Source organism: Zingiber officinale, chromosome 1A (genome assembly GCF_018446385.1).
Source record: "Zingiber officinale cultivar Zhangliang chromosome 1A, Zo_v1.1, whole genome shotgun sequence".
Taxonomy (NCBI): domain Eukaryota; kingdom Viridiplantae; phylum Streptophyta; class Magnoliopsida; order Zingiberales; family Zingiberaceae; genus Zingiber; species Zingiber officinale.
Genome location: NC_055987.1, coordinates 72,744,430 through 72,888,608, shown reverse-complemented (window position 1 = coordinate 72,888,608; position 144,179 = coordinate 72,744,430). Strand labels below are relative to the sequence as shown.

At 37.8% G+C, this 144,179-nt stretch overlaps 2 protein-coding genes across 5 annotated transcripts; one reads left to right on the top strand and one right to left on the bottom strand.

Annotated features, from left to right (window-relative positions):
* Nucleotides 1–31,049: 31,049 nt before the first annotated feature.
* LOC122005330 (superoxide dismutase [Cu-Zn]-like) lies at nt 31,050–31,588 on the top strand. The gene is made up of 3 exons (XM_042560340.1): nt 31,050–31,163; nt 31,297–31,398; nt 31,503–31,588. The coding sequence occupies exons 1-3, from the start codon at nt 31,088–31,090 to the stop codon at nt 31,556–31,558; spliced, it is 234 nt and encodes a 77-aa protein (XP_042416274.1). The 5' UTR covers nt 31,050–31,087; the 3' UTR covers nt 31,559–31,588.
* A 10,689-nt stretch (nt 31,589–42,277) lies between these two features.
* On the bottom strand, nt 42,278–117,983 carry LOC122026197 (ADP-ribosylation factor GTPase-activating protein AGD2-like). 4 transcript variants are annotated; one of them, XM_042584849.1, is made up of 19 exons: nt 117,774–117,983; nt 104,485–104,561; nt 104,176–104,276; nt 90,647–90,717; nt 90,135–90,197; nt 89,247–89,291; nt 89,016–89,081; nt 88,875–88,922; nt 88,686–88,781; nt 88,523–88,564; nt 88,215–88,430; nt 87,857–87,985; nt 84,719–84,844; nt 84,505–84,591; nt 83,983–84,237; nt 45,465–45,586; nt 45,249–45,339; nt 43,314–43,768; nt 42,278–42,698 (listed from the first exon to the last, which is right to left on the bottom strand). In XM_042584849.1, the coding sequence occupies exons 1-19, from the start codon at nt 117,819–117,821 to the stop codon at nt 42,587–42,589; spliced, it is 2,250 nt and encodes a 749-aa protein (XP_042440783.1). In that variant the 5' UTR covers nt 117,822–117,983; the 3' UTR covers nt 42,278–42,586. The 4 variants fall into 4 exon arrangements, with proteins under 4 accessions (XP_042440783.1, XP_042440794.1, XP_042440790.1 ...); XM_042584860.1 differs by having other exon boundaries at nt 104,176–104,232; nt 117,774–117,981; XM_042584856.1 differs by lacking the exon at nt 90,135–90,197 and having other exon boundaries at nt 117,774–117,982.
* Nucleotides 117,984–144,179: the final 26,196 nt, after the last annotated feature.

The window sequence follows — 144,179 nt, the reverse complement described above, 5'->3', positions numbered from 1 at the left end:
CCTCCTTCTTTCTCCTTCTTCCTTCTCCACCTAGACATAGAGCTCTCTCTCCCTCATTTCTAAAATCCAAGCTAAGGTTTTCTCTCTAAGAAAACCAATTCCTAAGAAGGAGTCTCAAGATTTACTCCTCACAAGAAAGAGAAAACAAAAGGGAGAACTAGGAACAGAAGCTCCTTCTTCCTTCTCACAAGGATACCACTTTCTTTAGGAACAACAAGCGAAAGGATGTAAGTATCCCCACACCTGTGGTACAAGTTGTTTATGGATTTTTTCATAAGGTTAGAATGCTTAAAAACCTAGGATCACTTCTTTGAAGTTTCGGCCATGAACAAATTTAGGGTTCAAGGAAGCTTAAAATTTAATCTAGCATACTCATGAATCTCCTTATGATATGATATGAATTTAGCTAGATATTTATGCTTGTATGTTGTTAGAGTTATTTTCCTCTTCATGAAACTTTCGGCCATGATCAAATTTAGGGTTCAAGGAAGTTTAAAATTTAACCTAGCATGCTCATCAATCCCCTTATGATATGATATGAAGTTAGCTTGATATTCATGCTTGTATGATGTTTAAAGCTTGATTTCCCTCTTCATGAGACTTTCGGCCATGATCCATTTTAGGGTTCAAGGAAGCTAAAAATTTAACCTAGCATGCTCATGAATCCCCTTATGATATGATATGAATTTAGCTAGATATTTATGCTTGCATGTTGTTTAGAGCTTGATTTTCTTCTCTATGAAGTTTCGGCCATGAACATTTCTAGGGTTCAAAGAAGCTTAAAATTTAATCTAACATACTCATGAATCTCCTTATGATATGATATGAATTTAGCTAGATATTTATGCTTGTATGTTGTTAGAGCTTTATTTTCCTCCTCATGAAACTTTCGGCCATGAACAAACATAGGGTTCAAAGAAGCTTAAAATTAAATCTAGCATGCTCATGGATTCCCTTATGATATGATATGAAGTTAGCTTGATATTCATACTTGTATGTTGTTTAGAGTTATTTTCCTCTTCATGAAACTTTCGGCCATGAACAAATATAGGGTTCAAGGAAGCTTAAAATTTAATCTAGCATGCTCATGGATTCCCTTATGATATGATATGAAGTTAGCTTGATATTCATGCTTGTATGTTGTTTAGAGTTATTTTCCTCTTCATGAAACTTTCGGCCATGAACAAATATAGGATTCAAGGAAGCTTAAAATTTAATCTAGCATACTCATGAATCTCCTTATGATATGATATGAATTTAGCTAGATATTTATGCGTGTATGTTGTTAGAGTTATTTTCCTCTTCATGAAACTTTCAGCCATGAACAAACATAGGGTTCAAAGAAGCTTAAAATTAAATCTAGCATGCTCATGGATTCCCTTATGATATGATAGGAAGTTAGCTTGATATTTATGCTTGTATGTTGTTAGAGCTTTATTTTCCTCTTCATGAAACTTTCGGCCATGAACAAATATAGGGTTCAAAGAAGCTTAAAATTTAATCTAGGATGCTCATGGATCCCCTTATGATATGACATGAAATTAGCTTGATATTTATGCTTGTATGTTGTTTAGAGCTTATTTTCCTTCTTCATGAACTTTCGGCCATGATAAGGATCGAGACCTAGGAAATCTTAAAAATTGGATTAACATGCTTATGACTTTCCTTATGATATGATATGAAGTTAACATGAGATTCTTATGCTTGTATGTTGTTTAGAGTTTAAGTTCATACTCTTGAACTTTCGGCCATATTGGGTTTAGGAGCCTAGATGTGCCTCACATGCTACATTATGAATTAAGAGATGTTATTTAATGATTCAATGCATGATTATGTCTTTTCTATGATAGGTGATGTGTTCATTTATGTATACCTATGAACCATGCATGATAATGTCTCTTATGATGTGATATGTGCCCAAGTATGCATACTTTATGATATGATAAGCAAAGGTCTAAGAGTTGCTTCCCTTTTTGTTGGGATTAAGAGCACTCTTTATGATATGATAAGTGAAGGCCTAAGAGTTGCTTCCCCTTGGGGACTAAGAGCACTCTTCATGATATGATAAGATATGATATGCTATGTTATGACATGAACCATGATATGCTATTTTACTTTGTATGGCTTGTACCAAGGGTGGGCTCCATAAGCGCCCCTAGGCCGACGGACTATGAACGGGTCTAGTAAAGGGATGGGCTCCTTAGTACGCCCCTAGGTCGATGGTCGTAGTACAGACCTAGATCCCTAGTAGGTTCGGGGCTAGCTACCCTATCCTAGGGATTACGCGTATTTATGTATGTATGTGGTACAAGCCGGACCCTCATGATGATATTATGTTCAAGTACTATATGATATGTTTTAAGACATCTTGCATATGACATGACACATGTTTTAAAAGACATCTTGCATGATATGATTTATGATATGACATGCTATGCCCTTATGATTTTATATGACATGATGATTTATGATATGATATAGAATGATGTTTTTTATGAGATGATATGTTATGATGCTATGTTCTCACAATATGATGTTAGATGATCATATTTCCATGGTTATATGCTTATGTGTTTGTGCTTTGATATATGGTTTTTGTGAGTAGGAAAGGATCTTACTAAGCTTGTGTGCTTATAGCTTACTTTCCTTGTACCGCAGATAAAGGCAAAGAATGGATGAACTAGGGGAGCTGCAGGAGAGGCAAGGAGATGTGTGTGGTGGTGGCTCGGCTAAGACAAATAAAAGACCTGCATACGTTATTTTGTTATGTTGACATGAACTAAGTTTATTATGTTATTGTCCCACATGACTTCATGATATTTCTACTGTTTTACTTCGAAAGAAATTTTAATATGCACGTATGTTTCCACAAATAGTAATAGAAGTAGTAAAGTAACCCGCCCTACTAGCAGGAAGGGCGGGCGTTACACTTGCTTCTCTTCATGCTAGGGTCGGTCACCTCTTGTGGTTGCTTGGTGTGGTCAGATACAAAGAGAAGGAGAAGAAGAGGAGAAGTAGGGATTCCATCATCTCTTATTCGCTTGCTTGTGCCCTCTCTCTTATGGCCGGATCTCTTCCCTTCCCTTTCAATGTCACTACCAGAGGTGGTTATAGGTACTTCATTACATTTACTGATGACTTCAGTAGATATGGTTATGTGTATCTGATGACACATATGTCACAATCCTTTGAAAAGTTTAAAGAATTCAAGAATGAAGTACAAAACCAGCTAAGTGTAACGACCCGCCTTCTAACTACTAGGCTGTAAGGCGAATCGCTATAGTTGTACTGAACTGACTGTGCGGAAAACTGATACAATTTAAATTTTTGCTAAACTATTAACTTCGGATCGATCCACAGACCGATCTACTGATACTGGTACGGTAGGAAACTCCGGATCGTTCAACCGACCGATCCATAGCTAGGCTGTAATTCTGTACGCTGCTGGATCGGTCTGCTGACCGATCAGTGAGCCGCGATCCAGCTCCTGATCGATCCACGGATCGATCAGGGAACTAACAGAAAGTTTCTGTTCACAGAAACCAGATCGCTGATCGGTCTACCGACCGATCAGAGGCTTCCCAGCTCCTGATCGATCCACAGATCGATCAGAATACGAACAGAAAGTTGCTGTTCACAGAAATCAGGTCCCTGATCGGTCTATCGACCGATCAGAGACTCCCTGATCGGTCTACTAACCGATCAGGGGTTTCTGATTTCAGGCTGAAACTCTGATTTCAGCAGATTTCGTGCCAAAATCAGTGAAACACTCTACAAATGCTAATAACTATTCTATCATGCATTGGGTAACATTCAAGACATAATATTAAGCATGTTCACTAGTTCATACCATTAACCATACCAGGATGCGAAGCATAAGGGAAAAGAGACAAGACTTTAATAACTATACTTGCTACAAGTTCTAATGCGTAGTAAAATAAAACTAGATCCCTAGGATCTTCATTCCAGTTCCTGCCACACACACCATCCTTTGCATTGTCCTCCAGCCTCCACTGCTAGTCCATCTTTCCTTTACCTTTATCTGCAGTATAAGGAAAAGTAGAATCTGTAAGCTTAAAACTTAGTAAGAAACCATCTACCTCACAAAAACATGCAACGATGCAAATATGATTTTAAATCATGCTATTTGAAAAGAACATACTGAATATGCATGCATGGCATGGCATGGTATCGTACAAAGCATGGCATAACATAAGCTGAACATAAGCTATCATAAGGTATAAACAAGGAAGAGCTAAACTGAAGCTAAACTGATACTGAAATCAACCTCAACTAATATAACAAGTTTTGAGTTTTGAAAACTATTTCATAATAAGTGAAAATACATAATCATGCTGTTTGGGCCCGGCAACTGTACTTGCTGTGCGTGCATCCCTAACTAGACCCGGGTTTGCAAGTCCCGAATTTAGTAGGGTTAACTAGGTTACCTAAACCTAGGAACGACTGTGGGAGTCCAACCCAATGGATATCTGATCCAGTACAGTGCCACTGAAAATAAAACACTGAAAATAGCTAACTGTTCTAACTTGCTGTTTCTAGGTTGTCTGAACCTAGAGGCGACTATGGGAGCCCACCCATTGGACCGTAGTCCCATATAAGCAAAAATACACTGATTTACTGTTTTAAACGCTTCTAATGCATTTAACTGAGCTATTAAACATAACTGAGGTGGTATTTAGCTACACTAACATTTTACCGAACACTTGGTGTGCTCCAACTCTCTCCTCTAATAGGGAGGTCACCTCAAGGCACCCGACAACGTCTAGAATCTCCAACTAAAGGAGAACAACGTGTCCGGCTCGTCTATAGGTGCTCAACTAGATACCTAATCCTCGAGGAGGGTTTAAACACACCCCAAGCGCCGAAAAAACCTGCATATAGCTAAAACTAATGCGTAGGAAATCAAACGGAGCTATTGTACTACAGGTGAGGGGTTTCTTACCTCCTGTTCGTAATTTATTACGATTCTATCGCTGGTTTTCCGATGGAAACGATCCTCTCGACGATCCACTAGCGTCTTCACGTTCCTCTCGCGGAGAAGAACCTTTTTCGTGTTGGAGTCGTCGTCGGAAGAAGTTCCCTTGGCCCTTGGGGGCTTGGTGTGCCGTGAGAAGGAGGAGAGGGAGAGGCGGCGGTGAGGGTTTGAGAGGAGAAGGTGGCGTGAGGTTTTGTGAGGAGAGTTGCCGAACCAACACAAAATAAACCAAACCAACTTATGTTTTCCTATTTATACTAAATAATTAATTCGGCCTAACCAATTATAAATATAATTGATCCCCTTTCCTTTCAGCATGGCCCTGCTGGGTTCAACCGGTTACTAACATTATCCCTAAACCATAGGTCTCGGGTTCGATTCCCGCCTAAACTATTTTGCGGTTCTATTTATTTTTGCTGCTTCCGCTACTCGGAATATTCCGGAAAAATATCTAAAAATTCCAGAAAAATCATAGAATGTTTCTAAAAATAATTTGAGAATTTTCGGGCGTTACAACTCCCCATACCTTATTAAAAGTTCGTCCTCGAAGTTAGAATAATTCTGGGTACTTCTGTCTCATGCTGGCTTCTGACTCCCAAGTTGCCTCTTCTACTGTGTGACTGTGCCAAATGACTTTGACTAATGGTACTTCCTTGTTCTGCAATTTCTTAACTGCTCGGTCTATTATCTGAATAGGCCGACTATCATAGCTGAGGTCTTCGCGGATCTGTACCGACTGGGGCTCAATCACCTGGGTGGCATCTGGGGTATGCTTCTTCAGCATGGAGACATGAAATACGTTGTGGACAGCTGACATTTCCTGGGGTAGCTCTAGCTCATATGCTACCTTGCCCACTCTTCTGCTGATAAGGTATGGTCCCACATATCTGGGACTTAGCTTGCCCTTCTTCCCAAAACGCATTACTCCCTTCATGGGAGCTACTCTGAGGAACACTGAATCCCCAACTGAAAACTCTAAGGGTCTGCGCCGTGTATCAGCATAGCTTTTCTGGCGGCTCTGAGCTGTCTCTATCCTCTGGCGGATCTGCTGTATAGCTGCTGTGGTATCTGCTACTAGATCTGTTTGAAGCTCTAGTTCCTTCTGTTCACCACTCTCATACCAGTAGATTAGAGATCTACACCTCCGCCCGTAGAGAGCCTCGTAAGGTGCCATGCCGATAGTGGCCTGATAGCTGTTGTTGTATGCAAATTCTGCTAAGCTCAGATATTTGCACCAACTTCCCTTGAAGTTTAGGGCACACGCTCGGAGCATATCTTCGAGTACCTGATTTACTCGCTCTGTCTGACCATCTGTCTGCGAATGGAATGCTGTGCTGAACTTTAACTTCGTGCTCAATGCTGACTGTACACACTCCCAGAAGTGTGATGTAAACCTGCTGTCTCTGTCTGAAATAATAGTACGTGGGACTCCATGAAGTCTGACGATCTCCTGGAGATACAACTGAGCTAGCTTATCCATGGAGTCGGATATCTTGATAGCTAAAAAGTGGGCTAATTTAGTCAACCTGTCGACTATTACCCAGATGGCATCAAAACCATTCGTGGTTCTGGGTAGTCCCACTATGAAGTCCATAGAGATATCCTCCCACTTCCATTCCGGAATCTGTATAGGCTGCAGAACTCCTCCTGGTCGCTGATGTTCTGCCTTGACCCTCTGACAGGTGAGGCAGATGCTAACATATCTGGCGATGTCTCGCTTCATCCCGGGCCACCAAAAGAGTTTCCTCAGGTCTTGATACATTTTGGTGGAACCCGGATGCATTGCATAGGGAGTCCTGTGAGCCTCATCTAAAATCTGTCTCCGTAGCTCCTCCTGATCTGGAACACAGAGTCTGTCACCAAAATACAACACCCCGCTGTCGGACACTCTGAATTCTCTACTTTCTGATTCTGTTAGCCCTTGCTTAATTTTCTGAATTACAGGGTCCTGATCCTGAGCTGACTGAATATCACCCAGCAAGGTAGACTCTAAGGTCATAGTAGAGAGCTGTCCAACGATGAGTTCGAGACCGAAATCTACGATCTCCTTCTGTAGGGTTGGTGACATGGCTGCTAGAGATAATAAGGCAGCACTGGATTTTCTGCTAAGTGCATCTGCTACCTTATTTGCTTTCCCTGGATGGTAGAGGATGTCTATATCGTAGTCTTTGACCAGCTCTAACCATCTGCGCTATCGCATATTCAGATCCTTCTGAGTGAAGAAGTACTTCAGACTCTGATGATCTATATACACTCTGCACTGAGCTCCATATAGGTAATGTCTCCAAATTTTGAGGGCGAACACTACTGCTGCAAGCTCAAGGTCATGAGTAGGATAATTCTTCTCATAATCCTTGAGTTGTCTGGAGGCATAGGCGATCACCTTGTCGTTTTGCATCAGCACTGCTCCTAGTCCCAACTTAGAGGCATCACTATAGATGTCAAAGCTGCTAGTGTTGTCTGGTAGAGCCAAAATGGGAGCACTGGTCAATCTCCTTTTTAGCTCGCTGAAGCTATTCTCACAGTCCTCTGTCCACTGAAATTTCCTGTTCTTCCTGGTAAGAGCTGTCAGTGGGGAGGCTATCCTGGAGAAGTCCTCTACAAACTTTCTGTAATATCCTGCTAATCCCAGAAAGCTCCTGATTTCGCTGGCGTTCTTAGGTCTCTTCCAGTTACTTACTGCTTCTATCTTGCTGGGATCTACCATAATACCATCCTTTGAGATTATGTGACCCAGGAAGGACACCTGATCTAACCAAAATTCACATTTCATGAACTTGGCGTATAGCTGGTTCTGCTGAAGGGTCTGCAATACTAGTTTCAGGTGCTCTGAATGTTCTTCCTGAGTTCCTGAATAGATAAGAATGTCATCGATAAACACAATAACAAACTTATCTAAATACCCCCTGAATACTCTGTTCATGAGATCCATGAATGTAGCTGGAGCATTGGTCACACCAAAGGGCATGACTACGAACTCGTAGTGTCCGTATCTGGTTCTGAAGGCTGTCTTCGGTATGCCCCCTTCTTTGACCTTCACCTAATGATAACCTGATCTGAGATCTATCTTAGAGAATACTGCTGCTCCCTTCAGCTGGTCGAACAGATCATCGATTCTGGAAAGGGAATACCTGTTCTTGATTGTGACCTGGTTCAGTGCTCTGTAGTCTATGCATAGCCGCATGCTTCCATCCTTCTTCTTCACGAACAGTACAGGCGCTCCCCATGGTGAGTGACTCGGGCGTATGAAACCCTTGTCAAGCAGCTCCTGTAGTTGCTCCTGAAGCTCCTTCAGTTCTGCTGGAGCCATGCGATAAGGCGCTTTGGAGATAGGATTTGTACCGGGAATGAGCTCTATCTCAAAGTCAATCTCCCTGTCTGGTGCTAAGCCTGGTAACTCTTCAGGGAAGACTGCTGGGTAGTCACATACGACTCGAACCTCTGCTAGCTGTTGGTTCTTGTCCTGGCTGACGTTGACTACATGTGCTAGGAATCCTGTACATCCTGAATCCAGTAGCATCTGTGCTTTCATAGCTGAGAGAAACCTCTTGGCCTTTCTCTTTGGTTCCCCGCTGTATTCGAATTGCACTGCCGCTTCAGGTTGGAAGATGACTTTCTGTTTACGGCACTCTATGGTAGCACCGTATCTGATCAGAAAGTTCATTCCAAAGATAACGTCATAGTCGGTCATTTCTAGCACTATCAGATCACAAAAGAGCTCTGCTATAATGACCGGCACTACTCTGAGTGCGTGGATGTCATGATCTCTCCAAGGTAGTGTCGTTAAAATTGACCACGAGTGCTTCGAGGGTATTTCTAACTTTTCGAGAACACCGGCTATATATGAATGGGTTGCCCAGTATCAAATAGAACAGTAGAGTTATACTGAAAAATGCTAATCTGACCTGTCGAGGCATTGGCTACATCCTCTCTGGTGAGTGAGTAGATCCTCGCATTCGCCATAGCTGGAGGGGCTTCTAATCTGCCCTGGCTGATATGTGGACCCTCTAGAGCGGCCTGCATCTGATATAACTGAGCTGGCTGGCCTGCGTACTGAATCTGCTGTGGCTGAGGAAGACCGGTCTTGTTCGGGCACTGCTTGGCCATGTGCCCTTCTTGTCCACATTCAAAGCATCCTCGTGTGCCCTTGCGACAAACACCTGGGTGGAATTTCCCACAAGTGGCACACTTTGGATAACTGGGTCGCTTGCTAGATGGTCCTCCTTTTGAGTCACTCCCTGATTTGCGCTTGTTGTTGGAGTTCCCTTTCCAGTTGTAGCTGTGGCCTTGCTGTTTTTGAGTGTGAGAGTTTCCTTGGCCTTTGGACTCTGAGGAGACTTGCTTCTGCTGCTTTATGCTGTTCTGGTAATGCTCTGTGGTCAAGGCACTGCTCACTAACTCCTCTGTGGTTTGTGGCCTATGTATGCCACCAGCCACGTTCACTGCTATATCTGGCCTCAGCATCTTGAGCATCAACCGGATTCGTTCCTTCTCTGTGCTGACTAGCTCTGGGCATAGACGAGCCAACCTATTGAATTTCTTCACGGCTTCCTCAACTAATAGGTTGCCCTGACGAAACTTAGTGAACTCGTCGTAGTGGCGGTTTGTAACCCGCATATGAAAGAATTCCTCGAAGAACTCCTTCTCGAAGTCAGCCCATGTCATCTGGTTCACTGGGCGCTTCGTTCTGATTCTTTCCCACCACATGCGTGCGTCTCCTATCAGGCAGAAGGAGGCACACTTCACCTTCTCGTGTTCTGGCCAGTCCAGAAGCTCCATCGTGCTCTCCAGTGTTTTGAACCAGGCTTGTGCATCCCACGGTTCACTAGTGCCTGAGAAGTTCTCTGGCTTGACTCGCTGCCACTGGATCAAATAGGCTTCCTTTCTTGGTGCGGGTGCAGTAGGCTGAGCTGGTGGAACCTCCAAGACCACCGGAGTAGTCAAATTCGGTTCCGGGGTGACTGTGGGGTACTCAACTGATTAGCCTTTATGTTCAGCTAGCTGCTGCTGTAACTGAGCCACTAATGCTGTAAGGTCTGGAGGAGGCACTGAACTGCCCGCCTCTTGCTGGGACTCAGTAGCTAGTGCCCTTCTAGCTGGGCGTCCTCGTGCCATTTCTAAAGACATAGAGAACATAACATAACTAATGTAATCACAGTTATATAACTACTGATATCATGTTTAAAACCATCACATACTAACAAGCAGTAGGCATATAAATATGAACTGTAACTAGAAAGCAAGAACAATAAAGAGAGTAGAGGTATTCTTACTTGGAAGCTGCAGGTGCAATGCTGATGTGTGTGTAGGAAGTATGGAACTTGGCTCTGATACCACTCTGTAACGACCCGCCTTCTAACTACTAGGCTGTAAGGCGAATCGCTACAGTTGTACTGAACTGACTGTGTGGAAAACTGATCTAATTTAAATTTTTGCTAAACTATTAACTTCGGATCGATCCACAGACCGATCTACTGATATTGGTACGGTAGGAAACTCTGGATCGTTCAACCGACTGATCCATAACTAGGCTGTAATTCTGTACGCTGCTGGATCGGTCTGCCGACCGATCCAGCCGGCCCCTGATCGGTCTGCTGACCGATCAGTGAGCCGCGATCCAGCTCCTGATCGATCCACGGATCGATCAGGGAACGAACAGAAAGTTTCTGTTCGCAGAAACCAGATCGCTGATCGGTCTACCGACCGATCAGAGGCTTCCCAGCTCCTGATCGATCCACAGGTCGATCAGTCAGGTCCCTGATCGGTCTACTGACCGATCAGAGACTCCCTGATCGGTCTACTGACCGATCAGGGGTTTCTGATTTCAGGCTGAAACTCTGATTTCAGGCTGAAACTCTGATTTCAGCAGATTTCGTGCCAAAATCAGTGAAACACTCTACAAATGCTAATAACTATTCTATCATGCATTGGGTAACATTCAAGACATAATATTAAGCATGTTCACTAGTTCATACCATTAACCATACCAGGATTCGAAGCATAAGGGAAAAGAGACAAGACTTTAATAACTGTACTTGCTATAAGTTCTAATGCGTAGTAAAATAAAACTAGATCCCTAGGATCTTCATTCCAGTTCCTGCCACACACATCATCCTTTGCATTGTCCTCCAGCCTCCACTGCTAGTCCATCTTTCCTTTACCTTTATCTGCAGTATAAGGAAAAGTAGAATCTGTAAGCTTAAAGCTTAGTAAGAAACCATCTACCTCACAAAAACATGCAACGATGCAAATATGATTTTAAATCATGCTATTTGAAAAGAACATACTAAATATGCAAGCATAGCATGGCATGGTATCGTACAAAGCATGGCATAACATAAGCTGAATATAAGCTATCATAAGGTATAAACAAGGAAGAGCTAAACTGAAGCTAAACTGATACTGAAATCAACCTCAACTAATATAACAAGTTTTGAGTTTTGAAAACTATTTCATAATAAGTGAAAATACATAATCATGCTGTTTGGGCCGACAATGTACTTGCTATGCACGCATCCCTAACTAGACCGGGTTTGCAAGTCCCGAATTTAGCGGTGGTTAACTAGGTTATCTAAACCTAGGGACGATGTGGGAGTCCAACCCAATGGATATCTGATCCATGCAGTGCCAATCGAAAATAAAATACTGAAAATAGCTAACTGTTCTAACTTGCTGTTTCTAGGTTATCTGAACCTAGAGCTAGGTTGTCTGAACCTAGAGGCGACTATGGGAGCCCACCCATTGGACCGTAGTCCCATATAAGCAAAAATACACTGATTTACTGTTTTAAACGCTTCTAATGAATTTAACTGAGCTATTAAACATAACTGAGGTGGTATTTAGCTACACTAACATTTTACCGAACACTTGGTGTGCTCCAACTCTCTCCTCTAATAGGGAGGTCACCTCTAGGCACCCGACAATGTCTAGAATCTCCAACTAAAGGAGAACAACGTGTCCGGCCCGTCTAGAGGTGCTCAACTAGATCCCTAATCCTCGAGGAGGGTTTAAACACACCCCAAGCGCCGAAAAAACCTACATATAGCTAAAATTAATGCGTAGGAAATCAAATGGAGCTATTATACTGCAGGTGAGGGGTTTCTTACCTCCTGTTCGTAATTTCTTACGATTCTATCGCTGGTTTTCCGATGGAAATGATCCTCTCGACGATCCACTAGCGTCTTCACGTTCCTCTCGCGGAGAAGAACCTTTTTCGTGTTGGAGTCGTCGCCGGAAGAAGTTCCCTTGGCCCTTGGGGGCTTGGTGTGCCATGAGAAGGAGGAGAGGGAGAGGCGGCGGTGAGGGTTTGAGAGGAGAAGGTGGCGTGAGGTTTTGTGAGGAGAGTTGCCGAACCAACACAAAATAAACCAAACCAACTTATGTTTTCCTATTTATACTAAATAATTAATTCGGCCTAACCAATTATAAATATAATTGATCCCCTTTCCTTTCAGCACGGCCCTGCTGGGTTCAACCGGTTACTAACATTATCCCTAAACCATAGGTCTCGGGTTCGATTCCCGCCTAAGCTATTTTGCGCTTCTATTTATTTTTGCTGCTTCCGCTACTCGGAAAATTCCGGAAAAATATCTAAAAATTTCAGAAAAATCATAGAATGTTTCTAAAAATAATTTGAGAATTTTCGGGTGTTACACTAAGCAAGAGTATTAAAATACTTCGATTAGATCGAGGTCGTGAATACCTTAGCCATGAGTTTCGTGACTATCTAGCTGAGTATGGGATTCTATCCCAACTCACTCCTTCTGGAACACCATAGTGGAATGGTGTATCCAAAAGGATGAATTGTACCCTATTAGATATGGTACGATCTATGATGAGTCACACAGATCTTCCTATATCTTTTTGGGGATATGCTCTAGACACAGCAACCTTCACACTTAACCGTGTTCCATCAAAAGCTGTGATAAAGACACCATATAGGATATGGACTGGGAGAGATGACCATATATCTTTTATGAGGATTTGAGGTTGTGAGGCTTACGTTCGACGTCAAGTCTCAGACAAACTAGGAACCAAATCTGATAAGTGCTATTTTATAGGATATCCCAAGGAAACGAAGGGATATTACTTCTACATTACCAGTCACCACAAAGTGTTTGTGGCTAAGACTGGGGTATTTCTAGAAAAGGACTTTATTTCTAGAAAAACTAGTGGGAGTATGTTCGATCTTGAAGAAGTTCAAGATATGGACCATAGCACTGAAACCTTGATGGAAGTTGAACTGGAACCACAAAATGTTGTGGATGAGTAGATCGTTTCACAAGGAGTTGAGGGACAACAACCAGTTCAAGTAGACCTACCTCTTCACAGGTCTGATAGGGTACGTCCTCAGCCTGAGAGATACTCATTTCTCTTGTCTGACCATGACGACTTTATGATCATTGAGAATGAGCCTACCTCCTATCAGGAAGCTGTGATGAGACAAGATTCTGAGAAATGGCTAAAGGCCATGAGATCCGAGATGGAATCTATGTACACCAACCAAGTATCGACTTTGGTCGATCCACCTGAAGGTGTCAAACCCATTGGTTGTAGGTGGGTCTTTTAGAGAAAGACTGACATGGATGGACTTATGCATACCTATAAGGGTCGTTTGGTAGCTAAAGGTTTTAAGCAAATTCATGGTATTGACTATGATGAAACTTTTTCTCCAGTAGTGATATTTAAGTCCATTCGAATCATGCTTGCTATTGCAGTATACCATGATTATGAGATCTGGCAGATGGATGTCAAAACCACGTTTCTGAATGGAAACTTGCTCGAGGATGTGTACATGACACAACCTGAGGGTTTTGTAGATCCACTGCATACTGACAGAGTATGCAAGCTGCATAAGACCATTTATGGACTAAAGCAAGCTTCTCAGAGCTGGAATCTTCGATTCGATGATGCGATCAAACAGTTTGATTTCAACAAGAATGAAGATGAACCATGTGTCTACAAGAAGGTTGTTGAGAACACAGTTGTCTTCCTTGTATTGTATGTAGATGACATACTACTCATTGGAAATGACATCCCTTTGTTGTAGTCTGTAAAGACTTGGCTGGGGAATTGTTTCTCAATGAAGGACTTAGGTGAAGCAGCCTGTATTCTAGGCATAAAGATCTATAGAGATAGATTTAAGAGATTGTTTGGCCTAAGTCAAAGTACATATATTGACATGGTATTACTACGATTTGCCATGCAGAATTCCAAGAAAGGATTTCTGCCGATGTCACATGGTGTGAGTCTTTCGAAGGCTCAAGGTCCCTCTTCTAGAGAGGAAAGAGACCGCATGGATAAGATCCTTTATGCTTCAGCCATAGGATCTATTATGTACGCCATGCTATGTACTCGTCCTGATGTTTCGTATGCTTTGAGCATGACGAGCAGATACCAGTCAAATCCAGGTGAAGGTCACTGAATATCAGTCAAGAATATTCTTAAGTACTTAAGAAGGACTAAAGAATATTTCTTAATATTTAGAGGCGATGACGAGTTAGCTGTAAAGGGTTCAGTGATGTCAGCTTCCAAACTGACCAGGATGATTATAGATCGCAGTCGACGTTCGTGTTTTGCTTGAATGGTGGTGTTATGAGCTGGAAGAGTTCGAAGCAGGACACGGTTGCTGATTCTACAATAGAGGTCGAGTATATTGCTGCATCAGAAGCAGCAAAGGAGGCAGTTTGGATCCGCAAGTTCATTATTGAGCTTGGGGTAGTTCCTAGCATAGCCGATCCAATAGAGCTCTATTGTGACAACAATGGAGCAATTGCGCAGGCTAAGGAACCTCGCTCACACCAGCGGACCAAACATATACTATGGCACTTCCATCTCATTCAAGAGATTATCGATAAAGGAGATGTGAAAATTTACAGAGTACCCATAGAGGCTAACGTCGCTGATCCCTTGACCAATGCTTTGGCACAGCAAAAGCATGATGGTCACACTAGGTCATTGGGTGTTAGAACCTACACTGATTGGCACTAGTACTAGTGGGAGATTGTTAGTGAGAGCCCTAGAGCCGATCATATGATGATTGTTATATGGACTCGATGTATCATATTCCTATATATATATATATATATATATATATATATAAAGACATTATGGTTATTATACTTACTTGTATTGGTGTCAAATAACTGAATATAATAGCATCCTTGAGTAGAAAGTTCTTATCTATATCAATCGATTGGTTGAATTGATAATGAGATGATATAGAGAACACTACTCTTAATCATTCTTAGTCAAGTATTAACATTCAGGGACAATGTTAGTGCGATGAGACTAGCATGTAGGTCAACTCGATGACTTGATCTCACAAGTCATGGATATTAGATATCAAGTTGATATATGGGTATGCATTGGAGAATGTATACTGAATGATCCGCCATGAGAAAGTATCATGGATAGTTATATGAGTGTCATATACTTTCTCATGTGACTATTAGTATGACTATCAGTCCTTGGACCTGAAGTCACCATGGTTCCCTACATAAGGAGTTGCATATTTTGGCTTCGTCAAACGTCACCCGTAAATGGGTGGACTATAAAGGCAACTGCTGGGTATGTAACAAATTATGCGGAGGGATGTGAGTAATGTAGAAGGGATCTATCCCTCCTATATGACGGGAGTGATATCATGATTCTTGATAGAGTGAGACCACTAAGTATATGGTCATGTCCAAATAAGTCAATATGAAATATTGAGCTCATTTGATTAGAGTGAGTCTACTTGGAGTTCAGGACATAGATTGATTAGAGGATGACATGGTCTGTGCCTCAATTGATTAATTTAGATATCAAGGATAGAAGGACATTGTCATATATTGTGAGAGTCACAATTAGTAGTCACAATGGTGATGTTGGATCTCAACATTCTTGTAACTTGGTTAGTAATGATGTGTTGCTAGATACCGCTCATTGTTTATGTTTCTAAATGGGTTTAGGAGCATTGCAAACGTTATAAGAACCTATAGGGTCACACACAAAGGGCAGTTAGATGGAGATTAGGTTCATATGATGGACCAAGAGGATTAGGTTCATGTGATGAACCAAATTGTATTAAGAGTAATCCAAATTAGACTAATTGAGTTGGACTCAATTTGATTCATGTGTTGAATGAGTCTAATTTAGACTATGACTTATTGAGTCAATTTAAACCAATGAATAGAGATTCATTGAATTAAATTAATTTGAATCAAATGGTAGAATTGATCAACCATGGGAGATAAGAGGTTAAGTTTGACTTGACTTGAGAGGGAAGATGAAGGGTCAAGTTTGACTTGACCAAATGCCACCTCATTGTGACTTGGCATGGGTCGACCAATAATGATGTTTCACATCATCGAGGCTACATTATTGTGTGCCACCTCATGAGGAAGACCAAGAGCCATGACTCTTGGTATTACATGGAGGTATAAAACCTCTATTAAGTGGCCAGCCATAGTAATGAAGAATAAGTGTGTGCTTATTCAAGGCTTCTTCTTCTTCCTCTCTTCTTTTCTCTCCTTCTCCTCCATTGCCGAGACCTCTCAAGAGTGCTAGCACACTCTAAGTGGTTCTCTCCACCTTTTGTCCGTGTGGATATGTGTAGAGGAGTGTACACTTGACACTCTACGAGATCCGGCAACCATTTGGACGAGCTGGATAAGCGAAGTGCATCGCTACAAGGGTAATACTTCCTTTTTCATGTAGATCTAAGGTAGATCTAGTGTAGACAAACATGTACATGAAAATTTTATTTATCTATCTTCACACGGATCCGTGGCTAGCTTTGAGGTTTCTGTAACACAAAAAGATGTTTTTGCGGCTCAAGTTCTAACAAGCCAGATAATGGCAGAACGAACATAAAGATTCTCTATAAACACCTGGCCAGGCAAAGCTCGGGTGGGCCGAGAGATACTTAACATTATATATATCTTTTAATATATGGTCAGTCGGATAGAGGTCGAATGAACATAAAGGTTCTTTTATGAACACCCAGCTAGGCAAACCTCGAGCGCGCTCAGAGATACTTAACCTTACATATAACTTTTAATATACGGTTAACCGGATAGAGGCTGAACGAACATATAAATTCTTTGTGAACACTCGGTCAGACAAAGCCCAGGTGGGCCTAGAGATACTTAACTTTATATATATAGTTCTTATTATATGATCGGTCGGGCAAAGTCCAGACAAACATAGAGATATGTGGTCTTATAAAACTCCTAATATAAGATTGGCTAGAGGAAGACCGATCGAACACAAGGCTTCCCTTGTACGCCCAGTCGGGTAAAGACTGGGCAAGCTTAAAGACACTTATCCTTAGAAAACTCTGCATATCTGCTCTGTCAGGCATAGGTTGACCGAGTTTTAGTTACTAAATGTCATCTTGTCTCTAAAATAAAGCTCTAACATACATAATCTACCATGTGATTTCTTGAATAAAGCTTTGGCACACTATGAGCACTATATTAGAAAAGATCTCTGCAATATTTAACATATGATAGGGTAGATTGATATAATAGCAAGCAATACGACCAGCCTTATGGATCATCCAAGATACTATAACAGAATACAATGACAAGCAATATAGCTAGCCTTGCGGACTGACTGAGATATATTCAGCAGAAAACAACTAATACTCACTACAACAAAAATATTAAAAGACAACACCCCTACGACAACGGTTTTAAGAGAAAGCGTTGTGTATTTGCTCAAAGACAACGGTTTTGCCAAAACCGTTGTCTTTGAACTCCCCATTAAATATAAAAGATAATGGTTTTGGGAAAACTGTTGTCATTGAGTGATTTCTTTTTGGATCAACAACACTTTTTACAACGATTTTCTAAATCCGTCGTCTTTAAGCTCTTTTTTAACGGCTACGACAATAGTTTTGAAAAAATCGTTGTAATCGAATTTGATCATTTTCCTCCTCGCTGTTTTGCTTTCCCTCGCTGTTTTCTTTTCGACGCCGTGTTTTCCCCTTCACGCTCCCGAACCTAAGCAATTTTTCTTTCCCTCTCCTCATACAATCTCTTCACGCCTCCCCTGAACCTTCCTCCATGGTGGTGTGCTCCTCTCATTTCCTGGTGAACGGGTTTCTGAGTTCGACGAGGCCCTTTGACCTTCCACTACTGCTTCTTTCGCTCGTGGAACCTTTTGATTGGACAAGGTGTATTTCTACGCCAAAGGTGGCACTCCTACTCCGTCGATTCATAACCTAGGTCTTGTCTTCTTTGGATTTATGCTAGAGCCATAGTCAAGGTAGATTCATAACCTAGGTCTTGTCTTCGTTCATAAATTTTGTCTCAAAAAACGAAACCTACTTTTGATTCCACTATGCTTGTATTTGCAAGCGCAACATTCTCTTTTCTTCTTATTTTTAGCTTTTGATTTGTTTCATCATGCCCTTTGCCTGCTCATATGTCAAAGTTTGTGGTGTTTGATCTCTGAAGGTGTCGGTTTTAAGCATCGATTTCTGTTTGTTATTCACTCTTATTGGTCGAAATAATGTGTTCGGATAGGTTTTCTAGGTCTTGCACGGATCGCCACTAGATGGACGGAGATGGAATTTGGGGAAACAGAAAATTGGTAGAAGGGAAATGAAGAAAGTCCTTCCTTTTTGTTTTGATTACTGATTGAAGTTTATAGTTGTTTCGCACATTGCCCATTTGATTGTTCTTCCCATTTCCATGAGCTTCTTGGCTTTTTGTTTTGTTCCATGGGAACGGAGTCGGTTTCTTGTGGTAATTTCTCAATACACTTTTAATTTGGTTCCCTTTGGCTCTTTAGGCATATGTTGACACTTTTGTATGTTCATGCTCATTTTTAGTTTTTTTTCTTATCTAGTGCAAGTTTAGGCTTTTTACATCCTTTACAACTACACATTGAATTATAGCTTGTTCTCTTATTGAATTTTCATAATCTGAAGTTCATTATTTTTTATGAGATTTTAATAATTAATTAATGTCATCTTTATTATTTATGCTCATTTAATTTTATTAAGGAATAATTTTTTAAAAAAAATAATTAGATTAGATCAAGACACATGTATTTTTTAACATAAACACAAACATTATATTAGATCAAGAGTTAAGATAATAACATGAACAAATAAGTTGAGATCCATTGTAACAACTAGGGTGAGAGTTTGTTAGCCAATAATCTTTCCAATTGATCCTCTTGTATATATGTGCACCCAAGATTTGTTAATATCACCATTTATTTATTAATTAGTTCTCACAAAATCACACAACACATTTCTGTCCGGTTGGTTTATGTCGAGTATTACTCTATTATCTTGAATGTTTTATTATAGTATTTGGTACTTGAGATTGTGTTTTGAACTTGTTGTATGATGTATAGTTTTTTGAAGGTAGGTTTTGACACATTTCGGGCTGATAGTTATAAAAAATGGACAAAGATTGGATGTCAAAGAATGGATAAAAGGCGCCTTTTTATTGTAACAACCCGGCCCCTCAGCCCCTTGGGCAGCCCAACTGGCGGCCCAATTGGCGGCCCACTGGCGACCCCTTATGTCGTCGACCGACGACCCTCGGCCGTGCCGTTACTCACTAGGTCTTCCCACCCCTGGCCAGTGGATTTTTACCTTCCCCAGGATTCGAACTCTAGACCTCCAGGCTGAGTATTAGAGTTTATGAATCCTGGTAGCCAAGTGAGTGTCAGTCACATGAAAATGTTTATGACACTCATATAATGATTCATGAAACATTCTCATAGCGGGTCATTCAGTATATATTCTCTAATATATACCCATGTGTCAACCTGATATCTCATATCCATGACTTGTGAGATCAAGTCATCCGTTGACCTACATGCTAGTCTCAACATATTAATATTGTCCTTGTATATTAATGCTCGACTAGGAATAGTTAAGAGTAGTGTTCTCTACAATATCTCACTATCAATTCAATAAATTAATATACTGTAGATAAGAACCTACTACCCAAGGACATTATTATATTTATTCAATCGGCACTGAACTGAAATAAATATAATAACCAACTTTGCCTTTTTATTTATAATGAAATATGATACAATAATGTGCCCTTTATAATCATCTCATAATTGGTACTAGGGCTAATACTAACACTATGTAGTTGTACATCTTTAGTACAAATTGTACTGTAGACGAACCCTCCTATATCTTTGAGTAAAAGAGAAACTTAGAGACCTCGAAGCTTTCGGATCTAGCTTGCACATCAAACAGCTCATGAAGATGATAGACAATATCATATGCATCCCAATGCTCATGTTGTTTCTGTAGTTCAGGAGTCATAGTTGCTAGCATGATACAACTTGTAAGTACAGAATCATCCTTGTGTTTCTGATGGGCCAACAATTGATCCGCAGTTGCATCGGCATCAAGACTTGTAGAAAGAGGCTCATCAAGGACATAAGCTAATTTCATAACTTTGAGAATAATTCTCAAACTTTGAAACTAGTTCAAAAAGTTTGGCCCAGTCAGTTTATTTGAGTCCAAAATCAAACACAGATTAATAGAAGTCATAATTAAATGATTAACCTAAAAATACAAAAATGAAAATGTATTAGAGACATGATTTTATTTATGTAAATAATTTACATGTAATAAAGGCCTACTTATTTATCAAATTTAAATATCCTTATTTTGAATTCAAGAGATGATAGGTTTTCTCCAAGTGGGTTGATATCCACCATAGATAAGAACTATAGAATCGACGACGTGCTAATGGGGAGGGGGAATAGCACTCATAACTTTTTCACTTGTTTTGGAAAACACGAAGTAAATATGCAGCAGAAATAATGAAAGACACAAGAGTAATCGCTATCACAATTTTTTTTACTTGGTTCAGAGCCTGTGACGACTCCTACTCTAAGGCTTGCGATCATTGATCACTTTCGGTGGCCAATCACTAATAGCTCGAATAAAGATTACAAGTTTGAAGTATAATAGTAATATAATAAAGTTACCAACAATACAAAGATTAAGAAACAGGATCATCGATTGTCGGAGCAATTGAGCGTTGTTGAGTCGTTTCGAAGTAGCGCGTAGCTTAGCAGATTGCTCTGAATTCTATTGTTCAAAGTGATGGCTAAGACCCCCTTTTTTTATAGTCATCTCAGACCTGATCCAGATCCACTAATATCAGGATCAGGTTTGACCCGACTATGATCAGTAGATTGATCCCTAGATCGGTTGACTGATCCTGCCTGAATCAGCCTGGCTTCTCGTCCAGGTTCTGTTGCTTAGATAAGTTCTCGTTTGGTCGACCGATCTCATCGTTCGGTCGACTGATCCGTCGATGATCTCCGACCCGATTGACCTGGCTCAATCAAGTCACTTTTTATCTTGGTTCGGTCAATTGAACCTGATGTTCGGTCAACCGATCCCCTGGTCGAACTCGGTCCACCCGCTAGAAATCTTATCTTGCTGATTGGAGGTTTGGTCGATCGATCCAGAGGCTTAGTCGACCGATCAAGGTCGACTCTAGCCCTGCAAATGGTGTTAGTCTTTTATAAAACAGAGTTAGACAAATAGCAAATAATAAAGTAATAGTAAACTTGACAGCCTTCGAACTGTCCGGTTCTAACTTTTGGATTTCCTCTAGAACCCCTAGGTCAAACTGACGACTACTATTCCCTCAACGGGGAACACGTCCTCACCTACTCCTCTCAGGAGAAGTTACTTGTTGCCAAATCGGTCCTCCAACCCGACTAGACTTTTGCTCAGCGCCCGAGACTTCAGGTCTTCATGCTAGACGTCCGCTTCATGACTCATCCAGACTTTCACCTGGTCTGCGACCACTAGGATTTTCACCTACAGCCCCCGACTCTAGGATTTTTCCCAAAGCACTCAACCCACCAAGACTTTCCACCTAGGGTTACCACCTCCTAGAACCTAGAGTTACTATCCCCTAGGGTTTTCCACCTGCCTAACTGCAACTAGAACTTTTGCCTAAGAGCATTTTGGACTTTTACTATAAGCTCATTCAACATTGTTAGATAACAAGTAATCTTAACTTTGGACCCTTTGCCATAATCAAAACTTAGGTTCGATCGTCTGGTGCTCCCTGCACCAACAATCTCCCCCTTTTTTATTATAACAATCTGGTTCAAAGTTAAGTAAAATATAACAATAATATAAAGAACTTAAGCATGAACATAAGTGAAATAAAAAAGAACTTATGCATAAGCAAAATAAATTTGAAAAAAAAAATCCCTTATGCTCCCCCTTAATCAAAAGTTATATGTTTAACTTAACTTTATCTTTCTAACATTTAACTTTCTCTCCCCCTTTGACATAATCAAAAAGATACTAAGTTAGAGAGAAAAAAAAAAGTTAACTCTTAATCTCTTTCAAAATTTTAATTTGAAGCTTCCTTTGAATTACTTTAAAACAAATATAGCCTAAAAGGGATTTAAAATACTTAGCTTTTGTAAGATTAATAAGTTTAACTAAGTGCTTAGTGTTAGAAAGATTTTCTTAAAAAAATTAGCTAAATACTTACCTTTTTGAAAAACTTAAATAAATTTAAGTATTACAAATTCCTTAGTTTTTTTAATTCCTTGTAAATATACTTAACTAAGAAAATGATTTCAAGTACTTGAAAATATTTTAACAAATACTTAGATTTTTCAAAACTTAGTTAAGTACTTAGTTTTTTTGAAAAGATTTTCCAAAAAGTTTAATTAAAGACTTAGCTTTTGAAAGATTTTTAAAAGTTTTAATGAAAGACTTAGCTTTTGAAATATTTTCAAAAAAAAAAATAACTAAGGACTTAACTTGTGAAATATTTTCAAAAAAAATTAATGAAAGACTTAACTTTGAAAGATTTTCAAAAAGAAACTAAATAAAGACTTAACTTTTGAAATATTTAAAAAAAACATTAAAACTTAACCAAATGTTTCAAAGGATGTTTGATTTTGAAATCGTAGTAAACTTTTAACTTCAAGAAACTATTTAACTTAATATCTTAACTCTTGTCACTCCCCTTTGATTAATACCAAAATTAAGTATTTTAAGTTTAAGATCCTAGAATCCAAGCATGAGTGTTCAATGTAACAAAACCTTCAAAAACACACATCTATTTTTCTTAAGCAAATGTCTAACCTTTAGCTACTAGCTATTTATCATGAGGTAGTAGGCTTCACTTGGTTAGTCAAGTTAAGCAAGTGTTCTAGTAGTTTAACTAAAATGGATAACTTAATTTGATCAATTTAACTTGGTATTTATTGGCTAGACTTATGTTGATGCACAGGTATAAGCATTCTAAAGCCCAAGCAGTACCCTATGCATCTTATACTATTCTAAGTGTTTTTCATACACAAGCAAGGTAATCTTAGTGTTCTTATGAGATGCTCTGGCTGAAACCTATGGGTACATGCTTTCTAGAAGGAAAGTCCTAGACTATTTCCATATTTTTTTTTGAAAATTCTAGTAAAATTGAAAGTTTTAAAAATAGTTTTCCTAGAATTTTAAAATACAACAATATAATAACTTTTTAAAATAGTAAACATTTTGAAAAATTTTAATCTACTCTACTGTACACATTCCTAATTGCCTTCTAAGTGCACTTCCCGGTATTCAACATTTTTAATTACACATTCAGAGATGGAAAAGGTAACTAAATAACTAGAGTCATACAATTGACTTATGCTAAGTAAGTTAAAGTTAAATTTATCAACTAATAGGACTTTTCAAATAATAAAATCAGAACTCAGTTTGATATTACCTGTTCTGATTATCTTAAGTTTTCCGTCGTTACCGAACACAATTGACCCTAAGTTCTTGAGTTTTAGCTTAGTGAACTTCAATCTATCTCCAGTCATGTGACTGGAGCATCCATTATCCAATATCCATTGGTCCAAATCATTATGTTTATATACATAAAGTATTTGATTTGGATCCAATTTTTACATATTAAAAGATAGTTTCATTGAATTTAGCTCCTTAATTTTTCATCTCACCCAGTCTAGATTGGCAATCATGTTATACCTATGGGTGATTGTGAGATGGTTAATAATTTGATTTTATTTAAGTTTAATTTTATTAGATTTAAGTCATTTTTAATTTAGTTTAATTTTAATTAAGTTTAAGTAATTTTAATTTATTTTAATTTTAATTAAGTCTAATTTTGTTTAATTTTAATTAAGTTTAACTAAGTTGAATTTAGTTTAATTTTAATTAAGTTTAATTTCATTTAATTTTAATTTAGTTTAATTTTAATTAATTTTAATTTTTGTTTAATTTTGTTTAATTTTAATTAAGTTTAGTTTCATTAAGTTTAAGTAATTTTAATTTACTTTAATTTTAATTAAGTTTAATTTTTAAAATTTTAGTTTATTTTTAATTAAGTTGTCAACTAATTTAAACCTAGATCTATCTCACCCTTTTCTAGATTTTCAATCAAGAAACCTTATAGGTTTTTGTGAGATGGTTAATTTTTTCTTTACTTTAGGTTAAAATCTAGGAATTGTTTCACATTTGAGGTAGATTAAGGTTTAGCAGTTAGTTAATTAAATGTCAATTTCAATAATTGGCTTCCAGACTGTGGCGAGGCACTAGGCCTTCTTGGGTATTGGATATCAACCACTTCTAAACAAAGCCTTTTAATGAAATTGAATATTTAATTTCCTTTCTGAAAATCCTAGGTCTAGCTAGTCAAGTGTGAATCAAGCCTAAGTCCTTATCTATCCTAATCTAAGCATGAATAATAAAAAGCAGTAAAATATACATCAAACAAATTTATCTAATTAATATAGTATTTCTATTAGCTCCCCCTAGATTATAACCTCAACAGGGTTTATCAAGGTAATGAATTTGATCCTTGGGGATCCAATATTGACCGAGTCTAACTTGATTAACCAAGTTAGACTTGGGGACTCATGCTTAGACTATTTTTCTACTTGTTCAATTCACCAGTGCTAAATAAGATCTAAATTTGTGGTTAGACTTATATCCAAGTACGGATCAATTGTTTATGGCTCTTTGTTTTCCTAGAATCAAATCAAGATTATTAGAACCCACGATGAGCCGTTCCAATGTATCTTTCAGTTCCTTGACTTGATTTTTCAAACTAGAATTTTCTTCCTCAAGTTTTAAGACTTGAGTTGAAGTTTCATTCTGAACTGATTCTGTCAAGGAACTTGGGGCAGTCACTTCCTTGAGGGCTTTGACCTCCTCTTGGAGTGACTTGATCTAGAGGTTAGACTTCGCTAACTTTCTCGACAGGTAAGAGATTAAGTTATGTGATCTAATTAAAGAGATACTTATATTGGTTTGGGAACCTTCTGAACTGGATACGGATCCGTGGCTTCACTCAGACTTAGCTTCTGACTCTGTCTCAGAAATGACTTGCTCTCGGGCCGGAAGTGCGAGGAAACTTGTTTGTTCGAGGTCTTCATCGGAGTCTTCCGATAAATATTCATCCCACGTTGCTTGTAGCACCTTTTTTTTCGTTGCTTCTTTGCTTCCTTCTGATTTGGATAGTTGTCTTTGATGTGGCCCTTCTTGTTGCAGCCATAGCAAGTGACTTTAACCTTCGTTTTGGAGCTTGGGCTTGGTTGTGTTATCTTTGACTGGATTACCTTTTTGATTTCCCATTTTGTGAAGCCCTTCTTCTTCTTGTACAATTTTCGTACAAGGTTGACGAGTTCGGCGGCGATCTCATTGTCGTCCTCTAAGTTGACTTGTCTTTAGGCTAGAGTTTGGTTCGGTGCTTGACTTTTTGTTTCTTTGTTTTGTTTGTACCTACAACAAGAGAAATACTTTTCTTGACCAAACGTGTATTAGTCTGCTCATGTAATTCAAATTCTGAGAACAATTCATCTAATCTAATTGAGGAAAGGTCCTTAAATACCTTATAAGCATCTACCATTAATGCCCACGAGATATTCCTAGGGAATGCATTTAGTGCATACCAGATGACGTCGCAATTCTCCACCTTCTAACCAATTGCGTGGAGGTCGTTGAGAAGGTCTTGGATGTGTGTGTAGTTGACTCGCCGATTCACCGTTCTACATTTTTATGTTATATAATTTATTTAAAATTATATCTCTTTTACTTACCTTAGTATCAGAGGTCCCTTCCATCAACTCTATTAGCTTCTCCCATAAGTCTTTGGTACTTGAGAAAGGGTCTACTCGGTTTAACTCCTCTTTTGTTAAGCCACATTGGAGAGTGCACGTTGCTTTGGCTCGGCCGCAATCTTCTTCATCAGACTTGTGTCCCAGTTCTTGCATGATACAGGTTTTCCAGTGTTGTCAGTGGAAGCGCAAGGCCGGTTTGTCCACATCTCGACTTGCGTCTTGAGGTGGTACTCCATTCGACCCTTCCAATAGCCGAAATCCTTGCCAGAGAAAAGAGGCGGGCGTGCTGTGCTTAATCTTGGATTAGTGGGCCATTTGAACAAAATCTCGCACATAAGAAAATGAGAGAACTTGTTCCAAGACTTAGTCTTGGATTAGTAGTACGAGAGATAAAGAAATTACTCAAGTAATATTACATGAATTTCAAGGAAAATCCTAAAATAATATTAAAATAATAATAAAAATATTATGATAAAATTTTACCAAATACAATATTTCATCAGCACTGACCAATGGTGAAAAAATGAAAATGAATTTTTTAAAAAGTTTTGGAGGGAAAAAAATAAAAGACGTAAGAATAAATTTTAAACGAAAATGATATATATTTTACTTTCAAAAGGAGCCCCCCTGCTCGACTGGTGGTTTCACCAATTCAGAGCAACTTGGCTCTGATACCAATTGTAGGATCGATGACGTGCTAGAGGGAGGGTGAATAACACTCGTGGCTTTTTCACTTGTTTCGAAAAAATAAAATAAATATACAACGGAAATAAAAAAAGAAACAAAAGCAATCGCTAATACGATTTCTTTTACTTAGTTCGAAAATTGTGACGACTCCTACTCTAAGGCCCACGATCATTGATCACTTTCGGTGGGCAATCACTAATAGCTCGAATAAAGATTACAAGTTTGAAGTACAATAGCAATACAATAAAGTTACCAACAATACAAAGATAAAGAAACAGGATCGTCGATTGTCGAAGCAGCTGAGCGTTGTTGAGTCGTTTCGGAGTAGCGCGTAACTTAGTAGATCACTCTAAATTCTGTTGTTCAAAGTGTTGGCCAATACCCCCTTTTTATAGTCGTCTTAGACCTGATCCAGATCCACTGATCTCGGGATCAGGTTTGACCTGACACCGATCAGTCAACTAATCCCCTGGATCTGTCGACTAATCCCTTTGATCGGTCAACCGATACTGCCTGAATCGGCTTGGCTTCTCGTCCAGGTTCTACTGCTCGGATAAGTCCTCATTTAGTCGATCGATCCCGCCATTCGGTCGATTGATCTGCTGATGATCTACGAACCGATTGACCCGGCTCGATCAAGTTGCTTCTTATCTTGGTTCGGTTGATTAAACCCGATGTTCGATCAACCAATCCAGTGGTTCGGTCGACCGATCAAGGTTGACTCTAGCCCTGCAAAAGGTGTTAGTCTTCTACAAAACAGAGTTACACAAATAGAAAATAATAAAGCAATAGTTAACTTGACAGCCTTTGGACTGTCCGGATTTGATTTTCAAATTTCCTCTGGAAACCCTAGGTCGAACCGACACCTACTATTCCCTCAACGGGAAACGCATCCTCACCTACTCCTCTCAGGAGAAGTTATCTGCTGCCAGACTGGTCCTCCAGACCGACTAGACTTTTACTTAGCGCCTAACACTTCAGGTCTTCATGCTAGACATCCGCTCCATGACCCATCCAGACTTTCACCTAATTCGCGACCACCAGGATTTTCACCTAGAGTCCCCGACTCTAAGATTTCGCCCAAAGCACTCGATCCGTCAAGACTTTCCGCCTAGGGTTAACACCCCTAGGACCTAGGGTTACCACTCCCTAGGATTTTTCACCTGCCTAACCGCAGCTAAGACTTTTACCTAAGAATACTTAGGACTTTTACTACAAGCTCATTCAATTTTGTTAAACAACAAGTAACCTTAACTTTGGACTCTTTGCATTAATCAAAACTTAAGTTCGATCGTCTGGTGCTCCATACACCAACAAGAACAAACTTGACTTTGGACAACAAACCATTCTTAGCTATAACGGTAGGTGCATATCACTTATATGCAACTATCACATTATGCTAGCAATTAATTGATTTTTGCATAAACATCGAGCTGTTAACATATTAATAAGTATACATCAAATGCATATCACCCAACTTCACCTCTATCCACATTGATCATGGTTTTGACACAATAAATCAATACTTCAAATTTAAAATCATCCCGTTAATCATGAGATTACATCTCCATAGTTTGAATATATTTTATTTTAAGTTGAGCTTGACTTTGGCCAATAACTTAAACAAGAACTTAAACTCTGGTTCTTATCATATTAACGGAAAGTGTAGGTTTTAATATTGTGTAAGGGATTTTGTCTCATCTACATCATATAAATATTCTATCTACATGACATTGTATGCATGGTATAAATGATGATATGATACATCGCACACATAGCATAGACATGACACATCATACGCTTGGCATAGCATGACACATCACACATACGACAAGATCTAATCACATCGCACACATTACAAAATCTAACCATGTCATAACTAATGCATCTACATGGCATACAATATGACATGAAAATGACATAAATTTAAATATGTTATAATTCTATTTTGAAAATAAAAATATGTTATAAATCTGATTTTAATATCTCAAGATTTATCTAATCAAATTAGGAAACTAATTTCTAAATTTAATTAGCATATCTCATCTAAAATTTTTCTATCAATCAAGAATCTTTAATTATTTTAGAAATAAATTTCTAAATTAATTTTCTAATAATTTAAGAAGAAAATAATTAATATTTCTTAATTTATTACAGGATAATTCAAATCTGAATTTTTTTATAATTTTTTAAATCTTTCCAAATTTGATATTTCCTAATAATTTATGAAACTTTCTAAAAATAGAATATTTTAATAAATCTAAAAATTCCATAAAAAATAATTTCTATAATTTAATTCAGAATATCTCATATCTAGATTTTTAAAAAATTCATAATCTTTCCAAATTTGGTATTACCTAACAAATTAGGAAAATTTTTAAAAATGAAATATATCTTAAAATTCTAGAAAATTCTAAAAATGATAATTTCTAAATTAACGGAATATTTCTAAATTTAATTTTCTAAAATTATTTCATAAACTTCTAAAAGTAAAATTTCCTAATAATTTAGGAAACTTTCAAAAATAGAAAATTTTTAATAATTTCTAAAAAATCTTTAAAATTAATTACGACACTAATTATGAACCATAAAATAATTTTACGATCATGTCAAAACACGATCGGGCTTTGATACCACTATTAGGATATGTCTGATATAGTGTGTGCTAAAAACATACTTCATAAACATACACAGCAGAAGACTTAATAATAAATAAACTAATTTATTATATCACGCACACCACACGCATGCATGATACAATTGCGCAAACAAGATCATAAAAAAAATGAAATTGAATAACAATTATTCTAGGTATATCTTATGAATGACTTGTAACCTTTGACGATGTTATCGAACCTCGCCTCTATTGGTATCAATGCCAAACTCTTTAAGATAACTCTAAGAGAACAACCTTCACCATCAGAAGATACTAGCCATAAGCGAAAGAGAAGGATTGAGAAGAGGAAGAAGAAGCAAAAGAAAGATTTTCTTCCTTTAGGTAGCTCACGGCAACAAGAGGACACCCTCTTGTTATGGTCGGCGGCAAGAGAGAGGGAGAGGGAGAGGGAGAGAGAGGTATTGGGTTTAGGTTTCCAAAATCTAATCAAGCTAATAATGAATTGTATATTAATTCTCTCTTAACCATATCAATATATAGTACTCTTTAATCAGTTGGATTAGCAAGTCCAAATCTAATTCACACTACAACAAAAACCCTCATAGACATCGGTGGAACAACAACAGTTTTAAGCAAAAACCGATGTCTTTGAGTATTTTACACCGGTTTTTTCAAAAACCGGTGTCTATGAGCGCAGATTTTCGCTCATAGACATCGATTTTTTAGCCGATGTCTATGAGCGCTCTTTTTTTCGTTAATAGACACTGATTTTAACAGCGATTTTTTAAAACCCGATGTCTATGCACCAAAATAAAATAATATAATTTTTCCACCAATACTTAGCCAAAATTTTCAACACTTCACTCTTCCCTCCAAACCTAAACCTATATCGCGCCGTCCACCGTATACCATCGCGAAGCCACCACCACTTTCCTCCTTGCCTCATCTCCCTCTTCCCCTTCCTAGATCTACGAAAGATGGTATCTTTTTCGTGGACGGAGGAGGATATGCTACGGTGCTGCGGTAGCAAGCGTTTCGCCAAGGAGCTCGCCTCCACCTCTCCGTTTTCTGACCTCCACCACGCAATCCAGTCCGCCCACGGGATCTGGTTCAATAAGGTCGCACTTTTGACCTCTTCTTCTACCTCTTTCTCTTTTTCAGTGTTTCTTTTTTATTCTTCCTTCCAACCTCACCACCTTTCTTCTTCCATAATTCTATCTTTATATTTGCTTTTGTTTTCTTTAATCTGAATCTCTTATTTCTGCCCCGTTGTTGTTTTGGTGCTCGATCATCTGGTAAATCTCATTTCTTTTTTCCTTTAATCCATTTATCAAAGGTATACTTTCCGATCTGAAATTTGTCTTCCATCGTATTGTTGTTTTGTTTTCGATCCTTAGGTTTTATCTCTTTTTTTTCTCGATTTTAACTTATGCGACTGCTTTGATTTGATTTGGTGAAGAAAAAGTGGAGTTTTCTACTGAGATTTGATGGGTTCTCTATCTATGATGGAGCGAGAGCTGATTTCGTCTCGAGTTTGATGGTATTTGTTTAGCGTTTAGTCTGGCGATTGTTGAGTTGCTTTTCTTTTTGTATCTGGAAGACGAGATCGATTATTTCTCATCTAGTGGCGATGCTACTTATTTTGAGACATTTAATGATGTCTTTAACCTTGTGTTTGATGTCTGCTGTGTAGAACACCTAAGGAAATGGTGAAGGCTGTTGCTGTCTTGGGTAACAGTGAGGGTGTTAAGGGCACAATTTACTTCGTCCAGGAAGGAGATGGTGAGAAATCTCTTGAAATACTACTTGTGGAATGCTAAATTCTTTTCAGATCTAGGGTTTCAACTTCAACCATTTTGATTTTTCTGTGAATTTGTGATCCGATCTAATTTTGGGATGTAAATCTCTGTAATAGGTCCAACCACCGTCACCGGATCCATCACTGGCCTCAAGCCTGGCCTTCATGGCTTCCATGTGCATGCTCTTGGAGACACCACCAATGGATGCATGTCAACTGGTAAAATTATTTACCTTTTCCTTCATGGCGATCTATTGAGTTGCAAGTTTCTGATTGAAAGGATTAAATTATTGATTATGTACTCATGCTCTTGTATACTGCAGGGCCTCATTTTAATCCTGCTGGAAAGTTACATGGTGCTCCTGAAGATGAAAACTGACATGCTGGTGATCTAGGCAATGCCACTGCTAGCGAGGATGGTAAGTTACTTTATCATCAGCTCATGATGTTACTTTTGTTATCTATTTTTACCCATATTTACTATAACACTTTTTCTCGTAACAAAAAAAAAAATCAAATGATTTACACATTTACTATAACGCATTTACTATAAAATGATTTATGCAGATTGAGGCTTCAGGAGGTCAGGCTCTCACTTATGGAGGAGATGTTTCAAAAGAAGAGGATGTGGAATCCATGGTCAAAACTGTTAGTAATGAAGATTGCATAGATCTGGCTTCTTACAATTTCATCTTTGACTTATTTTATTGCATGTGCAATATTTTTAGGCAGTAGATGCTTGGGGATCAGTTGACATTTTAGTTAACAATGCAGTTGTCTGGAATTATACTTATGTTCATCTTGTCATGAGACACACTGTTGATGAGAATGAAAAAATCACAATGGAAGGAAGTCATTGACCTGAATCTTACTGGTGTCTACCTTTGCACACAGGCATGCATTTTCATATCTTATTATCTTGCAATCTTTTATGATGAATACTTATTTCACCATGATGACATTTCTCCTGCAGGCAGCAGCAAAAATTATGATGAAGAAGAAAAAGGTATTCTCTTCATATATATATTTTTAGCAGTTGGTTACCAATTAGCTAAGTCATTCAATATAGTATTTAACCTGAAGGATTTATATCTATATGAGCAGTTGGCTTGGTAAAAACCATATTTATGATTATTCATTTGTTATTAGCATAGACATTGTGGATTTCCAGAAGTAAATCTTGTTATTGAGTTGTCAAAATGTTGCTTCTAATTAAACCCTATCATTAAAATTGATTATTACAAGGAAGGGAAAATGCTACCAGAAGAGCTAGAAAATAATTTGGAGGAAATGGATAGAAAAAGATTTCTCAGTTTGTGATTTCTAGATAAAGAAAAAATGGGAAATCATTTGATGTGATTGTTCTTTTATTTTGTTGATCCTTAGCATTAGCTAAGATCAATGTTCCCTTTGGTTCAAATACTACCTAGACCAATCAAGTGTTTGGTATACCTAAATTCTGGAAATAATGGTGCCAAAATTGTTGGAACATTGATGATTTAGGTGGATGGGATGAATAGATGGCATGAAGTTTTCGATAAAACATAAGTCAAATTAAGGTTAGTAGCAAATATGCATGTGTGATAATATCAAGGCTCAGAATTTGGAATCGTGCTAAAGTTTTAGACTTTGACTGAAATGATACAATTTCTTGTTTCATCATGTGGTGTTGGTGTAGAGTTAGAGAGGAAGGAGATAAAAAAGAAGAGAAGATAACTATATACCTAACTTTGATCTGTGTCCGTAACTTCTAACTTTGTGTCCATGTACAGAATTGACATTGTATTATATGAATACAAGGTACAAAAGGATAACAAACATTATTAATTCAGCTTGAAGTATTTTGTAGTGTGTCCAAAATTTTTGGATTTCAATACGGCGTGATACTTATCAACATGACTGACACAATAACTTAGGATACATTACTTGTTGTCCGACATTGTACAATATTTTATTAGAACAATATTTATAATATTCAGTTTTGATAATTTATTAGAATAATTTATTAGAACCATTTTAAAAACTCGTCACTACCTTAAATAAATTCAACATTTACATTCATATAATCATAATTCAGATAGGTTCACAATGGAACTGATAGAATTTTTTGGGAAAATGTTTAAAATGATTTAGTATTCCAAATTCTAATAAAACGCATATTTGCAAATGAAAGTTCAAAAACTTTGTATGGAAATATGTGTTATGAAACTTGAAGTAGCCAATACAAAATCCACAACTTTGTAAAGTTGCATGCTGAATTATGTTTGTTGTAATTATCATGTGCATTCTAAATTGGTGATATTTAACAGGTGAATTCTAACTTGCTGATAATTAACAGGTGAATGCTATTGTGTCGGGGTTCATTGCATCTGATATGACAGCTAAACTAGGAGAAGATATCGAGAAAAAGATTTTGGAAACTATTCCAATGGGTATGTATGTTTTGAAATATTCATTCCTTGGATATACCGAACTATCATATCGCCTTCACAAGTATCGAAAATACACTTGCTAGATTTAAAAAATGAACTATCGCCTTCACAAGTATCGAACTATCATATCGTCTTAACTCTTATCAGTTCACTTCTATTAATCTCTTGGAGTTGGATAAATATTATTCCTTTTGCTTTGATTCTATTTAATTTTTATCAAGATTGTAGTTATATCTAAGAGGTCAAGGAATATGCAGGCCAAGGTTCTAGGTGCTCTCTAGCCCACATTTTGCACCTCCTTTGAGCTGGAGCATTGTTTTTTCTAGAAGAGTTCATGTTCCTTTTCAATCTCATGTTTAATGAACCTTTCAATAAATTAGTGTTAATGTGAAACAAATCTTGTGCTAGAATCTCTCTTGTGGTTACCAGAAGATTCCTCCTTTCAGCAACAATCATTTATATGAATCCTTCCGAAACTTCATCTAAAGACTTCTTTTTTCTGGTCGGCAACATTAATCTTTCACTAATACATGCTTTGGTATATTGTCTTTCTTTTCTGCATCAAAATCATTTATTTGGTCGTTGTCAGTTCCTAAATTAGGCTAGCTTCACTCAGAAAATTCTATCATTTCACTGCATATTTTTTGGTTCTGTTCTATTTGCTCAACTGCATTATATCCCAATAGAGCCCAGTGCTCTCATGGGCTCCGTGTAAACAAATATTTCTTTTTCTTTTCCAATTTGGAGCTAGTGTGCTATTATGCTTTCATTTTGTTTGAAGAAAGCTATACTAAAAACAGGGCAACCTATTAATCCTTCATGTATTTTTCTTGCTATGAAGGGCTTCCCCTCTGAACGTACTACAACATGGACTCCATTAAGGAAAAATATTATGGCAGCAGGTGAGTCTCTCTCCTACAATATAGTGTGGTCCTATGTGGTTTTTTACAAGTTAAGATTCTCAATTAATTTAATCTCTTTTTTCAGTGGTTATTGCCTTCTTGACTTTGCCAAATGTAGATGTCAAGCTGCTTCTAATTTATTGATCCTACAGTGATTAGACCAGGTTTCTAGCTTATCTGTTTATAGACTTTAAAACATTTTATCCAACTTGCTGATGCACCAATCAAACTTTAAGACATCACCATCTTATGAATTCTTTAAAACGTAAACTGTGTTTTATATGTTTTCCTTCTTTTATTCTCCAATCAGGATTGAGTGTAGACTGTTTAAGGATCATATGCAGAACATGTCTTTGTCTCCTCATGCTGGTCATGGGATTCCTACACAGTCCTTTGAGGAAAATCAAGGGGGCAGAAATTAATAGATGCCAGGAAATAGGTGATAGTATTGGAAATATGTTGTCAACATGTAAATTTTTTTACTTCTTTTCTTACCTTTGTTGAAACATGGATGTATTTTGATGTGGCAATACAATTCCCACTGATTATATGCATGAAGGGCCTTGAAAATGTATAATGTGGAGGCGGGGAGGAAAGGGAAAAAACAACCAACATGGGTAGTTGTCAAGGTATGCCCTTTTGATTAGCAACTGTTTTACTTCTTTACTTATTTCTTGTTTTACTCGATGTATTATTGAGCATCCTCATCCATATATTATAGGCCTTGGAAATTATATACAGTTATATATTGACCACAATATTAGTAATTTGATTATCAAGTTGATCTCATAGTTCTGTTGGTTCTAAAGGAAATTTATTCTTTGTCACATTTTATACGTACAAGAGTTTTGGATTGTTTAGGGGAGAGAATTACAAGTCAGAAAAGCTCAAGTTCTTTAGTGGATATATACAGTTGTTTGTTTCACCTTTCTTGATCTCAATGCACACCAATCTCTTAGTTTAGGGAGGTAGTTCATTTTGTTGAGTTGTTGTTACAAATTAATCCCTTATATTTATGTGATAATTGATGAATGTTTCTTTTTTTAAGTATTTCAGTTAGTCATCTTGTTACCTGGTGCCCTTACTGCTTTTTCAACTATGATTTTTTGTCTTGGTTACTAATATATTATTTATGTGTTTTTACAGTTTACAAATCTCAAGTACTCCAGAGTTAAAATTGATAAAGTGCGGTTCGAGTGGGCTGAATGCATGTTAGATTACATTTGAAGTGTGGTTCTACCTTGATGTGTTGTTAAAAGAATGTTCTACCTTGATTTTGATATCTATTAGCTAGCTTTTGATGTAAAAAGAATGTTTAGGTATTTTATGGATACTGTTGTAAGAAGATTATTTATATAATTTGTGAATATTTATGTATTTTATGGATATTGTTGAATGAAGAATATTTGTATAATTTGTGAATATTTGTGTATTTTTTTTATTATTGTCGGTTTTTCATTGTTTCGGAAATCAAATTGTTAAAAAATATCCATATTACATCGGTTTTCCACCGCTGCAAAACCGGTGTTATTAATTAATATTACATCGGTCATTTACCGCTGCCAAAACTGGTGTTATTAACATACATCAGTTTTACATCGTTGATGAAACGGTGTCGTTAAATGATACTACACCGGTTAATAACCGATTCGAAGACCGGTGTCGTTAAGTGATACTACACCGGTTTTAAACCGATGTCTAAAATGACAGACTTTTTACATCGGCTTCATAGACATCGGTCGAAAATGAAATAGACACCGATGGAAAACCGATGTTTATGAGGGTTTTTGTTGTAGTGTCATTATGTCTTAAATAAAAATTAGTCCATTAACCCCTTAGTTTGGTTCACAACTAAATCAAGTTGGTTCATGGATAAACTAAATTGGATCCAATTCTTTCATAAGAGATGTGGCTCATCCATACTTCCACTTCGACAAATATTTCATATTTATCTTATGTATGGTCTAACCAAACATTTATCTCTTAATCTAAAGATCATATTCTCTAACTTATTTTATGTCTATTCAAGACTTGTAGTGCATGTAATCCAATAGGTTCTTGATTTATCTTGATCATTCATAATTAACTACTTAATTATGGAATGATCATGAGTGACACCTAGTAGTATATCATGATCTCTAATTAATTAGAAAATTATACTTGATCTCAAAACTAATTCTGAACTATTCAGCAGCTACAGTGAGTTGTGTCTTGTTCCTTTCACTTGTCTTACACCCACTTGGTTCAAGATATAGTAAATGTGTTTGTCCCCACTAAGCTGACTACGTCATACCAAGCCCAAGTAATACTTCCTCGTTTTGAGAATTTTAATTACTCGTACATATGTACAAGAGTCTCATACTCTTAACATGTGATGCTTTGGCCAAAGACATTGAGTAATAATCCTAACAAGTGGTCATAGAGTATACATCTCATCATAATGAGTGATGAATCTTCTGTGTGCTATTCAAATACCTTCGGGCACTTCGACTTATACCCAATCATCTCAGGTCCACACCTCCAAGAGATGTTTGCTTAAGATATAAAAGTATAAGTCTCCATGATCAAGATAACTTGTATACCTCAAGTCGAAGAAAACTTGCACTCGAGTTACAGTAAGAATTTTACTGACATATCCATATATGTAGAGAACCATATAAAGTCTTACAACAAGTCACTCTAATGAACTAGTTACCATAACTAACATCCGTGTTTAACTCTCGACATCCCAATGTCTCCAGCTAGTGAAAAATAATTGCTTGGTCAAACCAAGTAGTATAACTCATGCTAGTCTTACATAATTAATGATATCCAAATGCACCAATTTGACGACTACGAAAATTCTAATATGTTCATAATTACACATGTAGAGATAATCACAAATTGTGATCCGATCACAAATTCTCTTATGCTATAAATTGTATTGTGCATTCAGTAAATGAGTTTAAAACTATTCAAACATATAATATATACTCAAAATAGTAAATCTATATTTATCAAATAAATAGTAAAATCATAAAATGATTATCTTAGGATATCCCTCAAAATCTAACATACAAAATATGCTCCTAGAATATCACAAGATGAGTTCAAAATACTATTTAAAAACCCTATATAAAGAACACTCATCACCCTCACTCCTCCTCTGATCCTACAATCTTCACTTTCACTTTTTTATGTTTGGATTTGAAGGATGATGAACTTTCTTCCTTCTTGTTTTTCTTATTCCTTGCAACTAAAGTAATACCATTCTCTTTTAGTTGAAGGTTAGACTCCTTTTGTAATTCCATTTCACAAAAAAAAAAAAAAATAATGTAGTTTTACTCCATATGAGGCTTCCAATAAGAATTTTTTAGTTCATTAAAGTAAGGAGGACTAGTAATGTTAAACCCCTCTTATGAAGCTATATTTTAAGCAAGATACTATGTAGACAATTAGTCATTCTAAAGTCAAGCCCGCCTAAGTTGATTTCTACTCTTCGTCCCAATTAAAAGTTCATTCAACTCATCGTACACTAGCTTACCTAAGTATACTTTCACTTGGATTCTCATCCCTCAATTGCACCAAGTCCTTCCCCAGCTCCCTCCTCGTACTTTGTTCTCACTCCACCGATGTACTCTTTCTCTAAACCTCTCATTCCTCAGATACATTAAGCTTGTCATCTCACTTTCCATGTCATCCTTCTTGCATGCTTGCATCTTCTTCTCTTATACTCTTCAACCTTTCAATCCCTTGAGTGTCTCATGTCACCTTCTCCGTACTACCATGAATCTTGAATTATTGAGTGTTCGTATGTGTTATTTTAAGTTTCTTCATACCTAGACACATAGATAAGATAATAAGACAAGGCCTAACTTAAATTCCTTTTGACCAAATATCAAAATCATGATCAAACCACTCAGGTATGAACAATCTTCACATAAAAATAGAGAATTACCAAGACCTAAAATATAGGTCACTCAGTCTCCTAAATCACATGCTAAGAGTTAAAACTCCTGAACTTGTTGCATATCAAGTATTCAATTGATATCGACCTACAAGGACTTTTCATCTACTAAGAGGCATCACCTCTAGGTCTTACTCATTTGTTAGGTAATTGATCGACCTCGATCTACTAAGACTTCACATCTACCAATAGGCCTCGCCATTGCATCTTCCTTGTTTATCAAATATTTGGTCTATCTCAACCTACTAAGACTTCATGTATACAAATAGGTTTCGCATCTAGGTTTTCCTTATTTACCAACACCTATGAAACTTTGTTTGTTAAATGTCCAATCAACCTTAACTCACTTAAACTTCACCATTCAACAAATGTCTATTGAACTTCCGATATCTATCAAATGTCCCATCAAGTTCAACCCACTTGAACTTCTCCAATTTTCTAAATGTCTAATCATCCTCATCCTACTTCAATTTCCCCAATATACAAAATGTTAGGTCATTCTCAAGCCACCTTAACTTCATCAATCTACCAAATGTTTAATCATCTTCATGCCATATGGACTTCTCTTATTACACCTATAATGTCGATATCATGTAACACTTAACATATATCATGATTAACATAATATAAACATAATTTTATAGGAACATGGAAGCAAAGAAAAAGTTGATTGAACCATATGGTTAAGAGTCGTTTGAGCTTTGATTGTACAATCAAGCTCAGCTTAATCTTAATAGACCATGTGTTATGTTTTGATGTTTGACCAATATCTTTGGAAAATATACTTGGTGCAAATTATATTGAGGGCAATATGATTGAAGTAAGATTAAGTATGTAAGTAGATTAATACCGATTACTTAACATTGGACGAAGTCTAAATGTGTTAAGTTTGACTAAATGTGTGGTATTATTGAAGTCCAATCAGTGTTGTTTTTGAAAAGTCCAATAGAGAATTGATTGATAGAAAGTACAACAGAGAGTTTGTAGATAGAAAGTCAAACAACATTTAGCAAAGAAAAAGTCAATAAGTGTTAGTAGTGGAAGCCCATGAAAATCAAGGAGAAAAGAATGTTAGGCAGTACATGTAGGTAAACATTGATAGGATGCTTGATAAATGATGAAGCGTACAGGTTGACTAGGCACAGGCAAGGAGGGAGTCCAAGAGTGGCCCTCTAAGAATGAGTGGAGGTCCTAGTACCTAAAGGTTATTTGAGGCTAGACAATAGATCAAACCCCAAAAAATGGTCTCTATACTTTGAAAATCCTACAAAGTTGAAGTTGATTTCTATTAGAGAGACGAGGAAATGAAATCTGTTGATGATTGGTCTTCGGTCAATAGATTTTTCTTGAGCATGGCAAACAACTCAAACTGATTTGTCAACAAATAAAATGTTTCTGCTCAACAGTCAATGCATGAAAATGAGTCATTAATCAAAAGTTTTACCGTTACAGTCGACTGTAAGACCTCGAATGCTGTTGGTTCTGGTCAATTGTTTAATGGATTCTAAAAAGCAACCTATAAAAGGAGAAACACATTGGGATTTTGAAAAGCTTGCTTGGAGAGAGTTTGTAGATTATTCTTGAGCATGAAAAGAAGATTAAAGCAAGCAATAGCCAGCCAAGAAAAAAGCCATATTGTGAAATCCAATTTTTTTACATAGTATTAATTTTGTATTAACATTGTATTCTTGTAACTATTGTAAAAACTTTGAAAGATATCGAAGAAGAAGAACAAGTATGAAAAGGACAACTTTTTTTCAACCCACTCTAGCCTTTCTGACAATCCATCAATCTTGTATCCAGTCAACAGGACCTGATGGGAGTCAACTCAAAAGTGATGAAAGGATGAATTAGCACATTAAGTCATGGGAATGACCTAAGGGAATTAGGTATTCATGTTAAAGTCCATGTTCAACTTTGAGTAGAAGTTGAGGATCATAGATACACAATTAAAAGATAGCTGGTGTATCTTTTTGATGCAAAGAAAACGTGGAGAAAAGAGAAAGGTAAAGGAAGCTTGTAATCCTCTAATGATGAATTTGGAAAAGTTCTATATCTCAGGGTGAAAGGGGCCTATGATTAAGGCACATTGCATGGTGTACATTTCATCGATATTCATTGATTTTTCTAACTTAAATATATTATCAAATATTTTTAAAAAAAAGAGGGAGAGTATTTTGGACAATTGTTCCCTGAGTGGTTGAGTTTGATCTAGAATTTTAATATATGAGCAAAGTGCTTAAGTTAGATATCACATTGTAATTTGATATGTGTTTGTATATGCGGTGATGTGTAAGAACACATGGAGATTGGAGAGCTTGTAACTTAATGAGATCAAGTGGTTAATGATGATAATTTGGCATGGCCAAGGCAACAAGCTCAACAGCTTAGATCAAAGAGAGTTGCATGAGGTGACCAACGAAGCGTAGCATCGAAGCACCGATAGTGTTGGAGCAGCTCACCAAACATGACTTGGTGACACCAAGTTGATAGTTTGGTGGCTCAAAGTTGATAGAGACCAAAGAAAGTTAACACAATCTAACCATGGAGTGAGCCAAGAGTCAAATGCTTCCAAAATCATGCTTCCAAAATCAAGCTAAGTCAAGCTATGAAGGTAAGACTAATATTGAATTATTGACTTGTATGCATGGGATGAGATTACAACACAATTTTGGTGTGAGACTCAAGTTAACTGAAGAATTGAGTCGACTAAGTGCTCGACTCGGGTTAGTTGAGTTGAGAAAATTTTATTTCGGAGAGGCTAGTTCTCAACTTAGGTGAAGCCTTAATTATCGAGATGGGTAATAGTTGACAATCCAATTGACTAAATGGTAGAATTTAATCAATTGATAGTTGATTCAACTAGAGGAGACAAACTACATAGTGAATAGTGAAGGGTAACATGTGCATCAAGCCAAGAAGATGGCCTCATATGAACTTAGGTGAAGACTTAATTATCAAGACCGTAGAAATTGACTGACGACCCAATTAACTAAATGGTAAAATTTAATCAATTGATAGTTGAGTCAACTTAAGTTGATTGGCCAACAAATAGAATGATTATGTCGTGGCTGAGTAGACCAAATAGACTGAGTCAATCGTTTGATGGGCATAATCCATTAGATCGATGACTCAATCAAAAATTGATCTAACAAAACCAAGCCTTAATCTTTCAAGCGAACCACCATCCACCAGGATCAGAGTCCAGTTTTCCAAGTTCAGGGATGCCAAAGGGTCATTCAGAGAATTTGATAAGCATGAATGTACCTAAAGAAGGAAAGGCTACTGTGAAACTGAATGTATAGTAAAAGCTTGTGGCAAGTTAACTGATCATAACTTGCTTGCCAGTAAACATGAGCTTTGCACTCTCATCAATGGGACGAGACTAGAATATATGCATGTGCCAAGGGATCTTCACTTGTCCTCATCTACATTGTTTACTCGATCCTAGCCCATGTATCTACTTCATTCAGCCTAACATCGAAATATTGTTTTGTAATTCACAATTGTATGTTTTATGCTAATATAGAATTCTTGAACTAATTTCACTGAAGAAATTGAATATGGCTATCTAACATGTTACAGACCCTCGAAGATTGATGCAAATGTTAGGTAGAATGCCACAATGTTTTCCAGAATCAAGACTTTTTTTTCTAATTAATTAATTAACTTGTTAGAATAGGAACATGGATCCTTTTAAAGGGAACAGATGATATTGTATTCATAATATTGTACATATCAGATTATGTATGTGATTTGTTCACCAAATGCTGACTCAAATGAATAACTTTCTGGAGTAAATACAAAAGAACAGCCAATTAAGGTCAAACGATACCAATTTCTTTTCACATCTGTTCATATTGAAGTTTAATACAGAGCAAGAAGATCCAGTCATGCTTACAACAATAAATGTATAATTGAATAAAGTTTGAGGCATTATGTCATATGGATAACCTATGAGCAGGAAATGCCAAATAACATCACAAGATAATATTTTATCATAAATCCTGAGACTAAGCAATGATTGATGGTGCGAAAGATGGAACTACATTACTAGTCTCCAACACGAGAAGATGACCAATGAGAATGAGCAAACCAAAGATTCACAAAGAATTCCGACTATTTCACTACCGGCCAGCAAGCAAAATAAATAGTTCTTCATCAGTAATTGCTCCAAGCTCCATTGCTCTTTCTAAGGCAGTGACTCCACCACCATCATTAATGGATGTTATTGCACCCCTGAGCATGAACAAGAAATAATGAATGATCATGCCAGATAAAATTAACACAATTTTTTAATGATTAGCTCTTAAGAATTTTGACAGGAGAGCCTCGTTTAAATATCAGACGTAGATTGGTTGCCCTTGTTAATTTTGTTATATACTTTACTCATCAAATTTGTAATCCTACCCTAAACATTCAATACAATTCCGAGCTAGTACCAATGATGAAATTCAAAAACCATGATCAGAAGCACTATCCCACTATTTCAAAGAAAGTTGCAATATAATTTTGCATCAACTGCCACAAAGCAGTGTGGATCACCAGATAATTTTATTTTGGTCTGACTACAATATGTCCTCACCCTATGTTGAATGTGAAGAATCACCATTCAGGGTGGGAGCGAGCTTAAACCCTTCCTTCCTAATAGTTGCACTTCACAGATTTCAATGCTTCAAAGGTCGCTTAACACTAAACCAAGCAACTCTTTGTGAAGCAAATAATACTCTTTGTGAAGCAAATAATATTTAGCGAACACGAACAACAGAAATATCACTACTGGAGAAAAAACACTAGAAATTTTAACCTTTTTGATGAGCTTCACATCATTAGAGCATATGCCCATACTCATACCTTCTGATTAGATATTTGGCAAGAGAATCATTCTTCAGGGAAATACAGTGATGAAGAGGTGTCCTTCCATGAATGTCCTGGAAATTAATGTCAGCGCCAAACTGTAGCAGGAGTTCCACCATAACAGGATCACCGACATGACAGGCTAAATGCAATAGGGAACAACCTTGGAAACAACTATCAGCTTCACCAGACTCATTAATTTTCTGGCATAGGGCAGGATCCAATTGTTTTGTGCCTGCAATAGCATTATTTTCATGTGTTGGAGTATCCTCAGTGTGATGAAGCTCATTGTTCACCTCATCATGGTAAGAGTTAGCACAGGCATTTGATGCCACAAGGAGACCATATGCCATTTTAACATTTTTAGTTTTGACTGCTTCCCACATTTGAATATTAACAAAAGAAGGATCAGATTGGATACTTTCTTTGATTATCAAAGATTTGTCCACATACTGCAAGCAAATAAATAGAGGATAAGTTCAGTGAGCATAATGAGAAAAATAGTGTAAATATAAAATAGCATAAAACTCTATTTAGTTAATCATACGCTGCAAAATCTAAGTCATATTATAAGTGTATCGTAGGAAAATGTTTTTGAAGTCAGATGTTGCCACATGTTTGTGATAGCCCACATGGTATTATCTCTTTTAATGTTTAAGAAACCTTTCATCCCTCCAGAAAATATTATCTTGATGGCACAATTTGCAACAAAGGTTAAATGATGTTCTTGTCTAGAACACTTAATCGAATAAATCAGACTGTCAAAGTGATGCAACATGACAGATCAAAATATATTACAAATAATTGATACCACTTGATGAGGTACAAGTGGATTAAAAGTCACACAAAGCAAATAGAAGAAATTTTATTATAGAAAGATAGCATAAAGGATTGAGGTCCCTTTTAAATACTTTAATCAAAATAAAATTGAAATAAACTAAAAATATTATAGGAAAGAAATAATCCTTTATTTAAAAGAACTCAGTCGAAATAGAAAATAAACCAATTTACAAACTAAAAAATAATTCCAATTAAAAAAACTTCCACCAAAACTTTCCTACAAAACTAAATAAAACAATTACCAATATCGAGAATTTTCCTGTAAAGAGCAAAAACTACCAAAATAAATTACAAATCTAAAAACTTCTGAAAAATTAAATTCCTCAGCATTTCAAAAAATGATTAAGCTTCCTAAAGATTTAGCCATTTACGTAAGATGATTGTTCATATTTCTTAGGTAAAACAATATTCATCAATTTAAATAATACAACTGGTTAATTAACTTTGCATAAAACGGGTTTTAGAGTCTCCAAACTGCATAGTGTATTCATTAACCTCTAAAGAACACTCAACACTCCTTTAATGCTACAACATAAGTCAGTACCCCATGAATGATCCCTTCTATAGCCCGATTATTTGAAATAAATAACAAAAATAAGACAATTCTAATGCTTTGAAAAATAAAATAAAATCAATGGCTTCACAATGATAATAGCTAACTTCTACAAATAGAGAATCACATCTTATCTCTCGGTGCTTCTTTCATCTTCCACACTTGGTAATCAAAATTATTTACTAAAGCCGTCATTTTCAATCATATATTAATCAAGTTTGCTAAGAAAAGGAAACTCAAATATTTTTTTTCTTCAAAGCCCACCAATTAGCATGGTGGTAGAGACTGTGGTCTTGTGGCATAATCCTTAGGATCAATCCCCTTACAGGGCAAGGGCCTCCAATTTCTTTTCCTTTTTATAGAAAAAAGCTGAAATTAGATTTTCAATTAAAAGAACTATGGTGGAAAATGATTTGCAAAAGAAACATATATGCTCAATATAAGTACAGACATTTATTGAGCGTTAACATCCATAATGTTTCAATCCAGCAATAGATGTCATGAAATGATGAACAATGAGTTGTGCCCATTAGCATTACCTTTGAATGAATGTATTTTTCTTTTATCAAAAGAATATCTTGGGATGTGGGCTTTTTGATACATGGTACATCTATGGTATGGTCATCAATTCTGCATGAAACATTTGAAAACTATGACAACCAAGATATCTGAAAGAGAATTTTTACACTCGAATATCTAAATGCAAGAGTCAACAAGACTTAGAATAGGAAAATTGCTGTCAAATGATTTCTTACCTTTGATTTTGAGTAAGAAGTGACTCTTCCCAGACAGAATTACAGTAAGCATTACCAAGGGCAGAAAATAGATCTATAATAGTTGGTTCCCAAACCTTAACGTCTAGTGTAAGTGATCTCACCTAAAAACAACAAAACTATCAGTATGCTTGTATAAGTTAACATGTACAGCCAGAGGTTTCATACATCAATATTCTCATATAACTAACAACTCACTAAATGTGATGTCAGATTACACAACTATTTTAAATTTGTCAAGCCAAAAGTAACAAAAACCTTGATTTCAGCCCATATAAAGTGGACAATTACTCATGCAACTTAATTAAGTTATTTAAACCAAAATTAACCATGATCACCAAATTAAAACTTGTGTTAATCATATGCTTAGATAGGCAAAGAATGCAGTATAACTATATTATTTATGTAAAGATTTGGATAAATCCATTAAAACATTTTATCCATCCATTAGAGAATACTATCCATTATGCAATATATGGAAGATACATCAGCATATTTTGTAGTTACATCAAGAGTTATACACATTTTATTGCAATATAGTAAAAAAGTTGATAATCATCGTTGTATGTCCTATCTAGTTATCAATGGAATTTTGCACTACTATCCAAGTCCTTGTGGAACATCCAATGAAAGGACTCCCCTTGGGTGTGGTGGGTTCACAACCAATACCTCCAACGCACCAACATGTGAGAGTGACAAGCGAAACCTTCTGATAGCCCCCTTATCAAGAAACTAATCCACATCTGTCAAACAGTCCAGTGGGGGGACTGGTTCTGCTGGCTGCGGCAATGTTGGGCTCAACGTTCAATCTAGAATTGCGACGTGGAGCTACTACATATGACTTCTTCAGGCAGCGGAGTAGTGGGAAGGCGTGGGCAGTAGTGGTATGGAAGTCTTACATCATGCCGAAGCACCACTTCGTCATGTGGTAGCTTGCAAAAGATAAAGTGCGCACCAAGGATAGATTGTCGTATGTAGACTTCAAAACCTATCCGCTATGCAAGCGGGACGAGACAGCAGACCACCTTTTCTTCATGTGTTCTATCATTAAACCTCTATGGGAGAGGGCTCAAAGTTGGCTACACATTGGGCACAACTTTGGAATAGCAGCCTTGTTAGAGACCTTTCAACAATGATATCATGGAGGGAACATGCTCAACAAAGGTCGTCACTTGGGTATATCTTGTATGATCTATTTAATTTGGCAAACCCGGAATTGATGTCAATATGAAGGGGATGTGCCAAACATTGACAAGATGTTTAGAAAGGTTCAAACGCATGTCTTTAGATTTGAGTGCTCCTCATGTATGTCCTTGATCAACTTTAATACAATTTACCATTATCCAAAAAAAATCAACCATAATGTTGCCCTATATAGCTTCATTGCTTCTAGCATCGTATGATTCATATCTTGATCATTTGTTCATTTAGACCCTCCACTTGTTCATTTAAATATGGATTGACAATTTTATAAGTAGAATAAGATTTTTTTTTTATGATGGACACCATGCAATAATAGTATGTATTATTTGTTGAATCATAAATAATTAGCTGAAATGCGACAAAAATTTAATAATATTTTAACAAAATGATTTCTTCTCCCGTGTAGGCATCATTAATCTAGTTTGCATAGTAGTTTGGTCTAGAAATGGTCTAAAAAATCAATCAAATAGTAACGACAATAATAATTGCAAGCTTTCGTCCCATAGAAGGAAAGAAAGACAAAAATAATCATGTAATGAGGAAACACGAACACTTGCAGTCCTCCGCAATGTTGGTACTACAATTGAACCACTTCTACTCGCATAGTTGTCATAACTATGGCGCATGGTTTCCCCACTTCCATATTCAGTTCTAGAGGCACAAAGAGCGGCTAAAAGTTTTTGGTCATTTGGGATATAATTGTCATGACCTTCAAATTTATCATAAATGGGTTACTTAGAAGCTCGTCTATCAAAATTTTCACATTGTTATTATTGTTGTTTATATTTAAGCTTTTTTGCATCAAGTTTCTCCATCGCACGATAGATTTCTTAAGGGACTAATAGGCAATTTAAAACTTCTCACTAACTACCATCAAGATGTTGCTTAAGGAGTGTGACCCATCCCAACGTCCAATCATATTATAATGTAAAGGCTAATAATTAAATAAATCTTTAGTACACATGTCTTTAAGTTAGATTATAAGTGATCTTTTAGTGTGATTAGTCTATTTATACATTGTTAAAAAAAATCAACAGCCACTAAGAATTAGTCTCACTAAATGGGGTCAACTATATGAATCCTCCTATTATTGGACTCAATTCCCTACTAAATTTTCATCTATATTTGAATAATTTTATCCTATTTTATCATTTCTTACCAAATATGTTTCGGTCATCCTCTTCCATTATTAATGTGTGCATTTGTCATGGTCTCACATCGTTTAATTGGGACATTTTCTGATACCCTAAGTATATATTCAAATATTTTAAACAAATTTCTTGCATTTTTCCCTTAGCGCAATCCCGACTTTCTCAATAATGTGCTCATTTCTTATCATATTCATATCCACCTTAATCTTTTCATCTATGTGACTCATTTTCTACTCATGTATTTGATTTATAGTCCAACATCCAACTCCATATAAAATAACAGTCTAACCTCTATTTTGTAAAATTTCCATTTAAACTTTAGATGTACCTTACAATCACAAATAAACTTCGATCTTCATTTCAACCATCCTTCTTGTATCATATATAAAACATCTCTATCAACGACCCTATCCTTTTGCAAAAATAATCGTAGATACTTAAAGTAACTAGTAATCTCTTTTCCTAACTGTTCAAAGCAAAACCTAAAATCTCGTGTTATAGGAACCCCACGAGTTAGGCCGTTATATAGAAAAGAAGATATACACCAAAAGACTCAAATACCATTTTACTTATTCTAACACTCCCCCTCAAGCTTGAGAATATAGATTATATACACCAAGCTTGTTACATATGTAGTCAATCCGGGGACCTCTAAGTGATTTAGTGAATATATCTGTTAGCTGATCATTTGAGTTGACAAAGCTAGTAGATATTTCTCCAGATATGACTTTCTCTCTGACAAAATGACAGTCAACTTCAATATGCTTTGTTCTCTCATGGAAGACTGGATTTGAGGCAATATGCATAGCGGCTTGGTTGTCACATATGAGTGTCATTTGTGTAACCTCTCCAAACCTTAGTTCCTGAAGCAACTGTTTTAACCATATAAGTTCTTGACTAGCAATAGTCATAGCTCGATATTCTGCCTCTGCAATGGATCTTGCCACAACATTCTGTTTTTTGCTTTTCCATGAAATAAGGTTACCTCCGACAAATATACAAAATCCAGAAGTGGACCTTCTATCAGAGGGAGATCCTGCCCAATCTGCATCAGAATATCCTACGACTTGAGTATGTCCTTTGTCTTCATATAAAAGACCCTTTCCTGGTGCACCTCTGATATATCTAACAATGCGAGTTACTGCATCCCAATGTTCTTTGCATGGAGAGCTAAGAAACTGACTTATTACACTCACTGCAAATGAGATATCCGAAGGTAGCTTAGTTTCCCTACCAATCGCCTATACCGTTCAGGATCTGAAAGAGGCTCCCCCTGATTTGGTAAGAGCTCGACATTAGGATCCATGGGATTGTCGACTGTCTTTGAGTTTAACATTCCTGTTTCTTCCAGAATATCCATTGCATACTTCCTTTGGGATATAATGATCCCATCTTTAGACTGTGTCACTTCTATCCCTAGAAAATATTTGAATTTGCCAAGATCTTTTGTCTGGAAATGTTTGAAAAGATGTTGTTTTACTTGTGAAATTCCAAGATGATCATTACCTGTGATGACAATATCATCAACATAAACCACTACATAGATGCAACCAGTAGATGAGTGGCGATAAAAAATAGAATGATCAGTCTCGCTTCGAGTCATGCCAAACTGTTAAATTATGGTACTAAATCTACTGAACCATGCTCTGGGTGACTGCTTGAGATCATATAAAGATTTCCGCAAGCGACATACAAGACCAAAAGACTCCCCCTGAGCAACAAAACACAGAGGTTGCTCCATATAGACTTCCTCGAGCAGGTCACCATGTAAGAATGCATTTTTGATGTCCAACTGATGAAGGGGCCAATAGCGAATTGCAACAATAGACAGAAAAAGACGCACAGAAGACATCTTGGCAACAGGAGAAAAGGTGTCGCCATAATCCAATCCAAATACCTGGGTATAGCCTTTAGCGACAAGACGAGCCTTAAGCCGATCAACCGTGTCGTCTACACCAACTTTCACCGTAAACACCCATCGACAACCAACCACTGACTTCCCAGGAGGTAGAGGAACGAGGTCCCAAGTCCCACTGCTTTGTAGGGCACTCATTTCATCAAGCATAGCCTGTTTCCATCCTGGATGGGCAAAGGCATCACCTGCAGTCTTTGGAACAGAAACAGACGACAAGGAAGACAGACAATAATAATAGGATGGGGAAAGACGATGATAGCTTAAAGAAACATAGTGAGGAGAAGGATTACGAGTGGAACGCATACCCTTTCGAAGTGCAATAGGAACATCAGAGTCAGGAGATGGGACCGGAGGAAACGACGAAGGACTTGGCTCCAAAGATGTGCCCACAGCAGTGTCAGTGTTGGTCGGCGGCAAAGCAGAACGAGGACGACGCTGATAAACCTGCAAAGGAGGAGACGAGGCTGGAGGTGATAGAGGCGCCTCCGGAGGATAAAAGATAGTCACTGGTGCAGGTGGAGAGGGAGAAACCTCGGCCTGTGAAGCGGAAGGACCAAAAAAAGAAACCGACTCAAAGAATGTGACATCAGCAGAGATGAAGTACCGACGAAGAGTAGGGGAATAACACTTGTACCCTTTCTGAGACCGCGGGTACCCAAGGAAGACACACTTATGAGACCGAGGAGATAGTTTGTCAATGCCGGGATCAAGAGCATGAACAAAACAAATAGAACCAAAGACCCGAGGTGGTAGAGGATGAAGGGACTGATGTGGATAAAGTACCTGATGAGGTATTTTACCCTGGAGAGTGGATGAAGGCATGCGATTGATGAGATAACACGCAGTAAGTACGGCATCACCCCAAAACTGATGAGGGACATGAGAATGGAGAAGAAGGGTCCGAGTGGTTTCAAGGAGATGACGATTCTTGCGTTCTGCAACCCCATTCTGTTGAGGGGTATGAGGGCAAGACGTGCGATGCAGCACACCATGAGATGTCAAGAAGGTACGAAACTGAGTAGACAAATACTCGCGTGCATTATCACTTTGTAAAGTTCGAAGGGAAGTACCAAATTGAGTTTTTATTTCAAGGAAAAAGGATTCAAAAATAGAAAACAATTCTGAACGATCCTTCATTAGATATAACCATGTACAACGGGAAAAATCGTCTATAAAAGTAACAAAATGCCTTGACCCCATTGTAGAAGAAACACGACTCGGACCCCAAACATCAGAATGAACCAAAGCAAAAGGAGACATAGCCCGACTCTCAATACAAGGAGAAAAAAAACTACGAACATGCTTACCTAATTAACACGACGCACAAGATAAAGACTCTAAGTGAGAAAGACTAGGATGTAACTGTTTCAACTTATTAAGACCTGGATGTCCCAACTGAGCATGAATAAGAAGTGGAGATGCCGCCGCCGAACCAACAAAAGAGGGTTGTTGAAGCCGATATAGGCCATGAGATTCACATCCGAAGTCAATCATCCTCCCCGTACTCCGGTCTTGTAAGGAAACAGACGTCTTAGTAAAAGAAATGACACAATCAAGAGATCGAGTAAGTTGACTTATCGACAATAAATTAAAAGGAGCGCCGGGAACATAAAGAACATTATGAATTGAAAGAGATGAAGAAGGATGAACAATACCAATACCCTGGGATTGAGTTTGGGAACCATTGGCCATGGTGACCATTGGTAAATTATCAGAAGTAGTGAGAGAGGAAAAAAGGGATTTATTACCAGTGATATGATCGGTGACCCCCAAATCAAGAACCCAAGGACCCGAAGAACGAGATATGCCAGCAAAGGAAGTACCAACGTCTGCAATGGTAGCAGTGGAACCCGAAGTCTGTCGATCCTCAAACCATTTCAGAAAGTCAGTATAGGAAGGTGTTAAAGTCGAATCAGGTGTTAGCTGTGAAGTGGAAGCTGAAGGAGCAACATAACTCTGAACAATCTGAGCAGCACGAGGAGGACGACCATGTAGACTCCAGCATTTATCAATCGTGTGTCCCGATCGGTGGCAATGATCACACCAAGGGCATCCTTTGCCACCCTTGCGAGGTGGAAGTCCTTTATGTCGAGAGACCAAAGCTGACGAGTCGACAGGAACAGAAGAAGGCATCGTCAAGACTTTGGCCGGGACACGGAGAAGAGTCGCCCAGGTATTTTCCATGGTAGCTTCTGTGGGGCTGCCCAGGATCTGGTCACAGACATGAGAATAATCTGTGGGCAGACCATATAAAACCAAAGACATAAAAAATTTCTTCTGATTTTCAAGCTCTTCAACAGGATCGACCGCAGGTGGGAGCAGTTCATTGAAGTCACAAAGAAGGCCAGAAACTGAACCCAGATAAGTTGACATTGAATCCTTAATCTGATTGGCGTTGAGGATAGTCATGAGATCTTCACAAACTTGATAGAGTCGCCGAGAGGTGTTTGTAAAGAGTTGTTGAGCTTGTGTCCAAACAGCTTTGCAGGTTTTGTGAGTACGGAAGACATTCCTAAGAGATGAATGGATGGTGGCTCGGATAATACAACACAACTGAGCGTCAACCTTCTTCCACAGAGGACGATCGGTGTCTTGAACATCTTTTTCAGTTTGAGTGAGATGTGTCTCATACCCCTGTCCAACAAGCCAAAGTTCAATGTGAGATGCCCAGGAGATATAATTTTTACCATCCAACTGCTCGGAAGAGAGGGGTGCAGTAATATGGTTGGTAAAGATTGAGGTATCTGGCTTTGGAGCGCCAGATGTAGCCATGAATAGGACTGTGAACCGGACTGCGCTTGCTTCTGTCAGAAGTGCTTCTTCTAGAGTCAGGCTTGTTGGTTGTTGATGACAGAGCAGAGGCAGAGGTGAAGGTTCTTGGCTGCTGATGACAGAGCAGAGCAGAAGGTTCTATGCAACAGAAAACGGCAAGGTTCTTGGCTGCTGATGACAGAGCAGAGCAAAAGGTTCTGTGCTCAATCCTTGGTCGCGAGCCTCGAAGAGGAGGGCGAAGAGATCAAGGAAGAAACGACGAAGATATGGTGGATACGAGGCGGAGCTCGGCATCCACAAAACGGCCCCTTCCGGACCCTCTCCCCCCCGTGACTCCCCTTTCTCCGAAACGAAAGGCCGTCGCCACTGGAGAACTCGCGCGGCAGAAAGAGACGGCGCTCGCTACTAGAGAAAGGCCCGTCGCTGGAGGGCTGTCGCCGCTGGAGAATTTGCGGCAGAGAAAGGCGCACGGCAGAAAGGCCGTCGCTGTTGGAGAACTCGCGCGGCAAAAAAAGAGACGGCGCGCGGCAGAAAAAGGGGGAACGAGGAAGGAGGTGGCACAAGAGAACAGGAATTTGGCGCGGGGAAGAGAAAAAGAAATTAGGGTTTTGGCTCTGATACCATGTTCCAAGCAAAACCTAAAATCTCGTGCTATAGGAACCCCACGAGTTAGGCCTTTATATAGAAAAGAAGGTATACACCAAAAGACTCAAATACCCTTTTACTTATTCTAACACTAACAATTGTCTTACTACAACTAATACTTCTAAACTTAAATTATATATATTTTGTCTTTATTCTACTAAGTTTAAAACCTTTTACTTCTAGTGTTTCTTGCCAATATTCAAGCTTAGCATTTACTCCATATCTCATTAATCAAAATAATATCATCTATAATAACATTCACTATGGTAACGTGTCTTGGATGTGTCTAGCTAATTCATCATGACTAGAGTAAAAAGATATCGAATTTTGATTATTGATGTAATCCTATCTTTATAGAAAATAGTTTGGTTAATCTGCCTAAAGTTCAATTTTGTTATTATATCCTTGTATATATCCTTAATTATTTAAATATACGCTGCACTAATATCTTTTTTTATGAAATTCTTCACATAATTTCTCTCAGATATCTAAGATAAGCTTTTTCCTAAGGCAATGAATATCATGTGCAAGTATTGCTTCTTTTTTGTATTTTTTTAATCAATTATCTGATAAGACGTATAACTTCTGTCATCACCTTTTAAGTATAAATCTAAATTGATTTTTAGTCACCTTAGTTTCCTTAATTTTTTTTCTATCACTCTTTTGTAAAAGTTTATTATATAGCTCATTAGCTTAATGCTCTTATAATTCATACTTCTTTGTTTTTATATAGGAGACTAGAGCACTTACCTCCACTGATTTGACATTTTCTTCGTTTTCAATAATAGATTGAATAACTTCTTAAGTCTTTCAAAACTCTGCTTCTCGTAGCACTTTATACGTCTATTCAAATATTATTCAGTCCAACCACTTTTCAATTTTGCTTCCTAATTAACACCTAATCTACTTCTGAAATTTAACATTATGATAAAAATTTAAATTTTTATACTCCTTTAACTTAAATCTCTTAATTTAAATTGATCACCTAAATGTTCATTTAAAAGTTGATGAAAATACTCCTTTTATTGCTCTTTTATTTCCTCATCATTCACTAATTCTCTATTGGATTCATCTTTAACGTATCTTATTTGATAAGATCCTTTGTTTTCCTCACTCATGCTTTAGCTATTTTATAGATGACCCTTTCCCCTTCATTTTTATCAAACTGTCGATATAAGTATTCAAAAGTTTCATTCTTAGTTTTACTCACCACTTTCTGGGCCTCTTTATAGTTATTGTATACTTTTTTAAATTTTTTTCGTTTTTAAAAGCGTAGAGTAACTTATAGGTTGTTCATATCTCTGTCACCTTCTCTTACACTTCGTCATTCCACCACCATGATTTTTATTTGTTGATGATTGGTCCTCTTGACTCATTGAATATGTTCTTGGCTATCATTTTCAAATTTAATGTCATCTTATCTTATGTTATATTTGAGTCACTAAGTATTTCTCATAATATTTGTGCTCCTACCCTCTCTTTAAAGATAGTTTGTTTCTCGTCCTTTAACTTTCATCATTTCATTTTAGGAGTCGTGCATATTTTCCTTCCGCTAATACTTGGTTGGAGTAAAGGTAGTCTCACTAAAGCTAAAATGTTAATGAACAAGAATGTTTTTGTTTCAAAACCAATAGTCAAATGATGAGCAAGAGCAAATATTTTAAAATTAAAATTATTATAATTGTTAAATAGGTTATTACTTAAATAAGTCAAAAGCTATCACCAACAATCGATGGCAGAACAATCGACTAATAACACAATGAATAAACAGTCAAAGATCTCAAAGAAATGATGAACCGTGTCAAAAATCAATCAACTAGGATGTGAGTCAATTGATAAAGGAACAATAGTCGACTGGTAGAAAGGATTAAGTCAATTATAAGCAATTTTGGTCCAACAAGAATAGTGGATTAGTTGATTAAAGAGGATAAAGCAGTGATCAAGCAAATTTAGAAACCAATGACTTTAAGAAGAAATTTTGAAGCATCAACTCATGGGTAAATAGTGTTGCATTCATTTGTCAAATTGAGCATTTCAAAGTTAAAGAAAGCAAGCTAAAACAATATTCATTGTTGTAATTTGTGTCTTTGCATTGTATTTGTTGACGTGTGTGATTCATAAATATATTTTCAGCTTGTTTTGCATGTATTTCCTACTTTACATAAGTATATCTACGTTAACTTCTAACATTTTTATGCAATTTCATCTTTGTAATTCGGGAGACTGCTCTTTTGCATTTTATGATTACAAGACACGAAGATCTCAGCATTTGGACACGTTTGGAGACAAAGCATCATTTCATCACCATGCACAACCTACTCATGGCCCTTTCAACATCCGTGTACCACACTTGGAGGCAAAGCACGTATTAGAGCAACAACGAATGGTCCAGCGTCGAACACGATCGTGTCAACTACACAGCCATGTTCGGCACTATGGTTGAACTATGCGAGCCAACAAGCCACACAGTCATGGCACATATGGTCATTTTCCCCCTTATTATTTGAAATTGGTTAAATACCAAGCAACCTTCGAAAGCTATAAAAGGGAAAAGGAGGCATCGGCTAAAGGACATCCAAGGGTTTGTGACAAAAACCATAATTGAGGGAGTTGTCTTCAAGAAGTCGAGATATTCCATCCATTAAGGAGTATGTAAAGTTCCTCCAGAAGCATCGAGATCGTCTACAATCGAGTTCCTTCTCAACTTCATTCTTATTTCAAGTTATAAAATGATTTTCTCTATGATTATGGATTGTAACTCCATGTGATGGAGTAATCTCCCAGATTCATGGATTAGGGAGTAACTTATTTTATTTGATAGTATTCATACATTGTTCCTCTTCCAATTTATGATGTGTATGATGCTTGATGGGTTCTAGCTCGCTTTCTTTCTTCCATCTATGTTGCTAGGTTTAAGTTAACATTAATCGCTTTGGGATCAACCGAGTGGTGACTCCTAACCAATAAACAAGGCATATAAACATATGTTTGGATTCATAGAGACTAGGGGAGGAACCTATTAGTAAACCCTAATCTCCAACCTAACTTGAGAGTTCCTCTCATGAAGTAAAGGTTGCATCTAGGAGATCACGGGGCTCTTATGACAGAAGCCTCCCTGAGAAAGCGTTCCCTAGTACAGCTATCACGAAAGTAGTTGAGTTCTCTAAGGCTTACACAATTTGTCGTAGCACTTAAAGAGTTTATCCTATTTCACTTTTGGGATAAGCACATCGGTGTTTTCTTTCTTTTCTTTTTCCCATAGACATATTCGATTACCTTCAACATAATCATACGTTGAAATAAAAGAGGTGCATTCATCAACAATAATTATAGTGAAACTGAAATCCTAGAATTGTCTTCCGAACAAGCTTTCTCACTGTTTTTTTCAAGCACTCTTATTTTCTCCCTACACCATAATTTAAAATCTCGTTCCGTTTTAACCGACAGCGAAATATTTCGTTTTGCCAACAGATCGATATCGGCGCCAATGCGCCCCAAGGCCCTGCGGATGCATGCTATTCCGATGATGCGTGCAGGCCTGGCAACGTGTGCACTGGCTTGACAACGCATTTGGAGGCGTTGCACTAGCCCGGCTACGCCTTCGAAGGTGTCACACTAGCCCAAAGACGCGTCCAGAAGAGTCAAGCTAGCCAGACGACAATCTGGATGCATCACACTGGCCGACGATGCCTCCAAACATGTTGTGCAGGCCCGGCGACGCGTCCAAATGAGTGAGCTACCTGATGACACATCCAGACACGTCACACTGGCTTTGTGATGCCCCTGGATGCATCACGCTAGCCCGGAGGACGTCAACGACATGTCCGGAGGCATAGCGCTAGCCATCAACATGTTAGGGTGTCGACAATGCGTCACGACGCGGAATAGGTGGACGGAAAACTAAAATTTTAACTTAGGTTTAATTAAATTAGGTAAATAATTTTAATCAACTTATATTGAGATAATTTAGATAGATTTAATTAAAGACTAATAAAATTATCTCATTAATTTAATATATATATTAAAAAATATTTTATTTTTATTTTTAGTTATAATATTTTATATTTAAAAAAAATGAAACTATGTCGGTACGTTACGGTACCGAAACTATTTCGTTCCGATCCAGGACCAAAACCTCGATGGAGATCGAAATTTTAAACCATGCCCTACACACACCTTTTCTCATTGTCTAGATAAAACTCCTTTAAGAATATTTTGGTACTCAACAATGCAGTCTCAATGGACGATATTTTTATTACTTGACAAACGTGCACTTATGGAATCACATTTGTTTTCTTTTTTATCTTTGTATTTTCTTTCTTGTATTGATTATAAGCAACAAATGTTATAAGAGTTTCTCCACCTTCAGAATGTATCAAAAAAGAGAAAGAGGGATTCAGAAAGATCCACCAATGGATCATAGGCTATAGAGTATGAGGGTTACCGAACCACTTAAAACTAGTGATTTGTGTGTTGTGGTTGTGTTTTTATGTATGAGGGTTAGATGTCCTGGAATTATTATACCAGTAGTAGTGGCGGTGGCGGGGACGAAGATACAAGCTAATAGAAATAAGGAGAAAGGATGAGAACTCACGGATTCTATTAAGTTGCAAGATTGCTTCAATACAAAAACTTCCCAAGTGGAGCTTAAGTGTTTCTTGAATGCTCTGCAAGGGAAAGGTCTTTCTTATATAGAAGGTCAGTGGAGACGCTGGGTGCTCATTAAGCCCCATCATCACGTGCTCTTACTGCCTTGAGATAAGAAAGCATCTTCTTTTGAGTCATTTGGATTGCTTTACAGCTTGCAATTCATTATTGATGTACTAGACAGGGAACATAAACTAGTGGGTTTGGTATAAGATTCTTTGCGGGTCCACCACTTCCGCAAAGTCTTTACAAGTAGAAGGAGCCCATTCTTCTGGTCACGTCTTGCACTAGCCGCACAGCTATCTCCAGCTGTTCGTCCATTTGCTTGGTGGTTGGATACCAGACGTTCTCCTTCGCTGGCACTCTTGTCTCTTCATAGAGTGCAGCAGCTAGTTGTTGAAGTGCTTTGTGTGCTTCTGCCGCTGCTTGTCGTTGTAGTTCATGTAGTTGTTCCCTGATCCTTTGATCATCATCGATGTTGATGGGGAGTTCTGCCTTCTTGATTGGAGAAATTGTTGATACTGCCATACGAGGCAGCCAAACTGTTGAGAACCTGGATCATCATCTCTTGAGCCTCCGGGCTGGGTTTTTCCTCTAACTCCAGGAGGGCTAGTGCAATGAGCTCCAGTTTGCTGAGGGTTTCGCTCGACCATTCTAAAATAATAAGGGAATTTATTAGTCAAGATAACACATCAGCTAACTGAGTATCCTTCCCATCAATGTGTTCAAACTGGATATCAATTCTGATCCCAATGATATAATCTATGAAAGCTAGCCATCTAACTCGGGATGGCTTGTTATTTGCAAATTTACCAAAGAAACTTATGATCGCTTAACAATTTGTTCTGATGATAAGACTTTCTTTGTCATGATCGCTTAACAATCTGTTATAAGACTTTCTTTGTCCAAATAATAAATCTTCAGTGACTCTAGGGAATTCATAACAGCTGTTATTTCCGCATCAATGGAGGATTTAGGAGGGTTAAACTTTCCACTGGCATATGCGCAAACTCATTCAGTAGATCTCGGATCAAATTTCCTTTGCTTCCATTTGCATATACCGCCCCATCCATCCATGCATCCATCTACTTCCAGGATGATAAAACATTTTTCCGGAGGTATTTCAAAATTTGGCAAGCAATGAATTAGACCCTTGATTTGTTTAATAAGGGCTCAATCTTGGTTATTTAGACGTTTATCCCCATTTGGGCTAGTCTTCGCATATAATGAGCTTAAAAGTTTGCCCGGGTTAGGAATGTAATTTCGGGTGTAGTTGAGGAGCCCGAGCCATGACCTCATCCCTTTGGCTGACTTTAGTTCTTCATCCTTAAAGTCTGCAATTTTGGACATAATATGAGGTTGTAATTTAATTTTGCTATTACCCAGAATAGCCCCTAGGAATTCAATTTCTGAAACAGTTATCTTCATTTTTGTTGGGCTAAGGATCAGCCCATTCTTCAGCATAGCCTTTAAATGCTTTGCATGATCTTTCTCAGTTTGTGAGAATACTAGAATATCATCTATATAAATTGCTATAAAATCTTCAGTACCTTGGAAGCAGTTATCCATTTTTCTTTAAAAGATGGCGGGGGCATTTTTCAATCCGAATGGCATAACCAACCATTCATATAGTCCTTCTGGTACCCAGAAAGTCGTCCATTCAATGGAATTTAGGTGCATAGTGACCTGATGGAAACCACTTTTAAAGTCAAATTTTGAGTAAATTTTGCTATTACTGACCTTTTTCAAGATTGTATTGATTCTCGGAAGGCTGTTTTGGTCTTTATTTGTTAAATCATTTAGTCGCTTGTAGTTAAAGACCATACATTCTTTACCCTTGATTTCTCGGCCAGTTTTTGGATCTATAGTGGTTCCCGAATTGACAATTATAATTGTAGTCCTGTGTCTGCTCCTGCTAGGCCTGATAACTCTGATTTCGAGTAAAACCTTTATGTGTTTTGAGAAGGCTTCCATTTGTTGAGGGGTTAGGTGCTTTAGAGGCCTGTCCTCTATGATAAAATCTGGATTTTTTATATCCAGTCGGCAAACAATTTGATTTTTTTGCCCAATGTCTAAGGGGATCTTCGTCAATGTAACCTTGATGCTTGTGTTCTTTCAATAATGGGCCAAATTGCTCCTTAAACTGCTGTTGGATTTTCCAACTGAATAATTCACCATTTCTTGTATCTGAATATATTCTTCCTCTTCTAATTCTAATTCCTGAATGGATGCAATAGAAATGGATGGTAAAGTGTTAATAGTGGTAAGGTTTTAAAGAATGTTACCACGTTTCCTTCTATCGTTACTCCACCATGCATTGCTCTAATGAAGTTGCAACCAATTATCATTTGGATAATGTCCCCTAGTGTCATGGGAAAACATGTAGAGGATTCTGAATGTATTTTCGCCAATGTGCATCCTTCCTAGATGCATCTTCATGTTTGTTGTCTGCTAGGAGTTTATGCCACTGAAATTGACCATGAAGGGGTTTTCTTCCAGAGCTTCTTTTGGAACTAACCCTTGATCTACGCAATAGGTGGTAGCTCTTGTATCCAGTATTGCCTTAAGGGGGAATTTAGGAATCCCTGGTATGTCGACTTCTATGGTCAGGTTGTACAGCATGTTTTGGACAAGACGAGGGTCTTTTGCTTCTTGTGCTGCAACCTTATAGGTTGATTCCTCTAGTAGCATATTAGCCGCTTCCTCGGCTTCATCCTCCTTCTCATTATCAAGTGCCTTAGGTCCTCTCCTAGGTCCTTTTCCAATTGTAGTTCATCATATAAAGATTTATAGTATAGTACCTCCTTTTGTAGCCGCTCGATTTCTCCTTTGCACCATGAAATATAATACTGTTGCTCTTGAATTAATTTCTTTGGGAAAAATGGGGCAGGAGCTGATGGAGCGACAAGTACTTGCTTGTTAAGATAAAACGGTCCGCATAAGTTGCAGATTGTCATTTGGCAGTTGGGGCAGTGTATCCTTGCTCTTCGTAGCGTTGCCCTTTTACAAAATGTGCAGTTAGTGGGCTGAGGTGGTGTGATAACCTCATTGAGATGCCACTCATGTAGGCAAATTAACTGGTCCTCAATTATTTTGATTTGCGGTCGATATCCTCCGTCCACTTGGCCAAGCATAAAGAAAGAATTTGTTAACTATAGGGTCTGGATTGACCTCGTTATCTTCTTCTCCTTTAGAGATGCTAAAGATAGCATCACTTTGTTCTTCCCCATCCTGGACTGATAGTATTTCGCAGTCGTCAGGGAGATCTAATTGTTCAAAGATAGCTACCCTTTTTATATTACGGCGTTCATTGGAGCATTCTCGAGCAAAGTGGCCTTCCTGTCCGCATAAATAGCATTTGCACTTTTTATTTCGGATTAAGTGCTTTCTCTTTTCAATCCTTGCGTGTGATTCATGAGGTTTTCCCTTGGAAGTCTTAGATCTTCGGACACCAAACTTCCTCTAGTGACCCTTGCTATAATATCCTGGGATTGGGATTTGACTGCAGAAAGATAGGTTTTTCAAAGCTCTTTTGAACGTTGCATCCTTCCACTCCTGTTCCAAGAACTTATATGTGAACAAAATTCTGGGTAATACCACAACAGTTAAATCTGGGTACTTTTCGTCAAAGGCCACCTTAATTTGATTGTCGAGATCTCCTGGCATCTTGAACCAAAATTTTTCGGATAGCTCTGGACCAGCATATAATCGTCTGATTTTTACTGTCAATTTCATATAATCATTCATGTATTGAATGATATTTTTCACATTATCACAAGATAATTTTTCAATATCTCTATAGGCGGAGTCTTAGATTACCGTGGACCCTTATGCAAGATCTTCAGCAGAGAAAACCCTTCTCATTTATGATAATATGTTCTGGGTTCCTTCTCTCCCTTCCCCGATGTTAATGAGAGCTTCATATTATGTGGAGTATGTCATCCTCCATTAGATCCAGGTAATTTTTTCAATTTCTCGGAGGAGGTTCTCCATATATTCTATTTTGTCTCGGGCATTGGTGAATGCTTAACTGGCTATATGATTCTTTGTAATAGATCCCCACCTGGAGAATACATCATGAAATGGTCCCAGCTGTTCGGGGATGACAAATATAGCTCCTCCCTGTTGCTGTGTTGAGGGGAGATTCCACATTTCATTGTTGAGTCCTCCTTTAAACTTTACTCTAGGGGGGTGTTGTTCATGGATTGGTTGTAGTCGGCTTGGGCCTGGATCTATTCTAGCAGGAGGATAGCCAAGGGGCCCATTGCAACATCCTCTGGTGGTCTGTAGGGAGAAATTACCGTGCTTGTAGAATAGATTTGTTGCGGTAGGGACAGTTGTACAGGTTGTGTTGATTGATCATCTATTTCCATTATTCTCCTTAAGCTTGGGTAGTCTATCTCGAAGCCAGTTGCAATAAGTTGAGATGATTTTGGTGGTTTCTTCCCACCACCTTCCAGTGCGAATGGGTTAAGCCATTCATCGTGAGAGGTGTCCGGATAGAAATCCCAAATTGTTATTGTTGGCTCGGGGGATTCAACAAGTGAGGTCAGGGTGATCAAGTATTGGATGTGGCTTAGGAAATCATCCTCCATATCAGTAGCGTCATCGGAAAGGTCCATAGACCGGAGTACAGAGGCTCATGGCCTTGTAGTCCCTGCATGATTTTCTGATAGACGTTCCTGCAGGAGTATGGTATCCTCGAGACAAACAGAGACCACATGTTTTTCTGTTGGCAAAAGCTTGGTAAAAATAAGGGGTATGTTAGGTTGACTATCAGGTACATCCCATCATGGCTCAAGTAGCTTGAGATCCGGAAAAGGATATGGAATTGCGTAATTTACGTAATAATCAAATTTACCACTGGGTTCTCCTAAATTATCGCATCGTCCTTGAGAAGCTAGTTTTTGTTTGGATTTCTTGTTTTCATGATTAGGCCTTGTAGGTTAATCCAGGGGGTTGAGTTAAAATACTTATTGCTCCTTTCAGTTTTGGTGAGGCTACTGACTTCGTAAATTTTGGGCATAAGTACTCTTTCAAAGATAATTTGCGCAAAGCAGTCTCCTTCATTAATTTGGATAGTAGAGTCTGTATGGTTAAAAATCATAACCAGAATTTCATCTCGATAATCACAATCAATAACTCCTGTGCCAATATCAAGACCAAATTTTCATGCGGCGCTTGATCGTGCTGCTATATGACCATAGGATCCCAGGGAATTTGCAAGCTTAGTCCGGTATGCATCAGACCTCACCCTCTGGGCTCTATTATGCATGCTTTGCTAGTTGTGAGATCGAAAGCTACAGCACCAGAAGTTTTTCGTTTTGGAATAACTGCATTAGGGGATAACTTTCTTACCAGTATAAAGGAGTGTTCATCTTTTGTGGTTATAGCTGTCTCATCACATAATGGCTCGTGCTAATTTTTAGATGTTTGATCGCCAAACGCCCTGTTTATTAAGACAACTAGAGTGTGAAAGGATTCCTCATCACTCTGAGTCTCTTCATCTTTGTCATTGAATTGAATAGCCCTTGTTGATGTTGCAGTAGTATAGTTGTCAAACTTTAAGGAGATATGACCGTCTATAAGGTTCCTGTTTAGTATTTCTGTTGGCTGCATAGGAGTATTTATTTGTGTGGGTCGAATGACCCAATTTAACCCTCGTAGGTGAGAGGTAGAATACCTTCGTCCTGGTAATGCTTGGATGCCGTGGCTAGTAAGGTAATCCACGACTCCTTAGACTTCATAGGCAAAGCCTACATTAGGAATATTTGAGAGTTGTCAGACGAGCCCTCTGGTGATTAAGAGATTTGCTTCACCATGACTCCATTGTTCATATCCTCTGGTAAGGATGGATACCTAGATATTTCTGAAAAAGTCACCCACGGTTAGCATAATATCTGGGATAATATATACTAGCTAGCAGCCTTGGGTGAGTTCAATTTCCATCGTAGCGAGAATTGACTGGAGACATCTATTGTCACTGAAAATAATTAAGGTCATCGTGCCTTCTTCTTGTCGATGCAGAATTTGTACTCGTACCTGTAGGACGCCTATGTGTATGTAAAATACCGAAAATGGGCGAATCACATAAGGGAATTTTTAGGAATTTTCAGAAATTTTCTGGGAATTTTTCGGAGACTGTATGGTGTAGGTTACAGGGATCAATATTGGGTCACGGAAAACCCTATTTAGGGTACCCCATTTAAACGAGGAAAAGTTTGATTTTTCTTTTTCTTTATTTTCCCCGCGTGCCCTAGCCTCCCACTTTGCTCGACACCGTCTCCTCCTTTTCCTAATCGGCGCCGCACGCGACGGTTTCTTCTTTCTCGTGATTTAAAGTCGTGGCCGAGGATTTTGCATCTTCTTCTGCTTCTTTCCCTTCTTCTTCCCTGTCTCCGCCGCTGAGATCAAGAAGCACCGCCACCCCTCTCGTGCGACACCAAGCCACCATCACGCCTCTTCCTTTCCTTCTCCCTCGCGCATAAAGCAGAGGCCAAGGGAAATGGCCCTTCTTCTCCTCTTCTCCTCTCCCGAGCGCCGACAGTCGGTCAAACTCCTCTGCCCTAGATCTGTCCCTCTGCCGCACCTCTACACAGCGCCAGATGTCGAGTTCTTCCTCTCACTGATCTAGAATAGAGGTAGGTCATGATCTCGTTTTCAATTTCTATTGTGGAGGGATTAATACTCCCTTAGTTTTGGTTTATATGACAGATTAGGGTTTTTAATCTGCTATGGCTAATCTTGCTTCAGCTGAGGGTTTTTTTTTAAGGAGGAGGTTGACTTAGTCTAAGTTGTTGGCATTTGGTAAGTTTTGAATAGATAATGTTGCTACTGGATTGTGGTAGTAAATAAACTTCATGGTTGCTTCCTTGATCCTCTTTTATCAGGGCAGTGCGGAGGTTTCCAAAAAGAGTAGTGGTGTTTTTCCGAGGATTTCCAACAGTTGTGATCCCTAGCTGTGGACGAACAGAAGAGGCTTAGTGTTGAGGTAAGAAGTAGAAGAATTGTTGTAGCATACAGCCGTACACAGATTGGAAGCTAGGAAAGGATAATGATAAATTGTACTTGAATTTAATTAAGTTTAGGTTGATAATGTACTTGCAAATCCTAATTGGAAGGTGAAATAGTTAGAATTTGTTTAATTCAATAATTTTAAATATAAAGGAAGGATAAGATTATTAAATAGATTTGGAGATTTTATTTAGCTATATAGCTAAATACATTATGTTGATATCACAGGACTTTGATTCGAGACGGTGTCTGGACGAGCGATCTATTTCGGATACGATCCTCCTATTGAAGGCGGGTACTTTGATTTATCTTTTAAGATATTGTCGTTTGATATGCATAGTAATATTTAACGAGTAGTAATATTTATGTTCATTTCTGCATTGGTATGTCATTATCTATTACCTGAGCATGCTGTATTTTTTACCTGCTTTTGAATTCATGTTCCTTCGATTATTTATGTCCTTAAGGTTGACATATCATGCCTTATTATGTTCAGAACATTAATTTATTTTACCATACCTGACCTGTATACCTAGATCATATTATTTAATCCATATATCTTTTAGTACACATTTTGGTAGAGATGGATAGGATCATGATATTTCTATGCTTACTGTCATGCATCATCTCGCATTATTACATGTTGTGCGATTGTTGACTCCATTATTGTTGATCACATCGCCAGTTACATGGATCTACACACATAACCACTCATGGGTTAGAGGTTTTTTATCAGGCAGGGTGTGTTGCAGCAAGTTGTCTGTCAAGGGATCCGCTGGTCCACTCATGAATAGTATGACGCAGCGTAGTAGCAGGACAGGGATCCCTCCTCTGGATTGTCTCAGGGAGATAAGAGCATTGTGCTCCCCCACTTATGATTTGGGGTAAAGAGGGTAGGTGTACTCCGACAGCATCCCGTCCACTCGGTCACTCAGGAGCAGTAATGGCAGAGTGCACGGTTGTCACAGTCCTACCCACTCGGTCTCACCATCGTGTGTGAGACATGTTGCATCATATACACTGACTGCATTTATTACTTGTGTTTGCTACACTTTATATGCTGCATATTTGTTGGATGCATATGTTTGACATGCATACATGATTTATAATACTCTCGGTCTGACGACCTTGTTATCCCTATACCCAGATCCTAGTTAGTACAGATACTCCTGCTCCTTACAGTTTTGCATTTTTCATATGATATTATATCCAGGAGACTGTACGCATATTTATTATTAGTTGTTATTTCTTACTGTGCATATCAGTAGTTACCCGCTGAGGAGTTGACTCACCCCGTTGATATTACCATTTTCAGGTTGAGGCTGTCGGGAGGATTTCCAGTCACTAGTCCCCCTTCCAAATTACGAGGATTTCCGTTTTGGATCTTTTCTTTGGTTTCCTTATTATGTTATCGTCTATGTTTTCAGACTTGTATCTTTTTGGCATTTTGGATCTTGAATGGTCCTTTATTATCGATGGATTTTCATTTGGTATATCTTCCTACATGTCTGTCGGACGACAGAAGAGGTAGGTTTGGATGTATGCTGGTGATTTGAGTTTTATGGGTGTAGTTAAATAGAATATAAGATTTGAGTTTTATAAGTGTAGTTGAATAGGAAATAAGATTTGAGTTTTATAGGTGTAGTTGAGTAGGATATTTGAGATGATTTCCTTATCGTTGCTTAGGTTTAGTTTTTACTATTAAACTGCGTGGGTGCTTGCTTATTTTATATATATATATATATATATATTCCGGCTATGTTGGCCGAGGTTTGTGTGGCCCAGAGGGCTTGTAGGTATGTCTCAGATTGTCACCCGTACAGGGGAGATGCTGCCGAAATTTCTTCTGGCAGGGACTCCCCCGGGGCTTGACAATGTATTTGGTATCAGAACTAGGTTTCTGATGCTTGATTTTCGTATTTTGATTTTCCGTGTTAATCTGATACCAATTTATTTGGTATCAGAGCGGGTTATGATATCTGCTTTTTTTGTGTTCTGGATTTGAGAGTTATCCCAAGTTTGCTAGTTAACTTGGGTATTTATTTTCGGATTTTTACGGGTTTCCGTCGATTTTCTCGTACGGAATTCCGAGGTTATAAAATGGGGACTGGATATCAACGAATCATCTCCAGACGGCAAATAGGTAAAAAGGAAATTTTACAATTTTTGTTGCTTGTAGTAATATCTGAGTTATAACTTAACAGATATGAGGAGATCTACACGAGCAGTATCTGCGAGACGTGGTGCTGGACGGCCACGTACGAGGACTTTGGAATCTCTAGCAACGGACTCGCCAGAGATCCCTACAGGGATTGAGCCTGTCGGTCAGGACAGGCTCAAGATACTACGGGTGCGTCGAGCTCTCAGACTCCGATGGCTTCGTTAGAGGTGCCCACTCATACATTATACAATGTATCACCCGTGGCAAACCCGATACCTCCACCAGCAGAGGTTGCGACGTACCCAGCACTACCGCCACCTGGACCAACCGTGTACCCAGCACCAGCGGCACCCACGCCCCTAGTAGCTATAGTGTACCCCGCACCCGCACTAGCGGTACCGGTTGCTCTATTTCCGGTACCACCACCTACTGTACCTCCAGCCGCGATCACTCATATAGACCTTGCAGTACCACCAGTGGTACGTGCTCCTGCTTATACAGCAGCACCAGGAGTACCTCCCGCGGGCTATCCAGCGGTACCACCTGTAGCACCAGCTCCAGTGATTCCGCCAGTTTCCGCGTCAATCCCTACCCACCTCACTGATAATGTCGCGGCACAAGCCCGGATTCCAGCATTGGCGGAGTAGATGAAGAGTCGATTCACACTATTCCGCGGAGAGACTGATCCGAGTGTGGCCCAGTCCTAGATAGAGACCATGGAGCGGATCTTCTTCTACATGGCTTGCTCCGAGTGGGAGAAAGCAGAGCTGGCTGCTTTCCATCTACGGGATGAGGCTGACACCTGGTGGGGTACGCAGCGTTCCATTATAGGCGAGCAGAATATTACCTGGGCGAGTTTCAGAGAAGCTTTTGAGAGCCGATATTGCCCACAAGCATATCAGATGACTCGCCGACAGGATTTTCTGAGTCTGCGGCAGAACAACCGCTCGATGATAGAGTACAATGATGAATTTAATCGGTTGGCCAGGTTTTGTCTAGAATTAGTTGTTGAAGACAGATCCCGCATGCTATAGTTTGTCCAAGGACTGGATGGACATCTGCAAGTTAAGATTGCCAGTTTTGATAATTTTCCTACATAGAGACATTGGACAGAACCCTGATGATAGAGTCAGCTCACCAGAGAGCATACCCGGACAAGAAAAAGAAACAGACAGATCAGACATCTGGACAGATCCAGCAGCCACAGGCTACATAGCAGCAGAGTGGTCGCAGTCGGACAGGTCAGGGAACCTCTGGGCATCTGGTCAACCTTAGAAGTCGGGGCGGTCTTCATCAGGACATTTACGGCCTCCTCAGCAGACCCGGAAACAACCCGCCAGCGACATCCATTGCGCCCGGTGTAGGTCCAGAGAGCACACCACATCAGCCTACACCCTGGGACAGTCAGTTTGCTATTATTTCAAACTGCCTAGGCACATGAGCCGAGATTGTTTGTTGAAGACGCAGCATATTGCTTCCGGAGTTTCTGGTCATGGAGTTCAGCTCAGTCAGACAGGGACTCAGCGAGGCGGGCACAGAGCCCAAACTTCGCGTCGCCAGCAGAGGATAGCTCCCCCTACAGCTGCTGCTTATGGCATGCATAGACAGGAGCACCCCAGTGCTCTCATAGTACCACATAGTTTTATCGTGGGATCGTCATATCAACTGCAGCCTCAACCCCTAATCTAGTATCTGCAACCCCAGCCTCTGATTCAGTACCAGATGCAGTCACAGCCACCAGTACAGTATCAGTCGCAGCCCTCACTTCCACCTCTAGCCCCGTATCTAGCACTGCCTCAGTGGCCGGCTCCTGCTCAGATGCAACCGCCGCTGGCAGCGCTACCACCTCCTCCTCCGCCAGAGACTGGACGGATTCATGCGGTCACTAGAGAGGATGCGCAGTGGGCCGACGGATACGTTTTCTGCGGTATGATTTTCATTTATGCCTTATCTGCTAATATGCGGATAGATACTGGTAGCTCACATTCTTTTATATCCCGTACCTTTATGAGGGAAATTGGTAGATTACCCACAATTAGACCGTGGCGACTGACCGTCTCTCTACCATCCTATGATACTTTGGACGTCACCCAGGAGGTCAGAGGTTGCCCGTTAGACTTTGGCAACATAATACTTATGATTGATTTATTAGTACTGGAAATGATCGAGTTCGACATTATTTTTGGCATGGATTGGCTGTTAGCATATTATGACACTATTAATTGCCAGACGAGGGTGGTCACATTTCGACCTCCGAACCAACCCTTGTGAGATTTCACTAGCATCAGAGATGACAGTATATCGACTATTTCGGCGGTTCAGGCTCAGAAGCTGCTGTCACATGGCTATCAGGTTTTCTTTATCTTTGATTAATACTGAAGACGGCAGTAGTTCTCAACTCTCCGACGTTCCAGTAGTCCAAGAGTATCTGGATGTATTTCCAGAGGAGCTACCAAGATTGCCTTCACAGAAGGCAAGTGGAGTTTGCTATTGAGTTGATTCTGGGAACAGCGCCGGCATTGAAAGTTCCTTACCGTATGGCACCAAAAGAGTTGAACGAACTGAAGGTTCAACTCCAGGAGCTTTTAGACAGGGGGTTTATATGTCGTAGTGCTTCTCTGTGGGATTCTCCGGTATTATTTGTCAAGAAAAAGGATGGTACTCTGAGGTTGTGCATAGACTATAGACAGCTGAATGCAGTGACCGTCAGAAATAAGTACTCCTTACTCGGATTGAGGATTTATTTGATCAGCTCAGAGATACATCAGTGTATTCTAAGATTAATCTGCGCTTCAGATATCATCAGTTGAGAGTCAAAGAATCTAATATTCAGAAGACTGCATTCCGTACCAGATACGACCATTATAAGTTTTTGGTAATGTCATTTGGACTTACCAATGCTCCAGCGGTATTTATGGATTTGATGAACCGCGTCTTCCTGGAGTATCTTGATCAATCTGTTATCGTTTTCATCGATGACATATTGGTCTATTCGCGTTCCGAGGAGGAACATGCGCAGTATCTTCGCATAGTCTTAGAAACTCTTCGACGACATCAGCTATATGCGAAATTCGACAAGTGTGCCTTGTGGCTATCTTCAGTCGGTTTTCTGAGTCACATGGTCTCTAGCAGAGGTATTTCAATAGACCCTCAGAAGATCGAGGCTGTCACCAGTTGGGAGCAGCCGAAATCAGTACAGGAGATCCACAATTTCTTGGGATTGGCAGGATATTACAGATGTTTTGTCGAGGGTTTCTCCCGCATAGCTATGCCACTGACACACCTGACCAGGAAAGGCGTGAAGTTCACGTGGTCCGAGGCCTGCGAGACCAACTTCCAGGAGCTGAAGCGGAGATTAGTGTTGGCTCCGGTGTTGGTTTTGTCCGCTGGAGAGGATGAATTCGTACTTTACACTGACACATCTCTTCAGGGTTTGGGCGCTATTCTGATGTAGCACGGCAGAGTAGTCTCCTATGCTTCTCGTCAATTGAAGGAGCATGAGAAGAACTACCTTGTACATGATCTGGAGCTAACCGCCATCATCTATGCTTTGAAGATTTGGCGGCATCATCTGTATAGCATTACCTTTGAGATTCTCACGGATCATAAGAGTCTCAAATATATTTTCACCCAGAAGGAACTTAATCTCCGATAGAGAAGATAGATGGAGTTCCTAAAGGATTATAACTGTACCATTAGCTATCACCCAGAGAAGGCTAATGTGGTTGCCGATGCACTCAGCAGGAAGTTCAGAGAGACTTTGGCTTGCCACCGAACTTCAGTCACGGACTTGATTCAGGGTTTCTCCGAGTTGGGCCTTGAGGAGCAGGGACAGACAGAGCGAGGTGTTTTGGTTACTATGATTGCTCAGTCATCGATCAAGATGAGGATCCGAGAGGCCCAGGCCGGAGATCAGCATTTTCAGGTCATTGGCAGCCAGATAGCTTCCGGGCAGCAAACAGAGTTCACCCGAGATGATGCGGGTATTATATATTTCCAAGACCGATTATGTGTACCTCCATCTCACCCGGTCAAGGAGGAGTTACTTCAGGAGGCTCATCGCTCCCGATTGGCTATCCACCCAGGCAGGACCCGCATGTATCGAGATTTGAGGCGTTCCTACTGGTGGAACGGCATGAAGAAAGACATCGCGAAATTCGTAGCTAGATGTCTTGTCTGTCAGCAGGTGAAGGCTGAGCACCATAGACCTGCCGGATTACTTCAGCGGATTCCTATTCCTGAGTGGAAATGAGAACACATTACCATGGATTTTGTGATGGGGTTGCCTAGGACACGATGAGGCCGTGATGTGATTTGGATAATCGTTGATCGATTAACCAAATCGGCGCACTTCTTCCGAAAGATTGATTCCCTGGATCGATTAGCAGATCTGTATTGTCGAGAGATCATCAGATTACATGGAGTTCCTTTGAGTATTATTTCGGATAGAGACCCTCGGTTCACATACCGATTCTGGCAAAGTCTACAGCAGGCCTTGGGCACTCGGCTCCGTTTCAGTACAGCTTTCCATCCGCAGACTGATGGACAGTCAGAGCGGACCATTCAGACTCTAGAGGACATGCTGAGGTCTTGTATATTGGATTTCGGAGGCAATTGAGAGGACGATTTGCCAATGGTAGAGTTCGCCTACAACAACAGCTTTCATTCGGCTATTCAGATGACACCGTTTGAAGCGTTATATGGTAGGCTTTGTCGGACACCCACCCTCTGGGAGGAGGTTGGGGAGGCCCAACTGCTAGGGCCTCATAAAGCTCAGCAGGAGGCAGAGTTGGTCCGTACTATCAGACGGCGGATGTCAGAAGCGCAGGACCGCCAGAAGAGTTATGCTGATCGGAGACAAAGACCCCTGGAGTTCTCTATTGGCGACCATATTTTTCTGCGTGTTTCACCCACAAAAAGGGTGAAGAGATTTGACCTCAAAGGTAAGCTAGCTCCGCGATACATTAGACCTTTCCAAATCTTGGAGAGGATTGGAGCGGTAGCTTATCGTCTGGCACTACCACCGTCCCTGCAGGTGTTCACGATGTGTTCCATGTGTCTATGCTGAGGAGATATATATCCGACCCTGCACATGTGCTGACAGATATCTCAGTTCCTATTCAGTCTGATGTTACCTACGAGGAGATTCCGGTACGGATTCTGGATTAAAAAGAGCATAAGCTACGGAACAAGACTATCCGGCTGGTTAAAGTGATGGCAACATCATTCGGACGAGGCTACATGGGAGCTCGAGGATACGATCCGAGCTCGATACCCCCACCTTTTTACTTGAGGTATGTAAGTTATATTTCCGTTCAGCATTGATACATTTTAGCTTTTGCTAGTACTTGCTGATAGTAAATAACGAAATTTGGGGACCAAATTTTTTTTAGTGGGGGAGAATGTAAAATACCGAAAATGAGCGAATCACAATAAGGGAATTTTTAGAAATTTTTTGAAAATTTTTCGGAGACCGTATGGTGTAGGTTACGGGGATAAATATTGGGTCACAGAAAAGCCTATTTAGGCTACCCCATTTAAACGAGAAAAAGTTTGATTTTTCTTTTTCTTTATTTTCTTTTCTCCTCCCGAGTGCCCTAGCCTCCCACTTTGCTGGGCGTCGTCTCCTCCTTTTCCTAACCGGCGCCGCACGCGATGGTTTCTTCTTCCTTGCGATTTAAAGCCGTGGCCGAGGATTTTGCATCTTCTTCTGCTTCTTTCCCTTTTTCTTCCCTGTCTCCGCCGCTAAGATCAGGACGCGCCAACGCCCCTCTCGTGAGACACCAAGCCACCATCACACCTCTTCCTTTCCTTCTCCCTCGCGCATAAAGCAGAGGCCAAGGGAAATGGCCCTTCTTCTCCTCTTCTCCTCTCCCGAGCGCCGCAGCCAGTCAAACTCCTCTGCCCTAGATTTGTCCCTCTCTGCCGCACCTCTGCACAGCGCCGGCCGCCTCCACGTTGTGCCCTAGTTTCCAGATGCCGAGTTCTTCCGCTCACTGATCTGAAATAGAGGTAGGTCATGATCTCGTTTTCAATTTCTATTGTGGAGGGATTAATACTCCCTTAGTTTTGGTTTATATGGCAGATTAGGGTTTTTAATATGTTGTGGCTGATCTTGCTTCAGCTGAGGGTTTTTTTTTAAGGAGGAGGTTGACTTAGTCTAAGTTGTTGGCATTTGGTAAGTTTTGAATAGATAATGTTGCTTCTGGATTGTGGTAGTAAATAAAATTCATGGTTGCTTCCTTGATCCTCTTTTATCAGGGCAGCGCGGAGATTTCCAACAAGAGTAGTGGTGTTTTCCCAAGGATTTCCAGAAATTGTGATTCCTAGCTGTGGACGAACAGAAGAGGCTTAGTGTTAAGGTAAGAAGTAGAAGAATTGTTGTAGCGTACACAGATTGGAAGCTAGGAAAGGATAATGATAACTTGAACTTGAATTTAATTAAGTTTAGGTTGATAATACTAGTTGCAAATCCTAATTGGAAGGTGAAATAGTTAGAATTTGTTTAATTCAAGGATTTTAAATATAAAGGAAGGATAAGATTATTAAATAGGTTTGGAGATTTTATTTAATTATATAGATAAATACATTATGTTGATATCACAGAACTTTGATTCGAGATGGTGTCTCGACAAGGGATCTATTTCATATACGATCCTTTTATTGAAGGTGGGTACTTTGACTTATCTTTTAAGATATTGTTGTTTGATATGCATAGTAATATTTAACGAGTAGTAATATTTATGTTCATTTCTGCATTAGTATGTCATTATCTATTACCTGAGCATGCTATATTTATTACCTGCTTTTGCATTCATGTTCCTTCGATTATTTATGTCCTTAAGGTAATGGCATATCATGCCTTATTATGTTCAGGACATTGATTTATTTTATCATACCTGACCTGTATACCTAGATCATATTATTTGATCCATATATCTTTTAGTATATATTTTGGTAGAGATGGATAGGATCAGGATATTTTCATACTTAGTGTCATGCATCATCTCGCATGATTACATGCTGTGCGATTGTTGGCTCTATTATTGTTGAGCACATCGCCAGTTACATGGATCTACACACACAACCACTCATGGGTTAGTGGTTTTTTATCAGGCAGGGTGTGTTGCAGCAAGTTGCTCTGTTAAGGGCTCCGCTGGTCCACTCATGGATAGTATGACGCAGCGTAATAGCAGGACAGGGATCCCTCCTCTGGATTGTCTCAAAAAGATGAGAGCATTGTGCTCCCCACTTATGATTTGGGGTAAGGAGGATAGGTGTACTCCGACAGCATCCCGTCCACTCGGTTACTCAGGAGCAGTGATGACAGAGTGCACGGTTGTCACAACCCTACCCACTCGATCTCACCATCGTGTGTGAGACGGCTAACTGGCGTCAGGGGTGACCAGGACATGTTACATCATATGCACTAACTGCATTTATTACTTGTGTTTGCTGCACTTTATATACTGGTGACCTTGTTATCCCTATACCTAGGTCCTGGTTAGTACAAATACTCCTGCTCCTTACAGTTTTGCATTTTTCATATGATATATATCCAGGAGACTGTATGCATATTTATTATTAGTTGTTATTTCTTACTATGCATGTCAGTAGTTACCCGCTGAGGAGTTGACTCACCCCGTTGATATTACCATTTTCAGGTTAAGGCTGTCGGGAGGATTTCCAGTCGCTAGTCCCCCCTTCAGATTACGAGGATTTCCGTTTTGGATCTTTTTTTGATTTCTTATTATGTTATCATCTATGTTTTCAGACTTGTATCTTTTTGGCACTTTGGATCTTGAATGGTCCTTTATTATCGATGGATTTTCATTTGGTATATTTTCCTACATGCCTGCCGGACGGCAGAAGAGGTAGGTTTGGATGTATGCTGGTGATTTGAGTTTTATGGGTGTAGTTGAATAGGATATAAGATTTGAGTTTTATAGGTGTAGTTGAATAGGAAATAAGATTTGAGTTTTGTGGGTGTAGTTAAGTAGGATATTTGAGATGATTTCCTTATCGTTGCTTAGGTTTAGTTTTTACTATTAAACTGCGTGGGTGTTTGCTTATTTTATATATATATATTCCGGCTATGTTGGCCGAGTTTTGTATGGCCCAGAGGACTTGTAGGTATGTCTCAAATTGTCATCCGTACAGGGGAGATGCTGCCGAAATTTCTTATGACAAAGGCTCCCCCGGGGCGTGACAGTGTATGTACTGCATCCTACTTCTTTGTAGTTGATTAAAGCTATACTCCTGTATAAACATTCTGTCAGTTTGGTTACCTTCTGTAACCAGGAGTGCTTCTTCAGATCTATGAATATAGACCCGATGATATGCGTCGTCTCTTCGGGAATGATAGAGTACTTCAGCAGGGATTATAGATGCCCTTTCTTGCATGGATAGACGCAGTTGTGCCTGTGGGTCTATTTGTTGTTCCAGCGTAAGTTCGGATGAAGTTCTTCTAATTATCTGTATGTCGAGTCTTCTAACAGCTTGCTGGGTGTTGTATGCCCTCCGCTGGTTTCTTCTGTATTCCCTGATTTGATCATCAAATAATAGAGCTGGGGTTAAGGCGGATGGTTGTTCCATAACTGTCCTTGTAGCCATCTTAATTTTTTATCTTGTCTTGTTCTTTCTTTAGAATTTTGTAGGGGTCTTTGAACACCCTTAGCTTTCCTTTTCCTTTTTTTGGTTTTTCTGTTGGGCCGAGGGATAAGTTTCTCAACTTATCTACAAGCTCGTCGGGGATGGAGGTCGTATAGACTCCTTTCTTGGTTTGTTCCAAGATTGTTTTGATGTCCGCTTGGATATCTTTTATCCCTTCTGCTATCTGCACAAGTAAATGAATTTGAATATTATTTTATTTTATGATAGCAGTGTTTCCAGAGGTTGGACCCTGAAATTCGGCAGGTCTAGCAAATCGGACGGCGGGAGATTCGATTTACTCTGTTGCCTTTACAGCTGCTCTATAAGATAGCGTGCTTTTAGAAATAGCGTAGCCTTCGCTCATGGAGCAGTCCACCTTTCAAGCCTGTGGAGGAGGGCCTCCACTCGTTCTAACTTTGTTTTAAGATCTTCAGTCAGTTTGAATGCTTCGTCTTCAACGATCTTGGGTTGCTTTATTATTTCAATAACCAGGCTTCAGACTTCCTGCCTTGTTATAGGCCTGCTTTCTATATATACAGTAGTTAGGTTTTGCAAAGCAGTTTTTAGTTTTTGATCTTCCTTTTCTAAGTCCTAACACTTTTCTAGAATTAGTTTAAAGTTTCTAGATGGACTTTAGAGGATAGACAGGTTCTGTTGAAGATGACCGCTATGTTGTTAGCTAGTTGGTTAAGAGTGATTTTGGTAGTCGAGGAGGCGTGCGGCGATCGTCTTCCTCCCACTCCATTCTGCCGGCCACCTCCACTCCATCTCATCACAATCATCACCGGAGAGGTCAAGGGCTTTTCCTTCCTTAGTCCGATGATCCATCTTCCCTCCATCAACTGGCGATCTACGTTTCCTGTCCACATAACGGAGAGAAAGAAGAGAAGAGGAGATCACGATTCCACCGCGTTCACCAGCCACCGGAGCTTGATCCTTCCTATCCACTGAGGTCTAGGGCTTTCCCTGCCACGTCCATCTTCATTCTCGCATCCATCGACACTCCGATCATCAACCGTCAGCCTTCCTCCGCCGATCACCCATGCTGCGAGCTACTGTCAAAAGCGTTTCTACCCTGGGAATTCTTGATCTTCAGTCAGGGTTTGGGATTTTCCATCACCGATGAGCATCAAGAATCCATCCCTTGAAGAGATCTGATTTACACCGTCTAACACTGACGTGCATTTATTCATTGGCATTTTCCTCCGCTGATCACCCTCAACGCAAGCCACCTTCGGAAGTTAAGGGATTTTCCTTCCTCCTTGGATTTCATCAGTAATCCTCACCGACTCCATCTTCTCCTATCAGCCTCTGTTCATGTTCATGCCGATCATTTCCCAAGCTGAGCTAATTGAGACAAGCTAATAGGATGCTCTAGCTTGCTTGTAAGCTTCATTCCAAGCTTAGATTTTTCTTTCATGTGTTTGAATTGCTAACATGATGACTTGTTAAATCCCTAATGTAGTTGAATATGGTTGCTTGTTAATTTTGTGGTTTTGCATTTTAGTTCTTTAATGTTGTTGTTTCTCATTGTTTCCCCTTGATGCAGTAGCTAGGATAGTTAGGGGGCGTTTGGTTTGCCCCATTTTCATTTCATTTTCTGAAAAACATGAGTTTTTCGTTTTACAGAAAATGACTTTTCCGTTTTTTTCGTTTTCTTAGAAAACGCTCTCACATTTTCTTAAAAATGAACGTGGAAAACGCAAACCAAACGCGTTTTCCATTTTCTCAGAAAATGAAAACAGAAAACAGCGTGGAAAACGCAAACCAAACGCCCACTTAGATTTCTGGCTTTTCCAATTGCTAGAGTTGAGTAATATTCATAGTTAGTTTCTTTATTTTCTATTGGATGCGAGTAGGATGAAGTAGTTTAGTTTTCATTAATTGCTTAAGTTTCGTTAGTTGTTCGTACTTCTTCAGTTGTTAGATTAGTTTTCATTACTTGCATTATCTTCCAATTGTTAGTCTTATCACTCAAACCCAAACCCCATTTTTAAATAATTCGATCCTAAGATTCCAACATTGACTACATTCCTTGTGAGGTATGACCTAGGTCATACCTTATATTGCATTAGTGTAGTTAGGGGATTCGATATTTTATTTGTACACATTTCACGATAAAATTAGGATCTATCACATATCTTGTGTATCTTGTGCTTTCATTGGATAAACCATAATTTCTCATGGCTATACTTTGGAAATATGGAGCATAATCAAAAAAGGTGCATGACCAGAATACTATGGTTTCAATATGGTATCGTACTTATACAATTTTGATACTATTTTACTTTTAAATATGTGTGACCAATTAAAAAATCATTGATATTTGAGAGCAATAGCTTATAAAATATTATAAAAATATTAACTCTTTGCTTATAGAATTATCACCCTTATATCATCTTCAAATTTCGATAAACAAACTATTAATTTTTTTCCTTGTTTTTTATTTTTTTTTTAAATGAAGAGTATACTAATTATTGTTACCATGTATTAAAATCTCAATACATTTTACCCGATACAAGTAAAACATTTTGTTCTGCCTACAGACTATCCGTGCTAGCGTGCCCCGTGCATCGCGCCTTATGCCTCGCGCCTTGCGGACACGACGTGCGAGCCCAATGACTTGTCCAAAAGCGTAGCATGACCCCAGCAACACATCTGGACACGTCACGCGAGCTCGGCAATACTTCCAAATAGGTCACGCGAGCCAAGCGATGCTTCCAAAAGTATCGTGCAAGCCTAGTGATGCTTCCGGACGCTTTGCTCGAGCCCGACAACGAGCCCGGACATGTCACTCGAGCTCGGAGACATCTCCAGATGCGTCATGTGAGCCTAGGAGTGTCATAGAACATGGAGGAACAGGAGTGTGAGGCATCCAAAAAGTGTCATAAAGCACGGCGGAACAGAGTGTGACGCTTCCGAAACCATCGCGTGGGTTGGGCGACGCGTCTAAAAGCATCATGTGAGCTCAGCGACACTTCCAGATGCTAAGTGTGAGCTCGACGACATGTCTGAATACGTCGCGCGAGCCTAGTGATGCCTCCAGACACATTGCGTGAGCCCGGGAGCGTCACGGAACATAATGGAACAGGAGAGGGTCATTAGTTAGATTTAATTAAATAATTTAGATTAATTTTAATCAACTCCTATCTATAATTAAGATAATTTAGACAGACTTAATTTAAGACTAATAAATTTATCTCATTAATTTAATATATATATATATATATTAAAAATAATTTTTTATTTTTAAATATTTAGTTTAAATTTTTTATTTTTAAATAATATATTTTATATTTAAAAAATATTGAACTCATATCAACAATATACAATACGATATCAAAACTGTATCGTTCTAATCCAAGACCAAAATCTCAGCACGGATTAAAATTTTAAACATGATTATTACTTGTTTCCTTTGCAGGAAGTAAGAGCTCACCTATAACTAACTGAAGTGAGTTTTGTGTTGTGAATGAGATATGCATTCTATATATGAAAACATGCTATCTTAAATCTATGTCCATCTAAATTAATGCTTATATTAGCAATAACACTATTTTACAGGTTGAGATTAAAATCTCTTTTTATAATCCTTTCATATAAAAAAAATTAAAATCTTTTTCCACTTTTTAAACATTATGTAAAAAATATATTGTCAATTGCTCTATTTAATATTATTACTTACTCATTTAGTCATTTGGCAAGATATAAAGAATAATATATGCTCAACGTTTCGAATCATTTTTAATATCAAAATAAAATTAAATTCATGAAACTATTGTCAAATATCGAGATATTCTTCTTTCCGTATTTAGTTTTTATATCCCTTGATTATATCTCTAATTATTGTTGTAATTAGAGACAAACTTCTTCCTATATTAGACCCTAAGATTAAGAGATATAATTATTGTAATTATTGTTATATTCCTTCCAATATTAGACCTTAGAAGCAAGAGATATTTTTGTTGAAATTATTGTTATACTTCTTCCTATATTAGACCCTAAAATTAAGGGATTTGATAATTCCTTCGAGGTTTATATATTATAATTCGTTTAGTGAATGTAGACCAAACATATTTTTTAGAAATTCTTCTTTATTTATTTTGTCATGGTATCAGAGCTAAAAAGATGAAATTTCTTGTGTTTCTTCAAGATCTTTGGTTTGTTCTTTTTGTGTTGTTTTCCAATCAACAATTTTCATTTCTCTCGGTTGCTTGACTTGAAATCATGTCTTTGGAATAATCTGAACATTTTCTTATTCAATTTAAAGGCAAGAACTATTCTGCTTAGGCATTCCAATTTCAGATCTTTGTCAAAGGAAAGGAGTTGTGGAGTTATATTGATGGGACAAATCCCGCAACTAATAGCAAGAAGGAGAAATATGTGAAATAGGAAATGGAGGATGCTCAGATTATGTCTTAGATTCTTGGAAGTGTAGAACCCTCCATATTTCTCAATCTCAAGCCTTATACGACCTTTAGAAAAATATGGGACTACTAAAGAAAATTTATAACCAAAGTAATACAGCACAAAGGTTTCAATTGAAACTCGAGTTAGGTCAGCTCAGTCAAGGGAGTATGTTAATCCAAGGGTTTGATTCTTCTTTTGTAGCACAAAGTCTTAGTATTTTGATTTTGGTGCTTCACATCACATGACCAACACTCCCTTGCCTTTAAATAATGTTAAAAAAATATGAAGGAGATATTCATATTCATACTGCCGATGGTAATTCCTTACCTATCACAGTTGTTGGTGATATTTCACTCTTTGAATACTATTTTTGTGTCTCCTAAGCTGTCAACTAATCTGATATCTGTTAGTCAATTAGTTGACAACAATTGTACTGTTCAATTTTCAAATTCTGGTTGTCTTGTGCAGGATCAAGTGTCCAGGAAGATAATCGTGAAGGGACCTAAAGTGGGGCGTCTCTTTCCTTTGTTTCTCTCTCTTTCTAATGTTAAATAATGTTGCTTTTAATGTTGTTCAATGTAATAATTAGGTGTGACATAGACGTTTAAGACATCCTAATTCTCATATGCTTCGAGTCTTACTTAAATCTAGTTTACTTGGAAATAAATATTCAACTTCTTATTTCAATACTGATATTGTTGATTGTGCATCTTGCAAACTTGGCAAAACAAAACACTTCCTTTTCCATTGTATAAAAACAGTACCACCAAACCTTCTGAACTCATACATACTGACGTATAGGGTATTGCTCCTGTAATCTCTCATGAATATTACAAATATTTTATTATATTTATCGATGATTTCACTCGTTTTAATTGGATATAGTTTCTTCGATCTAAAAGTGAGGTTTTCTCTATGTTTAAAGTCTTTCATGCATTAGTTGAAACATAATTTTTTGCCAGAATCAAAATCTTACAATCTGATTTAGGTGGTGAATATATGTCAACTGAATCTCAATTTTTTCTTCAAAATCATGGGATCATAAAGAATCATCATCTTCTTGATGTTGTTTGCACTTTTCTAATTGAGTCTTGTATTCCCTCTCATTTTTAACGCAAAGCTTTATCTATTATTGTTTATTTTATTAATCGATTACCATCTCCCAACTTAAGCAATGATTCTCCCTACTTTTGTTTGTTTGGGCATATACCAAATTATTCTAATCTTCATATATTTGCATGTGTTTGTGTTGTTCACCTTCATGTATATAAAAGAAATAAACTTAATGCCCAATTTGTCAAGTGTGCTTTCTTAAGGTATGCTAGAACCCAAAAAGGATTTCTTTGCTATGATCCTCATGCTCGTCGAACTCGTGTCTCTAGGAATGTCATTATTTTTTTTAAATCAGCCCTTCTTTAATAGACAACATACCTCAGAATTTGCTTCTCTATCTATTTTACCACATTTTCCTGAGTCACCAACACTAGTTCCAAGGTTTCAACCTGGTTATGTTTATCATAGGCATACTCCTTCTGCACCTGATCCTCCTATAGGTCTCACTGAAATTCCTCCACATCTTCTTAGGGCATCTGATCCCGGTTTCAACGATCCACCTCCTCTTCTAAGAAGTTCTAGACCTCACAAACCTCCTTAAAGGAATGGTTTTTCAAATCTTATGGCTATGTCTACTACTTTGTCTTCTATTTCCATTCCCACTTGTTATAAACAGGGCTATGAAACATGAGCGTTAGCAGCCAGCAATGAAAGCAGAACTTAAAGCACTTGAGGAAAACCATAGGATATTGTTTCTTGTCCTCCAAATGTTAAACCTATTGGTAGTATGTGGGTCTATACCATGAAACTCAAGTTTGATGGATCTTTGGATAGATACAAAGCTGGATTGATTGCTCTTGGCAATAAACAAGAATATGGCCTTGATTATGAAGAAACTTTCGCACTAGTTGCTAAAATGACCACAGTGAAAACCATATTTGCTATTGCATCCTCTAAATCTTGGTCGTTACATTATATGGATGCCAAAAATACCTTCTTAAATGGGGATCTTAAAGAGGGTTTATATAACACTTCGATTCAATGACAACATCATATGAAGTTTGCAAACTAAGACGCTCTTTATATGGGTTGAAGCAGACACCTAAAGCATGGTTTGAGAAGTTTCGCACCACTCTTCTCACCTTCTATTTCACATAAAGTCAGTATGATTCATCACCTTTCTTTTACAAGATAACCACTGGTATGATTTTTCTCTTGGTCTATGTTGACAATATTATCATCACTGATAATGACAATGGACAGATCAATAAGCTTCAAAATATATTGCATAGTATATTTAAAATGAAAGATCTTGGGCATCTTATATATTTTTTGGGGCTGGAAGTTCACTCTCAAGATCATGATTTATTCTTAAATCAACATAAATATATCCAAGATGTTATTGAATTAGCTAGTTTAAAAGATGTTACTCCTGTTGATACACCAATGGAGGTGAATGTGAAATACCGAGAAGATGAAGGCGAGCTTTTGCCTGATCCTTTTTTATATAGGCAACTTGTTGATATTCTTATCTACCTAACAATCACAAAGCCTGATATCTTATATGTTGTTCACATAGTTAGCATATTTATACAATCACCTCGACCTCTTCATCTTGCTGTAGTTTGTTGCATTATTCGATACTTAGTTGGGCCATCTACTAGTTGGTTGTTTTTTCCAATAAAATTTGCTCTTTAATTGAGTGCATATAGTGATGCAGATTAGGTTGGCTGCCCAAATGCTAAAAAGTCTATAAAAAGATGGTGCATTTTTCTTGGCGATGCCTTGATTTCTTGGAGGTGTAAGAAACAGGAATGTGTCTCTAAATCTTCCACGGAGACGGAGTATAGAACCATATATGTGGCTTGTTCTGAAATTGTGTGGTAACATGGTCTTCTTTCCGAACTTGGATTTCCTCCGCCTACTCCTACTCCTCTTCATGGTGATAATACTAGTGTTATTCAAATAACTGCAAATCCAGTATATCATGAGCACACTAAGCACATAGAAGTGGATCGTCATTACATTAGGGAGGACTTTATTCGAGGAGTGATCCTCATCTTACTACTGACCTTTAAATAGATGATGCCTTTATAAAAGCTTTGAAAAGGCAACACCACAAATTTTTCATAACAAATTTATCCCGCAAGATATCAAGATCTTCTTTCCTTATTTGGATTTTATATCCCTTGATTATCTCTCTAATTTTTGTTGTAATTAGAGAGATACTTCGTCCTATATTAGATCCTAAGATTAAGAGATATAATTGTTGTAATTATTATTATATTTTAAGATGATGATTATGCTCGTTGTGGTAGGAGATCACAAGATGCATTCAAGATTTCTGGCATACCATCAAGGAATCAACTTAGTTTGTATGCCTACAAAACGTGCAAAGCATTTATCTCCAACAGAGCATTGATGAACCACACATGCCTCCAGTACAATACATTTAGACCCATGCATGTTCTTGAACAAGGTAGTTTTTGATCCATGCATCCAATTGACGATCAATTTTCTTATGGAAAAGTTGATTTTGCTACAAAAAGAACTATGCTAGCTAATTGTAATTTGTCAACAGCAAATAGGAGACTCCATTGGCTGAGAATCATGCCATTCCAGATTTAGAGGATCAATTTACACAACCAATGCCCCTACTAATAAAAGTACATTTCCACAACCTAAATTTTATTTACAGGATTCAGAATTACCAAACCACATGCCAAATTGTAAAAGCTTTGTGTGTAAAGAATCTAGAATCACCAATGCAACTATAGATTTAGAGCTAATAAAACCCAAAACATATTGGTAGATCGAGTAAAAATAAGAACTGAGATATTCAAAATGAAGACACCTAATAAGTTCAGGGTTTAGCACCTTAGAAATGTGGACACCAAGGTTCCTGTGAACTCCAGAGCATTCTATGCAAACAAGAATTCCCAGATTTAAAGATGCCCATTGAGGCTCAGGAGCACCGCATTCAGCACAGGCATCATTCCCAGGAATATCTCTTAGGACCTTGGAAATATTACCAAATCCTTTTGTATTCATGCACTCCACTAGCCGTTTAGCATCAGCACCATTTGAACCAGCAGAATTTTGATTCTCCATATCCAAACATCCAAAAGAAAGCTACCTCATGATGACACAAGAATTTCAATAAGAAAATCAGAATAACTAACTGCAATTTGTCAGTCATTTTCTATAGGAAAAATGTAATGACCCAATTATAATATGCTAAACCATTGTGTCTGATGAATACCTCCCAGCTTGTCACTTGTGAAACTTTTGGTGAAAAACTACTTAACTATCATAAGAGGACATCCTCAATTCTAATAGAAGTGCTCTTGATCAGTTAGCACTAGAAGGAAAAAAATAAGAATACTCTTAGGAGATCACCTGTGTAGGAAAAGGAGAATTTAGAAGTGATGCAATAACTCCTGTAATCTTCTCAACCCAGTCCATTCTCTCCATCTCATTTTCAGCCTGCCTTATGGAAGAGAAAATTAAGAAATACAATAGTGCATCAAAGGAGACAATGAAACATAAACATGATACGATTTTTTTAAAAAAATGATTTTTGCATACTTTACCAAAGTGAACTTGCATATACCTGCAGTGTGAATGTCTTCATAGGTGAAATAATTCTGAAGCAAAATCTCATATTGGTCTGCTCTGCATCCATCTTAATGGTTGATGTTTGAAGATCAACATTATGAAAATTGAGATTATCATTACCCTGAAAACCCGAATGTTTGTATGAGAATCTAAAACTGCTAAAATAACTGATATTCCATGTGTGATTTCTGATGTATGAACCATTAGATAATCCATAGCAATGTTTTAATGTACAGTTAGTTGTTGTATCCGATAAGAACAGAGTCTATGTTTCAGGAAAGTTACAAATATTGGTGTGGCAACATTTCAGAAGTGGTACCAAATCAGTAGCAGGATGAGTTGCCATGCCAGATTAATAGCATGTCATCTTCATCAGATGGTGAAAATCAAAAGGTGGCAGAGAGAGTTGAGAGAGAATTTTATTTGAGTAGAACCTGAGGAATGTTAGTATCCTCATGGGAGCATCTGACACTCAAGCATGGATCTCACTTAGCCATTTTTTTATTGTTTCAGATAATACTCACAGTTCGATAGCCAGCTGTTGGCAGTGTATTGCCCAATATGGGTAGTACAAAAACATAGTAAGCTAAACATGCCCATCAGTCAATGACTACCTGAAATCCAAAGATCTGCAAGCCAACACTTGGATATACCAGTATCAGCATGTACTGCCTAGGTACAAGATCTGAGTCCATAGTCCAAGCACCATACAGAATATGCCCTGCTTTATATGAGTCTTTTAAAAATGGAAACTAAATGAGCTAGTAAAATGTTCACAGGATAATCGGATACATCATACTGGAGACTAGTGTACAAATCTCTTTTGGTTGACACACGCACCATGATTTTGCACACTCATTAGATCAGACAACTGTATCTTGTCACAATTATATTCATCTTATGTTTTAGTATATTTTATTCAAGTACAAGTCTATATTGAGAAATCTTGTAGTATTCAAGTTGAGCTAAAGGGGTGGTCAGTGCATTGAGTGATCATTTATTGGGTATTGCATTTATGTTACAGGAACATTGATGCCAACGAGGTATATATTACACTCAAACCCAAATGGAACCACACTTAAACAAGAGACCGCTATTCAGTCAACTAAATGGTTGTTGATTCAATTCAAGCCAGTTCGAGTCAATTCCATAATTTGAAATGGTTTCATATTCAATTGAGCGCCCACCAATTCCATGAGTTAGGACCCACCCTTAGGGCCCCTACAAAAATTTAAGGAATGTATGACCCACTTGGAGCTTTCAACTATCGAATATCTTCTCAGCCTTGACCTAGTTTATATATCACTCAATCATCAAACATTGAACCCCAATTCAAACTTAATCAACCTTGATTGGTAGTCGACTACACCAACACAAAGTTCCTCATTTCCATTCACTCCAGTCATAGTTGCAATATCTCCAACTTCCTCATGATATCCTCATAGCATTTCCTGCACTACTCGTCTTTATCTATTGCTCATTTTGCCTTTCTTCAGACATTTTCCAGTCATCTTGGATTCATTCATCACTTCAGTTATCAACACCCTCCACTACTCATCCCTTATGTGATATCTGTTGACCACAGATCTCTGTTGAAGGCAATGAGCAGGAGCAGTGTTTGGGTTAATCTTGCACAAGTGTTCACCTCACCAAGTGGCCTTCGGCGTTACAATTAAAGCCTATGAGCTAGATGAGCCAGAACATTCAAATTTCTATTCTATTGCCTCAAATTTATCAAGATTTCCTAGATTTCTGCATCAATTATGATTTTTCGATCAATTGGGGTCATGATACTACTAGGTGTCACTCATGATCTATTCATAATTAATGATTAATTATGAATAGTCAACATAACCGAGAACCTATTGGATCACACGCACTATGAGTATGTCTTAAAAACCTAAAAACAAGTTAGAGCATAAGATTCTCAAAGAGAGAGACGTTAAGTCTAGTTAGACAGGCAAAGGGCAAATATGGAAAGTATTTGGCGGATCGGAAACGCTCTTGGCCACACCTCTTGTAGATGAGTTGGGCCTACTCATGCGACATGCATTTAGGTTTTGTTCATGCCTCTTGTTTTCAAGTTTGAGCTTAAACATATGGTATGGGTTTGAGCTTCTTCCTCAAGCCCTAATAAAGAGATATTAAAGACCTCTGTATAAAATAGAACAAGAGAATTTTTCTTTTTCTCTTTGTGTGTTCACCGCCCAACCTTTGTTGGTTAGCTTCACCTTGTGTCGCCGCCCAAATTGTTGGTCGGCCTCCTCTTGTGTCGTCGGTCTTCCCCTTGTGTCGTCAACCTTCCCCTTGTGTCATCGGCTCTCTCTTGGTGCCACCGGCTCTCTTTCTCTCTGATTGTGCCGTCTCTTTTACTTGGCTAGTACCAAGCGGAGACGCAACTTGTGGCTTGCGAAGTCGTTTTGAAGATATCTCGGCGTGGATACTAATAAAGACAACTCTTGTGAGGTTTGCTAGGTGATTTCTTTTTTTCTAACATTGTCGGAAAGGTATAACTTCTAAACAACCTTTTTTTATCTACATTTATATCTTGCACATGTATGATCTTGTTTATTTAGGATATGCAACAATGTTTAAGTAAATCGTTTCGCTTCTCCTGCATGTTTTATTGAAAACATACATTTGGTATCCTGAAATTTCCAATAGGTTTTCCATATGTGATGTGCTAAGAAAAATTTGAATCATTAATTTCATTGTTAGTAACATTGGCTCAGGTAATTCTAGGCAATTGTCAAAAGGGAGATGTGCAAACCATTAAACAAAGCTGGCTTGGTCAGAACTATTTGTTTGTCAGAGTAGACTTGCCACATTCTATGGAAACAAATTGCTTTTGGACTCGGCAAATAACAAAAGACTAATATGTTGTAGATTAAGTCTACCCCCGAAAGAATTGGTAAAATCAGTTAATCACAGCTTATGGTCATAAACACTGCAAGTAACCTTAAAATACTACTCATCTGAGTGAAAAATAATCACTGTTAAGGACATCGGAAAGAAAATGAATTGTACTTGAAGCAAATTGCAAAGAAAAACAGTGCAATTTTAGTAACCAGTTAGAGCGTCTAACTTTCATAGGTTTAAGACAGAATGCAAGGATAGAATAGATTTTCCATACTTGTTTGCTCCATTTATTTCCATAGTAGTACAAAATACCACGACTATTAAGTACAAAAAATCTTTGCTTCCATTCTCCTCTTGAACCTAAAGATCTCTTAAGAAGATAACCTTGCTTAATTATCTGTACCTGAAAGAAGTAGAAAGGTAACACTAAGTGAATCTGTTAAGAGTCCTTGGGTTCTACTCCTGACATGGAAGACACAAAATGGTCCTTCAAAGAGATAATTTCCTAAAATATATACACATTTCTACATGAAAAAAAATTAAATACGAAAGCAAATCTCAGCCTTCCTTCCCCCCCTCCCGGGAAGCCCAAGAACCATAGCAACTAACAAATTCAATTATATATTTAATACCTCTTCATTCACAGTAGAATTAATCAGGGCTTCTATGTTTTTGTATGATTTAACACCAACTACATGAATGCCATCACCACTAGTTGTAGCCACCACATTGCTGGAGGATCTTAGATTTGCAAGCTCATTTTGAGTTCTAAATTCCTGGATTCTCTTTTCAAGTTTTTCATTCTCAGCATTAATCATTTCCTTTGTCTGTTGAGTGTACGTCAAAATCTGCCAACTCAAACAAAAAACCAAGTTGCAAAGCATGATCCAAGCAACTCATGAAATAAGCATAAACAAAAAAAAACAAAAAAAAAAACTACCTGATGAATAAATGGTTCCATATGACTCAGTAATTCATAACCCTGTAAAAGGGTAGAACCATAGACATAAACCTTACCAATTAAAGTGTCCAATGTGGGCTATATAAATAAGGTAGAACAAAAAATACAGCAAAAAGAAGGTTGAAGAGGACAGAGAATTTACCTGCTTAAAGTATCTCATATGAGCATCCATTACTGCACTTATAGATTCTAGGAATTCAAATTTTTTCTTCGCTTCAACATTAGCAAGAGCACTAACCTGAACTCCTTAAGAAGCCACATAAGGAAGTTGGCACATAAACTAATGGATTTGTGTGATTAGCAGAAAACAAAGAAATCTTAGCAGTCATACTAGATTAAAACGACATCTTTCTGAAGCTGACTTTGAGTTATGCAGATTCTGTACGATACACAAAAAAAAAAAAAAAAAAACAGCACATTAAGCTGTCATGCAGGCATATTTCAATGCACATTTTTATAAAGGAAACCTTGCCTCTTCTAGTTCAGCAATTATGTCTGCTCTTGTGCCTTTCTTTATTGACACAAACTTCTCACGTGCCTAAAGCCACAAAACAACAATATTTCAATCGTTACAGTTAAAAAAAATACTAGCTTACAATGATCAATAGTCAGAGAACAATAACTTCAGTTACTACAGTTGAACAAATTTAAAGACTAAGAATGCAAAGGATGTTAATTGTCAAAAGATACTTCAAAAATATACCTTATCATACCCTGCCATAGCTTTATTGTACTGCCAGCGACATTCCTACAATCCATGACCAGCCATCAGATCAAAAGTATAGCATTTTTTCATTTATCTTTTTCCTCTGAAATAATTATCAACCTTTGACAGTACAAATGTGCTATGTTGGTTTGACCATTTTAGAGCAACCAAACTAGCAGATTGTGTTAAAGGTATTGCTCTGCTCTAGTTTTCATATATGATGCAATTGATTTCTGTTAAAGCTAAAACCACTTATTCCAAAAGCTCGAGTTGTTAGGAAAGGACCTAATTTATATATTCATATTGTTAATAATCCGCCGACCCCACCTAGTGGGATGAAGCTTAGTTGTTGATATTGTTAATAATCCCCTTTCATGTATGGGTGACCCTCCCTCTTCATGTGTTGGTAGGGAATTTAACTTCATCAGTCCCAACCTCCCAACACATGACTTGATATGCATGAATTGACTATTTTTTTTCCTTTTTGAAACAAGCAGAATTTGAAACTCAAGCCTATCACTCTAACACCACGCTAAAAGTTAATTGAGATTCTGGACTAAGTAGTTACCCAATCAACTTTAACAATTTGTATATACACCAAAAAATATCACCACCAATCACTTTGACTATAATGTTGATAGATCCAATTTTTGTTACTACCAACTATAGGTTAATATCATACTGTGAATTCCAACATACAAAAGTTATCCAAACTATACAAATCTTCAGTCCACTATAATAATGTTTAGGGAGCCAATTTTTGTGACTATCAACTATTGATTATTAAGCTTGTAATATACCATGAATTTCAGCGACCAAATGTTATCCAAATTATGTGAAATCCTAAGTCCATTTGACCATACAACTGGATCAAAGAAATGTTACCTTAACATTTTGCAGATCCATGTCAATGAAATGACTCAGCCTATTGCTCAGCATGTGATCTACCTGCTTGACAAGAGAAGGCAACAACATCCAAGGATTCATCTATACACGGAAAAAAAAAAAAACAACCCGGTGCACGAAGCTCCCGCCATGCGGGATCCCGGAGAAGGATCCATTATATGCAGCTTTATCCTGTTTTTTGCAAGAGACTATTTCCAGGATTTGAACCCATGACCTTTTGGTCACATGGCAACAACTTTACCGTTGCACCAAGACACCTTTAAAAATGTATTTGAACTAATCAACAACACAACTAAGTCATAAATAAGTAAAAGACAAGAAGAACAAGGAGAATAATGTAAAGTTATAATTCTTATGTGGATATTATAATTCTCTTCTAGGCATAACTCCAAAAATAATAGAACACAAGATTTGAAAGCTAAGATAATCCCATCTATTATGTCAGAGGATTTATGCAGAATGAGAAAAGAAAGAAATACAAGGAATTTTACCTGAGATTGTAGAAGTTCTTTAAAACTGGCGAGTTCTTTAAATGCAGTTGTGAACTTTGACATCACAGGTCCTGGTAAAAACACATTCTAGCTTGAGGAAAAATAACATATTATTGAAATAACCTGGAGCACTACCGGGGAAAACATAATTTTGTAACATGTATATCCCTAAAAATTAGCATAACTAGGTGTCATAAAAGTTTATTTACTTTTTTTTAGCAAAATCTATTAAAAAACTTAGGACTTTTTTATTAGAAACGTCATTATTTTATTTTATAAAGAATAAGTGGTGTTATCGTTCTATAAAAAGGGGTTAGAATCTCATATATTAGATAAGTTTTATGTTAATGCAATTCTTAATCTTAAACATGCTATCAGCAGTGAAACACGATGATTCAACCTTGGTACTAGATATTCTTTCATTCACCATCAATTTCAAGTTTCGGCACCGCCCTCATGCATGGAAACATAGTGACTCAATCTTGAATTTCTTGATACTAGTTATTATTTCATTTAGCCTTATCCTAAAGATTTAGCACCACCATCATCCATGAATTTCTTCGATAGCTAGTTGGTTCCTTACATCTTTTAAGATCAACACTCTTTATTGTAATTTTCCTTTTCTCCTTATTCTTTCCTTTTTTCATTCATGTTATATATTTTTTCTTAATTTATTTTCTCTTTTTCTTCATATACTCTTAATTTTATTTTCCTTTATCCTAGTGCTTTTACTTCTCTATGTTTGTCTATATCTTTCTATTATCATCCCCTTGTCTTATTTGTCATTTATTTCTTTCTTGCCCCTCCTCATCTTGTTATACATCTTTTTGCATGTTGTAAATCTTTATCTATATCTTCTAAACAATTATCTTGTTATCTTTTGTTTCAATTGTCTCCTCATCCCTCATCCTTTTATTATTTTTATATTTGTCCTTTGCATTTTTTCTAAGGTACTTTTTTTATCATATTTATAGTTAACTTCTTTTAATTTTTCTTTTCTCTCTTTTATAATTTTGATCTCGATCTTTATTAGTCTTTATATTTTTTTTATTATTCTTTAACTCATTCTTCCTTTTTAATTTACTACTATTAGGTGTTTATGTAGTGTAAAAAAACAAAAAAAAAAAAAAAAAAAATAGGTCCACTTAAACAAACCAAGATTTATGTTATGGTTTAATATTTAATATTAAAGATAGAGGAAGAACCTCGTCGAAACGCTTAAGGTCGTCTTTCCCTACATCTCGCGGATGATCTCCCTACGTAAAACACCAAGGCAAGTTCTCTTTTTATGATTTTTGATATTTATTGCACCATATGGATCGTAGTATAATATTTTGATTTACGTCGTAAGCGTTTCTATTCTACTTTTATTGCACTACATGGATTATATTAAGCCTAGTTAATGGTTGATGAAATGGTGACTTACAAGCAAGGCTAATGTAGACATTTTAAAAGTCATATGATATATGAAATTCTCTATACTATGTTTTATGGATGGAACATTTGGTTCGTCATTATTATTTGAACAAATGTAAAAGTATCATTTCCTTTTTATATTAATTAGATGGCTGCTGATTGTATTCATCATGCAATTTATTCTTACTTTGTGCCACCATTATAAGTGACACCTTCCTGTTGGATCAAGAATTGGCACATATACTGGTTTCATAGTACTTGATACCACCCCTACAATGGTGTCATACACATGAGCCTTTATACTTCTACAAACCCATTCATGATCTTGTAGGTCGATGGTAGGGTAGCCACCATATAGCCAGCCTCAAATAATTGGGATACAGCATGTTGTGACCCTACTTTAGAGTTTTTGGTTTAACTTAAATTTCTAATTTCACAGATCATGGCCATTGCAAGCATCTCTTCTTTTTATATCTCCTTACGTCATATGTTCTTTATTTTGGTTCTCGCTGACACTTGCAAGTCCAAAATGATAAGTTTATAAGTTGTTTTTTTTATTCCCGTGAAAGGGTTTTGTTGCTATTGGTTAAATAAAATATTTTACAGAAACTTACAATGTTTAGCAAAATGATTAGCATTCAGAAAAGAGAAGATAATATGGATGAGTGAATAGATCAGCATTCCATTGCAAACATATACCATTGCCCTTTGTTGCTTCTTATACAAAAAGCATGCTTATAATGAATACCTTCTGTTTTAGCATCCATCCTAGTAATAACACATTTGGTATCTGCAATTGACTAAATTACTTTAGAGATGATAGTTCTAACTTGGGAAAAAGATGAAAATCTTCTCAGCATTTCTTTTCTTCCCATGTATACTGTCTATTTTCTTTTAGCATGCAAACAAACCATGTTATTTAGTTAGAAATAACTTTCTAGCAGGGAAAGTGAACATGTTTAGTTTAATAATGTGATGGGTAAAAGAATTTGGCTTAAAAAGGATCCGGTGAACTTTACCAACAGAGTTTGCAAATCCAAAAATAGAGGGGTTTGGGAATCCGGTTCAAGAAGGATCTAGTGAACCTTACCAACCTAATACTAGGATAAACGTTTAGCCAAACGATCAAAGATTAAGGTATAAAGAAGCTACACTTGAGGATCTAAATTCTTGTAATTTATGAATTTTATAAGTAAAAATAAAAGATAAAAGTTAAAAATTGAATGATAATTTAGGGTAATTTGGGGGTTCATGAACCTGAAGTTAGGGGTTATTCTCCGTTGATATTTAACATGATAATTTATCAAAATATTTCTCTTAAATGCTAATGGATGTTGTTTATATAAAAGTTGAAGTTGCTATGTCTTTAGACTCACTAGATCTATATGGTACATGTAATGAGGAGATGGATGAGCTTCGACAGTGCACACCCGAGGGCTTCTTTTATTAGTATGCTTTTCTACTTGCATTAGGATGTTGGGTTCTATAGTCGGAGTTAAGTTATCTGTTATGATAATCTGTTGAGTTCATTTCACTAGTTAGTTGCATTTTCTGTTCTTTCAAAGATTTTACTCATTATTATGACGTTCAAAACTCAAATTTATTTTGGTTTCAAGTTGAACCCATTTGTAATGCATTTTCATTTGGAGTTGTTTTATTTAATTGGAGTCTCTTTATGTTAGTACTGCGAGGTTCATAATGTTGGTGCAATTTCTCTGGGATCAAGCCAGTATACCAACTGATCGGCCAATTAGTTGTCAGACCACTTGTCCAGTCAGTCGGACTTGCAGCCTCCTTCGACTAGACTTAAGGGGGAGGCACGTGATCCAGTGGTAAGGTGAGGCTCATCCTAGAGGGGGTCCTTGTCACGCTAGAGGTCAAAGCCAAAGCGTTCAACGCTATGAGTGTTCGACCGAACGGCCGGCTAACCATCCCGATCGGACGAGGAGTGTCCAATGCTACCTCACTACAGCTCGGCCAGGTACCAAACTTCCGACGCTCAAAACGCTCAAGCATGGAAAAATGAGGGTCGAGCAGCCGTCCCACTAGGCCGACCAGCGGACACAACCCCGACCAAGTAGGCATGGCTCCCTCGCTCGACAAGTCAGAGCCGGGATAGCGGACCATTGGCCGAGTGGACATCCCGCTCGGCCCAACCATGATATCATCTAGACGTCCGACCGAGAAGCTCTCCCGCTCGGCCCAGTAATGTACAAAAGAAGCAACCGGCGATATCCTCCTAAGAACACGTGCCACCGACAGACGGTGTGGTTGACATCATGGTCAGACAGAAGATCGTACGGTGGAAGCTTCCCCTGTCTTGTCAGAGATATGCTCGCACTGTTACGTTATGGTATCAAAGACGTTTTTCTGACACATCTTTTCCAAGTATGCTTTGAGAAGCGTGTGCACCTCGGGAAGTGTGCACGCGCTCCCCGGGAGTCCTATATAAGGACCCTAAGGCTTCGACGGAGGTATGCGCTCGGCACTGACGCTTTTGTACTTGCAGGCTTGTCTCGTCGGAGGTCCACGCACAGTCAATAGGAGTGTCACATCCCCAACATCCGTCACCTCGACTTTCGGACAGGATCATCATACATATATCATATAGCTATAGTAGGTTTTCTTTTGAAAATACTTATTTTAATATATGTAATAAACCATCATGCATTTTTTTAATTTCTTGCAATTAAGGACAATGACATTAGTTATCAAATGGCATCCTAGGTGGATGATCACATTTTTAAATGCCTAGATAGATATGTATAATTCTTTAAATTAAGGTAAAACCAATATCTACATCTCACAAAGGCTAAAAGTTGACTTCTATGTATTTTAGTGCACATTAGATATAAGTGAGATGTTAGGAGGATGAACAAAAACTCAAAATGTTGATTTAGTGTATCTTTTGGGTTTTAGTTTCACAAGAAACACAGATTATATGTTATTCAATCATTGGAAAAGCTAGTGTACAAGATATGTGCATTAAACCCAAGGAACAGATAGAAATTGGTTTTGAAAATTATTTTAAATATATTTTGAAAAACCTTAGTGAAAGCTATCTTTTAATAGGAATCACCATTGTATAGTTAAACACGAACTAGAGAAAAACATTAAAGTTTTCAATAGTTTCAAGTTTTTGTTTCAATCTTTGAAAAAGATATGTATTTTCTTAAAAAAACTATTTTTCCATAATAATATATGACATAAATAATATCTAGGCAAAATTTCATGAGTTTTGGAAAACCGTAGAATTATTTAGGAATTTTTAAATTTCAGTCTGATTTTGAAATCAGGAAATTCAGAAACTCAATCGATCAAATAATCGATCCAACCGGGTGTGGATCGGTCAATCGATTAAAGAGGTTTTTTCGCGAACAGAAACTTGCGGAATCAATCAGCCGATCGATTGGCCCCGACTTTAATCAACAGTTGAGCAATTGAAGCAATTTTTCCACAAACAGAAGCTCACGGAATCGATTAGTTGATCGATCAACACCCTCCAATTGATTAGTTGATCAATTGAGAGGTTGTTTTTTTTAGGCTGAAATGGTTTGATTTTAGTCCATTAATCCATATTTAGTCATGTTAATCATCTCTAATCCTAAGAAATTCATTTATGAACATTTAAGGGTAAGGAAGACTATGTTGGAGTTTAGGATGAGGTTTAATTTCAAAGTTGAATTTTGAACCTCAAAATTTTAAATCCTAAAGGTTTAGGAACTTCAAGTCATTGTTTGTGCAATGACATAAGTTTAGAGCATGTTTTGAGGGAAGCTACTTCTAGATCGAGTTTAGAGCATGTTTTGAATCTTAAAACATCAAAATCCCTGCATTTGCATTTGTGCATTTGCATGCATTAGTGAAAAAAAAAAAAGAATAGAGAAAAAATATCATCATGTGAATAAGGAATAAAAAACAGTTATCGTTAGTGAAAAATAACAATTTACCCCTTTGAGATCGAGTTAGGTTACTAGGAAAATAAATGTTATGTTTTTCTTGATTCTGAGTAGTCCTTTGAGACCTTGTGTAGTTTTAAAGATATGAACCATGCATATGGCAAATAAGTGCCTAGATCTAAAAGCATAAGGAACACAGTTTTATGAAGACTTGACTAGGCTTAGGGATTGATACTTGACAAATTTATGTCACTATTGCACTAGGCACGGAGAACTATTACTTAGATCGTACTCAAACAACTTTTGTATCTTGCTCACCAATAAAATCATTTGATAGGATTAGATTGACTTGCTAGAGATTATAATGCACTATTTAATCACATGAATTTAGATGCAGTTTTTGCTTGAGGACAAGCAAAGGTTTAAGTCTAGGGGGTGTGATGTGCGTAGATTATATACACTTTTATGCATATCTTAATGCACATTTACTTGTATTTCATGAGTATAATTTATGTTTATTGTACCCTATTTTATTATAATATCGTACTTCTATTAAATTATGTTCGGAGATCTGTTCTTTGCTTGTTTTGATTGACAGGACATGATTTGGAGCGAAAACAGAGCAAAAGACGCACATCGGAGCAACTTGTGAAAATCCAGCGCAGGCCGTGTGAAACCACACGACCGTGTGGTCTTGCCCGTGCAAATCAAGCTCCGACCGTGTGAATTCACACGGTCATGCCATACTCCAAAAAAGAAGCAGCACACGGTCATGTGAATCCACACGGTCATATGGCCGGACCAGAGGAGGAGCAGCACACGGTCGTGTGAATCCACACGGTCATGCCACCTATCCAAAGACAAAGAGGTACACGGTCGTGTGAATCCATACGGCCGTGTCATCTGAGCTAAGAACTTGGTCGTGTGGTTCCACACGACCGTGCCACTGGATCAAACTATGGTCATGTGGATTCCACACGACCGTGGCATGGGTCGTGCCAAGCTCGTGCCCTACCCTATTTAAAGGGTTTTTCTATCCTTTTTGGGGAATTGGGGGGTTTGGGACTTCGTCCCTCTCCTTGAGGAAGGGTTCTCCCCATGGGGGAAACCTTAGAACTTCATTCACCTCCATCCCTTGACGATCCAATCATCTCCGGAGCAAGGAGACATCCCCATGATATTAGAAACATCGACAAACATCTCTTCTTCCCCTTCTTCTCACATCTAAGGTTAAAAGTATGCTTTACTTTATGTTTTGGGGTTGTTCTTCCTTTGCAATAAAGTAGATCTCCTTTCTAGGATTAGGGCGTATTTGTGATGTGATGGAGATGTAAAACTATGTAGATTTGTCATGTTTCTATTCAATGACTTGTTTGATACCTTGTTTATGTTTGATGAAATGTGTGTGAAGTATATATATATATATATATATATATATATATTGATATGTTAAGCGACACTTTGTGCATGACCATGAGCGAAATCCGACGTGGGCTATCTGACGCGGCCAAAACCCAATTTTTTTAATCACTCTCTCATCTGCATGCAATAACTTTTCTCTCTCATCTGCATACAACTATAAAATTTTTTAATCTCTCATCTGATTGCATGCAACAATCACTATGCTGCTAATTTTTAAAGGTGATATAGCTGCTACAACGTTATAGCAGCTACTACACAATAGCTGCTACACGTTGTAGCAGCTTCTATATAGTAGCTGCTATAACGTGTAGCAGTGTTATTGTGTAACTACTATGTTGTAGCAGCTACTGCACCATTGTAGCAGCTACTACACCGTTGTAGAAGCTTCTGCACCGTTGTAGCAGCTACTGTACCGTTGTAGCAGCTACTGCATAGTAACTGCTATAAGTTGTAGCAGCTACTGCATAGTAGCTGCTACAATGTTATATCATCACTGTTGTAGCAGCTACTGCATAGAAACTGCTACAAGTTGTAACAGCTGCTGCATAGTAGCTGCTACAACGTTGTATCATCACTACCACAATAATTTTTTGCATGTAATAATAGGAGAGAGAAGACAAAATATCATTTTAATTTAAAAAGAAAGAGAGAAAAGTTGTTGCATACAGATGAGAGAGAGATTAAAAAATTTTATAGTTGTGGCATGCAGATGAGAGAGAAAAATTGTTGCATACAGATGAGAGAGAGATTAAAAAATTTTATAGTTGTGCCATGCAGATGAGAGAGAGATTAAAAAATTTTATAGTTGTGGCATGCAGATGAGAGAGAAAAGTTGTTGCATGCAGATGAGAGAGTAAAAAAATTAGGTTTTGGCCGCGTCAGATAGCCCATGTCGGATTTCGCTCACGATCGCGCACAAAGTGTCGCTCAGCATATCAAATCTCATATATATATATATATATATATATATATATATATATATATATATATATATATACTGCATGTTTTATCGAATAGTTGTGTAGAATTGTTAATCCTGTAGGGGGATACGATAGATCGTATGACCGAGGGACGCTAGTGACAGACAGATCACGTTAACGGACATCTAGAGTATCACCTTGAAAGGAGAAGAAAATCTCCATAAGGAAGTAGGGAATTGAGCGTAATCACTATTTCTATTTCTATATAATTGTGTGTTAGTGTGTTCCTTTCCTGTGATTTATGACCGAAGGGCCCTACTGACAAGGGTAACCCGTTAACGGACTTTATAGGAATCACTTCTATTTAGTAGTATAGGACATGAAGTAGGAGATCATGCCGGCTTGTCCACTGCAGAGGAGAGGTCAGTAATGAATCTAACATCCTACAAGAGCATGAATATAAAGGATAGGAACTTAGCAATCTATGAAATCGCCTAGCATCATAAAGAAATCGAAATCCTAGAATCGCATCTCAAACCATTTCTCACATCCCTTAGCTCAACCCCTCTCAAAATCCACACTCTCTCTCTTTCTTCTTTCTCTCTCCTCTCAACCTCTTACTCTCTCTTTTCAAACCAACCTTCGTTAGTCTAAATAATTCGTCGTGCGAAGTCAACTAGTACTTAATCAAGATTCGATATCTTTTGTATTACTGACGACATAAACACTAATCCTAAAAAGTCATGGGTCTAGACAGTGTGGAAGAGCAATTACATTCTGGATGCTAGCCCGGCAACGTCTCCACAATAGAGACGGATAAGAGTATTTGGAGGATCGGTAGTGCATCTTCTACCGTCAAATGCTAGAGTTACATGAGCATCTTTTCTTTAGGTGCCCCTCTATTATGGAGTTATGGAGAAGGATTTGAGAATGGCTATACAAAAGGAGATGTCTATATACAGACGGATGATGCGAGTCTTCAGGTGATACTATCAAGGGAGTAAGGTGTTAACAAAGGTCAATCACCTAACCTTATCTTCCATGATTTACTACGTTTAGCGAGCGAGAAATAGTAGTTTCTTTGGAAGGGACAGGAGAGTATACTTTGATCTAACGTTGTGTCAGACATAAGTCCCTAGGCTGTGGGATGGCAGATGATGGTGATTGGGCTTTGCCTAATCCTGGTTGTATCCCTTTTTGGATTTAATATATTTTTATTTATCCAAAAAACACAATGTCTCAAGGAAGAAGATTTAATAGTGCACTAAAAATTTGACCTAACAACCCAAGCACCCATCCCAAACTAATATACTGCAAGTGTAAATACAAATTATCAGTAAAAGTAAATTTGATAAAAGAGGGTCACAAGATGTACATACAAAAAGACAGTGCAAATGCATATGCAGTTATACACAATATAATCACGAGTCCAGTAACATGGATATATTTATGCCCATGCAATTCTCACATCTTATGATATTCACCTAAAGAGGATGTGTCACCTATATTATTGGATCGGAAGTCAAAATTCGCGATTATGTTTCTACACCCATATACGCAGCAGAAGTTTTAAATTTATTTTATGATTTAACAATTAAATCAAAGGAGTATTCATATGGATTTTCAAAAACAAACATTAACATGATTTTTAATCTAAGTATGTAATACAATCTAACCATTCAAGTAAGATCATTAAAGCATAACAAAGATAAACTATCATTTGAATAATTCATCTAAATATCATTTTAATCATTTTATTTAGACATGCAAAACTATCTAATTTAAATATACTAGATCTTTTAGCAAAATATAAATAAAACTATTAACACATGCATCATTATACAAATGAATCAAAACATAAATGAAAACATACCTTTCAAACAACTTTTGTTTGGGGATATCTCCAACTATTTCGGGTTTAACGAAATAGCTCTTCTTTGTTTGTCTTGAACTTGTGCTTGCTCCGTCTAATCTGGTCCACGATCGGAGTCCCCTTTCCAACGCTTGATCACACTTGAGATCAAGTGTCATTTTTTCGTCGAGACAATCATAACAAACAATTGACAAAGAGATGAATTCCTCTTGATAGAAGAAATGAGAAGATCTCTATCTTCTTGAGAGGGGGCGACAACATTTTGCACTCTTGGCCTCACATCCAAGGATGGCCACATCTCTTTATATACCCCATCAACTCTCCATGGAAGATGAAGAGATGAGTGTCTCTTCATCTATCCAAGGAAGATGAAGAGAAATATGACTCTTCACCTCTCTAAGAAATATGCAAAGATTAGTGTCTCTTCATCTATCCAAGGAAGATGAATAGACATGTGTCTTTTCACCTCTCTAAGGAATATGAAGAGACATGTGTGGCTAACAAATTAAACCTAGCCATTTTTCTTTTTCCATCTTGGCTTATTGGATATTAGAACATTTCTAAAACCTAATAATGTGAGTCCATCATAATCATGATAACATTTAATCATATCAAACTTTAGTTGTCAATTCACTATTTGATCACATCAAACTTTATTCGCCAAATTCAACTATTTGAATTTAACTTTCTCAACGGGAAAATAGCGAAGACAATTCTTGTGTGACCCTCAATGGTTCAAGGATACAGCTAGTCATTCACAACTCTTTATGATTCAAGATTATACTTGTCCTTTAAACGAGCATATCCTTAATAGCTCCATCATATGATCAACTGTTTTACTATAAGATGTCAAAACTAATTCTGATTAGCACCCAACGAATCATGGTAAGAGCGTCTAGCAACACCGTCCCATGACTCCCTGCAAGAACCAGTCGATAATGGTTAAAGTACAATTCGATCCCTTCATCTCATAATCCTGGTCGTATCTACAACCATGGGTATATCGAGGGTTGTATATTGATTTGACAACCATGTGATGTATCTTATAGTGACATCGTATATGAAACTAGGAAACTCATTTCCTAAAGCACATCTTATCGTTCTGCTCAAAGACTTCATACACTATAGAACAATACATTGTATAGGATATCCATACTCACGTGTGTGTAGTGAATCCTCTACTACAATACACTGACTCCTATATATTTCATTACTGCACCCAATCTCACCACCTGATGATCCTAATGGAGTCGGTACATGAGTTAAAGTATAGCCCCAGCATATAGAGTCTCAATGTTATCTCGGGTCATAAGGACTACTAATGTACAACCACAACTAAAGATTTATCCACTCAATAAATGATAATCACTTGGAAAGTCCGTGTAAGGGTTATTCGATGAACTTATTGTATAAGCATCCATCTGTATGCTTGAACATCTCTATGTCCTTACCAATGAAACATGGTACACTACATCAAAGATGCTAGTCTCTAACTCAAGCGACCTTTATCCTTGCTCATTAGGCAGCCTAATTGACTAGAAACATGTTTAGAATATCCAGTGAATATTGATGTATTTAATGATGGTCATCATATGTACCACCCCATCTCACTATAGTATATTCAAGAACTTTATCTATGCATCAAGCATGAGTATAAAGATAAAGAAAATATCATACTAAATTGAATTATATTAAAATCAAGGATGTTTATTTACACGAGTCAATAAAGTCCTAGCCAACAGTTAGCTTGCAGGGCACCTATTCTAACATAATCTCTCACTTGCTAATATAAGCTTGTCACTAAGGTTTTATTCCCATCAGTTCCATGTATTTCAATAAGATTGTCACTGCCAAGATCATTGTAAGTGATCCACAATATTATCTATACACGTAAATTTAGTTAAGTAATATAATCCAAAGTTAGGTGTTGATCGTAGTTATTTAAAGCGTGAGACACCCAAAAGCGCATAGGTGTTGTGAGGTTTGAGGCACTAGACACAAGGTGAGGTGTACGCCTTATCGAAATAAGGCGCTTTAGATATAAATTTTTACAATTCAAACATATATAGAGAATTTCTGTCAAAATATTTTACTAATAAAATTTAAATATTTCATAAACTATTAAATAATAATATTCAAATATTGAAATAGTTTATCTTCATAATTAAAATTAAACTTCAAATTAAATCTGTTTGGAAAATAACATACGAAACAAAAGGAGAATAGCAGTAAAGTATAGCCAAATCCAGAAGGTTGATGTTAATATTGTAGGCAAAAGAAGAGTTTACGTTTGACAAGGGAGGGAGGTTGATGATGACTTTTTAGGGGAGAGGAAGAGTCACGTAGAGAAAAAATCAGTGGAATAAATTTGCAAGGGACTATTGATGTTCATTTTCGAGGGGAGAAGAAGAATCACGCAAGAAAAATGTACCACATGCATGCATGTAACCTAATTAATTTAAATGGTAATTAAATGTATGAGTTGGGCTTTTAAAAAAATTTTAAAACTTCAATAAGGAGAGGAAAAGTGCACATTAACCTCTTAAAAGGCACACATTTAAGCGCCCTTCATTCATGTACTGCACCTGGATCATACCGAAATGCAAATGGCGCGTGCACCTAAGCATAATCAAGCGCACACTTTTCACAACTATGGCGTTGATGAAACCTAACTATCATGTCTTGTAATATCCTTGAAATTATCTACTCCCAAACTAGGCATTAGTGGCACTAACTATCATGTGCCCCATAATTAATGTCGGAAGGAAACTCTAATTATCTGGTTCAAGGCCTTTGATAAGTTCAGATGTATGTAACTCTCCAGTATAACCCATCTGATGCCACCATAAAACTTCCCCTATCTATTTTTCAAACCCCATGATGCGCACAATGGCCAACGAACATCCTCATGTCCAAAATACGTCCCCCACACCTTAAAATAAGGAAGGTGCATAACCATAAAATCTACACAACTTAAGAGTAAAGCACTTCATCCAAAATGAGGTTAAAACACAAGCAAAACCCTTTTAATTAATCCTTCACCCAATTAACCAACTCTTGTTTGATCCTTTAACTTTATAGTCGTGCCTAGTAACAAAGGAATAGGGATTCTACCTCAATTAAAGTCTTAACATTTTCAAATGCCGTAATGTTTATCAGTCACTGCCAAACAAATCATTGCCTATAGACAATTGAATATTAGGGAACAATCACCTCAACCGTTGCGTCTAAAATTATCTAAAACAGATTGATGTTCATTGCCAAGGCAACACAAGCTCACTTTGATCTCTTAATAACAATTTCTTATTGAAATTACCAACTCCCACATAAAAACCAAAAATAGGATACTCAATGACCTTGACACAACAAAAAAAAGTCTAGCTATGGGTTTGCAAGAGAAGAAGGAAAAAATAGTTTGCTATTATAATTCAAGTGAGAGGACTTGCCACCCCAAGTCCCCTGCATCTATGAAGAGACTTTTGTTGCTCACAAACTTGCAAAGGAGAAAAGAGTTCCATGTTGCCGATTATATCAAGTCTAAACCTCAATAGCCAAAAATCTTGGAGATTTCAAAACCTGATTAATCCACTAATTAGGAAGGTAAAACCAAGATTATCAAATCAAAAAATGATACTATCAATCTTTCTAAAGTGAGAGAGGGAGGACTGAGCTCTATAAAATCCAACAAGGAGAAGGAAATTCTAAATAGATAAGCTTAGGAGTGGTTGCTTGCTCTTGTCAGAAATTACCAAATCTATGATTCATCAGAGCCATTCATCCACTTTAATCTTCCCAGCTTACCCTTAATTTGCACTCAAATCAAGACTAAATTGCACCTGAACAGAATTCTCCATGGATGAACTTGTTTACAAACTAAAATTGTAAAATTAAACCAAAAATTGCAAATATTAAAATTATACCTAGTTTTACTTAATTGAAAACTGTGATATATAACAAGTCAACATTGAGATAGAAGTATTCAAAGTGACTATGACTAACCTCCAATAGCTACACTAACTGGGTCATCTTGTCCAACTCCAAATGCTTCTAATGAATCTGCAAAGTAAATGTCATTATGATAGGATTCCTCAAGTGATGACCTGTAAAGTAAAAGCTAATTTCTCAGAAGAGATAAAGATGATAATATAATGATTTAAACATAAAGTGTCAAAATGTAATATGTTTTCTGAGATAAAGATGATAATATAATGATTTAAACATAAAGTGTCAAAATGTAATATGTTGACACTAGAATATGGGGTTTCCATAAGAAAAAGGATGAATCCGCTATGCATACAGAAAACTCACATGAATCTATTACATCCCTTGTGAAGCTTTTGACACCGGGTTCTTAACTCTTCAGCTGTCTGCTCTAATGAAAATATCTGCAAATTAACCATAAGAAACAGACTTCAGCTTACTTAAAGTATTTACTAAAACTATATTTCAAAAATAAGCTAGTGTGATATGCACTTGTCTGCAAGATAGCCCAAAATAAGCCATAAAGTTGTACCAACACTATGTTGGTGCCATGCGTACTATGCTGACAAGCATTTTAATGATTTTTATATGATTAGATTAAATCACCATGAGGACTTTAGCATACTTAACTCATTTGTACAAAAGAAGTAGCATGGTTTGAAGTCTTGTATTGTGACGAGCAAAATTGTCGAAATGAATCGTTTCAATAGATTATTGATACTTGATACTACTTGGAACCAAGACAATGTTTTATGTATCGTTGAGTCAATCATGTCGACATGTATCATTTCATGTAACACTTGATACCCTTTGGAATACCAAAATTGAGATAATATTGTTATTTTTTTATTTTAATACAAGATAATATCATAGTGCATTTAAGATGGAAAGCAAACATTGAACTTAACTATGTAATTATTTATCTTTTTCTTTATTTCTTTCCTCCTTCCACCTCCAATTTACTATTGGCACCATACATCAAAATGTCTGCACGATACAGAAAATTGTATCGTTCCACTCAAAAACCAAAATATTGACACAGCTCGAGATTTCAAACTTTTAGAAGTAGCATACTACAAGAGCATGATATGACAATATTTCATTACAATTAGTTTCAAAATCATTCAGTAGATCATACATTGTAAGTACATCACTTGATGGCACAAGAGCTCCAATAAGATATTAGGATGATACAGTGCTGGTTACGATGTAGATTATTAATTGTTGGAATAAAGAGAGTTTAAAGATTCATTCAATATAACCACACAACTCTAAGAATCAACTTAAAAATAAAAAGACCTATCTACCCTTGCTTCTCACAACACTCCCCCTCAAGTTGAACATATATATCAAACATGTTCAACTTGCTAAGAGAAGAGTCGAACACAGCTTGGGGTATAGCTTTTGTAAACATATCAGCAAGTTGGTCCTCAGACTTAACATAAGACAGACATAGCTCTCCAGAATCAAGTCTCTCCCGAATAAAGTGATGATCAATCTCAATGTGTTTAGTCCGGTCATGTTGTACCAGATTATTTGTAATATTGATTGCTGCCTTATTGTCACAATACAGCCTGAGAGGTAATTCAGCCTTTAATCTCATGTCTGTCAACAGAAAATTCAACCACAACATCTCTACAAGACCATGTGTCATGGCTCGATATTCTGCTTCAGCACTGGACCATGCACAAATATTTTGTTTCTTACTCCTCCAAGTTACCAAGTTTCCTCCCAAAAAAGTGTAATAGCCAGAAGTGGATCTTCTATCATCTCGAGAACCAGTCCAGTCTACATCAGAATAGCATTCCACCTTCAGATCACCACCTCCTTTAAACAGCAAGCCTTTTCCAGGACATGATTTCAAGTACCTTAAGATCCTGTCAACGGCCTTCATGTGGATAGTTTTAGGAGCATGCATGTACTGGCTTACTACACTAATAGCATAGGTGATGTCAGGCCTAGTCATAGATAAATAGAGTAATTTTCCAACCAACCTTTGATATGTTCCCTTTTCCAGATTTGTAAGATCCTCCCCACTAGAACTAGTAAGATCATGATTTACATCTATAGGAGTAGACGCTGGCCGAGAACCCAGCTTCCCTGTCTCCTTGAGTAAATCCAACACATTTTCTCTGACATACATAGATTCCTTTTTTTGATCGAGCGACTTCAATGCCCAGAAAGTACCTCAATGATCCAAGATCTTTAATTTCAAATTCTGATGTTAACTTGGACTTAAGAGCCTGGATTTCTACCTCATCATCACTTGTAACTATCATATCATCAACATAAACCAAAAGAATGGTAGTTCTGTCCTCTTTCTTTTTTATAAAGAGTGTATGATCAGCATTCCCTTGTTTAAAGCCAAACAATATCATGACTTTGCAAAACCTATCAAACCATGCTCTGGGAGATTGTTTAAGTCCATACAAAGCTTTTCTTAGCTTGCAAACCTTTCCTTTTGTTTCAATTCCAGGAGGTGGTAACATGTATACTTCTTCATAAAGGTCACCATTTAAGAAGGCATTTTTAACATCTAACTGAAACAAAGACCAATCATATTGAGCAGCAAGAGAAAGAATTACCCTGACCGAGTTCAGCTTTGCAACTGGTGCAAAAGTTTCCAAATAATCTACCCCATATGTTTGGGTGAATCCCTTGGCAACAAGTCTGGCTTTATATCTGATCACTTCACCCTCTGAGTTATACTTGATAGCATAGACCCATTTAGAACCAACCAAGTTTTCCCCTTTGGGGGATCAACTAATTCCCAAGTACCATTTCTGTTAAGAGCCTCCATTTCTTCATTCATTGCTTCCTGCCACCTTGAATCCCTTACAGCTTCATAATAGGAAGAAGGTATAGCATGATTTGATAACTGTGAAACAAATACATGATATGAAGGAGATAAACGAGAATATGAAACGTGGTTGGAGATAGGATGTTGAGTGCATGACCTGACACCCTTCCTAACAACAACCGGAAGGTTCAGCTCATTCATATTTAGAGGTGCGGTTGGCTCAACTGATGAGGATAACTGCTTCCCAGGATTAAGAGCCAGAGCATCCGATTCAACTAGCCGATCAATAGTAGGTCCTTGCTTGTGTCGTCATCGTTTGTAAGTAATAATATCTGGTGAAGACTGTGAGCCCAGTGATGGAGCATCTTTTCCATTTTCCATGACATCCAGTAGTGGAATAGGAGAAGGAACCACCTGAGGTACAAAGGAGGTAATATTCTCCCCCTAAGGACGAGACTGAGGAGAATAATAGGACTCGGACTCAAAAAAGGTAACATCCTTCAAGACATATCTCGTCCTAGTAATAGGATCAAAGCACTTGTAGCCTTTCTGGCAAGTGAAATACCCTATAAAAACTCCTCGTATAGAACGAGGATCAAGTTTAGAGGACTTGGGACCAAGAACATGAATAAAACAAAGAGAACCAAAAACCCGAGGTATAAGGGAGAACAACTCTACGCCAGGATGAAGAATAGTGAGAGGACACCGGTTCCCGAGACCTTTAGATGGCAATCGATTGATGAGATAAGCAGCTGCAAGGACAGCATCAGCCCAGAAATATTTGGGTAAGTGACGTTGAAATAATAGGGCACGGGCTGTTTCAAGAATATAACGATTCTTTCTCTCGGCCACTCCATTTTGTTGTGGTGTAGGGACAGGATGACTCATGAAGAATTCCTGAATCCTTAAGAAAAGTATTTAGAGACTGTGCAAAGTACTCACGGGCATTGTCAGAACGAAGAATCTTCACCTTTGAGTTAAATTGGGTTTCAACCATTCTACAAAAATTTTGAATGAGACGAGGTACTTCTTCCCTGGTTTTCATCATAAAGTCATGTACAGTGGGTGTAGTCATCAATAAAAGAGAGAAAATATCGATAGCCATCCAAAGAAGTCACAGGAGAGGGCCCCCACACATCCGAATGAACAAAGATCAAATGGAGACAAACTCTTCTTTATAGACTCAGAAAAATGTGTTCTACAATGTTTGGATAACTGACAGATTTCACATTGAAATGACTGAAGAGAAACAGAAAAGAAGAGACTAGGAAATAAAATTTTCAAAGACTGAAAAGACAAATGTCCCAACCGAGAATGCCATAAAATAATTTCTTAATGCTTATGTTCCAAACACTTGGCTACAGATTTCAGAGCAGATGTTGTTTCAAGCTGATAATAATAAAGACCCCCTACTTCACGGCCAGTCCCAATCGTCTGCTTGGTCTCGAGATCCTAGAAGACACAATGATCAGGGAAAAAGGTTACGGAGCAGTGTAGTTGTTTAGTAATGCTACTAACAGAAAGTAAATTAATAGAAACAGAAGGAACGTGAAGTGCAGAGGATAGGAAAAAATGATCTGTAAGTTTTATGGAACCTTTGCCAGCAACCGTGGCTTTGGTTCCATCTGCAATGATCACTTTCTCCTGCCCAGAGGATAAAGAGTAAGAAATAAAGGAGTTAGCAGTATTTGTCATGTGATCCATAGCTCCTGAATCAATGACCCAGGGGCTGTAAAAGCTGGGACCAGTAACACTTAATCCCAAGCCATGAATACCTGTGTGCGCTTGAATTGGAGTAGAGACAGAAGATGAAGCCTGAAGCCGAGAGAGAAGATGTTGGAGGTTAACAATATCAATAGAAGACAATCCAGTGGTGGAAGGCACAGAGGAACCAATAGTCTCTTCATTTTCTAACTTTTGGACAGCAATATTACCACTATTAGGAGCCTTCTGAACATTGTGTTTAAATTTTTCAGGTTTCTTTTCTGGATATTTTTCCCAACAGAAATATGAATCATGATTAGTCCTCTTGCAGTGCCGACAAAATCTGTCCCCTCGTCCTTTAGTTCCCCCAGGTCGGAACTTGTTTGCAGAACCAATAAAGACAGAGGTCTCCCCAATCGGAGGGCTTACAATGGAAATCCCCTTGTTATTCATGGTCCTTCTTCTACCTTCTTCACTTAGAATTTTGTAGTAAACTTGTTCTAGAGAGGGAGTAGGATCAAGACCAAGGATTTGCCCTTTTAAATTTTCAAACTCTGCATTAAGTCAATCTAAAAATTTAATAATTCTGTCTTTTTCCAAAAGCTTTAAATATCTCTGATGATCATCAGTGGAACTCCAATTTTCCATCCGGTAGTAGTCAAACTCATCCCACAGCCCCTTCAGAGTAGCAAAATAATTGGTGACTGACATAGAACCTTGTTCAAGTTTGAAAATTTGACTGCTGAGCTGATAAGTACGCAGCATATCATGTCGACGTCCATACATATGCTCCAGTGTCTTCCACATGTCATACGCTATTTTGTTATGAAGAATGACTTGTTTGATGCCAGCACTAACAGAGTTAAGTATCCAAGTCATTAATTGAATATTGTCACGCCGCCAAGTGCGAAAGCTAGGATCCTTTTCATCTGGTTTCACTTTAGAACCGTGAAGAATATCAAGTTTATCATGGCCTTCGACATAAAGTTCAATAGCAACTGCCCAAGATGCATAATTTGTCTCGGACAATTTTTCTGATACTATCTAAAGACCGGACCCTCCAGCGCCTGCCATTGTGAAAAATGGTTGTACCTGTCCTGAAGACGCCATAGGATTTGCAGAAATCCCCAAGGTTTCGCTAGCGTTGTCCGCCATTACAATCACAAAAAAAAAGGTGCTAGAGAAATCACGACGTCAAGAGATAGCCGCTGGCACTGTACAAGGAGATCAGAAGAGGGACAGCCGCCGGCGCCGCACAGGCGATAACGAAGAGGAAGGGAAAGAAAGTGGCGGCGTCGGGGAAGGAAGCAGAGATCGGCGAGGGAGGAGAAATCACGGCGTCGACAGAAAGAAGGTGCGCGTCGAGAGAAAGAAGGTGCGGCGCGTCGAGAGAAAGAAGGTGAGCGCGTCAAGAGAAAGAAGGTGCGCGTCGAGAGAAAGAAGGTGCGGCGCGTCGAGAGAAAGAAGGTGCGGTGGCACTAGGGTTAGGGTTCGAGTCGCAACTCAAAGAAAAAATTAACCTTGCTCTGATACCATGTTGGAATAAAGAGAGTTTAAAGATTCATTCAATTCCAGTAGGATTACATATGTTTATATAGCTATATAACCACACAACCCTAAGAATCAACTTAAAAATAAAAAGACCTATCTACCCTTGCTTCTCACAACATTAATGTAAGACACAATGTTGAGGAGCATATGTTCTTAGTTTGCTTTAAAACGTGAATTCGAATGGTGTAGCTATTATGGCTATTACAAGCATTTTAAAAGTTTATTTTAGTATTTATTAGAGATTTGATTGGCATGTAAATTGGGTAAATTGGACCATAAGTGGCCCTAACATGCACATATTTGGAGTTAAGGTCTTTTATTAAGTTAGACATTAGCAAAGTTGTTGTAAAAGATATTTTGTAACCATGTTTATCCCAAAAACTTTTACTGAAAATATTTCATAAATCTCGTTATGTAAATTATGGGATCTAATAGCATAACTAGTTTTTGTAAAAGGTTTTTTATAGAAAAGTTTATTATTTTTTTAAAGAATAAATCATGTTATCAATCTATAAAAAGGGGAAAGGATCTCGTGTATTAGAAAAGTTTTGAGTTAATATAATTTTCAATTTCTGTCATATTATCAAATTAGGCAATTTCATTATACCCTACCTCTATGTTTGTGATCATCTCATGAATGTATACTAATACTTAAATCTCCGTCCCCACAGGTCATGAGTAGAGTGTGGTATTTTATTACAATGGAGAAAACACCACCACACATGCCTCGAGGAAAAACAACATCTCCCACCCTTTAGCCAACTTAACAATCGGCTATAAGCCGACCCGTAATTTACCTCCCTTCACATAATCTAGAGACGAGTTGTGAAGGGTGCCTAGGATGAGCATAATCACCTTTGCTACAAAAGTATTTAAATCAATCCAGTAGTAGAAGCATCATTTACATCACCTAAGAAGATAGCCTATTTAGTATCAAAATTGATTCTAGATTTTATGTAATTGCTATTTACATTATCATATTAGGATTTAATTCTGTAGTTGCAATTTTTGTTACTTCTCCTTCCGTTGATAAAATAGATAATTTTTCTAATACTAGTTCATTCTTAGTATCATTTTCGGACTTCGGATGAGAAAACTCAACTTCCACTTGTATTTTTTTACTATTTTAATGTTTTATTGATATTCTAATATTTTTTTACTATTTTAAATATATATTATTTAAATTAATAATTAATTAAATGAATAAATAGTTAATTTATATAATTATTATATATAAAATAGCATTTTTTGTATTATGCGTTGGAGAACTATAGAGTTACTAACTAGAATGTTCAAGAATGAGAACTTATCTAAATCATTATACAACTTATTTTTAAATTACACACAATAAACATATTTATCTAATAATTACTATATATAAAAATAAAAAAAATTACCAAAACGGTATCAACACGGCATTATATGATACAGAAAGAGTATTGTTCCGGCCTGGGACCGAAAGCTCGGCACGGGTCGAGATTTTAAACCTTGAGTGTTATTATCCTCCATCGAAAAATTTCAATAGAAACGCAGATGTTACTTTCAATGAACAAGTGTCTTACTTCACCACGCCTTATCTTCAAGGGAGAATTCTATATTGCAAAACAAGGGCATAGATTTCTTACTCAACCTGTCATTGCTTACAATGTTTAAATCACTATCTGAGTTTAAATATTTGTCAAATCATGAAAAGAGAATGTGAGATTTACATAGTGTCCTTAAGGAAAAAGATTATTATTTCTAAACTAATGCAAGTCCAAGAACACAACAGCACTGATCCCAAGAATGAGTTTGATAAAAAGAATCTTTTTTTGCATGAAGAACCAGAGGAAGAAATTTATGAGGTCCCTCCAGGATATGGAAATAATTTGAATGTTTATACCATATGTAAATTGAAGAAAATTTTATATTAATGTTTTATTATCACCACGGGCATGAATTGCAAGAGTTATGATTATCATGAGATATTGCAGAAGCTAAGGGGATCATCCATTCTTTATTAAACACTTCAACGCTCTTAGTATATGTTGATGATATAATAGTTATAAGAAATAATGATAAGGAGAGAACTTCTCATTGGTGAAGGACTTTGAAATTAAAACATTAGGAAAGTTGAAATAAGATTGAGGTGGCCCACACTCTAAACAAGACATTTTTATCTTACAATAAAAAAATGTTGTAGATTTCCTCATGCAAACAAGCAAGCCAATTAAGTATTCGAATAAACCCAAATCTCAAACTTAGGACAGTAGAGAAAGGTGTTGTAGTAGACAAGGAAATATATCAACATCTGATACCTTATTTATGTTTCATAGAAAACTAGACATATCCTAGTAAATGTAATTAGCTGATTCATCCATAACCCAAAAGAACCTCATTTACAATCTTTTCACCGAATATTATAATATCTCAAAGCAACACAAGAAAAGGATATTCTATTTTTAAAGAAATGTTTGCTACTTGAGGCATATATAGATGCTAATGATGTTGGGTCAATAGTTGACAGAAGTAAATTGGATATTGCACCCTTCTTGGTCGTAACCTCATGACATGGAGGAGCAAGAATCATACGTGGTAGCATGGCCTAGTGCAGAGGTAATTCAGATTAATGGCCAAGGTGTATGTGAAATACTTTGGTTAAAGCTCATCTTCGAAGACTTGAAGATCAAGTGTAATGACCCAATGAGACTTTATTGTAATAATAAGTATAGAATTAGCATACCTCACAATCCGGTACAAAATGATAAGCACATTGAAATTGACAAACACTTCATCAAGGAGAAACTAAAAAGTGGTTTAATTTGTACCCCTTATGTATCTACATATAAACAATTTGCAGATGTAGTTATTAAAGGGTTTAAGTAGTTTGAAAGTATTCTATTCACTCTAAAAATGATAGACATTTATTCATCAACTTAAGAGGAAGCGTGGAAAAATGATTTTGTAACCCTATATATCCTTAAAACTTAGACTAAAAATATTTCTATAAATCATGGAATAATGATTCCATAAACTATGAGATATGATAACTTAACTAGTTTTATTAAAAGGTTATTCTGTTAGAATTTTTATTAATTAATTAGGGTTTTTATTAAAAAAGTGGTATTATCAATTAATAAAAAGGGGTAAAGGTCTTATGTATTGGATAAGTTTTGAGTTAACATAATTTTTAATTAATGTCAATCACAAATTCAAAAAAGGATTTACTCAATCATATATCCTTTTGGAGAAGACCTTACTAAGCTTACGCCTAAGATGGAATCAACCATCCATAGAGAAATTATATTCTTTTTAAAAAAAATGTTCTTGTTATTTATATAAACAATTACAAAAGTGAATTTCCTAATATACATAAGTATAAATGGAGATATGGAAGAAAGAAAAGGATAGCTACATAGTAAAGATTCTTGACATAAGTCTCTCAAGCATTCATTCTTGGATGTTAATTCAATGTCAAAAAAAGAGATAAAATTTGGTCCCTCCCTATAAAACCTATCCAATCACCAAAATTTTCCATTCAATCTTAAGCGATCAAAAAGAGAGCACAATATGAGAACTTAATGAATTAGAGTGACATTGCTTTATCGACATTGATCAACCTAATGAATACGAGAACCACCGAAGTGGAATCTCACATTTTTCATACCAAAGTAGCTAATTGCCAAATAAGCAAACAAACAATGATCTACCACACCATAGTCCTTGCCCCAAAATTGTTGTTCATAACCTAAAGGCATTGGTGACCTATGCAACCTTTTGAGTTGATTTTTTCTTTCCTCTAACACTACAACAGAAGAGTGTGTCATCTTCAAGCTTCTTTATTTACAAGAGATCACCACCAAAGTGATATAAATCCTTAAATCTAACCTTTCTCAAGAAAACATAAATTTAACATCAAACCTCATTTCTAAGCATTGTCTTCGTGATTGGAGATTAGATTTATAAAAAAAGAAAGAATAAGGTATTGTATGGGACCAAAAAGAGATAAGTTATTTTTTCTTTTAAAAAAAAACTTTGCACAAAAGGGCTATGCTTTGTTTACTCTTAAGGATGCATAAAATTAAAGAAATGATGGATTCCAAATCCATCAACAGATCAATTTTTTCCTAATTTTTCATACACCAAAAATCAAGCAGAACCAGATTTTTCTTCCTCTCGCCAAAACTCTAATGATCCCATACAACTTGAGATCAACCAACTTTGCCAGATGTTGTAGCAGCCTCAGGGTGCAAGGCCTCTCGCAATAGTCTAGCCTAGCCACAAGTATACTTCTTGTCAACTATACTATATATTTGACTGTAACTTTGAAACTCCTATTGATTTCTACTTCAAGTCAATCACCTAGGTCTACAAGGGATACCCACGTCCCAGATATAAAGACACTCCCTTATAGCCTTCTTTGCTAAAAGGACCTTTCCTAAATTTATATTTTGTTTGGTATCTAGTCAACTTTGATCTACCAGGACTTCGTGCCTCATATCCAATCTCTCTAACCTACTGAGACTTCATGTCTAGTATCTGGTCTACTTAAACTACCAGAACTTCCTTGCTTGGTACCTATCGAGACTTCCTTGTTTGGTATATGATCTCCTTGAGCAACTAGAACTTCCTTTGTTAAGTTATCTGCGCCTACACACTTAACATGCTTGTTAAATCACACAAAGTCTAACTTTAAACCCTTTTACCATACAATAAAACATTTTGTTTGATTATAAGGTGTCACCTGCACCAACAATTCTTGTATAGGAAAATGGTGTTTTGGCCAATTCACCTTAATAGCATTTTTAATGTTTTGGCCAAATATAAGATCCATTAACTTTATGATGCTCTTAAGAGCATTTATATTCTTACTCTCTTTTTTTTGTCCATTGAAAGAAATCACATTAATAATCTTTCTCATGATAAAAAAAATGAGATCACCATTATGTTCATGGTGCTTCCAAAAGCTCGTTCATACCTTTACTTTTCAATTTTGACAATAGGAAACATCATTAAGGCATTTTGATCAGTCTACCTTGATGACTTTTCTATTGATCAACATAGTAGTATGTGACCACCATTTCATTCATGGTGCTTCTAGGAGTTCATGGATAACCATTAAATTTTGATTATACCACCTTGCTGAGTCAAAATTGATAAAATAACATCACCATTAGATTCATGTTCTCAAGTGTTGATTCATGCCCTTATTGATTTTTCCCATCAAAAGGTCATTAAAATGTTTTTCAAAGTCTTAAAAGTGTTTATACAATTGCAAGGGCAATTTTGAAATAAGTGTTCTCATTAGTAAATTTGAAACTGTGGTGTACCCTTTGTTAAATGCCAAATATTAGGTGCACCCCTTGGTAAAATGTAGTTGTTCCATTGTTGTATAGATTTTACTCATCAAAATAGATGCATCTTTCTTGAAATTACACACTAAACAAATAGAAGCAGAACAATTTAAAAAATTAGATGAATATCAAGGCAAAATATTACCTTTATTGATAATCTTTATAAACCATAGTTTAATATCTCAAATGCAGAAACAAACCATCTTAACTTATATTGTTGGAACTGGATGATAAAGTATAGATATTATAAGTTATTTAAACAACTATGCTAGGGCAATAGAAAGCAAGAGATACCAAACAATAAATATATTAAACAATTATAACAAAGCACATAAATAAAATGGATAGTAAAAAAAATCTAAAAAAGGCAAAATTCACTATCATAAGGCAAGGTTTGATCTTGCAGATGTTGAATCTGATCCTTTTACATCTCAAGAATACAACTACTGTTACCTCGCCAACATGTGGTGCATTAACAACTCTTCAATCTTCAGCAACAAAAATATTTATACCTTAAAATATTGTAGAAGAAAAGAATGGAGGAGGGCATTAGAGAAGATTTTTCATTTTAGTCTTTTCATGATGTATAAATCCTTAGAACTATCCCATTTTAAAGGCAACAAGATTCTGCCTTGTCATACATATACTTTTATCATGAACTATTTTCAAATGGAGGAGGACCTTACTCTTTTGAATCAAAGCCAAAGAGATAGGAGACTACCAATGAATACCAATTGATACACAAACTTGAGAAGGGAAGAGATTTAAGGAACACGTGTAATCTTTTAGTGTAATAATGCCATAAGTGGTCATGTTCAACCATGGAATTTGATGTGTTGAGCAACTGGTTTAAATTAAATTTACATGTTTTCTAACGTGTGTATGAAGTCGTGCAAAGACTTAATAGAATACACGAAACTCATCAAACTTGACTTGGCACAGCTAAGTTGATGATTAGCTCGAATGCTCAAGGTCCACTCTTGATCAGAGAAAGAATGCGAAGCCTCTAAGTGACAGCAATGACAACAAACAAAAGGATGTGAACTTCATAGGTGAAGAGTGAAGGATGGCACATGAAATGAGTCGGTACATCCAAGGGACTTATAAGCTAAGTTCGGCAAAGTGAAGTTGCAAAAGCAAACTTTTAAGTGAGTTATGAGAGTCAAAAAACCCTAAAACCTGTAATAAGTCAATAGGTGTCAAGTAGAGTCGATAGAAAATCAATTGGTAGATTGAAGACATAGTTGATCGGAAATCAGTCGACTAGAAATGCAGTTAGTCAATGAAAACGTAGGTCAAAAGCTATTCACCTCCCCCCTCTAACCAATCCCTCCATCATCCTACAAGTCCTAACATAAACAAGTTAATTGCTAGCTGGATTGATTTAATGAAACACTAATTTTGTTCTAACAATTGTAACGATGAAATGGGGAGCAAGAAGGAAAGAATAAGTGACGACCTCAAACAACAAGGATGAAAAGAAAAAAAGAAGGCAGCAAAAAGAAAGAATGATGATATGACACAAAAACTAAGTAGATAGAAGGTTAAGAGCTAGCTTTCAAGTAAACCTAACTTTAAATCAAAATAGACATAGAAAGATGAAATTACAGCATCCATCCCTTTTTTCCAGCATAAGGCTTACAAGTTAGCACTCAAGAGTAGTGTATGTGCTAGCAATGAGCTATGGTTCATTATATAAATCCTGTTTTGTTGCCCATGGACCATCCTTTAAAGGCATCTACGAACCTCTTAACAAGCCTTGTATAAAGTAGGAGCAAATATTATGATTATCGAACCATTTGCAATATAATTTTGAAGTGATATTTTATTCCATAAAACAAGGGTTCTTTTCCAGATTTATGAAAGTCCTTCCAGCTATCATTTGAACACAATATGGAGACTGTTAACAATTGGAATAGGAGTCTCTCTCCCGAGACTGAAACGAACTCGAGGTTACAAAACTCAACCTGTGACTTTACTTCCATCATGTAATTAGCCTATGCGTTTCTCGTACAAAAGAAAAAAAAATTACCAAAAAATTTCCTAAGGGCGATGGAAGCACAATACGGCGATCCCCAAGCTCAGATTTTGAACACTCCAGGTCAGCAATATACAGTCAATTAAACTCGAAGAGATCCAAACAAACGAGATTAAAAAATAGGAAGAAGAAATCACCACAAGAAAGCGGCTAACGCAGAAAGGTCGGACAATAATCAAGGACGTGTCACCTGCTTTCTGAAGGGCGGGGAGTCCTCCAACGCCATGAAGACCGCCATCGTCCGATCCGACTGCGTTGCTTCCTCTCGTCTCAGATCAGGTGATCACCGAAAATTTGAAATCGAGATTGGAAGGTGGATCCACCGAGCTCCGTGTAGTACCCGGATTACTTTATCTTTTTTATTCATCGCTAACTTAGGAAATGTTAGTATACCGCACCGCGGTGCCGACCGATCTGTTGAGTGACGGATGGCCCTATCGGACAGCGCAGCTTGATTTTTAGTTGGGGTATACCAAATAGACCAATGTCCGTTTAATTTTACTACGACTATTTTGGGACGGTCGATTCCGTTCGTATTATTATTATTATTATTATTATTATTATTATTATTATTATTATATATATATAAAAAGTTGTTGTCCTGCGGGACTTAGAAAATGTGTCGGTGCGCGACTCCTGTGCTAACACCAGTGACATGGATTTCATTTATTTCTTTTATTTGGCTTTTGGTTTTTCACAGAAGTCATGATCTCTCTTCGGCAAACCAAAGGGACAAAGCTAGGGCACGTCGTCCTTGCCGCGCACCTTCCTCCTCGTGTTTTCGTTGGCTTCCTTCCTCCTCACGCCCCTCATCTCCCCTCGGCCGTGAAGCGTCCAACTCCTCGTGGCTTAGAAACGGGCGATCTCTCTCGGCAAACCTCCGAAACAAAGCTAGGGCACGAAGCTTCCTGATCGTGCCCCTCACCGCCTCGCGCGACCATGAAGCCTCTAGATCATGCCCCTCACCGCCTCGCGCCACCACCAACCCCTCTTTGTAAGACTCCTTGTCTTTGTTGGGTCTCGCTTCTACTTCCCATTGCTCATAATCTTTCTCTTTTTTTTATAAGGCTAAATGATCTATGTTCCCTAAGGCACACCGTCCTCGTCGCGCACCCTCCCTCGGTCAGAGTCGTACCTGTGTTCAACAGGGTCTGAAGCGCATACTAAAATACATACTAAAAAGTGATCATTTTACTACGGTAAATAATGATAAAATTTAATTTACAAATAATATATATCAATAAATACATAAATAAACTAAAAATAAATATATTATATCAATAGAAAGTTAATAAATATTTAAAATAATTATATAAACACTACTCGTCTAGCTGTTTAGAGATATTTAATCAAATCTGCATAATCCAATTACCGGACTATTTTTTTCTCAATCGATAACATTGATAGCTCATTTAGTGTATTCCGTAACATTGAGACTAATGCGGTGACTGCAGTCAGTAGCAAGGCGACAAGCAGTAACCACCATGCAATTAGGTTGTAGTTCACACAAGCGACCGGGGTAGCATGCGACAGCTACCGCACTACGCAATTAGGTCACAAAAGCAAAGGCCAACCGTCAGCCCGTGTCGCATGAGATAGCAACTGCGAGAATTGACACGATTAAGTTGCACAAACGACCGTTGTTGCACAATTAGAATACAATTGGTGTCGCGTATTGCAAGATGAAGAAGATGGTCCAAGAAAAAAATTATGATTATCTCTTGTTCAATGGATCTGTGCTTGGTAGAAAGAATGTCGAGAAGAAATCACATGCAAAGAAGAGCAACACTAGAGAAGAAATTGCGTGTAAAGAAGAGTCATGCATCAATGTGTGCCTCAGAGCCGTGAGAATAGGTTTAGCGGCCATTTAGGGTCCATGCCTCTTATTTTTTTTATATAATAAAAAAATGGGCCCTTTATTAGGCTAGGCCCTGAGGCAGTTGCCTCTCTGGCCTCATGAAAGTTACGGCTCTGCTGGCCTCGGTGTTTCCTCCTCGCGCCCCTCACAGTCCAGTTCCTCTTAACTTAAAAAACGCGAATTCCACAGAAAGGGGAGCAAGACATGTTCTGTGCGTTCTCTCTAATGTCATGCTTAAGGCGGTATGTATTTGTTTCCTCTCATTTGTTTACTTCGATTTGTGTTGTTGGCAGAGTAGACTATTAAGGTTTTCAAATATGTGCCTGCTTATTTGTTCTACTTGTCCTGATGAAGAAATGCACAGGTTTAAATCATGTAGTTAAATTGTTAGCAAAGTCTAGTTGGTGACATATTGAAGCGAAATTGATATGGTAATTCATTCTTGGTATTCTGATGCTTAGCTTGCACTAGAAGAAGTAATACTTGTCCATTCAAAAAAAATGTCTATCAAAGCATTACGTTTTTTTTATCTTATGATTATCTTTGTGAATTTGTTCGGGTTCCATGTGTGAGCTTGAAGTATATCAATGTTGTTACCCTGTAGCATTTTGATTAATTTATTTGATTACTGGCAACATTCTTTTGTTTATGTATATTTATTTGATAATGATATGCAGAGTTTATTTCATCTAAATCTGAAATTTCCTAGCAATGGATGAAAATCATGGTGAAGATTAGCTATACATTCCTCAAGTTGTAGATGATCAAAAGTCAAAATATGAGATGGAATTCTCATCAATAGATGAGCCATTTTCATTCTATAATCAATATGCACGTGAATTCGGATTTAGTGCAAGGATAAATTGTAGCAAGAAAAATAAAATAACAAATGAAGTTGTGTGGAAAACATTTGTATGTTTTAAAGAACGACATACGGATGATCAATAGAATAAACAAGCAAAGGATGATCACCGGACAAGGGAAAGAACACAGGGCGAAGTTCTTGTAAGTCGAAGATTTCACTTGTCAAGAAACAAACTGGGCATGCATGGGTTGTCACTAACTTCATGGAAGGTCATAATCATCTACTTTCGACTCCCTCAAAGGTGCATTTGCTACGTTCACATCGTAATGTTTCAACAGCAAAAAAAACATTAACTCAACAGTTTTCAGAGGCCAATGTGCCAACTTGCCAACAAATGTAATTATTGGAGATAGAGTATGGAGGGTCCGAGCAAGTAGGTTGCACAGAAAGATATATTAGAAACTTTGAGAAAGAATTAAGGGATGAAGAAAAAGGTATCGATGCTGAAACACTAATCGAGCTATTTGCATCTAAGAAAGAGAAAATTTTTGCTTTTTTCTTTGAATATGAGACTAATTTAGATAACAGATTTAGTAGGTATTTTTGGACTGATCATGTATCAAGAACAGCATACAGTATATTTGGTGATATAGTTGTATTTGATACAACATATAACACCAACAAATATGGATTGATTTTTGCACCATTTGTAGGAGTTAATCATTATCACCAGACAATTATTTTTGGTTGTGGCTTTATAAGTGATGAGAAAACTGAATTTTTTGTTTGGTTGCTTAACAAATTCATAGAAGTCATGTATAAAAGTGCACCAAATGTGATTATTACTGATCAAGATCCTGTTATGACTAAAACTATTACCCAAGTTTTTCCTCTAACTGTGCATTGATATTGTTTGTGACACATATTGAATAAATTTCTAGAAAAATTGAATCCTTTAACTTTTCGTGACTACTATCAAAGTATAAATAATGTTATTAGAAATTCAACAACACCTGATGAATTTGAAAAATCATGGGAAGAGGTTATCAAGTATGCTGACTTAGAGAAAAATGATAGGTTGTGTTTAATGTATGAATTACAACATAAGTGGGTGCTAACTTATTTTAGCTATGTATTTTGTGCTGGAATGTCAAGTAGTCAGAGATCTGAAGGCTCGTATGTATTTTTCAAGAGATATGTGTCAAATAAAAACTCATTGATGGACTTTAATACCTGTTTCAATAGGGTACTGAGACACCAAAGATACAATGAGTTAGTTGCAGATCATATTGATATGAATGAGCATCCTAGGATTAAGACAAACTGGCCAATGAAAACTCAGATGGTTAAGTTGTATATGAAAAAGAAATGGGTGGAGTTTCAAAGTGAAATAAGTGAGAGTCATGGTTATTATATGCAGCAAGTATCTATGGGGGTTGACTCAGTGGTTTATCATGTGATGAATTTTCAAAGTTATTCTTCCTCCAAACCAAGGGTGCTAATGCATGACAAACAGAGGGATAATATATCTTGTAGCTGTAGGAAATTTGAGTTTGATGACATTTCATGCAGACATATGTTAGCTTTTTTTCGTATCAATCAAGTGTTGTATTTGCCTGATAAGTATATACTCAAACGATGGACATGAGATGCAAAGGTTGGAGGAATATATGCTTTGGTGGTGCAAAATTTTATTGATGATCCAGATAGGGTTTTGATGTCAAGGCACTCAAGGTTATCTTATAAAGCTTCAATATTAATTGATGATGCATCTTTGGCTGATGAGGGGATAAACTTCTTGGATGAGCAATTGGATTGTATTTATAATAAAATTCAAGAGATGAACATTAGTAAAACATGTGACAATAAAGGTCAAAGGAAGAAATTTATGGATGAGTCCCCTAATATTATTGATCCTTCTTTAGTAAGAACAAAGGGATGTGTGAAGAGATTCAAATCATCAAAGGAGAAGTCAACCTTAAAGTCCCGGTTATGTCGTGGATGTGGGCATCGAGGTGTGTCACATGACAAGCGTAATTGTCTAATTTTGCAGCAAGGGTATATGTCAATCAATTCTCTATTTGTATGATAATTTTTTTAAAAAATTAATTACTTTTATTAAATTGTGTAAATATGACAATGTCTTGATTGTTAGATCAACTTTGGATAATCATCATAACAACGATGATGACACAAATGAAGAAGAATTGGCATCAATAGCAGGCAAGAACTATCAAAGTTTAATTTAAAATTAGTGATTGATTGATTGAGATATTTATAATAATAATAATTGTCTTTATTAGTGTAGGTTCTAGCAATATTCGTTAGCAAATTATTCAATGGGGTAATATTATGTTTATTCAGTATCATTTTTCGATGGTAGAAATAAATTGGTTAAAGTTGTCCATGGAAATATTTTTAAGCTGTTCCTTGGGGTTCTCTCTTGCAAGCAGGTGGGTCCTCTAAATCTCAATGCATTTGATCTAGCAGCATTATTTGACCAAAGGCAAGTAGGCATCATTCTACAATTGGTTTGTCCATGATTTTTGTTACAAGGATTAAATATTTGGCATTATTTAGCTTATGTTTTTCCTCTTGCTTGAGTTAGTGATGTAGAAACAGAAATTAATGGTTGATTAGGTGTGTTGAAATCTTAAATCAATTCTGAACCTATTGTAAACAAGCATCATACCTTTCACATTTGAGTAGGCTATTATGAACTCTTTAAGCATTTTCGTATTTGTTTAAACAAGCTTCAAACGTTGGGTGTTGCTCTGTATGAAAATTGGGTGTTACTATTTTAATTTGTCAATGTAAATTTCATCAAGAATTGCTCCATCTGTTGTTAGTCTTTGCAAATTTATTTTGAGACTAGTAGATTAACAACAAAAGGTAACTCTATCTGTACCCTGCGGGACTTAGAAAACACATTGTGTGTGACTGCTGTGCTGGCAGGTATGAATTACATTGATTAAAAGTTTTCGAGATCTATAGCAGCTGATTTTGTCAATGATTAACAATGAAATGCTGTGCTCGCAGGTATGATTCATTTTCTCTTCCAAACACATATTTTTGTTTGTCTCTGCTTTGTCCATGTCTCGAAGCATATCTGTTGCTTTGTTATGCTTCTTCACATAGACAATATCATAGATCCCAAATAGAACCAGCAAATAAGGATGTTTGTTCTTGCAAAAATGTCTATTCTTTTATTTGGTCATATAAGATGAAAATAAGATCTAAGATATATGCAGTAATAATCATGTGGCGAATAAGGTAGAATTAATAATATATGAGGTGTATCCTTATACAATATATTGACTATTAAATCATTTAAATGCATTCTTGTAATTGTATTCGAATTCATATTATTATTATCAATTATAAAAATGTATAATTATTTTTTTGCCCTGGGATTTTTTGCAATCCAATCATTTTTTAAGGTTGGTTGTTAAATTAACCATGATTTTTTAAGTAGTAATAAATTTTTTTTTTTATTTTTTTTACTTTTAATATCTCTCTCCCTATGTATTTAACTGTAGTATATTACAAACATTATAAATTTAATTGTATTTTTTTAAAAAAGATTTTTTTATTGATTTGATCGTTTATTATTATGATTTTTAAAAACACTGGATTATCAAATAGATGTAGTGGCCGCTGTAGCCTCGTCTTCCAATCCACCTGGCCATTTTCCTCCTCGGCCGATTCGACTTGACCAAGGAGACAAGGCAGCGTTTAGGGTCTTTACCTTTTCCTTTGCATGCAAACAAATCTTCTACCATTCCTCTACGAAGCCACTAATTGCAATCCATTAAAGAGCATCATTCATCTGTCAGAGTTAAGAAGATAATAGGGAAATTCACAACAGAGCAACTTATTATTTGTTGACAACAGCAACCCCAACGCCTGAGTATCTTGTCTAGAGAAATAACAAAAGACATGAGTTCTTTGGTCTCATTTTTCTATGCCATTATTTTCATAGATTTTTTTTAATACAATAGAAGGTATTATCTCGATCCCAACCCTATGTAGCTTTCTTCAGTTGATGGATTTCTCATCTGTTGCAACGCTATTACATCATCTTCTCATAATGATGAATAGAGAACCATTTCAAATACATGTCTCTTCAATATATACTTTTCTTATACAACATACATCTTAAAGAACAATTCCAAATAATATTTCCAATTGCAAGAGACAATTATAACCATCAAGCAGGCATACAGACAGTACGCTAAAACTATTAGCATTAACAATATTTTGATGCAAATCATTACTTCTCAAGGTGCATAGCAACTCTACCATAGCAACAAACCACATCATGAAAACAATTTAGCTTAAAGTACCATTTTAATTTTGATACAACACTTGCAACCACTCAAAATAAAATTAGTGTTTGAAATTCAACTCATATAATGACTTGAAACCTGTCTAATCATCATCATTATCATCACTGATCATAAGATAATCCAACTGATGTTCTAGCTCTTTCAATGCATCTTTCAACTTAATAATTTTTTCAGTTTTTGAAAGTTTTCTCTCTAAATTTGAACTTGGCCTTGAACTTGAAGTTGCACATGATATTTCATTTTGACTTGGTGCAAAGGAAGCTGGTGCAGATTTTTTATCTAAGTATGCCTCAAAAGCTTTTTCTGCCTCCTCTCTACTTTTGAAAGATTTGTATATGACGCCCTTAAAGAGAATAACATGATCAGAAGCTTCTACCCACGTTTCATGAATTCTCGGTTCACATCCAATAAATACAATATATGTTTTTCCCTACATTTAAAACAACATTTAGAATCTTATAAAGATAATATATTAGAACTTAAATGAAATGATTACCATGGATTGGATATAAAGAGTCGAAATTTTGTAAGTTTCCTGTAAATTATAGAACCAAAAGAATATAAGTTATCAAAGAAAAAATGTTGAAATCCAAATGAGACATGTCAACTTTAGAGGAATTTCATAAATAACCGATTGGTATAATATTGATGCAACCAATAGACAAAACATAACCTTTCCCATCTTATATAATTGAATTTCCAACATCTTAATTCCTATAATTGGAATAGTTGTATGGTGTTAGTTTCAATTTAACATTTCTCTATTATTAACTAAATTTTATTTATAACACTTCATTTGACTAAGGAACTGTATTTATAACACTTCATTTTTTGAAGATAAAAATAAATTAATAAAAAGTTTATAATTTATTCATGTAAATAAAATATAAATATTGCAACTCTAACATGTGGCCATTGTATTGTATATTTTAGCTAATCAAATTAAAATAGTATATTGTGACCAACTTATTCATGGTTAAATTATACACAACAAAAAGACTAGTGTCATTAGAAAAATGTAATTATATACAAAGATCCATGTTGATTTTCTTGGAAACACTAATGGTTATTATAGTTGCAACAAATAGAAGACAAGATCTGGATCCTACTCTTATAAGGTGCAAGGATTTGCAATCTGGCCATCACTCATACTTTTATAATTGTCTAAAGATGTTATTCAGATAGTTATAAATTGCATGCTGGGTTTCAACTTTTAATTTTCTTTCTTCCAGTCGCTTTGATTCTACCATTTTATTTTTCCTACCGGATTTACAAACTCGTGTCGAGATAGCTGCCCAATATGCAAAGCACCTATTGAAGATCGAATTACTACTGCTAGCTTCAGCTACAGAAGGGTATCGTAGTATTTTTTTCCACTTCTATGTGCATTTGGTCAAATGACTACACTATTTTAGTCAAGTGGAAAATCATGAAAAGGTAAAAGTACTCCAAGAAAAAACAGGACAAGGATGTCTGGGACAACAACCTACCTTTCTCAATCTCTCATCAAGTTAGAAGATTTTTTTAAACAAATCAAGCATTCGAGAAAACTGAGATGAACAAAGATCATTTAGCCTTATAGAAACAAGAGAAAGACTATGAGCAATGGGAAGTAGAAGCGAGACCTAGCAAAGACAAGGAGTCTTACAGAGAGGGGTTGGTGGTCGCGCGAGGCGGTGAGGGGCACGAGCTTGAAGCTTCATGGTCGCGTGAGGCAGTGAGGGGCACGATCTGGAAGCTTCGTGCCCTAGCTTCGCTTCGGAGGTTTGCCGAGAGAGATCGCCCATTTCTAAGCCATGAGGAGTTGGAAGCTTCGCGGCCGAGGGGAGGTGAGGGGCGTGAGGAGGAAGAAAGCCAACGAAAACACGAGGAGGAAGGTGCGCAGTGAGGACGGCGTGCCCTAGCTTCGTCCCTTTGGTTTGCCGAAGAGAGATCACGACTTCTGTGAAAAACCAAAAGCCAAATAAAAAAAATAAATGAAATCCACGTCACTGGTGCCAGCACAGGAGTCACACACAGGCGCATTTTCCAAGTCTCGCAGGGTAATAGCTTTGTATATATATATATATTGATGGGTGGCTCATATTTGGATAAGGTTAATATGAGGGATGTTATGGAAGAAAAATCTATTAAGATTTTTCGTAACAAAATTTTGTTGTGATTTTTCATAATAAAATTCTATTACGATTTTACCGAGTCTGAGGTTTAGTATTATTTATAGGGATTATTGTAAGCCTATTGTACAATAACAAACACAAGAATCATTAGATGTGATTGTTTTATGTAGAGAGAATTCTAATAAAGGTTCAGTCGTTTTGTGGAGTAGGCACGTTGTCGAACCATGGTAACTCTTCTTCTTTCTCTTTTTCTTCTCCTTTTTCATGTTTGCTCTCCTTTTGTACACCTTTTGTCTTGTTGCTCGGTGCGATCTTTTTTCTCTTTTCCTCTTCTTCCGCATTTTAGAGGTTGAGAGGTGTTGCCCTCTCTTTGCACAACAATTGGTATCAGAGCTACAGGTTTTGGCAGATTTCTTCAACATGTCAGGGACAACTTTTGCGATGTTTGATATGGTGATGTTTGACAGAACCGGAAACTTTGGATTATTGCAGAGAAGAGTCAAGGACTTGTTGGTGCAACAAGACATGGTGAAGGCGCCAGGAGAAAGAAAACTGGAAAACATGGAGAGATCAAATTGGGAAAAACTTCAGGCGAAGGAAGTAACAACAATCAGGCTTTGTCTTAAAAATGACGTGATGTACCATGTCATGGACGATGAGTCACCGGTGGTAGTTTGGTAAAAGCTAGAAAGTCGATACATGTCAAAGTCATTGACAAACAAACTATATCTTAAGCAGAAATTATTCGGGTTGAAGATGACAGAAGGAACTGATCTGAGCCAGCACATCAACATATTCAACCAGATTGTAAGTGATCTGAAGCAGGTTGATGTGAAGATCGAAGACGAAGACAAGGCGTTGATGTTGTTGAATTCTCTACCTTCATCTCCTATGTACGAGAATTTGGTTACTACTTTGATGTGGGGAAAGAAAACTCTTAAATTGGAGGAGATCATAGGTGTGTTGCTAGGTTTTCACCAAAGGAAGAAAACAAGTGATGAAGTTTCTCAAGGAGAAGGACTTGTGGTAAATAGCAACCAAGAGCATGGTAGGAGCAAATCTCGACATGGATTGGATAACAACAACAAGGCTCGTTCTAAGTCGAGAAGGAAGAAGATGATAGCGTGCTACAAGTGTGGAGGCAAAGGTCATATCAAGAGAAATAGTCCAGAGATAAAGAAATATGTTGCAGAGAACAAAGGTAGTTCAACAAAGTCTGCAAATATAGTTGAAGAAGAAAATTTAAAGAGCGGTGATAGAGATATGCTATCAGTTATGTTGAGTTCGGAGCAGCTGACAAATGCATGGATTTTAGACTCTGCATGTTCATATCACATGACTTCAAACAAGGAGTGGTTTGACACCTATAGGGTAGTGGATTCTGGTTTAGTGTTGATGGGAAACAATGCATCATGCAAAGTTATCGGCATAAGGAATGTCAGAATCAAGATGTTTGATGGTGTGATCATAACTTTATGTGATGTTAGATATATACCAGAGTTAAGGAAGAACCTGATCTCACTAGGCACACTGGATGGTATTGGTTGTAATTACAAATAAGTAGCGGGGTGATGAAGTCCAGCAAGGGAGCTCTGACGGTAATAAAAGGACAAAAGGTCATAGGAAACATCTACAAGTTGATAGGGATTACAGTTATAGATGGAGCCACCTTAGTGGAGCCTGAATCAGATAGTACTGTCTTGTGGCATATGCGGTTAGGGCATATGGATGAACATGAGATGCTAGAACTTCACAAGAGAGATTTGTTGAAGAGTGTCAAGACGTGCAAGCTTGAATTTTGTAAATTCTGTGTTCTTGGGAAATAGAGCAAAGTGCAATTCAAAACATCAGCAAACAAGACAGAGGAGATTCTGGACTACGTACATACGGATCTCTAAGGACCAGCTAGTGTAGCAAGCATCACATGGAGGACACTTGTATTTTGTGAGTTTTACTGATGATTTCTCACGAAAGGTCTGGGTATACTTTATGCATCACAAGTTAGAAACTTTTACAAAGTTTAAACTGTGAAAAACTGAAGTGGAGAATCATACCAGAAGAAAGATCAAATACCTTAGGTCAGACAATGAGACTGAGTACGCAGATTCAAAATTTCAGGAATTTTGTGAGCAACATGGGATAATGAGGCATTTATCGGTTCGCAGGACACCTCAGTAGAACGGGGTAGTAGAAAGGTTGAGCAGGATAATCATTGAGAAGGCAAGATGTCTCAGGCTGAATGTAGGACTTACAAAGAATTTCTAGGTGGAAGTAACATGACATGTTATCTTATTAATAGATCACCAAGGGCAACACTAGAAGACAAAGTATCAGAGTAAGTATGGACAGGGAATCAAGTAGATTACTCTCATCTTCGAGTTTTTGGATGTCCAGCTTATATGCACATATCTAGTGAAGAAAGATCAAAGCTGGACGCGAAGTCAAAGTAGTGCATTTTTCTGGGGTATCAGAAATGAGTTAAAGGCTTCAAGCTTTGGGATCCTAAGGCAAATAAGGTGGTGATCAGCAGAGATGTGGTGTTTGATGAGAAAGCTATGTTACAACGTACTTAGGAAGAAGGAAAGGAAACACCAAAAAGCATCATGAAGAAAGATATTATGCAGCTGGAGCTAGAGACTCATGACTCTGATGATTCTAGCTCAGAGCACATGGAGCATCGCACTATGGCTAGTGGTAGAATGAGATGAGTCGTAAAACCACCCACTATATACGGATTCGAAGACTTGGTATCTTATGCACTTATCACTAGTAACAGAGACCCTACACCTTTTCAGGAGGTGATACACAACTCTGAGAAGGACAGGTGGATGGCTGTTATGACAAAGGAGATGGAGTTGTTGTATAAGAACTAAACGTGGGATCTAGTGGAACTTCCTGAAGGAGAGAAAGCTATTAGGTGCAAGTGTATATTCAAGAAGAAAGAAGCAATGTCAAAGGGAGAAGAAGTAAAGTTCATGTTGGGGTTTTCGGGACGCAAAAACCGCTTTTTGCGTTGCAAAAACCCCGAGAAACCCTGCCACCGGATCAATGAAAAGAAATAAAATTTAAGTAAAACTTTGAGTACAAGTTTCTAGCCTAGATCTAAACTAGATCTACAAAGGAGAAGAGCTTTACCCTTGATGCGATGCCCTTCGCTAATCCAGCTCGTCTAAGGTTCGCCGGATCTCGAGAGTATCAAAGTAGATACTCCTTTATGTGTATCAACACAAGCAAGAGGTGGAGAAACCAAACAAAAGGTGTGCTAGCACCTTTGAAAGGTTCGGCCAAAGTGGAGGAGAGGGAGAGAAGAGAGAGCTTGAGGAAGAAGATGAGAGTTACAAAAACCAAATGAAACTCACCATGGAGTAAAGTGGTCGACCACTTCAAGAAGGCTTTTAAACCTCCATGGGATATCAAGAGTCACAACTCTTGATCTCCCTCATGAGGTGGCACACATATGTGCTAGCCTTGATGATGTGGCACCTCATCATTATGCCACTTAATGCCAACTCACCAATGAGGTGGCAAATGGTCAAGTCAAACTTGACCCTTCATCTTCCTCTCAAGTCAAGTCAAACTTGACCACTTCTCTCCCTTGGTTGATCTAATCTAACCATTGGTACAAGTTAATTTTAATTTAATGAATCTCTATTCATTGAATTAAATTGACTCAATGAGTCTAAATTCAAATTAGACTCATCTAACACATGAACTAAATTGAGTCCAACTCAATTAGCCTAATTTGGATTACTCTTAATCCAATTTAGTTCATCACATGAACCTAATCCTTTAGATTCATCAAATGAACCTAATCTCCATCTAATTGCCCTTTGTGTGTGACCCTATAGGTTCTTATAACGTTGGCAATGCTCCTAAACCCATTTAGAAGCATAAGTAATGAACGGTATCGAGCAACACATCATTACTACCCAAGTTATAAGAATGTTGAGATCCAACATCACCTTGTGATTACTAATTGTGACTTTTCACAATATATGACAAGTGTCCTTCTATCCTCGACATCTAGATTGATCAATGTGAGACATAGACCGTGTCATCCTCTAATCAATCTAAATCTTGAATCCCAAGTAGACTCACTCAATCAAATGAGTTCAACATCTCATATTGACTCATTTGGGCATGACCATGCAATTAGTGGTCTCACTCTATCAAGAATATCGATGTCACTCCCGTCATATAGGAGGGATAGATACCATCTACATCACTCACAACCCTCCGCATAATTTGTTACATACCTAGTAATCGCCTTTATAGTCCACCCAGTTACGGGTGAAATTTGACTCTACTAGAGAAAAGGTTTCATCATAGTCAATACCATGAATTTGCTTGAAACCTTTAGCTACCAAGCAACCCTTATAAATAAGTCCATCTATGTCAGTCTTTCTCTTAAAGACCCACTTACACCCAATGGATTTAACCCCTTCAGGTGGATCAACCAAAGTCCATACTTGGTTAGTATACATGGATTCCATCTCGGATCTCATGACCTCTAACCATTTCTCGGAATCTGGTCTCATCACAGCTTCCTAATAGGAGGTAGGCTCATCCTCAATGAGCACAACGCCATCATGGTCAGACAAGAGAAATGAGTATCTCTCAGGCTGACGACGTACCCTATCAGATCTATGAAGAGGTAGGTCTACTTGAACTGGTTATGGTTCCTTAACTCCTTGTGGAACAACATCATCCACAACACTTTGTGGTTCCAGTTCAACTTCCATCGAGGCTTCAGTGCTATGGTCCACATCTTGAACTTCTTCAAGATCGAATGTACTCCCACTAGTCTTTCTAGAAACAAAATCCCTTTCTAGAAATAGTTCAGTCTTAGCCACAACTATCTTGTGTTGACTGGGAATGTAGAAGTAATATCCCTTCGTTTCTTGGGATATCCAATAAAATAACACTTATCGGATTTGGGTCTCAGTTTGTCTGAGACTTGATGTCGAACGTAAGCCTCACAACCCCAAATCCTCATAAAAGACACCTGGGCATCTCTCCCAGTCCATATCCTATATGGTGTCTTTATTACAACCTTAGATGGAACTCGGTTGAGAATGAAGGCTGTTGTGTCTAGAGCATAGCCCCAAAGATACATAGGAAGATCTGTATGACTCATCATAGATCATACCATATCTAATAAGGTACGATTCCTCCTTTCGGATACACCATTCCACTATGATGTTCCAGGAGGAGTGAGTTGAGATAGAATCCCACACTCAGCTAGATAGTCATGGAACTCATGGCTAAGTTATTCACCACCTCGATCTGATCGAAGTATCTTAATACTTTTGCCAAGCTGGTTTTGTACTTCATTCTTGAATTCTTTGAACTTTTCAAAGGATTCTGACTTATGTGTCATCATATACACATAACCATATCTACTAAAGTCATCAGTAAATGTAATGAAGTACCTATAACCACCTCTAGCAGTGACATTGAAAGGGCCACATACATCACTATGTATAAGACCTAACAAGTCAGTCGCTCTCTTACTATGTCCACTAAAGGGAGTCTTGATCATCTTGCCTAGAAGGCATGACTCGCATGTCTCATATGATTCAAAACCAAATGAGTCCAGCAAACCATCTTTATGGAGCTGGGATAAGCGTTTGTCATTTATATGACCTAAGTGATAGTGCCAGATATAGGTTTGGTTCATGTCTTTTGACTTGAACCTCTTGGTACTTATGTTATAGATAGGATTCTCAAGGTCTAGAATATAGAGTCCATTCATCAGAGGTGCACTACAATAGAACATATCATTTAAATAAACTGAACAACATTTGTTCTTTATTATAAATGAAAAACCTTTCTTGTCCAAACAAGAAACTGAAATTATGTTCTTAGTTAAAGCAGACACATAACAACATTTATCTAATTCTAATACAAGCTCAGAAGGCAGAGATAGATGATAAATTTCTACAGCAACAACAGCAACCCGTGCTCCATTGCCTACTCGTAGGTCCACCTTGCCCTTCGTCAATGCCCTGCTATTTCTCAGCGCCTGCACATTAGTACAAATGTGAGAAGCACATCCGGTATCTAATACCCATGATGAAGAAATAGATAGATTGACTTCTATAACATAGATACCTGAAGTGGAAGTCTCACTTCTCTTCTTATTAAGATCTTCCAGGTAAACTTTGTAGTTCCTCTTCCAGTGCCCGGTCTGACCGCAGTGGAAGCAGGTAGCATCCTTGGCAACCCCTCCTTTGGGTTTCAGTGTCTTGTCTTTGCCCTTGGCTTGGGACTTTCCCTTGCCTTTGGGCTTGCCCTTGCCCTTATGTTTCTGAACCATCAGAATAGAGTTGGGCTTAACCTTCTTAAGGTTGAGCTCAACAGTTCTTAATATGCTAAGTAGCTCGGGCAGTGGCTTGTCAATTTCATTCATGTTTTAGTTCATGACAAACTAACTGTAGCTCTCTGGCAAGGACTGCAAGATCAAGTCAGTGGCCAGCTCTTAGCCAAGGGGAAATCCCAACCTCTGTAGGTTTTCTATGTACCCAATCATCTTGAGTACATATAGGCCTACGGGAATCCCATCTTGCATCTTGCACTGAAACAGTGCCTTAGAGATCTCGAATCTCTCGTGCCTCGCTTGTCCCTGATATACTTGACGCCGATGTTCAACCATATCATAAGCACCCATCAACTCATGTTGCTTCTGAAGCTCAGAGTTCATGGTCGCGAGCATAAGACATGACACATCTAATGCGTCATCTTGATGCTTCTTGTACGCATCTCGGTCAGCTCGCGTGGCTGGAGGTGCCTCCGGAATGGGCTGCTCCAGAACGTATAGTTTACGTTCTTGTGTGAGAACGATTCTCAGGTTCCTGTACCAATCCAGGAAATTAGCTCCGTTGAGCTTGTCCTTCTCAAGGACGGAACGTAGGGAGAAAGAGTTCATATTTGACGTCATAGTTATCTACAACAGAAAAATGCAGAAAAATAAATATCATATTCTATTAATCATCTAATTAGGCCTTTAATTAAATGATGCTCCCACTGAATTATAGAATTCATGTAGGGCAAGATCCATATCATACTATGCCCTGAGTTAGCTTTGGCTAAATCGCCCAAGACTTAGTATGATCGGTAGGTAACTAATTACCAATTACATCTCTATGCAACTCTTGTATATAAGATCAAGATCCGCAATTATATTAAAACTTGAGTTAGCTTTGGCTAATACGCCCAAGAGTTAATATAAACGTGATTTTGTCCCATCTTCCAACTATTGGATAAATGCCTACAGTTAAACTTGATTTAACTAGTTGTACTCAATCTAATTGAGTTTTTACTCACCCATGCGTTGATAAGCGACCAAGATTGTCCCTACGTACCCTACCAAGATAATATGTGTTGCTATGCTTTGGCAGATTCAACAACAATATGTGATCGAGGTAGTGATATGTATCATGGCATGGTAGACATTTTTGAGTTGACGCAATTGAGATCTAATCTAATCGACGATGCGTATCATATACTCGATTTAGATCTAATCTAATCATGGAGGTGCATTATGTGCGCGACTTAGATCTAATCTAATCGTTAAGGCACTAATTAATTACTAATCTAGCATGCATCACATATACACACACAAGCAATTAATTAATTTTGTGATTAGTCATGACCCTACTACGATCTTCTCAAGCCAATGAGAAGATCGGATGGTCAACCTAAGGTCAACAGCTTCTCAAGCTCCTTCCGGTGACCACCTTGTGTTGCTCGCACCCTCCTCGTAACTCCGTCTCGAGTGGACCTTCCACCGCTTCATTTTGTACATTACAAAGAGTGGAACTTGAGTTACATTCGAGTCTAAACTACTCACTACAGGAATAAATAAATAAAAAGGCACAACGCGCAGGTCGCGTATCAAATATACAACACGCACAATCACATGACAGCACGCAGGCCGTATTATGAATTACAACACAGTATCCAATCAAATTGGGGTCTTTTAGGCCATGACCATCACAAAATGGTACACAATTCTAAACATGTAATTTCTATAAATTTCTGTAATTTTTTCATAATTTTTTTTTAAATTTTATGAGTAAAAATTCCCGGCGGTCCCGATTAGCGATTTTTGGGCGCAATCGCGGAACGACCCCTTGCAGGGTTAGGGGCAGGGGCAGCACCCCTACCTGCGATATAACCATCGCGAGTATTCCTAAGCGATCCTACAACGCCTTAGCCCGATGTCCCTAAACGATTTGGGGCGAAACCTTGCCGTTTCGGAAAATTTTTCTCGGTAGTCGAAGCCTACAAGTGTCTAAACTCTTGTGCTTCACTTCTACAAGAAAAATACCCATAAAATCTATAAAAACAGTAAATTTACAGAAATTCACAGATCTGTAATTTTCATAAAAATACAAATTAAAACTCGTACTCTATTCGCACGTGGCTCTAATACCACTGTTGGGTTTTTCGGGCCGTAAAAATCACTTTTTGCGTTACGGAAACCTCGAGAAACCCCGCCACCGAATCCATGCAAAGAAATAAAATTTAAGTAAAACTTCGAGTACGAGTTTCTAGCCTAGATCTAAACTAGATCTACAAAGGAGAAGAGCTTTACCCTTGATGCGATGCCCTTCGCTAATCCCGCTCGTCCAAGGTTCGCCGGATCTCGAGAGTATCAAAGTAGATACTCCTCTATGTGTATCCACACAAGCAAGAGGTGGAGAAACAAAAAAAAAGGTGTGCTAGCACCTTTGAAAGGTTCTGCCAAAGTGGAGGAGAGGGAGAGAAGAGAGAGCTTGAGGAAGAAGATGAGAGTTACAAAAACCAAATGAAACTCACCATGGAGTAAAGTGGTCGGCCACTTCAAGAAGGCTTTTAAACCTCCATGGGATATCAAGAGTCATAACTCTTAATCTCCCTCATGAGGTGGCACACACATGTGCTAGCCTTGATGATGTGGCACATCATCATTAGGCCACTTAATGTCAACTCACCAATGAGGTGGCAAATGGTCAAGTCAAACTTGACCCTTCATCTTCCTCTCAAGTCAAGTCAAACTTGACCACTTCTCTCCCTTGGTTAGTCTAATCTAACCATTGGTTCAAGTCAATTTTAATTTAATGAATCTCTATTCATTGAATTAAATTGACTCAATGAATCTAAGTCCAAATTAGACTCATCTAACACATGAACTAAATTGAGTCCAACTCAATTAGCCTAATTTGGATTACTCTTAATCCAATTTGGTTCATCACATGAACCTAATCCTTTAGAATCATCAAATGAACCTAATCTCCATCTAATTGCCCTTTGTGTGTGACCCTATATGTTCTTATAACATTGGCAATGCTCCTAAACCCATTTAGAAACATAAGTAATGAGCGGTATCTAGCAACACATCATTACTACCCAAGTTATAAGAATGTTGAGATCCAACATCACCTTGTGATTACTAATTGTGACTTTTCACAATATATGACAAGTACCCTTCTATCATTGACATCTAGATTGATCAATGTGAGGCATAGACCGTGTCATACTCTAATAAATCTAAATCTTGAATCCCTAGTAGACTCACTCAATCAAATGAGCTCAGCATCTCATATTGACTCATTTGGGCATGACCATGCACTTAGTGGTCTCACTCTATCAAGAATATCGATGTCACTCCCGTCATATAGGAGGGATAGATCTCATCTACATCACTCACATCCCTCTGCATAATTTGTTACATACCTAGTAATCGCCTTTATAGTCCACCCTGTTACGGGTGACGTTTGACGAAGCCAAAGTATGTAACTCCTTATGTAGGGAACCATGGTAACTTCAGGTCCAAGGACTAATAGTCATACTAATAGCCGCATGAGAAAGTATATGACACTCATATAACGATCCATGATACTTTCTCATAGCGGGTCATTCAGTATACATTCACCAATGCATACCCATGTGTCAACTTGATATCTCCATATCCATGACTTGTGAGATTAAGTCATCGAGTTGACCTACATGCTAGTCTCGTCGCATTAACATTGTCCTTGAATGCTAATACTTGACTAGGAATGATTAAGATTAATGTTCCCTATATCATCTCACTATCGATTCAACTAACCGATTGATATAGGTAAAAACCTTCTACTCAAGGACACTATTATTCTTAGTTATTTGACACCAATACAAGTAAGCATAATAACCATAAACAAATGCCTTTATATATATAAGAATATGATACAACGAGTCTATACAATAATCATCAAATGATTGGTTCTAGGGCTCTAACTAACAATCTCCCACTAGCACTAGTGCTAATCAGTATAGGCTCTAAGGCCCAATGACCTAGTGTGACCATCATGCTTTCTTTGTGCCAAAGCCTTGGTCAAGGGATCTGCGATGTTAGCCACAGTGGGTACTCTGCAAATCTTCACATCTCCTCTATCGATGATCTCTCGAATGAGATGGAAGCGCCGTAATATGCGTTTGGTCCGCCGGTGTGAGCGAGGTTCCTTGGCCTGTGCTATTGCTCCATTGTTATCACAATAGAGATCTATGGGATCAGCTATGCTAGGAACCACCCCAAGCTCAGTAATGAACTTGTGGATCTAAACTGCCTCCTTTGCTGCTTCTGATGCAGCAATATACTCGGCCTCTGTTGTAGAATCAGCTACTATGTCCTGCTTCGAACTCTTCCAGCTCACAGCACCACCATTTATGCAAAACACGAACCCTGACTGCGATCGATAATCATCCTGATCAGTTTGGAAGCTAGCATTACTGTAACCCTTTACAGCTAGCTCGTCATCGCCTCCATATATCAAGAAATATTCTTTAGTCCTTCTCAAGTACTTAAGAATATTCTTGACTGCTATCCAGTGACTTTCACCTGGATCTGACTGGTATCTGCTCTTCATGCTCAAAGCATACGAGATATCAGGACGAGTACATAGCATGTTGTACATGATAGATCCTATGGCTGAAGCATAAGGGATCTGATCTATGCAGTCTCTCTCCTCTCTAGAAGAGGGACTTTGAGTCTTCGAAAGACTCATACCATGTGACATCTGCAGAAATCCCTTCTTGGAGTTCTGCATGGCAAACTAAAGTAGTACCTTGTCAATGTATGTACTCTAACTTAGGTCAAGCAATCTCTTAGAACTATCTCTATAGATCTGTATGCCAAGAATGCGGGGTGCTTCACCTAAGTCCTTCATTGAGAAACAAGTCCCTAGCCAAGTCTTGACAGACTACAGCAAAGGGATGTCCTTCCCAATGAGTAGTATGTCATCCACATACAATATAAGGAAGACAACTGTGTTCCCTACAACCATCTTGTAGACACAAGGTTCATCTTCGTTCTTGATGAAACCAAACTGTTTGATTGCATCATCGAACCAAAGATTCCAGCTCCGAGAAGCTTGCTTTAGTCCATAAATGGACCTATGTAATTTGCATACTCTGCCAGTATGCTGTGGATCTACAAAACCCTTAGATTGTGTCATGTACACATCCTCGAGCAGGTTTCCATTCAGAAACTCGGTTTTGACTTCCATCTGCCAGATCTCATAACTGTGGTACGCTGCAATAGCAAGCATGATCCGAATGGATTTAAACATCGCTATTGGAGAAAAGGTTTCATCATAGTCAATACCATGAATTTGCTTGAAACCTTTAGCTACCAAGCGACCCTTATAAATAAGTCCATCCATGTCAGTCTTTCTCTTAAAGACCCACTTACACCCAATGGATTTGACCCCTTCAGGTGGATCAACCAAAGTCCATACTTGGTTAGTATACATGGATTCCATCTCGGATCTCATGGCCTCTAGCCATTTCTCGGAATCTGGTCTCATCACAGCTTCCTAATAGGAGGTAGGCTCATCCTCAATGAGCACAACGCCATCATGGTCAGACAAGAGAAATGAGTATCTCTCAGGCTGATGACGTACCCTATTAGATCTACGAAGAGGTAGGTCTACTTGAACTAGTTGTGGTTCCTCAACTCCTTGTGGAACAACATCATCCACAACACTTTGTGGTTCCAGTTCAACTTCCATCAAGGCTTCAGTTCTATGGTCCACATCTTGAACTTCTTCAAGATCGAATGTACTCCCACTAGTCTTTCTAGAAACAAAATCCCTTTCTAGAAATAGTTCAGTCTTAGCCACAACTATCTTGTGTTGACTGGGAATGTAGAAGTAATATCCCTTCGTTTCTTGGGATATCCAATAAAATAACACTTATCGGATTTGGGTCTCAGTTTGTCTGAGACTTGATGTCGAACGTAAGCCTCACAACCCCAAATCCTCATAAAAGACACCTGGGCATCTCTCCCAGTCCATATCCTATATGGTGTCTTTATTACAACCTTAGATGGAACTCGGTTGAGAATGAAGGCTGTTGTGTCTAGAGCATAGCCCCAAAGATACATAGGAAGATCTGTATGACTCATCATAGATCATACCATATCTAATAAGGTACGATTCCTCCTTTCGGATACACCATTCCACTATGGTGTTCCAGGAGGAGTGAGTTGAGATAGAATCCCACACTCAGCTAGATAGTCATGGAACTCATGGCTAAGTTATTCACCACCTCGATCTGATCGAAGTATCTTAATACTTTTGCCAAGCTGGTTTTGTACTTCATTCTTGAATTCTTTGAACTTTTCAAAGGATTCTAACTTATGTGTCATCATATACACATAACCATATCTACTGAAGTCATCAGTAAATGTAATAAAGTACCTATAACCACCTTTAGCAGTGACATTGAAAGGGCCACATATATCACTATGTATAAGACCTAACAAGTCAGTCGCTCTCTCACTATGTCCACTAAAGGGAGTCTTGGTCATCTTGCCTAGAAGGCATGACTCACATGTCTCATATGATTCAAAATCAAATGAGTCCAGCAAACCATCTTTATGGAGCTGGGATAAGCATTTGTCATTTATATAACCTAAGTGACAGTGCCAGATATAGGCTTGATTCATGTCTTTTGACTTGAACCTCTTGGTACTTATGTTATAGATAGGGTTCTCAAGGTCTAGAATATAGAGTCCGTTCATCAGAGGTACTTTACAATAGAATATATCATTTAAATAAACTGAACAACATTTGTTCTTTATTATAAATGAAAAACCTTTCTTGTCCAGATAAGAAACTGAAATTATGTTCTTAGTTAAAGCAGGCACATAACAACATTCATCTAATTCTAATATAAACCCAAAAGGCAGAGATAGATGATAAATTTCTACAGCAACAGCAGCAACCCGTGCTCCATTGCCTACTCGTAGGTCCACCTTGCCCTTCGTCAATGCCCTGCTATTTCTCAGCGCCTGCACATTAGTACAAATGTGAGAAGCACATCGGTATCTAATACATATGATGAAGAAATAGATAGATTGTGTTAGTTAGAGCCCTAGAGCCAATCATTTGATGATTGTATGGACTCATGTATATCATATTCTTTTATATTAATAAAGGCATTTGTTTGGTTATTATACTTATTTATATTAGTGCCAAATAGACTAAGTATAATAGCGTCCTTGAGTAGAAGGTTCATACCTATATCAATCGATTAGTTGAATCGATAGTGAGATGATATAGGGAATACTACTCTAAATCATTCCTAGTCGAGTATTAGCATTCAGGGACAATGTTAATATAATAAGACTAGCATGTAGGTCAGCTCGATGACTTGATCTCACAAGTCATGAATATAGAGATATCAAGCTGACACATGGGTATGCATTAGAGAATGTATACTGAATGACCCGCCATGAGAAAGTATCATGGATCATTATATGAGTGTCATATACTTTCTCATGTGGCTATTAGTATGACTATTAGTCCTTAGACCTGAAGTCACCATGGATCCCTACATAAGGAGTTATGTACTTTGGTTTCGTCAAACGTCACCCGTAACTGGGTGGACTATAAAGGCGATTACTGGGTATATAACGAATTATGTAGAGGGATGTGAGTGATGTAGATGAGATCTATCCCTCCCATATGACGGGAGCGACATCGATATTCTTGATAGAGTGAGACCACTAAGTGCGTGGCCATGCCCAAATGAGTCAACATTAGATGTTGAGCTCATTTGATCGAGTGAGTCTACTTGGAGTTCAAGATTTAGATTGATTAGAGGATGACACGGTCTATACCTCATATTGATCAATCTAGATGCCTAGGATAGAAGGACACTTGTCATTATTTTTGTGAGTAGTCACAATTGGTAGTCACAAGGTGATGTCAGATCTCGACATTCTTGTAACTTGGGTAGTAATGATGTGTTGCTAGATACCGCTCATTACTTATGCTCCTAAATGGGTTTAGGGTATTGCCAACGTTACAAGAACCTATAGGGTCACACACTTAGGACAATTAGATGGAGATTAGGTTCATATGATGAACCAAGAGGATTAGATTCATTTGATGAATCAAATTGGATTAAGAGTAATCCTAATTGGGCTAACTTGAGTTCGACTCAAGTTGATTCATGTATTTAATGAGTCTAATTTAGATTATGACTTATTAAATCAATTTAATTTAATGAATTAGATTCATTATATTAAGTTGGCTCGAATCAAATGGTTAGATTAGATAAATCATGGTAGAGATTGGGTCAAGTTTGACTTGACTAGAGATGGAAGACCAAAGGTAAATTTTGACTTGACCTTTTGCCACCTCATTGGTGAGTTGGCATTAGGTGGACCAATGATGATATTCCACATCATCATGGGTGCCACCTCATGGAAGTTACAAATCCATTTTCTTATTAACTTCACATTAATTGCATTTAATGGGGAGTTACACAAGATGAAAGTGGCCGGCCACTTTTTGAATGATTTTGAATTCATTTTCATTCAAGTGTGGTGATTCTTCCTCCTTCTTCCTCTCAAGCTCTCCCTCTCCCTCTCCTCCTTACTTGGCCGAATCTCACCAAGGTGCTAGCACACCTTTTTGTGAGGTTTTCTCCACCTACGTTTTCGTGTGGATACTTCTAGAGGACCGACACTTGACGGTCTAGAGATCCGGCAACTTCTTGGACGAGCGGGAACGCGAAGGGCTTCGCTTCGAAGGTATAACTTTCATCTAGTGTAGATCTAAAGTTTTACAAACTCGTACAAGAAAAGGTTTTTCGAAAAGTTTTGTTTACGAATCTTTGCACGGATCTACGGCTTTGGGTGACTCGGGGTTTCCGCGACGCGAAAAAGCGATTTTCGCGGCCCGAAGAACCCAACAGCGCATATTTTTATGAAAAATATACCTTCTGTGATTTTCTGTAAAAATTGAGTTTTTAGAGTTTTTATGAGTAATTTTTCCGTAGAAGCGAAGCACAAGTGTCTCGGCACTTGTAGGCTTCGGCTACCGGAAAGTTTTCTTGTAAACGGCTTCGTTTTGCCCCAAATTCGTTTGGGACAGCGGGGTCGGGTGCCATTAGATCGCAAAGGAGCAACTCACGATGGTTAGATCGTGGGTAGGGGTACTGCCCCTAACCCCGCAAGGGGATTTGCTCCGCGATTGCACCCGAAATCGCTAAAAACGAACCCGCCGGGAAGATTTTTCCAAAACGGCAACGTCTCGGCCCAAATCGTTTTGGTACAGCGGGTTTAGACGCTGTTGGATCGCAAAGGAACCCTCGCGATGGTTAGATCGCGGGTAGGGGCGCTGCCCCTGGGCCCCGCAAGGGGATCCGTTCCGCGATTGCGCCCGAAACCGCTAAACGGGACCGCCGGGAGATTTTACTCGTAAAAATTTTAAAAATTAATTTTAAAAATTATAGAAAATTATGAAAATATATAATTTTGGATTATATATTAAATTTGTGATAGTCATGGCCCAAAGACCCAATTTGATTGGACAATGTGTTGTAATTCATAATACGGCCTGCGTGCCGTTGTGTGATGTGCGTGCTTGTAATTTTATTTTATTTTCACGACCTGCGAGTCGTGCCTCTCTCTTATATTCTGGTTGTAAATTAGATTTAGACTCGAATGTAACTCAAGTTTCAAATTGCAATGTACAAATTGGAGCGGTGGAGGGTCCACACGAGACGGAATTCCGAGGCGGGCACGAGCAACACAAGGTGGTCAAAGGGAGGAGCTTGGAGAAGCTATTGACCCTAGGTTGACCATTCGATCTTCTCATTGGCTTGAGAAGATCGTAGTAGGGCCATGACTAAATCACAAATAGATTAATTAATTAATTGTTATGTATTTGATGCATGTTTAATAATTAATTAATTATTAGTGCCTTAACGATTAGATTAGATCTAAGTCGTGCACATGATGCACCCTTGCGATTAGATTAGATCTAAGTCGTGCACAAGATGCATCCTTCTCGATTAGATTAGATCTAGATCGAACCAACTCTAAATTGCCTAACCGTGCCGTGATACCTATCACTACCTCGATCACATGTATTGTTGAATCTGCCAAAGCAGAGCAATACATATTATCTTGGTAGGGTACGGAGGGATAATCTTGGTCCCGCCTATCAACGCATGGGTGAATACAAACTCAATTAGATTGAGTATTCATAGTTACTCGGTTGGATCGAGTCAACTATAGGCATTCTTCCAATAGTTGAAAAGATAGGTCAAAATCACATCTATATTAACTCTCGGGCGTATTAGCCAAAGCTAACTCGAGTTTTAATATAAATGCGGATATTGATTCTATAAACAAGAGTTGCATAGAGATGTAATTGGTAATCGTTACCTACCGATCATACCAAGCCTTGGGCGTATTAGCCAAAGCTAACTCAAGGGTTAGTATGATGTGGATCTTGTCCCACAAGAATTATAGTATTCAGTGGGAGCATCATTTAATTAAAGGCCTAATTAAATGTTTTAAAGAATATGATATTTATTTCTATAAATTTTCTGTTGTAGATAACCATGACGTCGAACACGAATTCCTTCTCACTGCGATCTGTCCTTGAGAAGGACAAGCTCAACGGAGCGAATTTCCTGAACTGGTACAGGAACTTGAGAATAGTTCTCACCCAGGAGCGTAAGCTGTACGTTCTAGAGCAGCCCATTCCAGAGGCTCCTCCTGCCAATGCCCCGCGAGCCGACAAAGATGCTTACAAGAAGCATCAAGACGACGCATTAGATGTGTCCTGTCTAATGCTCGCGACCATGAACTCAGAGCTTCAGAAGCAACATGAGTTGATGGGCGCTTTTGATATGGTTGAGCATCTTCGCCAACTATATCAGGGACAAGCGAGGCATGAGAGATTTGAGATCTCGAAGGCACTGTTTCAGTGCAAGATGTCAGACGGGGCTCCTGTAGGTCCTTATGTACTCAAGATGATTGGGTACATAGAGAACCTACAAAGACTGGGGTTCCCACTTGGCCAAGAGCTGGCCACTGACTTGATCTTGCAGTCCTTGCCAGATAGCTATAGTCAATTCGTTCTCAACTATAACATGAACGAGATTGACAAGCCACTGCCCGAGTTACTTAGTATGTTAC

Excerpts from the sequence above, each read along its gene's own strand:
- LOC122005330 (XM_042560340.1), top strand. The coding sequence starts at position 31,088 with ATGGTGAAGGCTGTTGCTGTCTTGGGTAACAGTGAGGGTGTTAAGGGC. Across the intron at positions 31,164-31,296 it reads CTTCGTCCAGGAAGGAGATG|GTCCAACCACCGTCACCGGA; the intron begins GTGAGAAATCTC and ends TCTCTGTAATAG. Across the intron at positions 31,399-31,502 it reads CAATGGATGCATGTCAACTG|GGCCTCATTTTAATCCTGCT; the intron begins GTAAAATTATTT and ends TGTATACTGCAG.
- LOC122026197 (XM_042584849.1), bottom strand. The coding sequence starts at position 117,821 with ATGGCGGTCTTCATGGCGTTGGAGGACTCCCCGCCCTTCAGAAAGCAG. Across the intron at positions 88,431-88,522 it reads TGGAACCATTTATTCATCAG|ATTTTGACGTACACTCAACA; the intron begins GTAGTTTTTTTT and ends TTGAGTTGGCAG. Across the intron at positions 84,592-84,718 it reads TGAAGACATTCACACTGCAG|GCTGAAAATGAGATGGAGAG; the intron begins GTATATGCAAGT and ends TCCATAAGGCAG.